Genomic DNA, 144,179 nt, shown 5'->3' on the forward strand with positions numbered 1-144,179 from the left:
GGTTGAGGTGCCCGTGGGCAGAACGAGAAGAGCGGCCCCCATTCACCATGAATGGACCGTCCCTCGCCTGGCACGCGGCTCAAGGCCCAGGAGAGCGCGACGTTACCACATCGATCAGGCCCCGAGGACGGGGAGGGTTGGGGAGGTCAGTCAGGCCGGGGAGGACAGCGATCGGAGGAGCCCGCTTCAGCCTCGCCAGCCCCACCTCCGGAGGAGAGCGGCACACAACCCAAAGACGAGGACCGCCTGACACGCAATGGCACAGAGCCAGCGGGGTAAGGGGGAAGGTTGCCGCAAACCTCCCCCCCCCGTGCCGTCTCTCGAGGGGACAAGAGACCAACGCGAGAGGCGGGCACCACCGTCGGGACACTCGGACGCCCTAGAGCCGGCGCGCGGGCCCAGGCAGTCAGGTCAAAGGGAACAGGGCAGGGCGCTGGATCCCCAGGAACCCAGAACCCTGTCCGCGTGCGGAGGCCCAACTCCTCCAGCGACAATCGCCGAAGGACAACCGTGTCAGTACTAACCTGGAGGCGGAAGATGACGATATGAGGTGATCAAAAACAGCGCGCAGGAAGACGGGGACCGAGCCACTTGAACACGCCTGCCCCCACGACACTCGACACGACCACCTGTCCCCAGCAGGTCCCCAGCGCCAGCAGACAAGGGGCACTCAGGGACATCTGGTTGGCCCCCGTGGCGTAGAGGGCCAGGGAGGCCCTCACCGGCCACGCGCGCCACCCAGGGCCCAGCACGGGGACTTGTGGAGGAGAAAACATCGGGACGGGACCGCCGCGGGCCACGAGCGGCCTCGGGCCGACAGGGGTCGCCCTCGCCGGCCACCCGCGCCACCCAGGGCCACCCAGGGCCCAGTCCCCGGCCCCAGCACGGGGACTTGTGGAGGAGAAAACATCGGGACGGGACCGCCCCGGCCCACGAGCGCCCGCGGGCCGACAGGGGTCGCCCTTGCCGGCCACCCGCGCCACCCAGGGCCCGGTCCGCGCCCCCAGAGTAGGACTCGGAAGAAGCCACGGACGACTGGGTGCCACTCACAGGGCTGTCCCTGCCTCCTGAGCGGGAACCAGGGAAAATGGGTAGGAAAGGCGAGGCTGAGGGAGAGGGACACGCATGCACGGGACGGCGGCCGGTCGCCGGACACCCTCCTCTCCCGTCCGCGTGTGCCGTCTCCTTCCTGTCCCCGCGGGGTGGGTCGGGTCCCCAAAGCGGCCACAGCGTGCTGGTCGACCTGCCCGGGCAGCCTCGCAAGCCGCCTGGCTGGCTGAGCCTGGAAGCGCGGCGACAACGTCGTCCCGCCACACAGCCCTGCAGGCCCAAGCTCTGCCTCCCAGATGTCCCAGCCGGCGTCCCGGCACCAACCAGATGGCCCCGCGAAGGCTGCTTGCTTCCCGTAACTCAGCCTCGCTCGCATCGGGGACTGTCCCCTGCTTTGCCTGCTGCACCGAAGATTCAGAGGACAAGAGACTTGTAGAAAAGCGGCCGCCAGGTGAAGCCCGACCACAACCGGCGCCAGCCACCAGAGGTCTGCTGCAAAACACGGGGCAACCCTCTGGAACCCATCATTTCAGAGTCCAGAAGGTCCCCCAGGGGCATCAAACACAGTCCCCCTACTCCCCACGGGAGCCATCGAAAAATGACGGGTCAGTCTAGGGCCACGCCACCCTGAACGCGCCCAATCTCGTCTGATCTTGGAAGCTAAGCAGGCCCCGGCCTGGCTAGCACTGGGATCAAAGAAAGGATGGGTCGGCCCGACCACCGACATCGTCCACCAAACCCGTCTCTGCACAGACCACAACATAGCCGAGAGACAGACAGGCAGAAACAGAAAGAGAGAAAGGGAGAGAAAGGAAAAGAACAGAAAGAAAAGAGACGGAGAAACAGAGAGAGAAAGTCAGAAAGAAGAAAACAGTAAATAAGAAAAGACAGGAAGAGGGCGCAGGGAAGAAAGAAAAAGAAAGGGAGGAAGGAGATAGGAAACACAGAAAGACAGAAGGAAAGAAGAAATAAGGAAAGAAAAGACAGGCAGAAAGAAAGAGAATGAGAAAAAGGAAGGAAGGATGGAAGCAGAAAGAAAGAAAGAAAGATAGACAGACAGAAGGAGGGAAAGAAAGAAAAGAAAAAGAAAGGAAATTAAGAGAGAAAAAGAAAGAGCACGGAAAGATGGAAAGAGAAAAAGATAGAGAGAAGGAAGGAGAGAGAAAGTATAGAAAGAGACAGAAAGAAAGAAGGAAGGAGAGAGAAAGGAGAGAATGAGAAAGAAAGAAGGTAGGAAAGTAGAAAGGGGGAAGAAAGATGGAAAAAACAGAGATAGAAACACAGGATAACAGGAGAAAGGAAGAGAGGAAAGAAAAATGGAAAGAAATACGGAAGGAAGGAAGGCAGGCAGGCAGGCAGGAAGGAAGACTGAAAGAAGGAAACAAAAAAGAAGTAAAGAAAAGGCAGAAGGAGGAAGAGAAAGAAAGAAAGAAGAGGGGGAGAGATGATAGGATGAGAAAACCTTTCTGTCGTGGAATCATAAAACCCCTTCCTGTCTTAGGATCATGAAACCCAGGGTGGAACTGTGATACACTTCACATTCTCAGAACACGCCGGCTGGTGAAACAAAGAAAGAAGTCAGGGACAAAGAGAACACATTCACGGGGCCTGGCCAGGGGCCAGGGTGGGGCGGCCTGAGGCTGTCGCCAGAGCCATCTCTGTGGCAGGACGTCGCAACACGCCTACCGGATTTTCCCATAACGCTCGCCCGCCGCCAGGTGACCCCCGTCATCCACCGATCCAAGTGTCAGCCTGGAAAGGACGGGCTCCCTCGTGGGGGAGGGAGCGTGGGGGCGGGAGTGGGTACACACTGGGTCGCAGGCCTCCTCCCGGCCCCTCTCGGACCATGTCTCTCAGCCCTCGGGCACACTCCCCATCACTAGTCGACCAGAGAGCCCCCGGGGGGGGGGCGGAGGGGGGCGTCCATGGCAGGGAGAGAGGACAGGGACCCATCGGCCCGTGCTAGATGCCACGGGTGGAGGCAGGACCTGCTGAAGACACACGAACAGTACGGAGAGGTTCAGAGCGGGGCCTAGGCGCAGCCACTCACGATGATCTCACAGTTGGACTATCTGTCACGGTGGACCGGAGCGCATGAAGTGGGCGCTCCCGGAAATGGCGTGTGTGTGTGTGTGTGTGTGTGTGCGCGCGCGCGCGTGCGCGTGTGCGTGTGCCTGTGTGTGGGAGGGGGAGAGAGAGAGAGAGAGAGAGAGAGAGATGGGAGAAGACGGTCGGTACATTCACTCACTCCTGTACCCGGGCCAGTCGTTTCTCCCGAAGGACAGAAATCCATAAAACACCCACGTCTAAAGGGTGTTTACACAGAGCTAACCCTAGGTCGAATCAGTCAGGAGTCGAGTGCAGGGAATCCTATGGTCCCAAACTGGGACTCCAGTCCTGGCCCCATAGCAAAAGGGGGTCATTTCTCAGAAAACGCACGCACACAGAAACGGGTAACGTTTATACAATTTTATACCGTGGTAGTGACTTCCTTCCCCGCGCCCGTGTTCTTAGGATCGGTCTCACTACATAGTACTTTTTTTTTTTTTCTGAGCTTTATTTTATTTTATTGTAATTTCATTAGAGATGGTGGGTTTCATTGTTTTTGTGCACAATAAGAGATGACACTACAAAATGATGATTTTTTTGATTTTCAGACAGCTCATGAAGCACCCCCTTACTGAGCTTGTTCACCTTTGCAATTTGTTTCAAATGCGAAATGACCACAGAATGAATGCTCAACATTGAGTTCTTCGGCAACTTCTCCTGTATTTATAAGAGGATCAGCTTCAATCATTGCTCTCAATTGGTTGTTGTCAACTTCTGATGGTCGGCCACTGCGCTCCTCTTCTTCAGGGTTCTCGTCTCCTTGCAAAACTTCTTAAACCACCACTGCACTGTACATTCCTTAGCAGTTTCTGGGCCAAATGCGTTACTGATGTTGCGAGTTGTCTTCACTGCTTTATGACCCATTGTGAACCTGAATAATAAAATCATTTGAATTTTCTTTTTGTATAACATCATTTCCATTGTCTAAAATAAATATAAAATAAAGAGCAGATACTAAGTCCTTAGCAAAAAAACATAAAGTGAGAAATGTGGATTACAATAATATATAACATAACCATATTTATTTAAGAATTTATTCCAATATCAAACGACAAATGTTAGCAATGCTAAAACCACAATTACTTTTGCACAAAGCTACCACAAATTAAAGTAATAATAAATATCTTTTTTCCTCTTAAAATTGACAAAAACTGAAAATATTGATAATATCTAGTGATGGGGAAGTGGATATTTACATATTGTTGCTTGTAGTATACTTCGAACAAATTATTTGAGAAGTAATTTAGTAGTACTTGCTATAATTCAAAACAAGGACATCATTTGCATCAGCATTTCAACTTCTAGCAATCTAGGTCATGAAAATAAAACCCTAAGTGTGTAAGGGTATATATGTGCAGCTGGATTTTTGTATTATAACCAACATTGAAAAATTGGAAACAATCTAAATATACATAAAGAAATGACTGAATAAACTACAATGCCACCATATAATCGAGTATTATGCAACCAATATAAAAGACAAATCTACATATTGACTTGGTAGTGTAAAAGCCAAATTTTACCTCAGTAACCACATAATGACTCCATTCTCGGAAACATAAAATTGTGTGGTTATTTATACATATAGATTTCTTGCATATACTCAAGAAAATGTCACAAAGGAACTTAACATAGGCCACCTTGGGGAAGATGGAATTTGATGAGTGGGTGATAGAACAAATGTTCACTTAACAACTTTAGATAATTGTTTTAAAGTAGTGGAATTGCAAATTATTTTTCATTTTTGTTGTTTTCTAGCATTTTTCTGAAATAGAGAGCAAATAATGGCTGGATCAGGATCCTGGAGGAGACTGTAGAGGAAGGAACCAAGGGTATAAGCGGAAGGATGCACTTCAAACACAATGAATACTTCACTCCGCAAGTGCGTGACAAGAGGGAAGAATTGGTGGGGATGTAGGTCTGCAGGGGTGCAAGAGGTAGGGTCGGAGAGTTAGAAGTGGAGACATCTTGCCTGATGACCCTGCGTTCTCAGTAAGAATGAGAAGGAAACCTGGGCTTGAGGAGAGTGGTGAAGGTTTGGAGTCGTCAAAGAGGAAAAGAGGAAAAGATGCTGACCAATGACAAGTGAGGAAAAATGCACCCGTGAAGTTTTTCTTATCTAGACCTAGCGGTGGCCCCTCAGTGCAAGACACTAACAGCAAGACAGGCTAACGATGCAGTCTTGGTTTCTTGCCAGAAAGAGGAGAATGGATTCGGTGGACTGCCATCATTGTCTGCCACGTTGTGACTATCTTAGATGTTTTCTGTAACGCAGATCACTTTTCCTACCCCCTCACGCATCCATATTCAATTTGACACTCACCCATCCTCAATTTGAAATTCGTTTTTTAAATGTTATTATTTATTTTTTTAGTTGACAAAATTGCATACATTTATGGTGTACAACATAATGTTTTACAATATGTATATGTTGTGGAATGGCTAAATCAAACTAACATATGCATTACCTCATATACTTTTTTGTGGTGAGAACATGAAAAATCTACTGTCTTAACAACTCAAGTTTTTTTTTTAATGAAGACATCATACACTTATTGGAGCTAAAAATGACCTTTGAAATAAGCATTGTATCTATTAAGCAAAAATTACTCCTATGGAAGGTGATAGCATGATAGGTAACATAAACATATTGCAAATAATTTTATGCGAAATGCATAAAAGAGCATGGGTGAATAATTTGAACTGATGCATTTTTTTAGTACCAGGAGCTTCTCCAAATTCTAAACTTTGCACCATATTCACGATCTTCAAAACACTATCCAAGGATACACCATGCTTTTGGAAGGACTACACTGCCCTCTACAGCTTCAGCATAAGTAATTCCGTTTGTGGGGAAAAACCAGCAGTTGAAACATCAACACGGAAGTGTGTGCGATTAACATGCCTCAGAAATTCACTTTTCCTTCTTGAACTGAATGAAAGTATTAAAATTGTAATAAAATTTAATAAATTATATTTATTTTAATAAATAAAATGAAAATATTAGAATAAAGATCACATTTTAAGCAAAGTGTACTACAGTATGTATAACAGGTAACTATTTATGTAAAAAGATACTAAATATAGAAAAAGATGCATATATGTGCATATCTGTACATTATTTTGAGGAGAATCCTTTAGGAAATGACACAGTTGCCTACAGGGAGGCAAACTGGCATCTTAGGGGTTAAATATGAGATTTATTTTTCACTGTGGATCTTATTGTAAAACTTGAACTTTTTGATCATACATATTCATTAATCTTTCCAGTAAGAAAAGAGTTAATCAGTAAAACCTTACTAATAATTACCTACCAGAGAAGTTTTATGCATCCAAATGTTAAGCATCTCTTTCCAGAAATTACATAACTTCAGATAAGTTACGTAATCTTTGTGCCTGCCGTGACCACTCAATTTAAATTAAAGCATACCTTCCTTAACTCTAGATTACCTTATTAGCTACAGCCCAACATCTTCACAATATAGCCACAAAAAGGGTAGTGTACACTAGCTCACATTTGGATAACAAAACAAATCTTGAATGAGTGCACTCTATTTTATATCCTGTTTTTATCTATTAACTATTTTTTTTAAGTTGAGAGAAACTAATTTTTGTGGTTAAAATATTAATTATGAAATAGTATAAAATGAAAGGTAAATCTATTTCCAATTCAGTCCTTCTCACCAAAGGAAGCTAGGTACATTCTATATATCTTTCCATAAATTATGCCAATAAGTATTTATTGAGTGATGGAATAAGCAATATTTTAATTGAATGTTTATTCTGTGCCAAGCATCTTTCTAGGTGCAGTGGATAAGGAGTAAACAAAATTGTCACTGACCTCATAGAGTTGACACTCTAGTGAGAGGAGGCAGATAATATATACATAAATTAATACATACATACAATGTCTAAAAGTTATAAGTGATATTTAAAAAGGAGAAGGTCAAAGGAACGTAAGTAACAGACAAGGGAGTTGCTGTTTTATGCAGAGAAAGCTTTGAGAGGATGACATTTAACCGGATATTGGATTCAATGGGAAGGAGGACACACGGGTATCGGGGTAAGTGCCTACCAGCCAGAAAGAACAGCCAGCACAAAGGCCTTAAGAGGGAGTGTGTATAGGATTCAAGAAAATGCCAGGCCAGGTGCAGTGGCTCACATCTGTAATCCCAGCACTTTGGAAGGCTGACGTGGGAGGATCACTTTTGCGGCCAGGAGTTTGAGACTAGCCTGGGCACCACAGCGAGACCCCACCTCTATTTTTGAAAATATATATATTTCTTTTTTTTTTTTTTTTTTTTTTTTGAGACAGAGTCTCACTTTGTTGCCCGGGCTAGAGTGAGTGCCGTGGCGTCAGTCTAGCTCACAGCAACCTCAAACTCCTGGGCTTAAGCGATCCTACTGCCTCAGCCTCCCGAGTAGCTGGGACTACAGGCATGCACCACCATGCCCGGCTAATTTTTTGTATATATATATTTTAGTTGTCCATATAATTTCTTTCTATTTTTAGTAGAGACGGGGTCTCACTCTTGCTCAGGCTGGTCTCGAACTCCTGACCTCGAGCGATCCACCCGCCTCGGCCTCCCAGAGTGCTAGGATTACAGGCGTGAGCCACCGCGCCCGGCCGAAAATATATATATTTCTAAAAGAAAATAAAAAAAATTACAGCTGACTACTTTGTTAGAAACCATGCAAGCAAAAATGAGTGGAGTGAAATATCTAAATTATTGAAAAAAAAAAAACCCCACCAACCTAGAGTTATATATCTGGCAAAATTATTCTTCAAGAGAGAGGAGAAATTAAAAGGAAAACAAAACTGCCAAGAGGCCAGTGTGACTGGTGTGTAAGGCCAGAGTACTGATAAGGAACAAGATCACATAAGGCTTGGGAGACAAATGCAAGACTTGTGTTTTATTTTTAGAGAATCAGAGGGTACAGGGGAGGCTTTGAGGGTCTTCAGAGAGGAGCGGTATGACCCAACTTACATTTTTTAAAGGCACCCTCAAATTGCTAGGTTGAGAATAGACTGGCAGTGGAGGTGGGAAAAGGTAGAAACAGAGATGAGTTCAGTGTCAGATGATGGCATTTTGGACCAGGTGGCTAGCATAAGTTGTGACAAATGGTCATATTCAGGAATATTCTCAAGGTAGCCCCATAGAATTTTCAGGTACATCGAATGCAGACTTTGAGAGAAAAGGAGAAGTTGAGCAGCATGACTGGATACCTGGAAGGATGATGGACGCGCCCTCAATTGAGATGCAGAAAACTGCTGAGAAAGCAGTTGGTGAGAAGGAGATTATGAATCAGTGTTGGACATTTTAAGTTTAGAGTATCTATTAGATATCTAAGATGGGAGAAATTACGCCATATGTTTGCTGCTGAGACTGGCTTATTAGAGCAGGAGAAGATGCCGAGGCAGAAGAGAGAGGAGTAAGAAGGGGAAAGGATCTAGTGTACACATGGAGAGATCTTCAGAGGGGAGAACGGTTGTTCATCTAGATACAACCGGGAAGGCAGGTATGTGGGCACAGGCACAGGTAGGTGGACGGATAGGTTGACAGGAGCTAGTGCAGAGTCTCTTCTGCAACCTTCTGTTTTCATAGTGAAATAAAGGAATTCTTGTTTGAAGGAATTAATAAATCCCTTTTTACTCTCTTGCTTAAAACCCTCCCCAGGCTTCCTCTCACCATGAGAATAAGATCCAAATGTTTTATCACAGCCCACAAGTCCCCGCAGGATCTGGCCCCGCCCACCTCTCTCCATTGCCCCAAATGCTCCAGCCACAGGGGCCTTCCTTCTGTGTCTCAGACACATGACAAACTCAGACAACCATGGGTTCACCCTCTGTCTGGTACGCCCTCTCTCTTATCCTCATCACGTAAGTTTTACCTCAAAGTTCACCTCCCCAGGCCTTTCTTGAACTTCCCATCTAGAGTGTCCCCTCCTCCCACCATGAATTATTTTACTCATTTATTCTGTATTGTCTGCTTCGTCCCACAAGAATGTGTTTCCTAAGAAACTAGCACCCCTACTCCTGGCTCCCCCTCCCCCTCTCTTCTCTTTCCTGATTTGGCTTTAGTTTTCTTCTCAGTACTCATCAGAACCATATCTGGCACATAGCAGGAGCTCAGTCACTATTTCTTGATGAACAATTTTGACAACTTAAATGAAAAAATGGATACAGAGCATATAGCAGAGAGCCTGGCATATAGTAAATATTTGATAAATGCTACCTGCAATGGTGATGGCAACAAAGACAGCCATGGCAACAATCAGAAGCACAACTCTGAAAGGCTGATGCCTCCTCTGTCTGTACTCTTGGACCAATTCCCTTTTGTCTCATCAGAGACTTTCATTGATCATGTCCTTCTTCCTCTTGATAGCATCCTTCCCTTCAAGTAAATATTAATATGTGCAATATTAGCCCACCATTAAAAACAAAAACAGTTAAAACATACCTTCCTTAACTCTGAGTCTTATTAGATACAGCCAAGTGTCCTCATAGTTTAGCAATTAAAAAAAATATTCTATACTAGTTCACAACTGGTCAACCAAAACAAATCTTGAATAAGTAGACTCATTTTTATTTAACACTCTTATCTATTGACTAATTTCTTTAAATTGAAAAAAACTACTTAATATTTGCATGGTTACAATATTAATAACTATAAAATAATATTCAATAAAAGATCTATTATCTAATTCAGTGCTCACTCTGCAAAAAACTGACATATCTGTGTATCTTTCCAGAAATTATATACGCATATCCACACATATAAATATCTTTTGAAAATACCAATATGCACACAATTCTACACCTTAGGTTTCCTTTAGTTAATAGGTATCATGACTAGCTTTCAAAAGTACACATAAAGAGCTATATCATTACTTTTACTGGCTACGTAGTGTTCCATTGGGTATGAATGTAATGTCATCCATTTAACTAGTGCCATATTTACTGGCATTTAATGTGTTTCCAGTCATTTTTTCTTGTAAAGAATGCTGGAATTAATAGTCTTGTATACGTGTATGCATATTCATGTATACATTTCATATATACATACTTTTTCAAATATATCCATACATAAATTCTTAAAAGTACAATTGCTGGCATAAAAAGCATATGCGTCTTCAGTTTTTATCAATATTGACAAATTACTTTCTAAATATTATAAATTTTTTAAATCAGTAGATTTTTTGACTCCTCTAAACTATGAACAATTACTAAGTGCTTTGTTTCACATATTGTCGAGGGATAGCGGATAATTATTTATATTCCCTGTATCAAAGCAGAAAAGGACTGAAACCACTTTTAAAGAAAATGTTAGTACCTTCTACGATACATAGAGTTGTCCCCCCTTATCCAGGGTTTCACTTTCCACAGTTTCAGTTACCTGCGGTCATCCATGGTCCAAAAATATTAAATGGAAAATTCCAGAAATAAACAACTCATAAGTCTTATATTGCACACTGTTCTTTGTGTACTGAAATCTCTCACCACCCCACACAGTAGGTGAATCATCCTTTGGTCCAGTGCATCTCTGCTACACATGCTACCAGCCTATTAGGCACTTAGTAACCATCTCCATGATCAGATCAAATCCTCTGTCCTGGTTCCACGGTGTTTGTGTTCAAGTAACTCTTATTTGACTTAATAGACTTAATAGTAGAATGAAGTAAATACTACATAATAGTGGTCCCCAAACTCAAGAATAGTGGTGCTGGCAATTCGATATGCCAACGAGAAACTGTAAAGTGCTTCCTTTAGGCAGAAAAATGAAAGTTCTGAAAAACAGGAATTGATAGTAGGAAAATGTGTGCTCTCTTTGATTCTAACTGATGCTATTCGCTTCTGTGACTATGCTTGCTTTTAGTTGTTTAATAAATATAGTTAATCAGAATGAAAAACAGAGATAAGAACAAAGGTAACTCCATGATAGGCTAGGCTTCCTGGATGTGAGAAGCCTAGTTCTGTTTCTGTATATATGGCTTGCTGGCTTGGTGCTTAGCGTCAGTGGAGCCATGGCAGGCTTCACTAAAGTAAAGGAAAACAAAGCCCCGGGGAGGTAACTGCAAGTTGCTTTCTGATAAAGGGCTGGAGAATCCGGGTGCCCTCCAACCAACTAAGTAGATAAGAAGAGCAAGACATGATCAGTGCATGAACGGCTTGTGCAGGGCGTGTGTTCCCAGTATCGCTTGTAACCAAAAACTAGAAGGTATGCAACAACAGCCCCCGCCCCCCGTCGGAGACCCTCCTCTTCCCCTGGATGATGTTAACTACAACTGGCGCCAGTGCAAAAAGCCCGAAACTTAGAGTCAACAAACCTGAAGCCAACGTGATCAGCCACTTCTAAACAAAAGGAACAAATAAACTGAAGGGGGATGAAGTGTAGACTAGTGTGTCGTGTGCAGACTAGTGTGTCGTGTACAGACTAGTATGTCATGTGCAGACTAACGTGTTGTGTGCAGAATAACGTGTCGTGTGAAAACTAGCATACAGAAAAGTATAAAAGCCTAATCTTTACCCCAGGGCGGGGTCCTAGTTCCTGGAGAGGCCACTGCGTTGGTGCTCTGGAATTTGGACCCTGGCCCGGGGCTAGTTAATAAACTCCTTTGCCTTTTTGCAGCCTCAGTGACTCTGCCTCTGTTCCTGGGGCCAAGGGGAACTGGATCTAACAGTTCTACACTTAATAAGGAAAGAAAAAAATTATATGCTGAGGTTGCTAAGATCTACATTAAGTGAAAGTCTTCCTCAGTAAAACTGTGACAAAGGAAAAAGAAATTCTTGTATAGCATATAGAGGGTTCAGTACTACCTGTGGTTTCCAGCATCCACTAGGGGACTTGGAATGTATCCCCCTCAGATTGGGGAGAGGAAGGGGAAAATACTGTGTTTAAGACAAAGGAAAACCAAGCACTATTTTGGGGAAAGAGATTCTGTATTTAGAATAGCTCAGTGTTGGAGATAAGTTCTGTGTGCCTCTGCATAGGCTCCTTGCTTACCCAGTTTGAACCAGTTAGGTGGTAACGAAGAAAGGATGAGGTCACTCATTGCTCACGCCATAACTTTGAGCACCGATTGTTCTGCAGTGGTGACTGACCTGCACGATCCTCCTAATGATCCTGAAATTCAGGATCTGTGATAGTTGGGCTCACTGAGAATTTCATTTTAACTTCTTATGTAGTTGTAATTCAAGTAATGTTTTTAAAGTTTTAACATGGATGTCCAAGTTTCAAGCTGGTGTACAAATCTTGGCACACAGCCAAACTGCTGTAAGCCTTGAGAAAGATAAGAGAGTTTAACAGGGGTGTGCTTTCTTTTGAAGCTGTACATTTTCTTTGATCTTTCAAGAATAAAGTAATTGTATATGGTAAAAAAAAAAAAAAAAAAAAAAAAGTAGCTTTCTCTTCCAGCTAATGAAAGTATCAACACATTAAATGAACTTTTCCAGTCCTCAGTAGTTCTTTCCCCTAAGTCAGCCTCTTAGAAACTCACAGCCTATGGAAACAAGAGTTAAAGACACAGAAAGAAAAAAAATCTAAACTCAAATAGTTTGTCAGGAGCACAACGAGCTTCTTACCTTTCTAGACCGGCTAGTTAGTTTCAACTTTCGTCGTTTGAGGTTTTTTCTTTCTTTCTTTCTCAAACTCTTAGTGTGGTTTAAAAAAAAAAAATCGTAATTCTCTTTTAGTGGAAAAGTACATGTCCCTGCCTTGTTTCTTCTACAGATTGCAAACTCTTCAAGGGAGGGGGTGGAGGATAGTGTTCAGGGGCTTTTAGCAAATAGCAGTGTCCAGCTATTACCGAGACGGCCGCTCTCTGTCAGGCCACCATCCCGTCCATGCGACCCCCCCTCCCGCTCGCCGCCAGACTCCGTCAGGTGTGCGCCCCCTGCCATCGCGCTCCCCCGCACCGCGCCGCAGGTGGACTCGTCCATGACGTCACGAGACCGCGACCCAATCAGAGGAGGCGTTTTGGAAATTTTCAACTTACAGGCGGGTCTGCCCTTGCGCCCTGAAGCGCCGGCGGCGGAGGGTTTTGGCCACTTTCCTGGGGCCCGGCGTGAGAAAGCTGGCGGAGGAAGGCCCCGTGGCGGTCTGCGTGCGAGTCCGGCCGCTCAGCAGCAGGTAGGTGGCCCAGACCGCGGCGGGGCGCGCACGGCTGCCGGCGGCGCGGGCCCGAGGGGGAGGGGCGAGTGCTCCAGCTTTTCCCAGAGCTGTTTTCCGGGGTTTGCTTGTCTGTGAAGTGACAGGGAAGGATCCCAGATCTGGAAGATAACTTCCAGCTGCGAGATTCACGTAACTTGCTGACATTGAGGACCTTCACCTTCTGTTTTTCTGACATCTGAGCCTCCTTACCCCATTCCACGCCCTAAAGAAGTCTTATGGGAGACTGTGGTCATTTTAAGCTTAAATGGCGACCTCTAAACTCCCTGAGGGCAAGGACTAGTCTGTCGCACTGCATTCAATAGGCACTCAAGACTGCATCCATTCAGTCGTGCTACAAATACTTATCTATCTGCATATATGTATTTTAGTACACCGTTACAGCACTGAACAGACGCTACCACATTGCCCTGTGGATCTTCCATTCTAGTGGAGAGACAGAACATAAAGTTAAAAATATAGAGTGTTAAGTGGTTATATGTAAGTAATAAATGCTATGGAGAAAAACAAGGAAGGGGAATAAATGAAGTCAGTTTGTTTTAGTAGCCTCTGGTCCTCGACCCCAAAGGCTAACGTTTTCTGTGTTTGAGAAATTTTTATTGAACACAGCGTTTAATTACAGAGAATATCAAGATCTGGGATTTCCTGGTTTTAAGGAGCTCCTTATCTAATACATTAGAAGACATCAACATAAAGAAGCCATTACAATAGGTTGTGACAAGTGTTATGATGGGCAGGTGGAGAATGTTTGCTAAAATGATTAGTCCATAAGAGAGATGACAGTTTGGGTGGGGTGGGCTCGTGTCAGGAGAGTCCTGACAGTTTTCACAAGTGAAACAATAGATAAGTTACTTACTGGAAAGGAAGGTCAGAATATTCTAGGCCGAAAGAGGTTAAATCTGTCATTTTGAGAAGACCTTCCAGTAGAGCTTAGGGTTCATGTAGAAATTTAGAGGACAATGAGGTTGGAGAGTGAAATGACATGATCCAGGTCTCATGTGCTATGCTAAGGATTTCATAAGTTTCCAGAAAGTTTTCAAGAGTTTTAAGCAAGAGGGACATAATCAGTTTCATTTTTAATCTATCCTCTCAGCTGCCAGTGTTGGGTGAAAGGGTGAATGAATGGTTTCACAAGAAACTCCCATGACAGGGCAAGAGGCACTGAAACCCCATTTAACAGAGCTGAATCCTCAAAGCTGGATTTTCCATCTTTCTCTTATAAGTGATATATTATTACTATCTTTTAAAATAATCTTCAACAGGGCATGGTGGCCTATGCTCATAATCCTAGCACTTTGGGGACTAAGGTGGGATGATCCCTTGAGGACAGGAGTTCAAGACCAGCCTGGGCAACATATGGATACACCACTGCTCCACCCCCTACAAACAATACAAACATGGTGACACAGGCCTATAATCCTGTCTACTTGGAATGCCGAGCCAGGAGATCACTTGAGACCAGGAGTTTGAGGTTGCAGTGAGCTATGATTGTACCCCTGCACTCTAGTGCCAGCAACAGGGCAAGACGCCATCTCAAAATAAAATAAAATCTTCTTGAGAAGATGAAATCTTAAATTATCCTTTCTATAACATAACTTTTATGACCAATTATGCTAAAATGCAGTATTATTATATTTTTACAGAAGAAGAACTTGGAGAAACTGCCCAAGTTTACTGGAAAACTGACAATAATGCCATTTACCAAGTTGATGGAAGTAATTCCTTCAATTTTGGTAAGATATAAGAGCATCAAAAATTAGCTTGCCATTCTTTTGCTATTAAGAGTACAGAAGGCTTATCACTAATACTAGATTTATTACTAAAGATCAGACTAAGGCTTTTGTAAACTGCTTCATTGAAAATGAAAAATTGTTTAGCCATGATGTATGATACATGAGATAATAAATTGATATTTAAAGCACAGTTATATAATTTGTATGCAGACAAATTCCAGACCCCATGTGCAACCACTGTGGTCTACTGCCTTGTAAAAACACATAGGATCATTAACTTGTAGTATATTTTTTGTCTTTGAGGACCAAAACATTTTACCTCAAGGAGAGGTTTTTTCAAAGGACCAAAAAGTTGAAGAAAATACTGTCTTAAATATTTTATCATCCTAGATTGACAATTTTATTTCTTTGGGTAATTACTAGTTCAGAATGAAAACACATTTGATTTGTTTGGTTTAACTTCAAATGTGTTGTTGTTTTGCATATCATGTCTTTCATAGTAATGAAACTACTAAAAATGTGTGTGAAGAAATAGCAGCACCAATCATCGATTCTGCCATACAAGGCTACAATGGTTTGTATTCGCTCAGTGTTGCAGAAACATTTTAGTCTTGGGTGTCTGTGCAACATGTATTGATAGTTCTATCCACTGCAGATTCATTTTAAATCTTTGTGTGAGTGCATTTTGTTTGTTCAGGGACTATATTTGCCTATGGGCAGACTGCTTCAGGAAAAACGTATACTATTATGGGTTCAGAAGATTACTTAGGACTTATGCCCAGGGCAATTCATGACATTTTCCAAAAAATGAAGAAGGTAAATAACTTAGCTGAATTTCTAGTATATACTGGTAAAAGTAGCAACAATCTTAGTGTTTTTCTTGTGTAATAATAAAAGGAAGTAAATTTACAGTTATCTCTTGATTATCCATGGGGAAAGAAGAGAGGCATAACATAGATTTACTTTTATCCCAACAAACTTACTTTTTAAAGCTTAAAGTTCTTTTATTCTTTCCCTTTAATCCTGCAACAGTAATACTTTCAACAAAAAGTAGTCATTAAGGAACAGGCATATGTACAAGCCGCCATGATAGGTATTCAGAAGGCAATCAAGAACTGTGGGTTGACTGACTGATGAGTAGGAAATAGCCTAGTGGATGGCTTAGGGAAGAATGTTCCAGGAGGAGACCTGTATGTACAAAAGCTTGGAGTTGTGAAGCAGCATGATAAGTATTCTTTGGACTCAAGATTTTCTGGCGGCAGGGGCATTTTAAACCACATTGAGGGATTTAAATGTGACATTATGCTAGGGACAAAGAAAAGCCATATATGTGACATCAGAATTGCGGTTTAGAAAGATGTAGCTGCTGTGCTGATCACATTGGCTGGGCCTCCGGAAAAGGAACAAATTGGATAAAGTGGAGAGCTATTTGAGAGGCAGACTCAACAGGACTTTGTGATTGGAATTTAGGGGCAGGGAAAGGGAGATGTCCAGAATGACATGCAAGTATTGTTTGCCTTCCTGGATAGCAGGTGGCAGTATTCATTGAGTGAAGGGACACTGAATGAAGAGCAATGGAGATACTGAACATTTTATTTGGTACTTCTTCAGTTTGAGATGGCGGGCAGTCGAAATGCAAATACATGAAAATAAGGTAGAAGAGCTAAGATACAGTTAGTCGATTTGGGCATTATCTACTACAGATATAAATCAAAGTCATGGTAATGAAAGAGCTTGTTTGGTGAACATGTTGAGAATGAAAATAACAGAAGGCCAAGGGCAAAATCTCAAGAAATAACTTTTCAGATGAAGGCAAAAAAAGAATCCATAAAGGAACCCAGGTTTAGCTCTAGAATTAAGAATGAAATGAGGTGAATACGGTAACTAAGGAAAGAGAATATTTCAGGCAGCTAGTGGTCAGTGGTGTCATAGTCTGCCAAGAAGTTAAATAAGGTAAAGATAGACAAAAATTCTTTACATTTAGAAACAAGGAGCTCATTTGCAAATGTAATTTGAGTTATGTGGTAGGGGTGAGAGCCAACTTACAGGGTGAGATGGCCCATAGAAATGGGGTCTCAAATATATTCGAAGGAATTGGCCTTAGATAGGAGGAGAAAGACCTCTTGAATTGTAACAAACATAGAGGAAAGGATAGGCCTCCGTGCAGGCAGTATTTCTATAAATGTAAGCGTACACTTTCTTTGTGGAATAAGTTTAAGTTTTCTGCGGATGTGGCAGGTGATGGTAGAGTCACAAGTTTGCAGAGATACTAAGGGTTTGAAATAGTCTAGCCTTTGTAGGTAATGGAAAAGAAAGCTGACAGGGGGAGAGGAGCCCTGCCATGTAGCATTAAGGACCTGATTAACGTTGGCAGCCAGTCTTCTGGCTTTATGGCTCTGGCAGTGCTCAGGAAGCTGATACAGGTTCAGAACACAGTGTATTCACCTGGGTATACATTGTGTGGTATAGGTGTGAGGCACAGAAAATGGGGCAAATAATTTGAGGATATTGACTTCAAATGTCAAACATAATTAAAATAATGATATGGAATCTAAGATGATGAGATGAGAAGCAAGAGGGAGCTGGCCAGAAGAAAGTCGTATAACAAGGGAGTAGGGTCCCTGGTAAGCTAAATAGCTTTAATTGGATTAACCTAATAAATGAGTTGGGAAGGATGGCAACTGAAGTAAGTGCAGAAGGTCTAAGATTTAGGTTTATGAGTTTCAGACAAGGTCCAGGGGTGGTACTGGGAGCAAATGAGGTTGAGCTAAAGGTTATGGGAGTCAAGGACGTTTATATGACTGGGCTTTTGCAGAGTGGGCTGTGGAAAATGCTGTTCATTTCAAGCAGAAGGGAAGCGTGTGGAGAGGCTTGAGAGAGCACGTAGTATGTTCTGGAGACAACAGATAATCTGGAGAGGCAATGTGTTAGGGTAGGCTCTGAACTTGTAGGCATGAGCTCAGCCACCAACTGGCTGTACAACCTTAAACAACTTCTCCAAACTTGTTGGGCACCCAGTTCATATATTAAAAGGATCTAGTAAGAGAACATAAGCCATAGGGTTGTTGAGAGGATCACATAAGATGAGATGATACGTGTACCTAGTAAAGGCGCAAGAGAGCAGTGGAGACTGTGAAACCTGGAAAAACACACATACTTAAGAGTCAGGCAGAGGAACAGAAACCAGCAAAGCAGAGTGAGTAGTAAGGATACCCAACTGGGTAGGATCAGAAGCCGGAAACAGAAGGGTCCCTGAAGGGATGAGGAGCCAGTGGATAAATGATGAGAGAGAACAAAGTAGGAAAAAAACAAAATGGTAGCTAGAGCGAAGTCTTATTTATCTTTTAAAAAAAAACTCAGCCTGAGAGGCTTGAGCATTTGTGAAGCAGAGAGGAGGGAGTCGGTGGAGATGACAGATGGACACATAACTGAATGAGCAAGTCTCAAGAGAGAAAGGAAGCAACGAGGTCAGGGGCACTGGTGGAGGCATTTGCTTTACCAAGGAAACTGGAAGGGAGTTGGCATTGGGAAGTACCCTGTGAAAGATTTATTTGATGAGGGAAGTTCAGATGGGCTACCTGTGATATTACCTGCGATCTGTTCCTTCCCAGTTAGGGCTGGTACCCACAGGGGGTCGCTATGGTGATGGCAGCAGCAGCTGTCCCTCCTGTCTAATGACAGATTGTTTCAATGGTTGTAAGTCAACAACTTCCTTTCAAATAAGTCCCAAAGAAGCTTGTAAGTAACGCTTCAAATAAAAAGTGAAATTTAAACAGTAGTTTGATCATATTATTATACTATGGGGTTAAACACTCATTTGAAAAGTTTGAGTATATTTTCTGATCTTGGGATGTCCTTAGACTAGTAAGATATCAAACTAGGCTCAATAAAAATTCTACCAAGTGAGTGGCTTTCAAAAATAGAAACTAGTTACCTTGTTTGAAACCAGACCTCTGTGACATAATTTTGATTTTTTTTCTTTAGTCTAAAAGAAAATGAAGAGTTACTTGGTGCCTTGGCAAAATTAACAAAATGAAGGACTCAAACTATGCAGGTGGATTTCAAATGCCAACAACTATGACAACAAAAACACATAAGCCTGCTATAACTCTATTAGGAGAAATTGATGAATGTGAGTTCTTTTTCAAGTGAATCTACTTGTAATTATAAAATTATAAAAGCCTCCTTATAAAGAGAAGCTAGTTATAACTTAGTTAATGTGATAAACATGATTTTTAAATAAAGTGTGTGTATTCTGTATGTGATTACAATGGAGATTATTTATGATAAAAATAAGTAATTTTAAGAATAAACATTTATGAAGTTCTTTATTAATTCCAAATCTCTTAAGAATGATGCACTATAGGGGAAACACACAAGAGAAAGGTGTTTTTGTTTCTTTGTTCTAATCAGTATCCAATTAAATTACTAATGATATAACATCTACCTTAAACATTGCTAATCTTGAAAGGATAGCATTTACATAGGAATCTGTTTCAAAATTATGTCTCCAACATTATAATCTACTTTGGGGAGCATTTTAAAATCTCCTTACAGGGACCAAATTTCAAATTCAGAATTTGTCCTTTTTACCCATATTTCATTAAGGATCTTATATTTTATCACTCATTCATACCAGTTATCTTAAGTCACACGATAAATGAAAGACCACATCTCTTAATGTATTTTTGGCATTCATACTCTAAGCATATATTAGCTAATTTGAGCTTATTATTTATTACCTCTGATTGAATTTTTTTTTTTTAAGAGATCTTTGACTTAGGATTTTCAATAAATATGTTTATGGATAAATTTCTTTGTCCCCTAATTACAGCTCTCTGTTCAGAGTCTGACTTTTGCAGTAACACTCTTCACACATTAACTGAAATAGAGTGGAATCCAGCAACAAAGCTGCTAAATCAGGTAATTGAATGATTTGATACAACATAATCTTTATCCTCTTTTTAAAATTCTTTTCTGATTGGATTTTGTTGTTGTAGCACATTACTAGCTCTGACTTAATTTCAGTAACAATTGTGGCACTGAAGAAGACTTCGCTCACTCTTTATATTTATACTTGATACCTATGAGGTATCTAGAGGAAGGCTAAAAATTTCATAAGGCAAGTGTGTACTAATAGGTAAAACTTTGCTTCTAGCTCTTCACTAGCAGACCTTGGTATCTATGATGTCTGTGAAGTTTCTGTTTTGCCTTAGGAAATACCATGAAGATAAAAAGATTGATTTTAAAAGTGTCAAAATTCTCAGGCAAATAGAATGTACAGCTGGATACATTAGGGAGGGGTCATTTTTCCAGATAATACTGATAAAGATATGTAGTCTCATCAAAACTTTAAGAAAGAAGGAATACTGTGGTAAATAATAAAATAAGTTTAGATTCCATGTTTACTGTCTAGATTGTTCATGTTCAAAGACACATAGTTATATAATGTATTTATTAAAGGAAATTTCATTTTTATTTTGGAATGCAAGTGCAGTGCTTCTTATTATCATTAGTTAATGCCCATAAAGTACACAGACAAACTGCTTTTGTGTTCCTGAGACATACTCTAAAGGATTATTGTTTTTTCAAAAATCCCTGGTGTAGGCTTTTTTTTAACTTGTATAACTCTCATCATAGTAGAGAAAGTAGAGATAGGCCTCTTTGAGTATGGTACAACATAGCCTACTCAAACCCATACTATTAGTTTTAAAAATCAATAAATAATATCTGTTTCCCTTCCTGAATTCAGAGCCATCTGAAACATAAAATAGGATTTGGGAAATTAAATTATCAGCTTTATTGCTGAAGAACTTGAGGATTTGTAGCCAAATAAACTTTCCAATGTGCACCCTACCTTCCCAGTTGAACTGTGCCTGTCAGACACAGGCAACATGATTTATTTCTATGATTTGTTTTTTATTCTACTCTTTTCAAAATAATCTATTCTAAATGAGCCACTTTACCAAAATGTAGACCATTAGAAAGTTGTTAAAGAAAAGAATGGCTTAAACCACCAAATGAATCAAAGTTAAATTAATTACTTAATCCAAATTTTGGTTAAGGAAACAAAGCATATATGACATGAATTCCCTCTGATTGGAAAATCTGGTTTTGTTTATTATAGAAAAATGTAGAAAGTGAGTTGAACTCACTTCGTGCTAACTATGATAACCTGGTAATAGACTATGAACAACTAAGAACAGAAAAAGAAGAAATGGAATTGAAATTAAAAGACAAGAATAATTTAGATGAATCTGAGGCTCTGGAAAGCAAAACTAAAAAAGATCAAGAGGTAAGAGAGATAGAAAATATGATACTCTAAAGTATACTTTTGAAAGAAGTCTGATTATCTTTTCTGATAATGTAAACATTTATTAAATTTTATTTTTAAATTCACAGACAACATTATGTTTTAATTGTGTACAGCATGATGTTTTGAGGTATTGTGATACGGCTAATCTAGCTAAATAACAAATCCATTGCCTCACATAGATATCATGTTTGTGGCGATAGCACATAACGTCTACTTTTTACAAGTTTTAAGAATATAATATATTGTCATTAACTATAGTCATCTACTGTACAATAGATCTCTTGAAATTTATTCTTCCTATCTCACTGTATTTATGTATTATCTGACCAAGATTTCCTTCTCCCCCTTCCTCGTAACCACCGTTTACTTTCTCTTACGAGAGATCGACTTTTGCAGGTTCTGCATTTGTGTGACATCATGTAGTGTATTTCTTTCTCTGACTGGTTTGTTTCACCTAACATCATATTCTTCAGGTTTATTCACATTGTTGCAAATGGCAGGATTTCATTCTTTCATATAATTCAATGGTAGTGCATTGTGTCTATATACCAAACTTTCTTTATCCATCCTTCAGTTGATGGACACTTAGGTTGGTTCCATATCTTGCCTATTGTGGATAGTGCTGCAATAAACATGAGACTGCAGAGCTCACTCTGACATACTGATACGATTTCCTTTGTGTGTATACCCAGTACTGGGGTTGCTGGATCATACGGTAATTCTATTTTCAATTTTTCAAGGAACCCTCCTTCTATTATCCCTACAATCCCACCAATATTATAAAAGAGATCTGTTTTCTCCACATACTTGCCAAAATGTTCTCTTTTATCTTTTTGATAATAGCCATTCTAACTAAGTTGAGGTAATACTTCATTGTGGTTTGGATGAGCGATGTTGAGCATTTTTTCATGTACCTGTTGGCCATTTGTATGTCTTCTTTGGAGAAACATCTCTTCACGACTTATACCCATCTGTTAATAGGGTTATTTGGTTTTTTGCTATTGAGTGTTTTGAGTTCCTTGTATATTTTGGATATTAATAGTTGATCAGATGTCTAATGTGCAAACATTTTCTCCCATTCTGTAGATTGTCTCTTCACTCTGTTAATTGTTTTCTTTGCTGTGCAGAAGCTTTTTAGTTCAATGTAATCCCATTTGTCTATTTTTGCTTTTTTTTTTTTGTTTTTTTTTGTTTTTTTTTTTTTTTTTGTTGTTGTTGTTGAGACAGAGTCTCACTTTGTTGCCCAGGCTAGAGTGAGTGCCGTGGCGTCAGCTTAGCTCACAGCAACCTCAGACTCCTCGGCTTAAGCGATCCTACTGCCTCAGCCTCCCAAGTAGCTGGGACTACAGGCATGCGCCACTATGCCCGGCTAATTTTTTTATATAGATTTTTAGTTGTCCATATAATGTCTTTCTATTTTTAGTAGAGATGGGGTCTCGCTCAGGCTGGTCTCGAACTCCTGACCTTGAGCGATCCAACCGCCTCGGCCTCCCAGAGTGCTAGGATTACAGGCGTGAGCCACCACGCCCGGCCTATTTTTGCTTTTGTTACTTGTGATTTTGAGGACTTATCCAAAAAATTCTTGCCAAATATCCTGTCTCGTTAGTGGTCCAGTTAGATTTTTTATTTCTTTGTAATTCGGTCTTGGTAGGTTACAGAAATGTATCCATTTCTTCTAGATTTTCCAATTTGTTGGCATATACTTATTCATAATAGTCTCTCATCATCCTTGGTATTTCTGTGGCTTCAGTTGTAATGTCTCCGTTTTCATCCCTATAGCTAAGCCCTTTGAGAAATGAAGCTGCTTCCAGGTTTAAACCTGGGAGTGCAATTGCCAGATCTCTCACCTGTGTGTTGTTAGGCACTCTCAAAACAACCTCCTAGGTCTGGGGCTCCACAACCTCCTGCCTGAATCCAAAGTCTCCCACAAAGCATTTTGTCTGTAATGGGTGCAGAATTCTCGTGGGGGGATAGAAACAGGTAACCTCCTGTTCCACCATCTTCCTGATATCACTCAGAAGTATTCTCTGAAAGATATTTATTTCTAAGATTGAGATATTCAGTATCTAACCATTTTTCAGATGTACACACAGTTTAGAGAATGTATTTAATTCATTTATGTTGTTTTAAAAATAGTTGAGTCATATTTGTTTCCCTTGTGCTTACACAAGACAAGAAAGAATTAAAAGCATCTATGGGAGCGTTTGGTGTATCTGCCTCTTGGCAGATTTATATTGAGGAAATAGTTTCCTTATAGTTCCTATATTATCAATATTTAATTTATCGAGCATGCCATAAATGTGCCTAGAGCATAGCCATTTCCTGCTGAGACCAATATGAATTTAAATATCTACCTGACTGTTTTATATGTGGATGTTGCATATTAATGGATTCCTTTTCCTTAGAAAGAAAGTATATTCCTAAATAGTTAAAACATTGGAATAACTGGAGAAGCTGATTTTGCATATTTTATTTTTCTTTCTCCATGTAAGAATGTTATTGTGAAAATTAATATACCTAATACTAAATAGTTTTAATGGAACTTTAGAAATAAAGCATATGACTCATTTTCTAAGTATGTAATATTAATATTAAGCTACATGTTAAGAGACCCTAATCCAGAAACTGTCAGACTATAGAATCACAAATTATCCAAAAGATTTAAGGAGCTTCTTAGTGCAATGTGTCCTTAACCTAGAGTCCACAGACACTATGAAATCATTTTATAAAATTTTTAAATACATACTCATTTTTCTAAAACACGAAACCACGCCTGTAATCAGACTTACAAAGTTATCTATGAACCAACCCCCCACGATATATGAGCCAGTGCTTTAATATAGTTAAAATATGAGTGAATTTGCAGCTACTTTTTAGATTTCTGTATATGGCTAGTCCTAAAGGACATTCTCCCTTTTCCCTCAGTATCATTGCTTACTTTCCCACCCTTGTTTTCTTTTTAAGGGAAAAAAGAATTCTGTGCCAAAGCTATTACTTCCATTCTTCCTATAAATTAAAGTTAGTCCTACATTTCACAGGTATGGTATTCAGAGGGGTAAGAGTCTATAAGTTCTCCACAGGGTTACATTTAACTTGTTTTAAAATGTACTTGTTAATAAAGTGAAAAATGTCATGAAAAGAACGTTGGATTTCAATCCATAAAATTGGGTTTTATTGAGGGAGGTGGTCAAGTGTCATGGTTAAGAGCATGGTTTCTAGAGCAAAGCTGCCAGGATTAAAGCCCTAGTTTTGCCACGTTTCCCCTGTCCCCTCCCTCCTTTCCCAACTTGGAGTCCATGGTCTACCATTTTGATTTTTCCTGGCAACAGCCCCAGCTCTTGTCCCTTTTCATCTTCACCTGGCGGAACCTCACTGTGGCTGAAGCTGAATGTCCACTGTCTCCACCTGCAGCAGGGAAGAGTCAGTAGCTGGGACTCTCCCACGGCCAGGCTGCCTGGCTGCACCTTAACCTCAAACGCAACTTGGCACAGCCTGGAAACTTCCCTTCTCCTGGTGTGGACACTGACAGAGCTGGAGGCGGGGGGAGGGGCGGGGAGGGGAGGAAGAAAGGATGCAGAAGTTAGACATTTCTGGCTGGAGCCATAGGGTTGCAGTGGTGCCATTTACTGGAAAGATGGGGAGAAATAGTTTGGAAGAGAAACCAAGGCTTCTGGAGTTGGTTCTGACAGTTTTATCTCTCACATAGACCTTAAGCCAATGTGGATCTTCCCATCTCCACGGCCTCCAGAGTGGCCCAGTGATGGTGTGGAGACATCAGCCAGGACACACTGGTTCACCTCTGTAGAACTTTTCAGTGGACTCGAATTTTACTGTAGGGACCAGGTGCAGTGGCTCATGTCTGTAATCCTAGGACTGTGGGAGGCCAGGAGGGAGGATCACTTGAGCTCAGGAGTTCAAGACCAGCCTGAACAAGAGTAAGATACCATCTCTACTAAAAATAGAAAAATTAGCCAGGCCTGGTGGTGTACACCTGTAGTCCCAGCTACTTGGGAGGCTGAGGCAGGAAGATCATTTGAGCCCAGGAGTTTGAGGTTGCTGTGAGCTAGGCTGACGCCACGGCATTCTAGCCTGGGCGACGGAGTGAGACTGTCTCAAAAAAGAAAACCTCTCACAGTAGGATAAATCCAAATGTCGACAAGCCTTTCCTAATCTGGCTGCTGGCTTCCTCTTCCATCTCATCCCTTTCTCTCCCCACTTCACCCCATCGAATATTCTAGTTCTCCGGTGACACTCAGGTACTGTCCCTCCGATGCCCAGGTACTGTCCCATGCTGCCGGGCCCTTTGCATTTGCTGCGAGCTCGGCCTGGCGTGTTCCTCCCATGGCTGGAGGTTTCTCCAATGGCACCTTCTTAGAGAGCCCCCCGACTGACCAGAGTGATGGGCCCAGTCTCTCCCTACAATATCACCCGTTTGTTAGGTTTTACACAGAGTTTATCACACTTGCAGACTGCCTTGCTGGTTTGTTTACGAGTTCGTTCTTCCCCACTCCATGAGGGCCTTGCTGGCCTTGCCTGCTTTGCATTCCTGGCACCTGGCACGTGCTCAGCACTTGATACACATTTACTAAGTGTTTGAGTACGGGAATGGACGGACGGATGGACGGATGGACGATTCCTTTCTGTAGGGCTGCTGTGAGCATGAGGCGTGATACTGGGTGGCAAATCACTCTGGAAATTGGCCTGTGCTGCACATGGTAGGTGATTTGCCCCAATGCCATACCTTGCACACAGTAGGGGTTCAGTAAGTGCTGATGAATCAACTCGCATCACATGAGGCAGGATGTAGGGTGTGAAGGAAGTGTAGACAAAGTGTTAGGGCTGTGGGGTCTCATAATAGGCAGGAGTGAGGGAGGCTGAGGGCCTCTCCAGTCTCATCCCTCTGGCCTCTGCCTGTCCACGCCAACTGCAGCCCATCTGCCCCCCACACCCTGCTGCTTCCCACCTCCAGGCCTTTGTTCACCAAGTGCCACCCTTCTGGAATACTGTCAGAAGGGCCTCTGCCCACGCAGCCCTCACAACGTAGCTATTACCTGATTTCCCACAGATGCCGACTGAACACCACCTACTCTGCGCCCATCACCGTACCAGCCACTCAGAATCAGAGACAGCCAAGGACAAGGTGGAGGTCCCTGCCCTCGTGGAGCTTACAGTCTAGTGGGACAGAGCAAGCAGTCCAGCAATCAAAACATTAACCTCGGCAGAGCGTGGTGGCTCACACCTGTAATCTTAGCACTCTGGGAGGCCGAGGTGGGAGGATCACTCGAGGTCAGGGGTTCGAGACCAGCCTGAACAAGAGTGAGACCCTGTCTCTACTAAAAATAGAAAGAAATTATCTGGACAGCTAAAAATATATATAGAAGAAAATTAGCCAGGCATGGTGGCACATGCCTGTAGTCCCAGCTACTCGGGAGGCTGAGGCAGGAGGATAGCTTGAGCCCAGGAGTTTGAGGTTGCTGTGAGCTGGGCTGACACCACAGCACTCTAGCCTGGACAACAGAACAAGAGTCTGTCTCAAAAAAAAAAAAAAAAAGGCTAAGATGGTAAACTTTATGTTATGTATATTTTACCACAATGAAAAAAAATGTAAAGGTACAAAAGTAAATCTCACTCCGGGGAGGCTGAAGCAGGAGGATCGCTCAAGCTCAGGAGTTCGAGACCAGCCTGAGCAAGCGTGAGTTAGAAAAAATTAGTTGGATGTGGTGGTGTGTGACTATAGTCCCAGCTAAGGGGTCTACAGAAAGAAAGAATAAAAAAGAAACCTGATATCACATGTCACATATAGAAGGTAACTGTAAAGTAAATAAAATAAAAATGTTAATAAGACCATGTTATCGTTCCATCTATTAATCACTAATTGTCTTTCTTTTTGTTGTGTTGTTTTTTCTGCTAGTTGCCTTTCTGGCTGGCCGGCGGCTGTGGCTGGAGTCCTGATTCCCGCAAGAAGGAGAAATTAACGAGGGAAAAAAAGATGTTTCTTTCTCCTCAGTGTAATCAGAGTTAGAAAGAACCAACTTTCTCATCTTGCAATTCTGTGTTAATGGTCACCCCAGGGTGCCCTGGTGCATGGTGTAGGTCCTTGAACCTCCCAGAATCATGTCATGTGCCACTCGCTTCATGAGTCCTACATTTCAGGAGAAACAACTGGGACATGGATGCAATGAAGGCTTTAAGTCAGAGTTGACATAACACGACTAACAGTTTAGACAAATCATTCAGGCGGCAATGTGGTCAGCAGCGAAGGCGCAGGCCGGAAACCCAGCTGCCCTGAGGAGAGGAGGTCCAGGTGGGACGTGTGGAGGGTGCAGCCTAGGAGGGACTGGAGTGAGGTGGGGGTGGGAAAGCTCAGAGGTGCAATCTGGGCAACGTAGTGACTGGCTGATGTGGGGAAAGGAGCCATCTAGGGGGACTCCGGGATTTGTAAATTTGGGGACAAGGAGGAGAGAGGTGGCAAAGACAGGAGAAGGCAGTTGTGGGGGGTGTGTTGTGTTTCAAGTGTCTGTAGGACCTCAGAGGGAGAGTCATTCATTCATTTATTCATTCATTCATTTCACAAATATTTTCTGAGTCCGGGCAGGTGCTGGGGTGTGCTGGGCGCTGGGCGTAGGATGGTGAGCAACAACAGAGTCCCTGCCCTCCTGGGCTTATAGGATTGTGGGGGGAGGGACACACAGCAATAATCATGATGTATAAATGTGAAATGACAAACTGAAATAACAGAAGCGTATGGGTCTCTGATGGTGTGTAACAGAGAAAGCTGACCTGGCTGGGCACTCCGCAGAGCTGCCTGAGGAATGGTTACCTGGGCACAATGCTAAAAGATGACTAAGCAAAGGAAAAGAGAACTGCAACGTGGGCACAGCACGTGCAAAGATCCTGGGGTGGAGGTGGGGGAGCATGAAACATTTGAGAAACCCATGGGAGGCCAGTGTAGCTGCAGTGCAGAAACTAAGAAAGCGGGTAAGGTGTGAGGCCCAGCGAGTGTTCCCTGAATGTTCGCTCTGAACAGACTGTGTTCTCACAACCTTGCAGGTGTCATCTCGTCATCTGCCCGGCCCCCCTAAGGCCGGTGCTGCTGTTGCATCCCTATTCTCCAGATGAGGAAACGGGACACAAAGGATGAGTCAATTACCCAGAATCCTCTAGCATGGCGGAGCTCAGATTTGAATCCGGGTGGCCTGACTCCAGAGCCCATGCTCCCAGCCACTGAGCCACACTGCGTCACAAGAGGAGGCAGAGGGGTGTGCAGGCCATGCTAAAGCTTGGGGTCTTTTCCTTGGGCAGGTGGGATGGTTTCTAAGCAGGGTGATGATATGATCAGGTATGTGTGTTTAAATGAGGCTGGGGGCAGTGGGGGCCACGAGGATGTGGGAGGGGGAGGGCTGGGAGCAGCTGCAGTGTCCAGGTGGGAGATCTTAGCCCCTGAGGCTGAGCAGGGGCCCTGGCTGGAGAGGAGGAGTGCGGCAGAGGGGGGAACGACAGGACTGGGACACAGGTCAGGTAGGGAGGCGGGCAGAGAGGGGGAGATGGAGGGAGCAGGCCACATTCCCAGGTTCCTGGCTTGCCCGGCTGGGGGTGGGTGGAGCCTGCTCCTGGGACAGGTAAAACCCTGGAGGACAGGTGTGGGGAGGAGCAAGAATCCAGTCTCAGACTGAGGACTGTCCCAGAGCAGACATCATCAGGTCGTCAAGGGGACACTGGGGTTGAGAGTTTTGAGGGGCAGTCATGCCTGCTCACTAGTCACTGATGCGGCGGTGGATGCATGTGTGGACGGCGACATCCAGGGAGGGAGGCCAGGGAGAGGAGGGCTGGCCCCACGGGCTCTGCTCTTACTGGCCATGCAGCAGAGAACAGGCTGCTTGGCCAGAGGTAGGAGGAAGATGAGGCCGTGGCATCGTGCAAGCTGAGAGGAAGGCAGTGTTTCCAAGGCAGGAGCAGCCAGCAGAGGACAGGGTGTCCCCAAGAGGACGATGACTGTGAAGACCCAAAAGTACCCAACAAACATGATGTGGCATCGCAGTGGTCTGTTGGTGCATCGGGGTTGGGGAGTGAACAGGAGCAGCGCGTGGGGACAGTGAGTGTGGAGGACTCTTTCAAGAAGTTCGGCGGGGAGGAGGAGGAGGAGGAGGAGGAAAGCAGGCAGTTGCGGGGATGTGGGGTTGAGGGAGGATTTTTCAGAGAGAGACTTGAACACGATCCCATGGTTAGGGGAAGGGGCCTGTTGGAAGTCAGAACGGATGCCACGGGCACCACGCAGAATCCCAGGACCGAACCTGAGCTGGCCCAGCTGCAGGGGGGCCGGAGGCTGACGGCTCTCCTCCGAGCCTCTCTCCAGGACGCGCCCTGGGCTGAACAGAGCCATGTGGCCCCAATCTGTGCCCTCCCTGCCCCAGCCCTGGAAGGCAGTGGCCTGACTCCTGGCCACAATGTGGTGTGACGCTGAGGCTGTGCCTGCTCCAGAGCTTCCTGGTGGGGTGGCTGAGGCCTTCCATGGGCCTGCGTCACAGCTCAACTGTCCCTCGGCTCCATCCTGCCTCCCCCAGCACAGGTGTCGGTCCTGAGAGCATGCCCAGTGAGCTCCCTGCTTGCTGGTCTCCGTCTCCCGGGCCCTCAACCCCAGACAGCAGTTCAGTGAGCAAGAGAGAGGAGCGGTCAGTGATCGTGGGTATTTCCCGAAAGACGGAGATCAGCTGTGCCCTAGAGAAACGTCTGCTCTGAGCTTCCAGGGAGAGGAGGCCAGGGAGGGTGGGGTGGGGGAGGTCTGATCTGGATGCTGGGACAGGTGTTTCCATTTTCCTGCGAGGTGGAGGCAGGCCCTCTGTTGAGAGGGTGGGAAGGTCGGGAGGGCCAGGGGTTTGAGGAGAATGAAGACCCGAGACAGCCGTTGCAGAAAGTGAGAACAGAAACCCTCGTGCCCTGCTGGCAGGTGTAATTCGTGCCGCTGCAAACAATCTGATGGTTCCTCAACAGGTTAAATCAGAGTTACCTTTCATCCAGCAATTCCACTCCTAGGTATGCACCTGAAGAAACTGAAACATGAGTCATCTGCTGAATATTTGTGTCCCCCCCAATTTATATGTTGAAGCCCTAAGCCCCAATGTGGTGGTATTTGGAGGTGAGGCCTTTGGAAGGTAGTTAGGTTTAGATGAGGCTGTAAAATGAGACTAGTGTCCTTGTAAGGAAAGGAAGAGACCGGAGCGCAAGCTCTGTCTGCCACGTGAGGACACAGCCAGAAGGCGGCCGTCTGCAAACCAGGAAGAGGGTCCTCATCAGAACCCGACCATGCTGGCACCTTGATCTCGAACTTCCAGCCTCCAAACCTGTGAGAAACAAATCTCTGTTGTTTAAGCCACTAGTCTATGGTATTTTGCTATGGCAGGCCGAGCTAAGACAATATGTCCAGGTAAAAACTTGTACACAGATGTTCATAGCAACGTTATTCATAATAGCCAAATAGTGGCAACGACTCAAATGTCCATCATTTGATGAATGGATAAACACAGCGTGGCATATCCATAGGATGGGATGCGATCTGGCGACAAAACGAGTGAGGCAGCAGCACTGGCGGCGCAGTGGGTGAGGCTTGGGAACATTCTGCTGGCCACAGCCTAGCGGGAGAGGCGGACACGGAAGCGCAGTTGCGTCCAGCGAGCTGAGCGTGACGAGGGAGCTGCACACATGGGGGAGCTGAGGCTTCAAGGCAGAGGAGAAATGAGACAGGGGAAAGTGGGAGAGGCGGGGGGACCGTCGACTCAAAGACACTGAGGCAAGAAGCAGCCTGCAGTGTGCTGGGAGTGACAGGCACGGGCACAGCTGGCATGCGGAGATTGGGGACGTGGCCTGGTCAGATGGTTGCTGGGTGGAGGATGGAACGGGGCGAGAAGCCCTTTCAGAGGCTGCTGTGCTCACCCAGATGAGAGAGAACAGGGGAGGGTGGAAGAGGCAGATCTGGAACATGTTTAGAAGGTAGAAGATGGGGACTTGGGGACTGGAGGTGCCATGCTCAGAAGTAGGGAAAAGAGCTGGTTTGGAGTTTCGTTGCAGGCAGGTTGCACTTGGGGTTTCTGGCAGCCATCCACGTGGTGGTGTCCTGCAAGCAGGTGGACCTTGCACATGGGACTCGGGAGAGAGAGGTTTGCATTGGTGATAGAGATTTGGGTGACACATGCAGGCATGGTGGCTGAGTGCCCACAGTGGAAGGCATGAGGGCCCCAGGGAGGGCACAACCTGGGGCCCATCACCATTTACAGGGCGGGCAGAGGAGGGGGAGCTGAGGAAGGGAGGGGTGGAGTGATGGGGAGGACCCGGGTTGCCTGGGGCAAAGGAGCGGTGTGTCTCAGGGAGGACAGCAGGCAGTTCATGTGTCCACCGGACTTAGCAATCAGGCGGGCACCAGGGCCTTTTCAAGAGTGGCTGCAGGGACATACTCCACGCTGCAGGAGGACTTAGGGGCACCTGCTAGGAGGCTGTAGGCTTGGGGACAGGCCCCTGCGCTAGCTTATCAGCTGTGCCACTGTCACTCCTTTTTATGTCCCTTCCCCAACCAGACAGAGCCTCAAAAGGGCTGATACTGTTTCTATATGTCTTTCTGTCTCTGGACAAAGTCCAGTTCCTTCAAAACATCTTGGCAGTGCACCTACAGTGCCTACCACACGCTGTGCTCAGTGTTGAGGACGTCTGCTGTGCCTCAGACTTTGGTGGGGCACACAGTAGGTCCTCAGACTGTGCAAACAAAGCTCTGGGCCAGGCCCTGCCAGCAACCTGCCAGTGACCTCAGGCGAATTCTGACGTCGTCTCTCTAGGAGTTTTCTCATTGGCAATGGGTGATTCCTGAAAGACAGAGATCAGCTTTGATTTCTGGGTGATTTCTGAAGCTCTTCCTTGTGACAAAATGTGACGATTCTAGGACTTCTCAGCCTGCTGCTACATTATTTGCCCATGAGGCCTTGGCAGAGTCATAAGCCTGGGGTGGGGGTGGGGAGCAGACACTTCCCAAGACCTCTCCGCCCAAGGATACTCCAGCTTGTTGTCCCGGTGACCCAAAGCTCTCGGCCACATGCCCCACATGCTCCGTCCCCTGCCAGCTCTCTGGCCTCAGCTGGTGCCCATGCCCACTGGCTTTCTGGGCTCCAGTCATGAGGGTCTTCTCTCAGACCTTGTTCTCCCCACAAGCCTTTCTGCCCCAGAGCCTTCGCACATGCTGTTCCCTCTGACTAGACACCCTTCCCTTAACCCCTGGCCTGGTTGACTCTTCATTCTTTACTGCTTCACTCAAATGTGGCTTCTGCAGAGGCATCTCAGATCCCTGGACAACAGTCACCGCCTTGACACATCTTCAGAGCACCCTGTGCTTCTCCCAGCTCTTGTGCAGTGGTTGAGCAAGTCATCAGTTGCTAAAGGTCTGTCCAGTTCCACCCTTAGACTCGGGTGTGGGGCGTCCCTGCCATGGGTCCCCTGCTTGGCAAGACTCCAGCCCAGACCTTCTCTGTTTGTGGCTCCCCTCACAGGATAAGGAATCTGTGGGGCCCTCTCGAAGGCCAGAGCCTCCCCTTTAGACCACACTCCCAATACGAGGGACTCCAGAATGTCCCTCAAGGGTGGACTGTGTCACCAGTGGGGCAGCCAAGTGGCAGCGGGTTGCAGGAGGTATGGGCAGCTGCACACAGGGACTAGAGTGTCCACACGTGTGCATGGGGACCTCTCCTTGGGCCAAGATGGCTGGGGGTGGGAAGACAAGCGGGCAGGCTGAGGGCCAGGCCAGCTCTTCTCATGCCCACGTTGGGGCAGGGAACTCAGAAGTCACAGAAGTTTTAAATTAGAACCTGGCCTTCCAGGTCACTATCAAAGCATATGTCAGAGTAGGGGAATAGAACATATTTTATTTAACAGTTGTTAGTTTGATTTATAACTTCCAAATGTCCAGACGTACAGTGCGAGGCCTCTGTGTATACTCTTGCCCTGGCCCTGCTGGCACTGGGGTGGGCGTGGGCGTGGGTCAGCCCCACCCATTGGATTATAAGCTCCACCAGGGCAGGCAGTGTGTGCAGTCCCCGGCCCAGGACACACTGTGTGGCACAGAAGAGCAGACAATAAATATTGGCTGTGAGTAACAAGGAGATAGGCCAAGTAAAATGCTTGGTGTGGTACCAATGTCCAATAAATAGTAGCTGTCATTTTTTGAAAAAATGAACAGGAGGGTGGGGCGGGGGGCCGAGATCTGTAAACTGAGGTGGCTCGTGTCTGAGGAGGGAGGGGCTGCAGACCCCAGGGTTCACACTTCCTATCCTGGGGTTGTGTCCTCCTTTGCCCCACCCCGCAGCGCCTCTCAACTCTTCAGGTTAGGTGGGCACCAGACAGGGATACCTGACAGTGAAGGGCCCCCCCCCAGCTGTGCTCTAGTGTGAGAGGAGCCTTTTCTGGGGAGTCAGATCCTCTACTGGGCCCTGAAGAAGTCGCTTTGCCTCTGCAAGCCTCAGTCTCCTCATCTGTAAAATGGGAGGGTGTGTGGAAACGGTGCATGTCAAGTGGCAGGTTCAGAGTGCACATTTAGCCAACATGAAGAACCCTTGCGCAGAGCACCAGCGGGTCAGGGAGGGCAGGAGCATGGAGCCAGAACAGGAAAGCAGGTGAAACTGGGCTGCAGCCAGCCTGCCGGCGGGCCCGCAGCAGCATCATCCCTGAGGCCTGAGGAGGGCAGGTCCGGCTCCCCACGCTGGAGGCCGGGTCAGTCCTGTTTGGGCAGCGAGGCAGTTGTCTTAGCTGCTTCACGATCCGCACAGGGATGGGACACACGGAGTCTTGGTGAAGGGCCTCATTCAGGGGAAGGCCCGAAGAAGCCGGGAAGCCCCCTCACCAAATTTCTCCTCCCAGGATGGTCTCTCCCAGAACACTCAGCCGCACACTGTCGCATGCGCACAGGGGGCGACACTGCCATACAAAGCAGAACCCAATTAACCCCAAACAGGACATGCCTCAGAAAAAAAAAAAAAAAAATCACATTTTGCGAACTGCCCACCAGGGGTCACCATAGCCTCGGAACCGAGAGGTGAGGACGTCACAACCGCCTGCAGACGCGAGGGAGGCGGAGGGTCTCCTGAAGTCCAGCTGGGTGGCCTCCAGCCGCCCCCAGTCGCAGGTCCGCAGTCAGTGCGGCGGGAAGATATCCGAGCACTGCGGCAGGATGCGCTCCACCATCTGGTTCTGGAACACCATGGTCATGGGCATGCTGGTCTCTTCTGTCTCCCGCGGCAGCAGCGTGGGCCCGAACACGATGGCCACGCTCTGCACCGACATGCGTTTCTGCTTGCCGTGCTCCATCACCCTGCGGCCAGGCAGGTGGAATCAGGGCTCAGAGCTAGGGGGAGCCGTGGAGGGGGTCCTGCCAGGACCCGCCACCCCATTCCCACCCACCCGCCCGGCTCACCGGCACAGGTGCTGGAAGAGCAGCCGCAGCGTGTCGCAGTTGGGGGCAGGCAGCGAACCCACCAGGTCACGAATACAGCGGCTGCGCTGGGCCTGGTCGTGCAACTCAAGCAAGGGAAGGATCAGAGGGAGGGAGTCAGACAGGGAGGGAGTCAGACAGGGAGGGAGGAGGAGGAGGAGGGTGGGCTCTGCGAGGGGAGCGGGGTCGGTGGCACAGAGCCTGGCCAAGGCGGTGGCCCCAGGCAGGACAGTTTCTCTCCTGCCCCATCCACCCCACCTCTGGGCAACTCCCGAAAGAAGAGCTTGGGGGCGCCCGTGATAAGGTGCACGTCGTCCCAGCGTCAGCGTAGGTCTCCCAGGTCGAGACGCTCATTTGGGGCGGAGGAAGGAAGGTCAGGGCCCCTTAGCGCCTTCAGGCCCCGGAGGGAGGCATGGGGACCGGCCTCACCGTGGTCCACCTTGTAGCGCAGCTTCTGGATAGTGGCCAGGTTTCCACTGATGCGGTACAGCCTGTCCATGTCCAGCCCTGGGATGGAGGGAGGCGCGGACCCGGGTTGGGAGGGGTGGGGCTGAAGCCCCTGCTGTGATTCCTACTCAAGGCCTTCTGTTCTTTCCCCACTCAACCCTGCGCCCACCCAGGGGTCTCCATCCTGCAGTCCTGGCAGGAGGCCCAGCCCACCCCAACTACCGCGCACCGCGACCCACCGGGGCACGAAGCGCAGCACCCGGCTCCACTGCCCCTGGCACAGCGCGGCCAGCACGCGGCTGAACCTGGTCTAGGGGACAGGCTCGTCAGCGCCGCCCAGCGGCCGTCGCCCGGCCCTGCGCCACCCGTGCGTGCCCTCTGCAAGCCGGTACCTTTGATGTAGCCCTTCTACCGCAGCGGCAGCAGCGTGGGCCGCCCCTGCAGAAACTTGCGCTCTCCAGACCCCTGGGGCCCAGGGTGGGCGCACCTGATGTAGAGGAAAGTAGGACCTTGTGAGTTGTCAGTGGCATCTCGGTTGTTGGCAGGGCAGGCCCCAGCGGGGCATCACCACCCGCTGAGAGAGGTCTCTGGGATGCTCCCCACCCCGTGCCCTGCACACACTGGGACTCAGCCGCGTGTCATCCTTTTCTCCTGCCAGCTTCCCAGGGCTCATTAGACCCGAAGGCCACACTGCCGCTCTCACTTTCCTCCTTTGGGGCGGGGGGGGGGGGGGAAGTCTGCAGACCGCAATCACATAGCTTCAGAGAGGCAGGACCTTGGGCCAGCTGGGGGTCCTTCTGGGGAGGGGCAAGGGACCTGAAATGCCCTCCTAGCAGGCACGGTCCTCAGGCAAAGCGATCTCTCTTCCCTTACCCAGGTTAACTCCCCTCACCTTTACTATGGAACCTCAGCACATTGGCCTCCTTAGCTGCCTGGAGCCGAACAGGTGTTGGAATCAGTCATCCTGTCCTCCCCTACCCACCTCCCAGTGCCTGGCCCCTCTTCCTGTATTTTCCTCAGCTCCTGTAGACGTAACCCAGTAAGTGGCTCCCAGTTCTGAGCTTCTAATTCTGGCTGGGGCCGGAGTACTGCCGACAACTGCACCAACATCACCTCTCTGGCTCTGGGTTCCTACCTCTATTAATACAGCCAAAAGCTGCACCCAGTGTTGGTTCATAGGGAATTACGGGTCAAAACCCCCCAGGTCATTTCCAGGTAAATAGTTGTCAGAGGGGACCTGACCTATCTCTACTTATACAATTGATATTTTGAACCTAAGAAATGGGGGACTCTTGAAATCAATACTTGTAAACTTTTCCTTCTAGTTTCAGTCTGCCATTCCAGCCTGAAGTTGGTTCCCAGAATATTTACTTTTCCTCCTGCCTCCCTCAAAATGGGAAATTCCTCTAGGGTGAGCCCCCACCGCACGTGGAGAGGGTGCCTGCAGGGCCACCCCCGGGCTGGATTCACAGATGACAGAGGCAGTTGCTTTAGCATCCTGCCATCCCAGCCATGCAGGGGACACTGCATTTGCAGGGAGTGGCGCTTGCCCACTGGTGCCATGGAGCTCCCTGTGTCCCACAGTGGGCACAGCTGCCCTGTTTAACAGCTGGCCACCCCTCCCTAGTGGCCCTAGAGACCCCAGGCCCTGCCTACCAGCTCCTGGATGCCCTGGGCAATGGCCTTGTGCCAGGTGTTGATGATGGCCTGAGTCATGCTGGATCAGGTACTCCGAGCCATTGCGACTCTGTAGCTAGAGGGACACAAATCACTGGGTCATCTCTGGTTCCCTGAGTCTGCCCTGGGTGTTGGCACCGAGGGAGGTGGGTACAGAGATGGTGGTGACCTGTCCCCTAGCCCCAGGAACTCAGAGCCTAATGGAACCAAGGGCTTCCCCCACACTTAAAGCAGTGGGTGACAGCTTCTCTGTGTTACAGATGACCAAACCAAGGCTCAGTGAGTTTTAGCAGCTTCCTCATGGGCACATAGCTAGTGGCAGTGGAGCGCAGATCTGCATGGCTCAGCTGTCGGGGAAACTTCCCCTGCCCCAACCCACCTCCACATGAGCCCCCGCAGGACGTGGTGGCCCTCACCCAGAGCACTGGCCTGCAGAAATCTAAGGAAGGGAAGCTTCCTGAGGGACAGCCTCGGCCACTGGAACTGACAGGGAAAGAGATGTGGGGAGAGAGAATTTGAAAGCGGATCCCAGAGGAAGCGAGTGTCCTCCGTGCCCCTCCCATGCGCTCACTGAGGACTTAGAGTGCTGCCCTCTTTTAGCAGCCAGGAGTCCCCACCCTCTCTCACCCCCCAGCCCACTTTACTGAGATGCAGAAATTCGAGAAGCAGAAATTAAACAAAATGCCAGAAGAAAACTGGCTACAACAGGCCTGAAGCTCCAAGCCCTTTCTGAGTGGATGGATCCTCCGTAGCCTCTGGCTCTGAGGACCAAGTTCAGGGTTAATGTCAATGTTGGGCAGTGCAGCCCCCGCCAACCCTGCCCTTTAGGTCCAGTGGGAGAGGCAGCAGAAACTGTCTCAAACAAGGAACAACTTCTAGCATCAGAGAGGACTGTCTTTCGACTGTCCTTTTAAACTCATACATGAATACTATTAATATTTAAACTGCTTTAAAAATGAAGAAAAAAAGAAAAACGCATGTTCCACCCCTCCACCTCCCTTGCAATGACTAGAGACCCTTGAGCAGCGGCCAGCACAGCCCCACTGTGATCTAAGCAGGCAGGGGCCCCGCTGGGGATGACCCCAGAGAGTGGCCTAATGACACTTCTAAAACAACCTCCATTCTCCGTGGCAGCTCTCTCAAAACATAGTCAGCTCGTATCTGAAAGTTTCCTGCAGAAGACAAAGCTGTTCTGCAGATTCGTTCTGGTTAAAAAAACAAAATGTGGCCAAGCTACATAGCTACCCAGCAACGTACTGCAGGACACGTCGATCCTGCCGCACGCACAGGCAGGCTGAGGGTACTAGCGGCTCTCGGGGGACTGATACTAATGTTTTCTGTGGCTTTGGGGTGACTAGGAAGACCTGGTGTGGACATCTCCTGGGCCCCACTAACCCATCTGTCCTTGATGATATAGAATTTGGGGCTGTCTCTTGAGGAACGTCCTGGAGTGGCCTACAGGCCACCTGGAGTGGAGAGAGGGTGGCCGCCAGCTAGCCAGGAGGCAGGGGGTTCCTTGACCTCCACTCAGGACTGTCAGCCTCCCCTTGGTCTGAGCAGCTTCCAACAGCACCATCTGCCTCCTGCTCCTGGCCAGCACAGACAGCTCAGAAAGTCCTGCTCCGACACTTTCGTCAAAAGCCCACAGATGACCTTCATAAGAGAACTGCTGGAAGGCTGTCCCTCGAGGTCAGAGAAGGCACATGGCTAGCAAATGTGATGTCCCTCCTCCACGTGACACTATAGCAGACATTGCTAGTTGATCACAGAACCCTACCCTGCCAAGCCTGGAGAAGGCTCCAGAATTCTCAAGGTAGCTCCAGATCAGAGTAGCTCATGAGACGAAACCAGTTTTCCAACTCTGCTCTGTAGATATCCTGGTTCTAGAACTGAATGAACCTTGGTGAATCATCAGAAAGCTACACACTCAGGCTCCTTGCAGAATGGCTTTTTCTGAGCTGAGGTACAAGGTTATGCTTTTGGCTATCATCACCATATGGTACCCAACAGCCCTGAGACTCCTAACTAAACCTCCGGGGAGCTCTTTTGCAGACACTGGCCTCATGCCTCTAGATCCCATGTTTGTGGAGCTACACACTAGACATTTTTTAAGAGCTAAGGTTTAGGCTGGGTGCAGTGGCTCACGTCTCTAATCCCAGCACTTTGAGAGGCTGAGGCTGGAGGATTGCTTGAGGCCAGGAGTTTGAGACCAGTTGGGACAAAAAAGCAAGACCCTGTCTCTACAAAAAATTTTTAAAAAATTGGCCAAGCATGGTGGTGTGATGGTGGTGTGTGCCTGTAGTCCTAGCTACTCGGGAGCCTGAGGCAGCAGGATTGCTTGGGCCCAGGAGTTTGAGGTTGCTGTGAGCTATGATGATGCCATGGCACTCTAGCCTTGGTGACAGAGTGAGATTCTAACTCCAAAAAATAGAAAAAGAAAAGAAAAAGAAAAATGAGACAGCATGTGAACAGTGAAGGGCGTGCCGTGGGAGGACCCTCGCCTGCTGGGGGAGCCTGGCAGCCCGTCCACCGCCCTGGCTTACCCACTGGGGACCCAGTCCAGTGGGAAGCTGGGCTCTGGCCCAGGGGCAGGATGGGGACCCGGGGAGAAAGAGCAGGTTGCCCAGCCCGTCAGAGTAAGCACCAGGGCCAGGGAGCTTCCTGCCTCAGGTTGGGATGCTGCCACCATTCTAGCGGCCACTATTCTAGGCACACAGGGTCTCATCTCCCAGAGGCCTCTACTTCTCACCACCTTCAGGGCAAGGATGAGTAACTCAGCTCCTGGGGAGGGAACTACAGAATCCATGGCCTTGAGCCCTGAGAATTCCAGCCCCAGCTCTTCCCAGGTGCTCCTCCTTGGGGCTCGCCTACAGTGAGGGTCCCTGGACATCAGGATGACCCTTCTCTCCTTCTAGATTTGCCTTTGGGGACCCAGGAGAGAGAGGCCCCCTTCAGCTCCACCGTGTACTCAGGGGTGCAGAACCTGGAAGGCTGCCTCTGTGGGACAGGGAGGAAGGGTGGGCAGGGTCACAGGGAGCCCTCAGCTCCGAGGGGCCTGCTACCACACTGGCCGTAGGGACAGGATGATGTGGCTGGGTGAAAGGGACCCAACGGTTCCTGGAACTCAGAGATCCTGCTGGCTGGCTTGTCCCTTGCTGCCTGTCCGCCCAGGAGACGGACGGAAGGAGCAGAGCCCCGTCCCTGTGAGCAGGTGTGTCCAGCCCCAGCCTCCCCGCCCTCCAGCCTCGAGCTGTCCACCCTCAAGGACTGCTCCCCTTCCCCGAGTGGCTGAAACTGCTTGTCCTGGGGTGAACCTGCTGTCGTCACCCGCTCCCTGCGAAGGCCCAGCTCCTTGGACACTCACAGACCGCTGTCTCAGATCTGGTCTGTTCTAAGCCAGACAGGGCGGCCGGAGGCGGGGGGGTCCCTGCCCTGGGGGCCTGGGCCTCACCAGGCCAACTGCAGTTGGGGTCTGTGAGTCCTTGAAGAACGTCAGGACACCACCCTTCAGCACCGGCCAGGAGGCCCTCCAGTGCTTCCTCCTAGATGGGGGTGGGGAAGCGGCGGGTGGGCAGGACTTAGATTTGGTCTAGGCTGAGGCCCCTCCTAGCCCCAGGAGCAGGGCACAGAGCTTAGGAACAGGCCTAGGGCACCCGACTGTGAGGGGTGGACTCCCAAATCTAACACCTGGTAGCCAGGTGACCTTGGGCAAGTCACTTTAATCTCTCGGTGCCTCAGGTTCCTCACAGGACCTCTCATGAGGTCACTATGAAGATTAATAAGAGCCTGGCATGTGGGGAGTGAACTTCATCTTTAAGGCCCACCCTGCCCAGGTCTAGGCGCAGGGGGCTCTCCCTGGAGCCGCTTTCCCTTGTCCACCGTCCTGGTGCGATGCGGCACCCCTGCCTTGTCCAGGGTCCTGATCTAAGAGAAAGGGAACGAGCAGGGAGTACAGAGGGTGAGGCATGGGGGGCAGAGGCCAGTCTCCCCCTCAGCTGCAACCCCCCACGGGCTGGGCCTGTGTCTCCACTGAACGCTCGGTACCAGCCCAGCCTCCTGGCTGGAGTGGGTGGCGCCTGCGCCCCGGCAGCAGCGGCAGGAGAGATTCCTTCCCACTTCCCAGCCTCACCCACCTCTGGGGGCTAGTGCTGGGGCCATGGGGGAGACAGATGTGTCCCACCCAGTCTTTGCCTCCAGGATCTCCAGAAACTCCCCGTTTCTTCTGTGGTGGTCCTGCCAGGGCCTTCATGCCACCCCCTTACCTTCTCCTCAGGAGGGCTGGCCTGGGCTGGAGTGTCACTGTCCTGGCTAGATTTGTGCATGCTTCGAGGGGCAGGGACAGGGACCTGGGGAGGAAGACACTGTCATATATAGTCTCCCCGTCTCTCCCCAGCTGGTTACCTGGGGCAGCTCCGACCGGACGGAGGAGTCCTCTGGGCTGTAGAAGTATTGTTTGTTTCCCGTGCTGGTCCTCCAACCTCACCCGCTGTGGGGAGAGGGAGGATCAGGGCTCCCCACCCAGCTCGTGAGAGGAGAGAAAAGGCTCCCTCCAACCGGTGTCCAGGTCAGCAGCAGGAAGCTCGGAGAGGCAGATGCAGGCGACTCCGAGTCTTGGGCTGGCTTAGGGTCTGCGTGGGAGCTGCGGTTCAGAGTGCCAAGGGGAGCTCGTAGTGAGGAGAGTAGAGGGGAGCCACCCGCGGCTGTCTGGGTCCACCTGCGCACTGCCCCTACCGGCTCTGGGGTGAAGTGGTTGGTGTAAAGCTTCTGCTTGTCCTGGCTGATGTGACAAGACCAGCCGGGGGGTGTGGTGAAGGGAGAGGTGGGGCCGGGCTCCCGAGGGAGCCCACGGGGAATAATCTTCCTCTGGGTAACTGGTCAGCAACTCAGGGTAGTCCCTCTCGGGAATGGGGGGCTGCAGGGACCAGCCCCCCCCTTGCCATTGGGTCCCTGGGGCCGGGTGGAGCAGGGGGCGGGGCCAGAGGGATCGCAGATAGCCCCGCCCCTCGCCCTCTGGTCCCTGGGGCGGCCGGGGCCAGTCTCGGGCGCATCCCCTCCCAGGCGTTGTCGCCGGTCAAGGGGCTGCAGAAGACCCTGCGGCTCTCCTCTTCCCAGCATTGGCTCCACTCGGTCTCGAGGCTCTGGTGGCTGCCCACGGAGGTCGGGGAGGTGGCTGGGATAGCGGAGACCTCAGCAGTCTCAAAGGGCGACTCCCAGGTCGTCACGCCCGTGTCCGGGTTGTAGTACTGGGGGCGCCCAGTGCTGCTGCCTGTGTGCGTCTCCCACACCGGGCTGGGGTGGGGGGCCGCGGCAGCGCCAGGCGAAGTGGCCCGAGGCTGCCTCTCTACGTTGGCACACACGGGCTCCGGGGGTTTGTCCACCTAGGGAAGGAGGAAGGAGACGTGACTTTCAGAGGACCACTGGGGTCACATAGTCCTGACTCGGCCACTTGCCACCTAGGTGACCTTCAGAAAGTCACAATGCCTCCCTGCCTCAGTTTCCCCAGGTATAAAATGTCTACTCTGCCCATTCCAGAAATTGTAGTGAAGATAGAATGAGGAAATGTTCTTGAAAGTGCTTTTCAAAGTATTTAGTGCTGCAGATGGATGGGACAATTGCATTAATTATATTTATTACCAATAATAAGATATCGATAACCCAGATCTCACAGCTGTGTACTCACAGAGGCAAGTAAGATGTTGGGCAGGAACAAAGAAGTGGCCTGGGTGCTCCCTGGGCCCAGCTCGCATCGCCTTTTACCGACTGATTCCTTTCTCCCTTCCTCCTTTTCAGAGCTGACTTCTCTGCCCCTCACTTAGACACCAGCCCCCTGCTCGGAAGGCCTTCCACACTCCCTTGATGACAGATCCGGTCCTCCTTCAGCCTGACTGGGCTGGGGCTGCGCCGCCCCTGCCACGACCTCAGTGCCGGGTGTCTCACCTGGCTTCTCGCTCTGCCGCCTGCGAGAGCACGACCAGCTGTAGGTCACCAACTCGCAACCCCTCTCTAGGCTCACACATCCAGCTGCTGCCGGGTGTCCTTTGTAGGCCTGGGAAGATGTCCAAAATCAAACTGTCTCCCTTTCTCGTGTCAGCATCACCTGTTACTCAGGTAGAATCATCTGTGACTCCTGCCTCCTTAACGTCATCTGTCGCTGAGCCCTGGGGATCCCCGCGCCTGAACCTTTCAGACCCTACGGCTTCACAGGTCACACGGGTTAGAACAGGGAAACGCTGCCACAAGGAAGCCAGCACACACGACAGACAGGTACCCCATGGGGCAACTGGTCTGGTCTCTTGACAAGTCAGCGTCAAGGCAAAGGAAAGGGTGGGGGGTGTTCAAAAGCGATTAAAGAGACAGCCAGAAGCAAGGCACGACCTTGGACTGGATCCTGGTGCAAACAAACCAGGAGAGAGAGAGACTGAGGGAGAGAGAGAGATGTGTTAGGACAACGGAGGCAATTTGACTATAGCCCAGGTCTTAGACAACATTCAGGAACGAATGTTAATTTTTTCAGCTATAACAATGGTAGGGTGGTTATGAAAAACAAAACATTACTTTTCAGAAATGCATGCTGAAGTTTTCAGGTGTGAAATAGGATGTCTAGAATTTATGACTCCTCAGTGGAAAATAAATAAATAAAATTAGCCTATCAGTTATTAAATGAAGCTCGAACAGATCGAATTCTCCTAGTAAAAGAGTCAGCTCAGGTTTTAAAATGCAGTGATATGATGTATACAAGAAATACAGTTTAAAAAATGATAATGGTTGAAAATAAAAAGATTTATTTTTAATGTAATATAATGTAAAATAAAGAGTGGCCGTATTAAAAATAGAAGGGTAAAATGTAAGATTAAGCACTAAAACACGATAAAGAGAGATGACATGTAGTGACAGGAATGCACAATTCATAAAGATAGAATACTCAAAATCTGCACGCTCCCAAAAGCAGCATCGTTAAATATGAAAAGCAAAAACTAATAAAAGCACCAGAAGAACTTTATAGGGAAAATTTGAGAGGGAGGTTTAATAAAACTTCATCAGAATTAGCATAAAAGACAAAAACCAAAAAGGATACAAAGGAAGTGAAAGTTTAAATTATACATAATCAATAAACTTAATAAACTTGATTTGATACATGAGGGACCTTTTATCCCTTAAATAGAAAGTGTACATTTTTTCCATATGTCTATGAAAAACTTAGAAAAAAATCATTTACTTGGCCACAAAGAAATTAATAAATTTTAAAAGCATAATATATACAAATCTAGAGAAAACAAATGCTTTTATAGTAAAATATAAAATGACCAAAATTAACTAGAGAACTAGTAGATAATTGAATAGATCTAATTAACACTGAGAAAAAAATCTGCCACTGAAAAAGCCCCGGGTCCAGAGGGTTTCCTGGGAGGGAATCGTAGAAACCTTTATATTTTACCTCTGGCGACACCTTCCTCCTCCAGGAGGCATCCCTAGAACTTCCTCTCCCAGCTAGATCCTGCACCCAGCAGACACGCCACCACGTCATACACAACCACAGCATATCGCATTGTCACGTCGTGTCATGTGCTTCCCATGCCCCAGGGCCTGGCACTGACCACCCGTGCAGGCTGACATTTCAGTACTGATGCCCATCCCCTCCCGCCACTGGACTCGGTCAGCTCTAGGAAGGGCAGAGAAAATAGGTGCAGAGGGAGGCCGACTGCTGGGGCCCAGGCAGGAGGAGAGGAGGTGGGTGGGCTTGTCCAGGGCCCATCTCAGGAGGCCTGGGGCTGCCAGGAACCAGGGGCTCCAGGGAGATCCCCAGAGGACCATGGGGCCACCTCCCAGCCTGCAGGGGACGGAGGAGTAGGTGGGGAGAGCTCCGGGTGGCCAGAGCTATGTGGGGTGGGGGGTGACCCAAGAACCTGCTCTCTCACAAGCCAGGTCACAGTCTGGGCAGCGGGGCTCCCGGGCCCTGGGGCAGCAGGTGAGTCACGGAGAGGGAAAGTCAGGCCAGGTGTGTGGAAAGCAGCCAGCAACCCAGGGCTGCCCTAGCTGGGGGACGGGGAGCTCCCTGGAGTCCCCTCAGCTTGGCTGCAGTGCCCCTGCTGTTACCAACCCCACTTTCCAAAGGCCCTTGGCTGGCCCCGAGAGAGGACAGGTGGATCTGTCCCAAGGCCAGTTGCTGTATCTCAGACACGGCCACCTCGGGCTTCCCTTGGAGTTTGCCCCAGGAAGTGGGAGCGGGTCTGCAATCCAGAGAGGAGGAGTCACCAGGTGAGTTTTTGGACGGGATAGGGAAGGGGCTGGTGGGGAGTCTGGGGGAGGGGGGAGGACAGGAAACCGTGACCGCCTCCTTCCCCAGGTGAGGGGTCCACTCACAGTTCCTGGAGGAGGGAGGACGAGGGCCCTGGGCTCCTTCCTGTGCAGGCCGCCTGCTCAGGTGTGGCGCCTCCTGGGCTGTTTGTGTAAGAAGTGGCAACTGGGCCGTAACTCTTCCTCCCAGTGGCCAGTGTCCGGCAGCAGCAGCGGGCTCCCGGCCGGCTCTCCCGCCTCTGGGGTGGGACGGTGACCACACCCAGAAATAAGGACTGTGGTCTCGGGGGAGGGGCCTCAGAGGCTTTCACCAGGCTTCCCTAGCTCCCTGAGTGGCCACCTTGGAGGAGAGGTGTCCACCCAGCTCACCCCCTCTCCTCCATCTCTCCCTCCTCAGAAGCCTTTGCTTCTGCCCTCTCCTGGGATGTCAGATTCTCCTACTGCACCCTCAGCTGCAGATAGCAAGGTCAGGGTTTGGAATTCATGGCCACAACAGGGCTGGGCACATAGGTGTGTGCATAAAAGTGAGCACTTGTTTGCCTTTGGCTTGTACTGTTCTTGCTGAGGGTAACAGGGTGGCTAACTCTGAAGGCCATCTGGCTGAAATAGGGCCCAGAACTGACCTGGACACAGCCACTTCCTGGCTGTGTGACCTTTGGCCAGTCACTAAACCTCTCTGAACCTGTTTGTACTCAGGGCAAATTGGGGTACCTATGCCTGCCTTCCAAGATGCCAGGAGCTTAACCCTGGGTGCAAGCCTTTGAATGAGAGCCCACGGGACTGTTAGCTCCTTTGGGACTGTGTCTTATGACGCTTTGGGTCCCCAGTGTGCAGCAGGGTGACCAGCACACACCAGGTGCTCAGTATGTGCTATTTGAATGAATGGTGAATGACAAGGCTGTAAAAAGCCGTACATGGCAGAGGCTCCTCTCTTCTGGGGGTGCCCTGGGCCTGCCGAGTAGCCTGCCCCAAGCCCTGAGCTGATGCCCTGCAGACAGGCACCCTTCACTCTCCCAAGTGACCCTGGTCGCCTCCCTCTTCACATCCTTGCCTCTCTGTTCTGGGCCCTCCCTCATCTTTTCTCCCAGGATCCCCTCTCAGCAGCCGCCTCCTCTCCATCCTCAACCTCCCAGTCTCCTGGCTCTTGCCCATCCACTTAAACTTGGGGAAGGCTCCACTCTCGGCCATGTAGCGTCTCTGGCCAGTTGTCTACACGCCGTTCTCATCCTCACCTTCGCGCCTGCCTTCAGCAACTGGAGATGCCAGGACCTGGGGGATCTCCTTCCTCCTTGGTTTGGGCTCCTAGGTGCTGGCCCCTGGGCAGACTTACAGAGCCCTGGTTTATGGTCAAGGGCTGCCTCGCCCCTCCTCAGCACACACTCTCTGTGCACACTGTCCAAGGGCAAGGCCATTCCCCCACCTCCAGGGCACAGCTCAGAGGGGCAGGCACACTCCCACCGTCACCGGGACAGAGAATGTGCCTGGGAGCGCGCCACTGGGAGCCTGCCCAGAAAGGAAGGGGCTCTGGGGGAAGGAGCGCTGGCATCCAGCCACCTACCCCAGAGAAGCTGCCTGCCTGCTGGCAGAGCCACGGGGCACGTGGCCCCACCTGCATCCCGGTCCGCCGGGTGCTGTTCCCCACCCTGGCCACCAGGGGAAGGGCTGTCCCCGAAGAAACGCCAGTGAAGACTGCGCAGACCCGAAGGGAAGCGCACTGAGGGGGACCCCAGGTCGTCTGAGTGGACCGCCCGCTACTGCCCAGCGCTTCCGCGCCCCGCCCCATTTAAGGGTCGCCACAACCCTGATCCTTAGGTACAGTGCTTACACTCGGGGACACTGGGCTGGGGCAGTTAGGTGGCTCATCAGCAGCTGGCAGGGCACCCAGGGGAGTCAAATCCGAGCCTCTGCCCCTCCCTTTGGGCTGAGGAACAAACCGAGACCCCGACAGGAAGTGAGCCCCCCAGAAGTGAACCGCCCGTGGGAAATCACGCCCCTGGCGAAGGGGTCAGACGGTTTCTGCGCATCTTGTTTTCCTCAGGGCGCCCCTCCCTGAAAAGTTGCTAAAGTTCGATATGTCAGGGCCCGCGGAAGGATTCTGAGGATGTAAGAGTGTTTTTAAAACGTGCTCTATTTTCAATTTCCCAAATTAACACAACTGGACTCGGAAGAGAGAACCCTCCCTCCTCACCCTTACCATAACTGGCCTTCTTTCTGAAACAAACTCATGGAGAGGTTTTTGGTTTTGGTTTTTTCAAAAAAAAAAAAAGAAAGAAGGAAGGAAAGAAAGAAAGAAAAGAAAGAAAGAAACTGAAATGTTGGAAACAGCCCAAAAGGGAAATGGATGCCTGCCATTCACATCCATCTCGTCTGAACCCCCAAGCTCCCGGGAGGGAGGCGAGGCTGCTGGAGCCAGTGCAGGGCCGCAAGCCCCACCCCACGTCCAGGTGCGTTGCAGACTACAGATCGGCTGCAGGACAGCGCACACCCGAGGTTTCGTAACCTCCAGGCAGGGCTTGGGCTGCACCCTGCGATTAAGTTTAGTTGCATTTCTGCAGCAAAACATGAATATTCACGCCAAGTGTGATAAAGACTGTCAACATCCTCATATTGGTTCAAATGAAATTTTGTCACCGGGTGAATTACAAAATCCTTTGGGCTTCCAGGGAGCTTTGGCACTTGGGAATTGCAGAGAAGAGATTGTGAGCCTGTACCTCTCTCATTTTGGGTTTGGGGAAAGTGAGTTCGCCCGAAGTCGGTGAACACAGTGGCGGGCGTCTAGCGGGACGCTAAGCCGAGCAGGTCTCCTCGCACCCTGGCTCCATGCAGGCACAGCCACCCGCCCCCCTCTACCCCAGCGCCCAGCTGTGTACCTGCTGCTCCGGGCTCTCCTCCCGCTGCTGGCCTTGCACGTCCAGGATGGCCTCATAGACATTCTCAGAGTCTCTGCGTGCCAGGGGCCGTGGGCACACCCAGGAGCCCACCACGCTGCAGGCCTTGTAGCGGCCCGGGCTCCTGAGGAGGCCAGCAGGAGGCACTCAGTGGTGCTTGCCAGGTCGTCCAGGGTCCGACTGCGCTGGCTGCCTGGGTGCTGAGGGCCGCACGTCTGGGCAGGCCAGGTGCCAAGTTGCTGCGTTTCCTAGGGGAGTCTTCTCTTAATTAATTTGTTGGGGGGGTTCCCTATAGAGCCACTCGAGTCTTGGGGAATTGCCCCAGGCAACTCCCACTCAGGACCCCGGTCACCCAGGGCTGCCAAGGCTGGGAGGTGATTAAGATGCCCCTTCTCTTCAGAGCTGAGGAACTCAGTCTCTCACTTATCTAGGATCCAAAACAACAATTCTTAGTAAAAGAACCAGCTCAGAGAAAGCCAAGACCATCAACCAAAAATCGGAGGTCCGGAGCTCAGGACCACTTACCAGTTCCACAAAAGGAGAAGCCCTGAGCGGAGGGCCCAAAACAGTAATGCCGGTACCTGGCGCCGACTTTGTGTGGCTCCTTTGGTGGTCTTGAGTCTTCTCTGAGCCCCACGTCTGGGTGTCAGTCTTGTCAATGGAAAAAAGCCAAACTCTGTAAAATAATTTTAAAGAGATTTACTCTGAGCCAAATTTGAAGGCCATGAACTGGAACCACTCCCAAGAAGCCTTGAGCAAGTGGACTCGCTGTGGCTGGGTTACAGTTTGGTTTTATACATTTCAGGGAGACAGAGGTTATACGTAAAGTCATAAATCAATACATGGCAGGCATACATTGGTTTGGCCCGGAAAGGTGGGCCATCTCAAAGAGGCGGCTTACAGGTTATAGGTGGGTTTAAAGATTCTTTGTCTTGTAATTGGTTAAAGACATGGAGCTTTGTCTAAAGGCTTGGAATGTTTTAAAATAGTTTCTGTTTATCAGAGAGGAGCCACTGGACATAGATTTGTTGTGTAAATAGAGGACCTGCAGGTTTGTCTTGCATACCCTTAGGCCTGTCAATGGGTTACAAGGGATGTCCCCAAGAAGGGAGTGAGGCATGATGAGGCATGTCTCACCTCCCTCCTCCTGGCAGGCAATTTAGTTTTAGGATATTTCTTTGGCCATGAGGGGGTCCATTCAGTCAGCCGGTGGAGGGTGAGCCTTAAAATTTTATTTTAGTTCACACTTAGAAATATTTACTCTGAGGCTGCTTCACACCCAAGGAGAAATCAAGGAAATTAACTCACACTCAATATAAATTTCCAAATATTAAATCCTGTGTCTTCCCGCCCCACCCCTATTTCTTATTCATTAGCAGAAGAGCTGAATCATGATGATTTACATAACTGATAAAATTTCTATTGCTTTTTTCTCTTCTTGGAAGGAAGGTGTTTTGTGATCCATTATTTGTTTATATCTAAATTCATTTTGATTTGGCTTGGTTTCGGTTTCTCTCCTTTGTTTTCTTTACTTCTGTCTTTCTCCTCTTAATAGTTTATTGTCTAATGCACCGGCTTTTAGGTTTTATCTTTGATCATTTGCGAGGTATGCCAAAAGAAATGACTGACATTTTTCAGGAGATTAATAAGTAAAGAAAGTTGGCATGTAAGAAATAGTAAATCTTGAAATTTGGGCACCATGGCTTATGCCTATAATCCCAGCTATTTGGTAGGTTGAGGTGGGAAGATCCCTTGAGGCCAGGAATTTGAGATCAGCCTAGGCAACACAGTGAGACCCTGTCTCTGAAATAAAATAATAATAGCAAATCTTAAGAAATGAGAAGATAGTAGGCTGGGTGCAGTGGCTCATACCTATAATCTTAGCACTCTGGGAGGCTGAGGCAGGATTGCTTGAGCTCAGGCGCCCCAGATCAACGTGAGCAAGAGTGAGACCCCATCTCTACTAAAAATACAAAAATTAGCCAGGCATCATAGCACGCACCTGTGGTACCAGCTACTAAGGAGACTCAGGCAGGAGGATCGCTTTAGCACAGGGGTTTGAGGTTGCAGTGAGCTACCAAGACATCACTGCACTCTAGCCAGGGGTAACAAAGCGAGACTGTCTCAAAAAAAAAAAAAAAAAAAAAAAAAAAAAAAAAGAGAGAGAGAGAAGATAGTATAAGTACCCGTGAAGTTTGGGTTCTGAGTTCTACGTATTCCTGGCATCCATGTTCCCACCAAATCTGACCAGATGGTATAGTGGTCCCAGCTGGCTCCCTTGGATCACATTGCCAGGCCACTGGGATCACTGAAAACACAGCACAGTTTAACGTAATAAAAATAAACCCTTTGACAGTCTTCTGCATGCTGAATGCTCTATGTTCGTGCCTTTCAGAAGGCATGGCAGCTGCTTGAAACACAGAGATGTGGCAACACCTTCATATTTACTTTAGGATTCAGAGCTCCCCCAGGACTAGCAAGTTGCAGGTCCTATAATCAAATTGTATCTTGTGTAAGGCACAAAAGCACTCAATATTCTTTCCCTTTGTTTCCTTTTCTGTGAAGAGATAGGCATGGCGACCCAGACAAAGGCTTGCCCTGGAGCTGGCACAGGATCCAGATGTGACGTGCGGGTAAGATTTCCAGGACGTTCTTCAGCAGCTGCTGGCTGGGTCGGCTGGCCTGCAGTGGCAGCCCACCATCAGTGAGGCTAAGTTTTCAGGACTTCCCCGGGGCAGTGCAGAGGAAGGGATCCCAAGGAGGGTGAAAGACCAGATCAGCCAATGACTTTCATGGGTAGATAGGACTCAGTACTAATCGAAGTGTTTTGAACCACAGGATATTTGGGAGTGGCTAATTGGTCACAGTAGCCTTAGAAATGAAACAGGTGAGTAGTCTATGCTGGCTCTATTTAACAGCAGTAATTTAGGTCTTGTTCCAGTTATCTATTTTTGTATAACAAATGGCCTCAAAACTTAGTCGATTAAAACAACAATCATTATCTTGAACAGCTCTGTGGATTTTTTTTCTTTTTTGTAAAAGACATATGACATAAAATTGACTACTTTAACCATATTTAAATGTGCAGTTCTGTAGCATTAATGACATTTACAATGTTGTGCAACCATCAGCACAATCCATCTACAGAACTCCTTTCATTTTCCAAGAGTAAAGCTCTGTACCCATTAAACACTAACTTTCCATCCCCGCTCCCCTACCCTCTGGCAACCACCATTCTATTTTCTGTGTCTATGAATTTGCCTATTCTAGGTACCTCATATAAGTGGAATAATATAATATTTGTCTTTTTGTGACTGGCTTATTTCATTTAGCATAATGTCTTCAAGATTCATCTGTGATGTAGCACGTGTCAGAATTTCTTTCCTTTATAAGGCTGAATAATATTCCATTATATGCATATACCACATTTTGCTAAATGAATAAATCCGTGTATCCATCAATGGACATTTGGGTTGTTTCACCATTTGGTTATTGCAGATAATGCTGCTGTGAACACTGCTGTACACATATCTGTTCAAGTCCCTGCTTTCAATTCTTTTCAGTATATACCCAGATGTGGAATTGCTCAATCATATGGGAATTCTATGTTTAATTTTTTGAGGAATCACCATACTGTCTTCCACAGCAGCTGAACCATTTTACATTCCGCCAGCAATGCACCAAGGTTCTAACTTCTCTACATGCTCACCAGCACTTGTTATTTTCTGGGTTTTGCTTGTTAATGGGTGTGAATGTGGGCAGTTCTTGCTCGGGGTCTCTCAGGTAGCTGTAGTCAGATGGTGGCTGGGCTGAGATGGCTGCAGTAGCCGGGGCTGGTGGGCAGTGCTCCCTGAATGCAGCCGCCCCATGTGGCTAGTTCTGGCTTCCTCACAGCACAGTGACCTCAGGGTAGTTGTACTTCTTATATAGCTCCTGCCTTCCCCAAAGGGAGTATTCCAAGACACAGGAAGTGGAAACTGCCAGTGTCTTAAGATCTAGGCCTAGAAAATGGCATGAGGTCACTTTCACTGTATTCTTTAGTTAAGCTCTCAGAAGTCTGCACAGTTTCAAGGCGAGGGGACATGGAGGCTACCTCCCAAGTGGAGGAATGTCGAGGAATGCCAAAGAATTGGTGGCCATCCTCAGTCTGCCCGACGAAATCATCACAGTGGGGAATCGTGGTCTCTCATGAAGCTGAGTCACAGACCTGAGGTATGTTGGTTGCAGAGGATCCCAGATCCTCCTGAAGAAGTTCCCTGTGACGTGGCTTCAAGTGTGTGCTGCAGTTTTCTTCCAGGTCTTCCCTAAAGAGACAGACATTCACTGGAGAAGGGGAGATATTCATCCTTCCAGTGTGCTACTTAATACTGGATTTTGAGTTAGCACATGTACTTGGATACTCAAAATGCCTTTGTTTCTCCTGCTTAAGGTAGGGGCTTTTGGATATTAGAGGACTGCGGGAGCTGTGGCCCAAGTCCTCACAGTGGGCTCAGCAGGTCTGCAGACATGCTAGTGGTTATCCCCCCATTCCTAAATGTGTCACTGGAATAGATGTCCTCAGCAACTGGCTCCTGCCATGTGGGGTGAGGGCTTTTATGGTTGGACAAACCTGGGGGAAACTTCTTCATTAAGTGAGTGAACCCAAAGCCACTCTCCACCCCTGAAGGGACGAGTCACCACCAGTGACTTGGAAAGTGAAGAGGCGCTGATTCTGATCACAGCCCCACTGACAGTCGCCTAAATAGCCTGTGAAGAAGGTAGCTGAGTCTTGGGGAAATCACTGCGGATTTACAATAATCGGGTTGTGGTTCCAACTGCAAGTGCTGTTATGGTAATTGTGGCATCTCTACTGGAGCAACTGGCACAGCTTCTGGCACCTGGCGTGCAGCTATTTGTCCAGAAAATGTTTTTTGTCTGTGACAATTTGCAAGGGGCAGGCACTATCAGCACTTTAGCTCTTTGCATAGCCTTGCAGAGGTTATCCTGATGTCCTAAGGAATGTCACCTGGTTCTTTGCAGAGGTGACATCATGCTTTACAGACTGGGTTACAAAGATAGGAAAGTACTGTAGTTAACAGCTGAATACTCATATCGGATTGTTACAGAACTTTTCAAACAGAACCTGAACCTTCAAAAAACTTTTGTCCCCACACTTGTCTTTTTTGGCCTCTCCACAGCCTCTCACACTCGTGGCCACTCCTGCATCATGAAACGTTCTCTCCCACTGTTCTCAGCACACTTGGCCCTGCTGGTTCACTTCCTGGGATTCCAGGGGTCCGTTGTCATTCTCCTCCACAGATCAGTCTTCAATGTGGCAATTATATGTTGGGGTTCCTCAGTGCTTAGTCCGAAAGCTCCCAATCTTCTCCCCTTGCTAATTTCTTCCAGGTCCATGACACAATGATCTTTGGCATACAAAATTTGCCAATAGTAGACATATTATTTGCACACTTTTTGCACCCAGTTCTGTATTCTCTTCCTGAGTTTGTGGAATCCACCATCTTTGAGGCAGAAATCTCCTCACCTATAGAAACTTAAAACCTTCTTTGTTTTTCCAGCCTTCCCTGCAGGCTAAGTATGGACACATGACCAAGGCACTGCCACATTATTTTTAAGCTTTTTTTTTTTTTTTGAGACGGTCTCACTCTGTTGCCCAGGCTAGAGTGCCGTGGCATCAGCCCAGCTCACAGCAACCTCAAACTCTTGAGCTCAAGCAATCCTTCTGCCTCAGCCTCCTGAGTAACTGGGACTACAGGCATTCACCACCTTGCCTGGCTAATTTTTTTTTTCTATATATTTTTAGTTGTCCAGCTAATTTCTTTCTATTTATTGGTAGAGACAGGGTCTCGCTCTTGCTGAGGCTGGTCTCCAACTCCTGAGCTCAAATGATCCGCCTGCCTCGACCTCCCAGAGTGCTAGGATTACAGGGATGAGCCACCATGCCTGGCCCACTGCCATGTTTTGAACTGGCGCATAGTGACTTACAAATCAGTACGTCACTCTGGAGTCCATCTGGTGAGCAACAATGGTGCTCACCAGATGGGCTGCAAACCCAGACAGCTAGATCACTTAATTGTGGAAGAATCATTTCCTCTTTATTCTGTTTAAGTAACAAGAAAAAATAATCTGATCAAAAATATTATCTTACTTAGAAGTAAGAACTGTGAAGTTCAAGCAGTTCTGGGGGGTATGTTTTGTGGTCATGGGAGGTTGTTCCTGAGATGAGTAAAGACTGAGCCAGAAAAATTCTATGTTTAATACATTTTATTTTGTATTTTTTCAAATTTTAAAATGAGAAAATGTATCTTGTATATAATTTACCTTGATCTATGTTAATAATTCCCTTGTTTTTCCATATAACTTTACCAAGCATGTATGAGCCCTAATAAATGATTTTGTTTTGAAAAACTCAGTTCAAAGCACAAACCCAGCTATGTAGTTAAAGAATGATATTGTCTCTATTATACAAAGATTTTCAGGAAAATAAAAGCTGGACAAGTTCTCTAAGTCATATCAGAATCTTCTTTTTCTAGCTTCTTAAGGTGAAAGCTTAGAAATGTTAGTGTTTTCTTTTCCTTCTTTCCTTTTTTTTTTTTTTTTTTTTGCCAGGATGTTGCTATGTTGCCCAGGCTGGTCTTGAACTCCTGGACTCTAATGATTCTCTGACCCCAGCCTCCCAAATATCTGGGATTACAGGCCTGTGTCTCCCTACCTGGCTACAAATATTACTTTTCTAATATAGTTGTTCAGTGATCTAAATTTCTTTATAAAAATGCTGTAAATTTCTCTCAGCGTATTGCTGAGTTCGTGTGCTAACAGATTTTGATATGTTGTGTTTTCATTTTCATTTACTTAAAATTGTTTTCTAATTTTTTTTTAAAAAACTTTGACTCATGGGTTGTTTAGAAGTAAGCTGTTTAATTTTCAAATAATTGGAGATTCTCCAGATATCTTTCTGTTATTGATTTTTAATTTAAATCTATTATGGTCAGAGGATAAACATACTTTGTATGATTTCAATTCTTATATTTTATGGCCCAGAATATGGTCTATCTTGGTGAATATTTTATGTGCACTTGAAAAAAATGTATTCTACTGTTGTTGATTGGAATGATCTATAAATGTCAATTGGATCCAATTGGTTGATGATATCATTCAGTTTTTCTACATCTTTGCTGATTTTCCATCTACTTGTTCTATCAATTGCTGAAAGAAAAATATTGAAATGTCCAAATATAATTGTGAACTTAATTTTTTTCTTTCAAGTCTATTAGTTTTTTTGTTTTTGTATTTCATGGTGGTTTTCATAGGTGCATATTTTCTTGCTGAATGAACACTTTTATCATTATGTATTGTTCCTTTGTGTCTGTGGTAATTTTCTTAGTTCTGAAGTCTACTTCGTCTGATGTGAATTTAGCCACCCTAGAATCCTTCTGGTGAGTGTTTGATGGGTGTTTCTATGGTATATCTTTCCCATCCTTTACATATATGTCAGTCTTTTTGGGTTTGCATTTGTCTTATGATGGCTGAGATTGAACATCTTTTTGTATATTTAAGGACCATATTTATATCTTTGTGTAAATTGCTAAACTTGTGTCATTTGTCTATAGTTTTTCAGGTTTTTGATCTTTTGTTCCTTCAGTTTTTAAATAGTGTTTTGTATGTGAGGAAGATTAGCCCTTTGGCTGTGATATATACTATAATATAGTATTTTCTCCCCATTTGCCGATTGTACTTTAAATTTAATTCCCACTTGGTCATGGTGTATTATTTTCTTAATGTGGTGTTGAGTTCTGTTTATAAATATTTTATTTTGAAATTTTGCCTCAATTTTAGTATGAGATATTGGTTTGTAGTTTTATTTTTCAATATTATACTTGCGTCTTAAAAGAATCAGGAAAATATCCTTCTTTTGTTCTGGAACAATTTAGAGACTACCTTATCTTTGAAGTTTTGGTAGAATTTCCCTCTGAAACCATCTAGGCCTGGTGCATTTCATTTTATTTAATTTTCAAATTGATTTGCATAGAGGTCTTCAAAATAACCTCTTATGATAGCAGAGCATGTAAACAGGTGGAAAATCATACCGTGCTCATGGATTGGAAGAATCAACATTGTTAAAATGTCTATACTACCCAAAGTGATCTACAGATTCAATGCAATTCCTATTAAATTACCAATATCATTTTTCACAGATATAGAAAAAATAATTTTGCGCTTTGTATGGAACCAGAGAAAACCCCATTTAGCAGAATCAATTTTAGGCAATAAGAATAAAATGGGAGGTATTAATTTACCAGACTTCAAACTATACCACAAGGCTGTGGTTATTAAATCAGCTTGGTATTGGCGCAAGAACAGAGACACAGACTAGTGGAACAGAACTGAGAATCCAGATATAAAACCATCCTCATGTAGCCATCTAATCTTTGACAAAGCTGACAAAAACATACACTTGGGGAAAGATTCCTTATTCAATAAATGGTTCTGGGAAAACTGGATAGCCACATGTAGAAGACTGAAACAGGACCCACACCTTTCACCTCTCACAAAAATCAAATCACGACGGATAACAGACTTAAACCTAAGGTGTGAAACTATTAGAATTCTAGAAGAAAATGTGGAAAAAGCTCTTATAGACATTGGCCTAGGCAAAGAATTTATGATGAAGACCCCAAAGGCAATCACATCAACAACAAAAATAAATAAATGGGACCTGATTAAATTAAAAAGCTTCTGCACAGCCAAAGAAACTGTCACAAGAGCAAACAGACAACCTACTGAATGGGAAAAAATTTTCTCATGCTACACATCCGATAAAGGACTGATAACTAGAATCTATTTAGAACTCAGGAAAATCAGCAAGAAGAAATCAAAAAATGGGCAAAGGACATGAACAGAAACTTTTCAAAAGAAGACAGAAGAATGGCCAACAAACATATGAAAAAATGCTCAAGATCTCTAATCAGGGAAATGCAAATCAAAACCACAATGAAATATCACTTATCTCCAGTGAGAATGGCCTTTATCAAAAAGTCCCAAAACAATAAATGTTGGTGTGGATGTGGAGAGACAGGAACACCCATACACTGCTGGCGGGACTGCAAACTAGTGAAACCCCTGTGGAAAGCAATATGGAGATATCTTAAACAGATACAAGTAGACCTACCATTTGATCCATTAATCCCATTATTGGGTGTCTACCCAAAAGAACAAAAGACATTCTATAAAAAATACATTCTATAAAAAAGACAGCTGCACTCAAATGTTTATAGCAGCACAATTCACAATTGCAAAGATGTGGAAACAACCCAAGTGCCCATCAATCCATGAGTGGATTAATAAAATGTGGTATATGTATACCATGGAGTACTACATAGCTATAAGAAACAATGGTGATCTAGCACCTCTTGTATTTTCCTGGATAGAGCTGGAGCCCATTCTACTAAGTGAAGTATCCCAAGAATGGAAAAATAAGCACCACATCTACTCACCATCAAATTGTTTTCACTGATTGTCCCTAAGACACATTTAGGAATAACATTGATCTGGTGTTGGGCAGATGTGGGGGGTGGGGATGGGTGTATACACACATAATGAGTGTGATGCACACTGTCTAGGGGATGGGCACACTTGAAGCTCTGGCTTGGTGGGGGCAAGGGAGTATACGTAACCTAAAGTTTTGTACCCCATAATATGCTGAGATAAAAAAGAAAAAAGAATGGATGAATGAGTGGAGCACTAGGTTCTGCAGTTGCAGACCTGCCCCTCAACAGACTTACAGTCTGCGGGGAGGACAGACCCGTTTCTAGAAGCTGGTGCAGGAATAAGTGAAGGGAGGGGAGCCAAGAGGGGGACAGTCTCGGTGCAGAGGCGCGGGCCGGCTGGGCCTGGGAGGAAAACCTCCAAGCAGAATTTTGGAAGAGGAATAGATTTGTTTATCAGAAAATCTTTGTAAAAATGACTCTGAATTATCCAGGAAGAGTTATATGTTTTTTTCCTTAACTGTTTAAAAGTCAAGGAAGCACAAGAGTCATTTTAGAAATGTTTTCACACAAAAAAGTTTATAATGAGGGAAAAACAAAGGTTTTGGTGTTAAGTTGGTAAGCTGCCATTTATCTGGAAGTTATTCCTCTGGTCTCCCTGCAGTGTTTGCCATGAGATGTGCTGTGTTTTTAACTTTCACGTACTGATTCCTGGAGAGTACCCTACTACGCAATGAAGGCAACCATCTAAAAATTTGGAGAAAACCAACTTCAGAAACTATTTGTGGAAAATGCATTGCTGGTCAAAGTCAGGCTCTTGTCCCCCCTCCTGCTCCCCCAGTGTGAATCAGCGCTTGTCTGACTGTAGCGCCGCTGGGCAAGGTGGTAGCTCTCTTCTATTCTTCTTGGTCCTGATCTGAGAAACTACCTTTGCAGCTTGCTCGGACACCTGCCATGTTTTGCTTTTTTACAGAGGAAGGAGCACATTCCTCCTGTGGGTGGTTGGCATGGAAGCCTCCAGGGTTAAGTGGCTCCATTGAGCTCCGTGAGCACAGACAGGTGGGAACACGGGCACGAGCGTGGGTTTCCCATGGAAGCCGACGAGTCGGGAGCAGAGGACCGCTCCGCTGGCTGGATCAAGAACTAGAAATCACTTCTTGAGCCTTTGGCTTTTCCTGTACCTTTGGCATAAGAGAAAGCAGTGTTGCTGAAATAGGAGTGGTTCGCTGAAAATTCTTCAGTTGAAAATTCTTCAGCCTTTTCACCCATGAGGTACTTGGAAAATCTTTTTCATTTTTATTTTAAATTTTTATTTCTTTCTTCCAGGTTTTTGGAAAAATCTTTATACTTAAAAAGAAAAACAATCAGGTTGCAGCTAGACCAGAGGGATGCTATAGTCCGGGCTCTTGTCTCCGCCCTTCCCTCCCCGAGCGGGGTCCTGCACAGCGTCCCTTCCCCAGACCTGGCCAGCGCGTGCAAATGGCTCGGCTTTGGGCTGCGTGTCCCTGAGCATGCGTTCCACCTGGTCTCGTTGCCCGTGTTATTGCATTATTTCAGCAAATAGCTAAGGTTTCTTGTCAGGCACCAAGCGGGAGTGTTTAATTTCTGTTTTGCTTCCCAAGCTCCTTAGCCAGAATCGCAGGAGGCATGGGGAGCCAGGTTACCAAAGCCCAGTCAGAAGGCTCAGCCTTGAGCTTGTCTTTTTCCTGGTGATGCAACCCCAGATTCCAGGGCACGGCCAAGAGTGACGGCCATCCAACAGTGGGGTGCGGCTACCTGAGGGGTGTCCATACTGGTCTCAGTTTTGTACTTCTTCATTTGAGGCCCTCTGAGAACAGAGAGAGCATAATTGAAACACAGAGCCTCAAATGAAGAAAGTACATTCAAATAAAAGAAATACAAGTTTCCTTTTTATCTAGAGAAAAAAGCCAGGGATGGAGAATAATGTACATGTAAATATACTTAGTAAATCAGAGTATGCCAATTGAGTAATGAAAAACATGGGTAGCGTTTAACTTTTTCTTGCCATTGGGAAATTATAAAGGACTTGATACCTGAGGATGGTTGGCACCCAGAGCTATAAATTTTAAATAGGAATGAGATGATGTAAATATTTTCCTATAAAAGAGTTTATTGTTTGTTTGTTTTCTTTGTTTTTTGAGACAGAGTCTCACTCTGTTGCCCAGGCTAGAGTGCCGTGGCATCAGCCTAGCTCACAGCAACCTCACGCTCCTGGGCTTAAGCGATCCTACTGCCTCAGCCTCCAGAGTACCTGGGACTACAGGCGTGTGCCACCGCGCCTGGCCCCTTTAAAAGAGTTGGGTGAAAGTATTCAGTTAGCTGAATCTGGTGCTGCAAGGAACTATAGGATGTTTGCTATAAAGAGATGCTGATTTGGAGACCAACATCTCTCTGTTCACAACCAAATCCCCTCGCCTGCCACTGTGCGTGTCTGGGTGGTTTTCAGTGCGTGTGTTAAACGAATGACTGCAGGACAGCATTCGACAGCAGGGAGGTTGGTTTATTTATAATCAGTTCTACCTTATTTGATCCATTGCTCTATACTGTAAGGGTAGGGTGGGTGTGCCTGTTCTCTGGTTCTTTATCTGTCCAAAGCACACTGTGTGGAGGCCACAGGTATTGGCAGAGATAAACAGAGGAGAAAGGAAGTGAGAGAAAATGAAGGAAGGAGAGAGAAAGAGAAGATACAGACAGAATGAGAATGTGTTAGGCCGGGCGCGGTGGCTCACACCTGTAATCCCAGCACTCTGGGAGGCCAAGGCAGGAGGATCGCTCAAGGTCAGGAGTTCGAGACCAGCCTGAGCAAGAGCGAGATCCCATCTCTACTAAAAAATAGAAAGAAAATAGGCAGACAACTAAAAATATATAGAAAAAATTAGCCGAGCATGGTGGTGCATGCCTGTAGTCCCAGCTACTCGGGAGGCTGAGGCAGGAGGATCGCTTGAGCCCAGGAGTTTGAGGTTGCTGTGAGCTAGGCTGACGCCATGGCACTCTAGCCTGGGCAGCAGAGCAAGACTCTGTCTCAAAAACAAATGTGTTATGTTTTTGTGTTAACGACTGTCTGTAAGTGACATTGAGAGGCACAAGTCTTCTGAGTTGCTCACTACAGTGGCCTAATAAAGGTCCTCAATTCCATTTCTGAGTCTATCCTTGTGTCTGATTAACATTACTCTGCACTAAGTGGGCACAGGGTGGGCAGGGTGTGTGCACAGTGTGGGGGGGGCGGGGGGATAGAATTGGTGTCCCAGCTGTTGTGGGGGAGGGTAAGACATCCACTGAGAGAGGAGCTATGTCAATAGACTGGGGTCAGATTGGAGTCTTAAGGGGTCAGTGTGGCTGCAGTCTGAATTTTAGAGTAGCTAAGTACCAACAGTTGAGAGTAAGTCTGGGTTACACTGGGTTGAAGGCTAGATATTTTATTTCTAGAACCTATGAGCTTGAAGTACTCTTTCTATGGTAAGTTGCAAGCAGATCGTGAGTATTGATGGGAATGCCGAACACATTTGGCAATGCTGGCCCCCTGCTGGCCCTGGAAGTAGATGGCTGCTTCTAGTACCTGCCAGAACTGTTCATGAAAAATGTTAAGAAGTTCTTTTTACTGATAAAAATTTATTTGAAAAGTAACTTTTGGGTGCTTTGCTTGGTTGCTTGCTTGCAGGATGAGTTTGACAAGCTGAGGCCTCTCTGCTCCACCAACACAGACATTTGCCTGCTGTGCTTTAGTGTCATGAGCCCCTCATCCTTCCAGAATGTCAGTGAGAAATGGGTGCCAGAGATTCGGTGCCACTGGCCCAAAGCCCCCATCATCCTAGTTGGAACGCAGTTGGATCTCAGGGAAGGTATCAAAGTCCTCATTGAGTTGGACGATTGCAAGAGAAGCCAGTGCCTGAACAGGTGGCTAAGCTGTGCACTGAGGAAATCCAAGCTGCCTCCTACATTGAGTGTTTGGCCTTGACTCAAAAAAGACCTCAAAGACGTCTTTGACGCAGCCATCGTTGCTGGCATTCAATACTCAGACACTCAGCAACAGCCAAAGAAGTCTAAAAGCAGGACTCCAGAGAAAGTGAAAAACCTCTCCAAGTCCTGGTGGAAGAAGTACTGCTGTTTCCTATGATGCTGGCAAGATGCTCAGAAAGACTATATTCCAATGAAACAGTTACGAGAAGCTATATTAGCTGAAATGACTCCTTTTCGTGTGTTGAACCTGTGTAGAGAATGTGTGGGCACTTGGATTATAGGAGGAGCTCTCAATTTATGTATTCATTCTTGCCTTTCATTTTTTTGTTGTTTGTTTGAACTTGGGGATAGAAACTTATGCAAGCTATTTTTGAAGTTAGTTAAAAATGTTTCAAAGCTCTGGAAATTTAGAGCTTGAGACCTCTTGATTAATTGATATGTAATATGAAGAAGACAGCTCAAATCTGGATATGTCAAGAATGAAATTTTGCTACATTATAATGTACAGAAGAACAAAAGGGAGAATTCTCTCTTGATTAAGGGCTACTTAATGCACAGTGTATTATGTACATGGTCAACCATGGTAAGAATAAATCTTAGCTTTGCAACTCCATGCAAACCATACCTTTTGTTTTTAAAGAGAAAAAATCTAAGAAAAAATGAGAGATCTCTGCATACGAACCCTCAGACCAGTCACTTTTGTTATTTACTAACACCCAGTTGCTTGAGACTTAAAAACAACCAACAGAAACATCCCACTGACTATAAGGCAGAAAAGAAAACCTGTTTATGGCATTTTTCACTGTTAGCCCAGTTGCGTCGACACTGTGTGAACATAACCAAAGTGCCATGCAGAGGAAAGGAAGTGCTGGTCAATAGTTCTGATATTTTTCTTTAGGGAGTGATTCATGTTGAGATCAGAATGTAAGATTTGCTTTCAGTACTCTAATGTGTGCACCAACCTGCCTAAATTCCAGGTTTAGTGGGATTCTCTCAGGAACACCTCTCTGAAATGTTTTTTTTTTTTTTTTTTTTTTTGAGGCAGAGTCCCGCTCTGTCACCCTGGCTAGAGTGCCATGGCATCAGCCTAGCTCACACCAACCTCAAACTCCTGGACTCAAGCAATCTTACTGCCTCAGCCTCCCAAGTAGGTGGGACTACAGGCATGCGCCACCCTGCCCGGCTAACTTTTTGTATATATTTTTAGTTGTCTGGCTAATTTCTTTCTATTTTTTAGTAGAGATGGGGTTCTCGCTCCAGCTCAGGCTGGTCTCAAACTCCTGAGCTCAAATGATCTGCCTGCCTCGGCCTCCCAGAGTGCTAGGATTATAGGCGTGAGCCACCGCGCCGGCCCTGAATTGTTTTTAACCTTCCATATGCAAGTTGTCCCATCTGCAGGGAAGAGCACTCTTGCAAGGCTGACAGCAAGTGTTTGTGGGACACAAAACGTATCTTTTTTTCTCTTGACATGTCAGCCAAAATCTACTTCTGTGCATACACACCCATACGCACGCACACACGTGCACACACGTATGTATGTATGTATGTGTGGGTGTACTTGCTGCTGATTCAGGTTTTGAAACAGCTAATGGGAAAAAGCATGGCCCTAAATCAGATGTTAAGGAAGATTCACTGCTTTTTCTCATTGACACGTTTTTGAACAGCAGACATCTTGTTGATTTCCCCCTAGATGTGATTTTAAGTGTATCATTTTTTTTTTTTAAGACAGAGTCTCACTCTGTTGCCCAGGCTAGAGTGAGTGCCATGGCATCAGCCTAGCTCACAGCAACCTCAAACTCCTGGGCTCAAGTGGTCCTCCTGTCTCAGCCTCCTGAGTAGCTGAGACCAGGCATGTGCCACCATGGCTGGCTAATTTTTTATATATATTTGTAGTTGTCCAGATAATTTCTTTCTATTTTTAGTAGAGATGGGGTCTCTCTCTTGCTCAGTGTGGTTTTTTTTTTTTTTTTTTTTTTTTTTGTTGAGACAGAGTCTCACTTTGTTGCCCAGGCTAGAGTGAGTGCCGTGGCGTCAGCTTAGCTCACAGCAACCTCAGACTCCTCGGCTTAAGCGATCCTACTGCCTCAGCCTCCCGAGTAGCTGGGACTACAGGCATGCGCCACTATGCCCGGCTAATTTTTTCTATATAGATTTTTAGTTGTCCATATAATGTCTTTCCATTTTTAGTAGAGGCGGGGTCTCGCTCAGGCTGGTCTCAAACTCCTGACCTTGAGCAATCCACCCGCCTCGGCCTCCCAGAGTGCTAGGATTACAGGCGTGAGCCACCGCGCCCGGCCTTCAGTGTGGTCTTGAACTCCTGACCTCAAGCCTTGGCCTCCCAGAGTGCTAGGATTACAGGGGTGAGCCACCATGCCCAGCTTAAGTATATCTTAATATACACACTTTTGAGACCATTTTATTTTTATTATATTATTTTTTAAGATAGTTAAAAAGTTTATTTTATCCTTTAGAAGGACAGAGAGAATGAGAGAGAGAGAGAGAGAGAGAGAGAGAGAGAAATGGGGGAGAAGAGGGCAGGGAGACGGCATGGCATCCAAAGAAAGAGAAGGAAGATGCCAGCAGTGAGGCCAAGTGGCTCCATGATTTTAAGGGGGACAAAGAGAAAAAAAAAATAGTGATGGCCGTCACTTGGTAACAAAAGAAGCAGCAGGTAGATAACAAAAAACTGCAAGGATGTCAAAGTCCAAGACTCGGTTTCCTGCCTTTCCTTGGAGAAGGAATTGTCGTAGACGATGTGACTCTGTCCTCATGATATGGTTAGACTGTAGCTCATTTTCTCCTGCTGTTTACTCAGTAACTGTAAAAACAGATTCTCAAAAAACAATTTTGAAAGAGAGACATTTACATCTCTTTTCTGCCCATTCAGGTTTCTTCAGAGGTTGTGCAAAACAGAACTCCTGCAGGGTGCCTGTTAGTGAGAAAACGCACAGGATTGATCCTTAACTGTTACCAGGATGTTGTGGGATTAGGTATTTTCCTGTCATTTTTGCAAGGCCACCCATTTCCCACACACTCTGTGATATTCCCAGCGTGTGTTAAAGGATTAGCTGAGCAGAGAGGGCCCTCTGTTTGCCTAAGCACAAAGAATCCTGAAGTGGAGACTGAGGCCCAGACCAGAGTGTGGCCTGCCCAAGGTTAAACTCCAAGTCAGTGTCCACCCCCAAACTAGAACCGAGGGCTCTTGCCCTTCAGTCCAGCACTGCGTTCTCAGCGCTTCTAGTCTGGGGCCCCAAGGTGGGGTGCAGGGCTGATGGGTGGTTGTAGTGGGGTCACAGCTGGACTGAGATCTTTGGGTGAGACTAGGAAGATGAGCAGGAGGCTTACGGAGTGATGTAGGTCACAGGGAGAGGAAGAGTTCTGGCTCCAGAAGCAGCTAGTGCAAGAGAGACTACAGACTGAACAGATGGGATCTACTTTCTGAGCCTCCACCCCCAGCACAGGGCGCCGGCTGCCCCCATGAGAGCCCCTGCATGGCAAAGGCACAGGGGGTGAAAGCCAAAGGAGCTCTGGCCTAGACTTGGGTGGTCCCTGCTCTGTGACTTGGGGCATGTCCTCAATCTGTGCCAAACTGATTCCGTATAGATTACACTGGCTCCATTTCAAAACAAAACAGGAAATAAAATGAACATTTCTTGAAACCTGTTAAAACAGTCAGTTAAATCCACAGATGGGGCCGGGCGCGGTGGCTCATGCCTGTAATCCTAGCACTCTGGGAGGCCGAGGCGGGTGGATCACTCGAGGGCAGGAGTTCAATACCAGCCTGAGCAAGAGCAAGACCTTGTCTCTACTAAAAATAGAAACAAATTAGCTGGACAGCTAAAAATATATATAGAAAAAAATTAGCTAGGCATGGTAGCGCATGCCTGTAGTCCCAGCTACTTGGGAGGCTGAGGCAGAAGGATTGCTTAAGCCCAAGAGTTTGAGGTTTCTGTGAGCTAGGCTGATGCCATGGCACTCTAACCAGGGTGACAGAGCGGGACTCTGTCTCAAAAAAAAAAAAAAAAAAAAAAAATCCAATTTGTGTTCTCCTACAGGAAAAGTGAAAAGATAAGGTTATACTTTAGGAGATGGGCTTCTTTTATTCCTGTTAATAAATAAGGAGTACGTTTCTTTGTTTGGCAAAGGTTAATCCTTAAACCACCAAGATATATAGACTGTTAACTATTGATTTTTCAGCACATCAAAATTGATATTGGTCATAATTTTCTGAAGCATTTAGTTACAACCTGAGGGAGTCAAATTATTTGTGGAAATGCCAAAAATGGACCTAATTAAACACATCTCATCCTGCTGTGCCTGGCTCACCTATTTGTGGAACGCTAGATTTCCCAGTCTGGGCTTTGGCTGCCCGGGGTGCAGGATGGGGAGAGAACATGAGTTATTTCACTGGCAAATAATTTTACACATTATTTTTATATTAAAGCAAATGGCATGGAGTACAATGCAGATTAATTCTCTCTCTCTCCCTTTTTTTTTTTTTTTTTTTTTTAAGACAGAGTCTGGCTCTGTTGTCTGGGCTAGAGTGCCGTGGCATCAGCCTAGCTCACAGCAACCTCAAACTCCTGGGCTTAAGCAATCCTCCTGCCTTATCCTCCCGAGTAGCTGGGACTACAATTATGCACCACCATGCCCGGCTAATTTTTTGTATATACTTTTAGTTCTCCGGCTAATTTCTTTCTATTTTTTAGTAGAGATGGGGTCTCACTCTTGCTGAGGCTGGTCTCAAACTCCTGACCTCGAGTGATCCACCCGCCTCGGCCTCCCAGAGTGCTAGGATTACAGCCGTGTGCCTGGCCCAGATTAATTCTTGAGATAGAACACAAAACTTGCAAGAAGTTTTATGCATGTGACAGTATTTAGGGCTGTACTTGGTCCCCCTGGAGGGGCCTGGAGCACCCTTTGCCTTTAGGCCACTGGTGGCCAGTGGTTAGTGGACACCTGTGTAGCCCAGTTCTGGAAGCTCTATGCAAGCAGCATAATTTAACCAGGCTTGATACAGCTTGGACCATTAGTGTTAAAATTCTCCTGCATTGATATTTAAATGAAACATTTTTTAAAAAATATGTTGCTATATTTTATAGAATAGTAAAGGTATGATTGTATTTGAGATTTTTTTCATTTTTCTTTGTGCAAATAGAGTTTTGGGCTGAAAATTTTTTGTATGTGTTTGAGTTAAATATAAAAAGTTGGTTCGTTTCAAAGCTCAAAAATTGTTCAACTTGCAGCTTGGTATTGAAGATAAGATTTTATAAGAACTTTGCTTTAGAGAATGCCACTCTGGCTAAACTCCTACAGTCTAGGCCAATGTCATAATTTTAAAAATATCATATATTCCAAAACTACCATGTATGTATAAATGGACCTTTCATAACCTTGTTTTCTGCTTGACAGACTTAAGAGAAACTACCCAGGTATTACATGAGCCAAAATGAGAGCAAGGTCTTCTCTCCAGACTGTGTAACCTGGTGCCTTACCAAGTTGTGCTCTTCTGTTTTCCTGTGCAAATGATGTTGAGCAGAATGCTGTACTTGAAAATGCTATAAATGAGATGGTATGAAATAAATTCTGACCTATGGATATACCTGCTTTTCCCTTTTCTACCAGATAATTTTGTTGGGAGTGTTCAGCCACATCTTGAAGCAGCACCAGTTGGGAAGCATCTTGGTGTGCCCTCAGGGGACTTGTGGGAATGCATCTCTAAGCAACTTTTGTTTCTTGAGACAGGGCCTCGCTCTGTTGCCCAGGCTGGAGTGCAGTGGCACGATCAGAGCTCACTGCGGTCTTGAACTCTTGGACTCAAGAGATCCTCCTGCCTCAGGCTCCCAAGTTGCTGGGATTACAGGCATAAGCCACTGCGCCTGGACCCTAACCACTATTAAATGCTTATTCAATGTGGGTTTTTGAGAATTCTAGGATCACTGTCTGATGACAACCATTTTCTGACTCTGCATTCCTAACAGATCATGTGCTGGTGTCCCAATGTGTTGGAAGGAGCACTGTTCTTGGAGCCAGAAGTTCAGGCTCAGAGAAGCATTAGTGTGGAATGAAACAGACTGGCTGGGTGCCGTGGCTCACGCCTGTAATCCTAGCACCTTGGGAAGCCAAGGGGGAAGGATTGCTTGAGGTGAGGAGTTTGAGACTGGCCTGGTCACTATAGCAAGACTTCTGTCTCTACTAAAAATAAGAAAACTTACCTGGGCATGAGATGCACACCTGTAGTCCCAGTTACTCAGGAAGCTGGGGCAGAAGGATAATTTGAGCCCAGGAATTTGAGGCTACAGTGAGCTAAGATCGCACCACTGCACTCTAGTCTGAGAGACAGTAAGACTCTATCTCAAAAAAATTAAAAAATGAAAGAAACTGAGATGACCAGAGATCTGAGCCCAGTTCCCCCTGTGTAAACAGTTCTGCCTTTCTCCCCAGGCCGTGTAAATCCTGAGCGATCAAGGATCTGTAAATCACCATGAATGGGGGTAGGAGTCAAAGGCACCAGGAGCCCCATGTGATTTCTTCAGGTTCCTTGAAGTGAGTCTTATTAGGTGACCAGCATGCAGACTTTGTATCAGGGACTCCAGGGAATAGGGCCCCGGGGAGATGGCCATTCGGAGGGGCTGGAAGACTTCCTGCGCTCACCCTCCAGCCTCAAGACCATCTAGTGAAGGATGGACCCAGCCACTTTGTTCCCTATTACACCAACAGAGGCCAGGCTACAACTTTCATGAGCATCCATTGGACATTCAGCCACAGTGGGTGGAAATACTGTGCAGATAGCAACTAAAACTACTGGACTGCTTAATGCCACACGTGGTGGGAGGCGTGACAGCCTGCTGGCTTCCTGGCCTCCATGGAGCAGCTGCTGTACCCCAGAGGGACTCAGAGGCTTCTCCTCACCCAGCCCCAACCTGCCCGCCATGTCCCAGCCAGGCCTGCCCAGGACACATCAGCAGAGCGCCCAGTCCCTGTGCTCACTGGAGTGTTTACAGGACCCAAAGGAGTGAGGGATTGAGAAGTGTCTGGGAGAAAAGTGTTCTAAAAGGAAAGAAGGTTTGAGGGCCGTGAGGCAGAGGGTGTGTGGTGTGTCCTGGAGGCCAGTCTGGATAGGACAGGGGTACAGGGAGAAGCAGGAGGACGTGGAGAACGTGACAGTGTGGAGGGGATGGTGGCAGTGGCAGGGAGGGCAGGGGAGGCTGGGCTCTGGAGTCAGGAGGTTTGGGCTTGAATCCCAGCTCTGCCACTCACTGGTTGTGATTCCTTGAGCTACTTAACCTCTAACCCCTTTCTGTGTAAGCTTTCCGACCCCTGAAGGGGAAAAGCTTGACACCTGCCCCAGTGGACTGAAGACAGGATCCAATGAGGTTATGAATGGAAAGTGCTAGTATACGGTAAGTGCTCAGTCAATGCTCACTCTGCTTGGTCTTCTTATAGACCTGGTCAAGGACTCCTTTTTTTTGTATTTATTTATTTATTTATTTATTTATTGGTTTTTATTTTGTATTTTTTAGTTGCCCAGCTAATTTCTTTCCTTTTTTTTTTTTTTTTTTTTTTTAGTAGAGATAGGGATCTCACTCTTGCTGAGGCTGGTCTCGAACTCCTGACCTCAAGCGATCCATCCACCTTGGCCTCCCAGAGTGCTAGGATTACAGGCATGAGCCACCATGCCTGGCTCAAGGACTTCTTTTTTTTTTTTTTTTTTGAGACAGAGTCTCACTCTGTTGCCCAGGCTAGAGTGAGTGCCGTGGCGTCAGCCTAGCTCACAGCAACCTCAAACTCCTGAGCTCAAGCGATCCTCCTGTCTCAGCCTCCCGAGTAGTTGGGACTACAGGCATGTGCCACCATGCCCGGCTAATTTTTCTATATATATTTTTAGCTGTCCATATAATTTCTTTCTATTTTTAGTAGAGATGGGGTCTCGCTCTTGCTCAGGCTGGTCTCGAACTCCTGAGCTCAAATGATCCACCCACCTCGGCCTCCCAGAGTGCTAGGATTACAGGCGTGAGCCACCGCGCCCGGCCTCAAGGACTTCTTTAATTTCCTTCACAGCAGGATCCCCAGTGGGTCAGTTCAGGTCCCCGAGAGCATCCCACTGAGGTGACAATTGGCTTCTAATAGTTTCCATCTTCATCTCTATTAAATTTTACGAGGCTTACACTTTTTTATGGGTAATAGCCCATTCATGTCTTCATTTCCACTCATTTTTATAAAATTTGAGCAAAATTATATAGATTACTTGAGTGGTTGCACGGGCTGGCTCTGTGGAGCAGAGCGGCTGCTGCCCGGTGGGACCGTGGGGCAGGCCAGCCTTCTGAACACCCACGAGCTGATCCTGCAGGGGGTGAAGCAGCCAAGTCTGAATTCAGTGTACAAAAAGGGAGTCGGTGGGCAAGGTAGCAGTGCTGGCATTACGTGGAAGTTGAGAATCTCCTAGGTTCCCCAGCCCTCTATATTGGGGTGTCCTTGACGCCTGTCATGCAAGAAGCTCTTGCTGCAGACTAGCACATTTTTACCGTTTTCCAGTTGTTTTTTGACAGCCTGAGTCACCCAACCACAGGTTCCCCTGTTGTCCAGCACAATGTCCAATCCTAACGGTAAAACCAAGTCTCGAAGAGGCGCAGCATGCATATGAAAAAGGCGAGTCGTCAGGAACCTGGTATCTATCTTTAAAAAGAGAACATTCTGGAGCAGAATATCCCATTTCCCTTTGATACTCTCCTCCTGAATGTCCCATGGTACTTCAGACTTAACTTACTGTATTAGTTTCCTGTGGCTGCTGGAACAAATTATACCAATAGCAGCTGAAAACAACACAGATGTATTGCTTTATAGTCTGGAGACGAGAAATCTGACATGGGTCTCACTGCACTAAAATCAAAGTATCAGCAGGGCTGTGTTGCTTTCTGGAATCTCTGCGGGGGGGATTCTGTTTTCTTGCCTTGAATTTGGGCACCAAAAATGCCTGGATTTGCACAAGATGGAAACATTTTCCATATGGCTTTTTTTTTTTTTTTAAACATTTTCTGTCAGTTAGCTAGAGGTGTAATAGCAATTCGGCATACACTGGCTGTTACTATGAAAAGTATTCCCCTAAAGGTGTGTATTCTTAAAGTCCAAACTTAAAGCACAAATAAAACTTAGACATTCTAGTATATCCCTTAGTACACAGACTTTTAGAGAGATCACGTGCATCAATCTCTCTTTGACAGATGTTGCATAATAGTCAGTTTGGGCTTCAAGACAAGCACCAAATTGTTATGTAGCTGGTGGAAAAAAGTCACGTGCTTCAGGAGCAAATAGAAAAACTGACACCTTTCCATGAAAATCAGAAAGGCTGACTGCTATTTGCTCTCCAATTTGTCATAGACTTAGACTATACAGAACCCAGCCGGCCAGTCCAGGGTTCCATTTTGCATCTGCTCACGTGTCTCGAGAGGCTCTCAATAGGAACTTAGAACTCTGTGACGTCTGTGATGTCATCAACCACAGCAATAACAACTGCAATAGTTAGATTGGCTTGACTCATTTATTTATCAAAAGTTATTGGTAAAAAAAAAAAAAAAAGGAAAACAGAACCGCCTCCCCCAAAGTCATCCAGAATCTCCAAACTTCTTCCTCCCGCTCTGATCCTCTTCCCCTGTGTGCTTCCCTCTCTTCCATCCTCTGGGGTTCCCAGTGGTCATTCTGAAATGAAATCTCAGGCCAGAGCACAAAGTTAGGAGGCCCGCACACGGTTACTATTGCACAGTAATGATCTAAACCCAGACACACCCACACACAGTCACTGATAAGTGGATTTTCAATGCACTTAATTTATCTACACAATTTACCTCCTTGAAAAGGAAACCCATGTACACTGTTGGAGGGAATGTAAACTAGTACAGCCACTATGGAAAGCACAACGGAGATTTCTCAAAAAACTAAAAATAGGCCAGACACGGTGGCTCATGCCTGTAGTCCTAGCACTCTAGGAGGCCGAGTTATGTGGATTGTTTGAGCTCAGGAGTTTGAGACCAGCCTGAACAAGAGTGAGACCCCGTCTCTACAAAAAAGAAAAAAAAAAAAAACCAGAAAGAAATTAGCTGGACATCTAAAAATATATAGAAAAAATTAGCTGGGCATGGTGGCACGTGCCTGTAGTCCCAGCTACTCGGGAGGCTGAGGCAGGAGGATTGCTTGAGCCCAGGAGTTTGAGGTTGCTGTGAGCTAGGCTGATGCCATGGCACTCTAGCCTGGGCAACAGAGTGAGACTCTGTATCAACAACAACAACAACAAAAAAATTAAAAATAGAATTATCATTTGATACAGCAATCTCAGTACTGGGTACCTCCCCACAGGAAAAGAAATCAATGTATCATAGGGATGCCTGCTCTCACACGCTTATCACAGCGCTATTCACAACAGCAAGGATATGGAATCAATGTAAGTGTCCATCAATGAATGAATGGATAGAGAAAATGTGGTGTATGTGTACACAACAGAATACTATTCAGTCATAAAAAGAAGGAAATCGTGTCATTTGCAGCAACATGGATGGAACTGGAGGTCATTATCTTAAGTGAAATAAGCCAGGCACAAAAAGACAAATATTATGTGTTCTCACTTATAGGTGGGAGATAAAAATTTTGAATACATGCAGGTAGTGAGTAGAAAAATAGATAACAGACTCCAAGCGTTGGAGGGGGGTGGGGAAGAATGAAGAGCAGTGAGTTAAAGGGTACTAAGGTACAGTAAGATAGAAGGCATAAATTCAGTGTTTGATGGCAGATTAGGATGACTATACTCAACAAAAGTGTACTGTCCTTGGATGACACACACCCCGAATACCGTGACTTGATTATTACATGTTACGTACATGTCACAAAATTTCTTGTGTACCCCATAACTTTGCACGAATAAAAAAATCTACCTTCTTTGTCGCTTTATTTCAGTCTAAGGGGTGGGAATGAGAGCAGGGTCATTATATGAGTAGTTCTTACTTTTGTGACAACCTTGAATAATTTTTATGGTGGGCCCTGTGTGCCCGAGAGCCCACCCGAAGTTAGTCCACTGTGGTGTGGCCACATGGTTACTTGGTCCAGATCTCCGACTCAGCCCCCCTTTCTTTACCCTTGCCCCTTGTCTAAATCGCCTGACTTTCACCCCCAAAACTGATCAGGTCCTGCTGAAAGCCAAGTGTTTCCATTTCAAAGTTGAAGGTGATCAATCATTAATTAGGCTAATAATTATTTAGCTAAAACAATACAAATGTTCCTTATAAAAATGTTGGTAGAGAAAACTAGGGAAAAGAGCGAGTTGATAGGTGGAGAAAATATTTTGGTAAATGTTATACTATCTGAAATTTATGAACCACCTTCACTTATGGGGCATGAAAAATATTTCATCTATTGCCCTAACCTGCCCAAATCTTCTCTCGACCAAGCTGTGATATAAATGAATGAATAAATGCATCATCCCTTCTAACCCCACACGACACACGCTGGGCATGTATAGGATCGGTTGTTGTTATCCTTATATAGTCGAGGGAGAAACAAAGAGACTAATTTGCTAAGGGACTTTGCCTGAGGAAGTGGTAGAACCCTTACTCCTTGAGGATATTTTTTCAGCCTTCATTTCCCCTCTCCCTCTCTGCTCCTGTATGGAGAGGATATAGAAGAGCCCCTTACACCCCCCAGTAGGGAGTTGGTGCTAGTTCAGTTGCCTAGTTCTGAATAACAAGCCACCCCAACGTGTAGCGGCTTCGAGCAGCAGCTATTTATTCCTTCTTGTGATCCTGTGGGGAGACCAGGCTCTGCCAGGCAGTTCTTTTGCCCCATGTGTACGTGTGTGGTTGAGGGATGTGCAGCGGGGAGTCTGACTCTGGTGGGCCCTTTGAAGGCTCCCACCTTTAGGTCTCTCTGTCTGGGGCTCTGTGCCTGTGCACCCTCATCTTCAGTAGTCTAGACTGACTTTCCTTGCAGCGTGGAGATTAGACAGACCTCACCGGGGACTGTGCCAAGAGAGACAGCTCCGGTGTGCGAGGGCTTCCCAAGCCTCTGTTTGCATCCCACTTGGTAACGTCCGTGGGGCAAAGTAAGCCCAGAGACAATGTTTGTGGGTGGGGGAAGGCGTTGCACAGGTCCGTGAGCACGGGGAGGTGGTTTGCTTGGGGCCTGCCGACTAGATTAATGTGAGACCGGGAGGCGGGGGCTGCTACAGTCCATTGCTCATGTCTATTTTGGGTAAAGAGAGGTGGAGCCTATACACTATTGTGTAGGTGGAAAACACAACAGGTTTAGCAGCCAGGGACTCTGGTGGTAAAATGTACAGTAGTGGCAGTAACCTATACTATTTTTGCCAGTGTCTGACTATGCACAGGGTGAGACAAGACGTTGCCTAGAGTCTCCACTGGGTCTTGCTGCGCTGGGGAGAGAGGGTGCTTCCACTGAGGGAAACGGTGCCTTGCTCGTGCACAGAGGCAGCTGGCTGAGCTAGAGGCTGGATGTCCCTTTGATGGCAGACTTACGTTGTTTCCACCTGCTCCCTTTTCTAACAAAATTAACAGAATTCAGGTTGCATTTGGACAATTGGAACAATATAGAGCACAGGGTACAGGAAGCCATTTTTAAAACCTTGCGTTAAAATTATTACGATTATCAGCGTGGCCCTCAGTAGCGGTGTTCCACATAGAACTGAAACTACTCTGAGGCATTTCCCAAAGCAGTAGAATGGGTTCCCAGAATGTGATTTCATTCCCCACTCTGTCCCTCTCCCTCCCCAAAGGCATTTTCGTGGGCAGTTGTGCCCCAGGATGCCATAAGACACTCTCTGATTTTGACTTTCATTGTTCTTCTGACATGCACTGTCTGTCCATACTTTTGGGACATTTCCTTTTCTCTTGCATACAATTTGTGTTTTCCCCACATCTGGGATTTCAACAAGAGTGGTTGCTCTAGGGCAGCATGTGTTGGCAATGCCACCAGGAGGGGCTGCATGGCGCAGAGCCGAGAGGAACGCCCGGTATCACCAGGGTCCCAGAACCGTGAATCCTCACCCTGCCTTTGCCAGGACCCGCTGTGTACATTTAGAGGATGAGTTTAATTTCTCTGGCTTTGAATTTTTTCAACCTCACCAGGAGCTGAAACCAAGAAATCTCTACTCTATAATTTTAAGATAATCAAAATTCTGTTCACTGTTGGTTGACCTTTACAGACTTAGGATATTTTATTTTAGCCAAAATCAATACGAGGTTAAGAAATTCATAGTTCCCTCCAAACTCCAAGTAGAGAAAGTTATGTCTTGAGACCGTGGGGCTGGGCGTGAGTCTGGAGGCCTGACCTGGGCGACCTGGCCGTGTCCTCCTGGCCAGCGGCCCGTCAGCCGCGTCCGCGCAGAGACGAGGAAAGAAGAGGCAGCTCTGGTGCCTGAGCGTGGCGGCCAAGTCCATCGTAAATAAAGCGTTTCCAGGAGGATAGAAAATCTCTCACTTTCTGACACACGGGCCGTTCAGTGAGTGAAATCCTTGCTAATCAAAACCCCGTTAATGTGAAAAAGAAATTAAAAAAAGAAAGGAGAGAAGAGAAACCAAGATGATTCAAATAGTACAAAATAGAGAAAATAATGAAGCTGATTAAAGTGAGTTTGTGCCACGAGAGTTTGTTGGTTTTTATCTGTATCAAGAAGAGATTTTATTATGCCCCTGTGTGTGCATGCCAGTGTCATGGTCACTGCACGGAATTCTTGCCTCCCAAGGACTTACCCCGCTGCTCCTGGAAAGTCACCTAGAGACAAGAATGTGCTTCTCCTTGCAGCAGGGACTCTGCTGACACTTCCCAGTTTAATCAGTTTCTCTGCTGGAGACAGAGTTATCTCTTACTGACTCAGTAACAATTAACTTTTTAACATAAGCATAGCCTTCAACCACAAATATGCCACAGTTTCAACACGTGATGTGTCAGCCCTTGAGTACTTGTTAACTAGGGACTTTTATCTTGCCAGGCCTCCAAGAGCTTAACAATTCAGTGCATAACAAATATCAGAAAATTTATTACTGTGCATTTGGCTTTTGTGGTTGGCGAATAAAGAATGGGTCATGGGAATGGCACGTCTCAGAGTAAGTTACATCTGGAAACCGCCATTAACAACCATTTATTTTAATGCTTTCTAATCATAAAATTAATGTATTCTCATTACAAGAATATTGGAAAAACTGGAAAACTAGAGAGGAGAAAAACAGTCACAGTTCCCTTATCCAATAGCAGAGACTATTATATTTCAGTATTTTCACCCCAGCATTTGCATTTGTGCAATTATACCTCCTCCTCACTGTCCCCCCCCCCCCCCCCCCCCGGCCTACTTATTGTTAAGCATTGTTACTTATTCTATGTGTGTTACCCAGATAAAGCTGGGTCACTCTGTCCTGTTCTTTGTGGCTTTGATAAAACCAACTCAAAACTCCTCTTCCTACATCCTATGGGAAGTTCAGGGACCTCCTCAGGATTTCTGGCTTGGACTTCTCACTTCTACTGAAATGTCAGTTTCAACTTTTTGTCTTGTGAATGTTTTTTAATCTGTCACACTACTTTGATCCAAGTGAGAGACTAAACGCCTCTCCGCAGTTCTCTTTGGGTGTGAACATCTGTCTCCTCCTTCCTCTGTAGAGCAGGAACAGTGTGGTTTTGGGAATTGACTCCAGATCCAGCCTAAGCCAGTCAGATAATTCCATTCCTCTGCTTGGAATTATTTTAGGAACCCAGGTTTAAGCCAATCAGTGTGTGGCATTTCACTGGTGACAGTTCTTAGTTCAGGGACAAGTACATACACTAAATGATTCCAATCAAAATGAAGAAGGGAGTTTCATTTCACAGTTAGATAAGAGACTTTCTCTCCCACTTGTTGTGACTACTGTCTCAGCTGGCAGCTCCCTGCATCTGTAAGAATAAAGCTCTCCAAAGGAGAGGACAGAGTGTGAAAATCGCAAAGCCCAAACTTCTGCATCTCCACTTCCGTGAGCCAACAAAATCCTTGTCGTTTAAGCCCTATTGAGACAAACTTTCTGTTACTTGCTGCCAAAAGCATATTAACTCTTAGGTCATCTTTCCTTTCCTGTCCCCACCCCCAGCAATATTCACACAAGTTAGCTAGGTACTAGAAATTTTCTCGAGCTGGGGGTTTATATCTCAGCAACATGAAGCACAAAATCTGACATTGAATATTGGATGTAACACTGTTCTGTAGTCATTTCTGTCCACATTTTTGGTTATTTCCTAAGATGGAAGTCAGTTGATGATTTTAAGCGATGTTTGCTTCAAAGCGCCCGCTGACGACAGTGTGGAGAGGAGATGCCAGGGGTGTTGCGGGGCGCGATCCGGACATGGAGAAGCTGCATATGGAGAAGCCCTGTCGGGCAACAGTCCTGGAGACGAGACGCAGAGGGAGCAGTGAGCCTGTAGGCGTGTGTGGCTCAGAGTCCCCAGGGTCCACAAGCTCTGAGTGGCTGTGTCTGTCCACAGGGAAAGGAGCTGGGGGAGATGGTTTGATTTCATGTTGCGGCCTTACTATACTCCAGATACCACAGGAAGCTTGGGGACACAATATTGCAGGTTTATGGTCGCCCCTGCTCTGGAGAGGTTCATGTCTGAGGTGAGCGGCAGACACCCAGCAGAGCAAGGGTGGAGCTGAGCCGTCAGGTGTGTGATCTGGGGCCGCCCAGGCCCCGGTCAGTCACAACCAGGGGTCGGCAGCCGCCCGGTGTGTTAAAACCCCTTTGGCCCTGGTGTCACGTGGGTTTTTCTGAGTCCTGTTCGCTCTGCTTAAGATCCACATTTATCCTGGTTTAAAATCATTCCTAGATGAGTCAGAGCCACCCCCGACACCCCAGCCCTGCTTGTCTGCAGTAGGTCCGGGTAGACATCTGCTGTGTTGTCACTTTCCTGCTTAAAGCCCTTTGGTGACGCCCTTCGTCTCTGAGGTAAAGTCCTACCCAGCCAGGTGCAAGGCCATGGTGACCTCTCCTCCTCCTCTTCCCCCTTCCCGTTCTTCACCTCAATGCCCACTGTGGATGCTCACGTCCCACCGGGTCCCCCTGAGCCCCCACTGTCTTGACCTCAGATGAGCCGGACCCACTGCAGAGGTCAGTTTTCCCGGTCTTGGGTGGAGGGAGGGAGGAGGGAGGGAGGCACCGAGCCAGGAGCTGGATGCCGGGCTGCCGTCTCGTCTTTGTCTTCCTCCGCCTGTCCCGGTGAGCCAGGAGCCTTCCCCGCAGACACCTGGGGTCTGCCACAGATTTCCCTAGGACTCTGAACTTCCATGCTTTAGGTTCTCTACTTGTCACATGAGAAGACGCCCCTTTGAGTCTCTCTCACTCGCCGCTTCCCTTTCCTTTTTTTTTTCTTTTTTTTTTTTTTTGAGACGGAGTCTCGCTCTGTTGCCCGGGCTAGAGTGCCATGGCATCAGCCTCGCTCACAGCAACCTCAAACTCCTGGGCTCAAGTGATCCTCCTGCCTCAGCCTCCAGAGTAGCTGGGACTACAGGCATGCACCACCATGCCTGGCTAGTTTTTTCTATATATTTTTAGTTGTTCAGCTAATTTCTTTCTATTTTTGGTAGAAATGGGGTCTCGCTCATGATCAGACTGGTCTTGAACTCCTGAGCTCAAACAACCCACCCGCCTAGGCCTCCCAAGTGCTAGGATTACAGGCGTGAGCCACCGCGCCCGGCCTTTCCCTTTCCTTTCAGCGTCATTTCATTGTCTATAACTAAACCAGCGAGAGCTCTGGGCCCGGCACTGTAATTCTGAATCTCACTGTTAATACACATAGGTTGTGTCTGCCAATGGGACAAAGCGATCTTAAATCCCAATTAAACCTGAGATTTTGCTTTCAAGCCAGTTTTAGAGAAGGCGTTTATGCACGGATGTCTGTGTGTGCTGGGTACTGTGCGGGCGGAGAAGGCACAGAAGTGGCTGTGAAGTGGTGTTCACCCTCCAGGCATTCACAGGCTTTCTGGGGAGAGAGACAGTAGCTAACGGATTTAACGATGGCAATCCGACGATGATCAATGACTATCAATGATGAGCAAATGACTTAATGATGACAATCCACGTGATAAACGCCATAGCAATGTATAACAACATGCCCGGCCAGCAAAGAGGAGGGAGGGACATGGGATGGGACTGCACAGATGAAGCAATGTTTGCACCCGGCCTTAGAGGATGAGGGATTTCAGCAGGGCAAGAAGGCGGAGAAGGACTTCCAAGAAGAAGAAACAGCATCCCTTCATTCACTGCACAAATATCTACGGTAAAAAGGGAGCAAAACCAGATGGGAACTTGGTTCTATATAGCGTAGGGGTTTGCAGTGTTGTGGAGCCTGAATAACAGCAAGAAAACTTGGCAGGTGTGTGATTTTGAAAAAACTCCTTATTATGGAAAATTTCAAACATATACAAAATAGGGAGAAAATAAGGCCCCGTGATACACTTGGATCATGATTCTTGTGGCTCCTGTGCACTCGCCAGCTACAGCCAGCCTCAGCTGTTTATTTTGAAGCAAATCTCTGGCATTGTAATTTCACCCTTAATATTTCACTAACAGGATGGTTCACGTTGTGGAAATGTAAGTTAGTACAGTGGGCCCAGGAGACAGGATGGGTCGGGTCAGAGAGGATGAAGAAAAGTACAACAAAGACTGCAACCTGCTCCCCAATATCCACGCCACAAGTCCTGCATCACTCAGGTGGCAATATACCCAGCCTGCCTCCCAGCTAGTTGTAGACATGTGACTAAGTTCTGGCCAACACCGCATAAGTGAAAGTTGTTGAGAAGGACTTCTAGGAAGCCTTCTTCACAGGGGAACAGCAATTTAGAGAAGACTCCCATAGGAGTCTCCCTCTTATATTTCATTTTTGCAAAGGTGGGTTTGATGGCAGGAGCCCCAGCAGCCACCTTGGACCTTGCAGTAATGATGAAGATGGAAGTTAAGTGCTGAGTATGATGGGAAAGAAAGTACCTGATGACTTCACGAAACCACTGTACCAGCTTTGGGCTCCCTTGTCCAGAATTTTGCATGGCAGAATATATCACTGTGTGTTAAAGTCACTATTACTTTCGGCTTTCTATTATACACAGCTAACCTAACAAAAGGTAACGTGAGCCTTTTCTAGACAAGGATGTCTCCTGAATTGGACAGTTTCTAAGAAGTGGACAGAAGACTCCCAGTTTCTAGCCAACTGACAAGTAGGAAATGAAATAGTCAGTTAATAACTCTGCTTGTCTCAGTTATTCATAACTGGACTAGAATCGGGTATCACCATTTAACTGGTGGCAGTTCCCATGCTGGTGGCAGCTGAGCTGGAATCCTATCCTAGAAGAGTTCAAGTTTTTTTTTTTTTTCTTTTTTCTCTCCAGCTCCTTCTACTCACCAAATTTCACATTGTCATTTACTAATTTATTGAAAGGAAACCAGGGGCTGCCTCACTAGAAGCTAAGAAAACATGGTGTGATTGTGCCCACGGATTCTGGAGTGGTTTGCTGATCGGTAGACAAGGTAAGTCTGAGCCAGATGCGGTTCCTCAAATCACAAAGTTACCGGCTGACCTGTGAGAGCTCCCGGCCCCAGCTGTACGCGCCAGCTGGAGGAAGAGTCAGCTTGATTTGTGCCAAGGTTTCTCTCACGTAGCTGGCGAGGCAGTGCCAGGGCTCAGCCGGACTGCAGAGAGAGCTGCAAGCGGGGTTCAGGTCTCGCCAAAGTGCTCTCTTTCCACTTAGAGCTCCCCAGATGGCTGGTTCTGTTTTAACTGCAGCCTTCGGTGGTGGGTAATTCTATGCGTCAATGTGGTTGGGCCACCGTACCCAGATATTCGGTCAAACACCCACCTACATGTTGCTTGTGAGGGTATCTATGAGATGATATTAATATTTAAATCAGTAGACTGTGAGAAAAGCAGACACCCTCCTAGTGTGTGTGGGCCTCATCCAATCAGTTGAAGGTCTTAGGAGCAAAGACTGAGGTCCTCCAAAGAAGCAGGAATTCTGCCTCTAGAATGCCTTTGGGCGTAAGACTGCAATGTCGACTGCTGGTGGAATCTCTAGCCTGCCCCTGCCCTGCAGATCCAAACTGACCAGCCCCACAAGCACGGGAGCCAATTTCTTAAAATAAGGCTCTGTGTATTCATGTATACCCTGTTGGTTTCATGTCTCTGGAAAACTCTAATACACCTCTGCATAAGAAAGGAAAGTAAAATAATATTTTATTGATCCCTATGGGCTTTATTAGGAACAGCCATGAAAGGGCAAGGCGGCTGTCAGTGACCACAGCCACCACACCACCTCTGCATACAGAAGCTCCTAATAAATGCTTAATAGTGCATAACTGTGGGAGAACAGAGCTGTTCCATGACCCTGGGCGAGTCACTTGGTTATTTAAACCTCAGTTTTCTCATCTATAAAATGGAGATAGTGTTATCTGTTTCACAAAGAAATATATTATTCTTGTGGAAATTGAAAGAGATAATATACATATTTTATATTTTTTGATATGGTCCTTGGCACATAGAAAGGCTTACTAGCGATAACAAAATACTATAGACTGGGTGGCTTATAAACAACACACATTTATCGCTCACAGCACTGGAGGCTGGGAAGTCCAAGATCAAGGCACTGGCACATTCAGTGTCTGTTCAGGCCCAGTTTCTTGGTTCATAGATGGCATTTCTTGCTGTGAGCTCACATGCTGGAAGGAGTGAGTGAGTTCTCCAGGGCCTCTTCTAAGGGCACTAATCCCACTCATAAGGGCCCTACCCTCTTGACCTAATCCCCTCTCAAAGGCTCCACCTCCTAATACCACCACTTGGAGGGTGAGGATTCGACATACGACTTTTGGAGGAACGTACGCATTCAGACCACAGTCCCTGGTCTTCTCCTCATCTGCCTATGCGGAAAGAATGGCTTCATCCTTTTTTCTTCTTTCCTCCCAGCCCCGGGCAGTTGTGCTCCATGGAGTCAGGGCACGCCAGGAGGAGGATGGCACTGCAGAGTCCTTACTTGCTTCGGTTTACTCTGCTGGGCTGTCCCCTGTCTCAGTGCCTGCTTAAAACAAAAAGAGCAGCTGGGCTCTCTGAGCTGCAAATGGAAAGTGAACTGAACCACTTCTTGTCTTTCCTGCTTTTTCCCCCCTGTTTTGTTAAAAGACTTTTGTCCCCAAACCTCCCCCCTCTCTCTAGACCCTCTGTAAATCACAGCCAGGGGCACCTCTAACTTCTGAGCCTCAGAAAAGTGTGTTGAAGATGAATGGAGAAGCTGCTGTCAGCTCCATGGGTGAAAGATGGTAACTTACAACTCTGCTTCCTGTCACACTAGACAGGAAAGTCACTGACCTGAGTCAGCAGCAGAACCCCAGCTGTCACCCTTGTCCTTCCTGGGCAGGCCTTTACCCACGCCGCTGGGTGGGTAGCTGCAAGGGGCCCAGGTCAGGCTGGGTGAGGTCTGAGGGTCCTTGGGGATTCCAGGTGAGAGAGGAGGTTTACGGCAGGTGTGTGCGGTCACACGCGGCTGGCCCAGGCGGGGCCCGAAACATGGCAGGAGGTGGAGGGACCTCCTCTCCAGGGCAGTGGAGCCTGGGAGCTGGTGGACACCTCAGGGCCCCGACAGAAGAGGCTGAGGTGGCCCCACTGGTAGCTGTGGGAGTGTTTTCCCATAATCAGCTTTCAGGGGACGCTGAGTCACAGACTGATTCTTCAGCAGGCCTTTCCCAGCAGGCTTCTGGGCCTTCCTTTCTCCGCATATCCAGAACGGTCCTGCTGAGGACAGACAGGAGGGATGGGCGCAAGGCTCGGCCTTAGTGGCAGAGGGCACACTGGGCCCTGCCCCGGAGAGGGTCAGGCGCCCTCTGACACGGTGCCGGGCAGGGCAGGATTCAGTGCATCGTTCAGTGTTCTTGGAGAAGACAATGGGAGAACGTAACAAGTGCTGGCGCGGATGTGGAGAAACCACATTAGCATACACTCAGACATGGACCCACAATTAATAACAAAGACATTCTTATCACTGGGGATAGACGCTCCCTCCCAGGAACCAGGGACAAAGACCACACAAAATTTTTATTATACATCCTGTGATTTTCTTCTTAGCCAGTTCATATGTTTATGTTAATATTGACTGATTTTCAAATATGGAAATATCCCTGCATTCCTAGAATAAAGCCCACTTGGTCACTGTGTATACACGTTTTTTTAAATATATTGCTGAATTCTATTTGCTAATATTTTGTTCAGGATGTTTGCTTCTATATTGATGAATGATATTGGTATGTAGTTTCCTTTTTTTTTGTACTGTCTTTGTCTTTTGAAACCAGGATAATATTAGCTTCATAAAATGAATTAGAAAGTGATCTCTCCTCTTCTATTTTCTGGAACGCACTGTGGAGAATTGGTGTTAATTTTCTATAAACGTTTAGTAGAATCTCCAGTGAAATAATCTGTGCTGAGATACTTTTTGGTTTGGGAGGTTTTGAACTATAAATTCAATTTCCTTAATAGTGACAGGGTCATTCAAAGTATATATTTTATATTGGATGAGTTGTGGTAGTTTGTATCTTTTGAGGAATTGGTCCATTTCTTCAAGTTGTCAAATTTATGTGTGTAGAGTTGTTCATAGTATTCCCCTATCTTGTTGGTATCTTTGAGGTCTATAGTGATATACCTTGTTTTATTCCTGATATTGGTAATTTGCATACTCTCTCTTTTTTCCTTGTTGGTCTTGCTAGAGGTTTGCCAATTTTATTGATCTTTTCAAATAACCAGCTCTCTGTTCCATTTATTTTCCCTATTACTATTCTGTTTTTAGTTTCACTAATTTCCGTTATTATTTCTATTATTTTCCTTCTTGTGCTGGCTTTGGGTTTATTTTGCTACTCTCTTTCTAGGTTTTTAAGGTGGGAACTTAGATTACTGATTTGAGACTTTCCTGTTTTTCTAATGTGCACATTTAGTGCTGTGAATTTGCCCTCTCAGCACTACTGTAGCTGTGCCCCACAGATTTGGGTGTATTTTATTGTTCACTCAGTTCAATGCACTTTTAAAAAAATTTCTTGAGACTTCCTCTTTGAACTGCGGATTATTTAGGAGTGTGTTGTTTAGTTTCCAAGTGCTTGGAGATTTCCTTGTTATCTTTCCATTATTGATTGCTAGTTTGATTTCATTGTGATAAGAAAACATGCTCTGTGTTATTTTAAGTTGGCTGAGGCTGTTTTATGGCCCAGGATATAGTCCATATTGGTGTATGTTCCACGGGTGCTTGGGGAGGATGTGCATTCTGATGCTGCCGGAGAGTCGAGGTTCTCCAGAAGAACAGAACAAATAATATATAGATATGAAAGGAAATTTCTAGTGGAAATTGGCTCACATGATTACCAAGGCGAAGTCCCGCCACAGGCCATTTGCAAGCTGGCAGATGAAGGGAGCTGGTGGAGTGGCTCCCAGAGAAGCTGGTAGCCTGGCTCAGTCCAAGTCCCAAAGCCCCAGAACCAGGGAAGCTGCCAGTCCCCAGTCTGAGGCTGAGGCTGAAGGCAGGAGAGCCCCCGGGAGACCACGGGGAGGCTGTGGCGCGAGTGTCAAAGTCCAGAAGCCAAGGAACCTGCAGTCTGATGTCCAAAGGCAGGAGGAGAAAAAGCATCTGGCTCTGGAAGAGAGAGCGAGAGGAGGCCAGAGGAAGCTGAATATCTATCTCCCTTCTTCTCCTGCTTTGTCCCAGCCCCCACCGGTGGGATGGTGCCACCCACACCGAGGGCAGGCCTCCTCCCTCAGTCCACTGACTCACATGCCAGTCTCCCCCGGAAACACCTTCACAGACACACCGAGCAACAACGCTTCCCCAACCATCTGGGCATCCCTGAGTCTAGTCACGTTGACATCTATCGTTAGCCATCACAAGTGGAGTGTTCTATAAATGTCAGTTAGATCCTGTTGAATTCTCCTAGAGCCTTGCTAATTTTATGTCAAATTGTTCTGTCAATTGTTGAGAGAGAGAGATGTTGAAGTCTTCAACTGTAATTGTGTATTTGTCTATTTCTCTTCTCAGTTCTGTTAGTTTTTGCTTCCTGTATTTTGCAGCTCCGTTGTTTGGTGCGTTTACATATAGGTTGCTATGTCTTCTTGGCGGACTTACCTTTTTAACATTATATAATTTCCCCTTCTGTCTCTGGTAATCATCTTTGCTCTGTAGTCTATTTTGTCTGATATTAATATAGCCAGCCCTGATTTCCTTTGGTCAATGTTTATATGATATGTTTTCATTCCTTTACTTTCAATCTGCCTATATCACTACATTAGAAGGGCATGTCTTGTAGGAAACCTATATTTGGGTCATGTTTTCTACTCCAACTTGTCGATGTCTGTCTTTTAATTAGTGTAACTTTAGGTCATCTGTGTTTAAAGTAATTATTGATATGTTAGGGCTTAAGTCTGTCATTTTATTTTTTGTCTTCTATTTGTTCTCTCTGCTTCTCTTTTCTCTGTTTTTTCTCTCCTGCCTTCTTGTAGGTTACTGGAACATTTTTTAGAAGTTCATTGTGAAGTATCTATAGTGTTTTTGAGTGTATTTCTTTGTCTAGCTCTTAATGGTTTCTCTAGGTATTACATTTACATATATATGACTTATCATAGTCTGTTGGCGTCATCATTTTGCCAGCTTGAGTGAAGCATAAATACCTTACCTCCCTTTACATCCCTTCCCCGGCCCTTTGTCATATAATTGTCTTAAATATTTCTATACATACATTGAGAGTCGCATCAAACAGTGCTATAATTTTTGTTTCAACTGTCAAACATTATTCAGAAAACTCAAGAGGGGAGGAAAATCTACATTTTTGCTTATTGTGTTCTTTCATCCTTCCTGATGTTCCAAAAATTCTTCTTTTATTGTTTTCTTTATATTTAGAGAACAACCTTTGGCCATTCTTATAGGGTAGGTCTGCTGGTGAGAAATTCTCTTAGTTTTCCTTCATCTGATAGTGTCTTGATTTTTTTCTTTAATCTTGATAGGTGTTTTTGTTTGTTTGGTTAGGAATTTTTTTTTTTTTTTTTTGCTGGGTATTCTTTATTCTGATTTTCTTTCAGCATTTGAAAAATATTGTGCCACTTCTTTTTGACCTCCTTGGTTCCTAATTAGAAATTTGTTGTCATTTGTTTTATGTATAATCTTTAGTTTTCAGAAATTTAATTACAGTGTGTCTTGGTGTAGATGTTAGAACCGGTTTCCCTCAGCCCCAGGAACAGATAGGCAGAGTCACCAAGGCTGCCACAGACAAAGGAGTTTATTCTCTAGCTCGAGCTAGGGTCCAAGGCACAGAGTGCCAACGCAGTGGCCTCTCCATGAGCCAGGACCCGCCCTAGGGTGGGAACTAAGCTTTTATACTCATCAGTGGGTTACATGTACTGGGCACACCATCCCCCCACCCCCCTTTTAGTTCATTTGCTCCTTCAAAAGTGGCTGATAGTGTTGGCTCCTGATTGGCTGGTTTCCAAGCCGGAGATTTGGCTCCTGATTGGCCGGTTTCCAAACCAGGGGTTTGGCTCCTGAATGGCCGGTTTCCAAGCTGGGGGTTTGGCTCCTGATTGGCCGGTTTCCAAGCTGGGGGCTTGGCTCCTGATTGGCCGATTTCTAAGCCGGGGGCTTTCAGTTGTTACCAGCAGCATTCCGGGGAGGGGGAGGGCCTGCGTCAGGGAAACCGAAACTTAGGCCTATCCTATGAGGTCCAGTCTGTCATGGAGTCACTCCTGTTTTCCTTCCTGCTCTACATTCCCCCCCCCTTTTTTTTTCCTACGAGCACTCTTGCTCGGACATGGGGCCTCGTGTTTCCCCTTTTTGTAAGCAGGAATCACGGCTCAGCCTCTGGTACTGTTGTCGCAGTACCATCAATTGTACAGTATTGACTCGTTCTTTTACAAAGGGAACTAATCTATTTAAAATACACGGTCCGAAAGTGAGGATGAGCAAAAGCACAATTAGGGGTCCTAATAAAGTTGAAAGCAAAGTAGTCAGCCAAGGGGAGCTATTGAAGCGTGACTCAAACCACCCTTCTCTTTGTTCACGCTCTCGCCTCCATTTAGCCAGTCCTTCTCTGACTTTAGCCATGGATTCTCTTACTACCCCGGTATGGTCAGCGTAGAAGCAGCACTCTTCCCCTAGGGCCGCACACAGCCCTCCCTGTTGGAGGAGTAGTAGATCTAGTCCCCTCCGGTTCTGCAGCACTACCTCAGATAGTGAGGTCAGTGACTTTTCTAAATGGGAGATGGATTCTTCAATCCTGGATATGTCTTTATCTACGGCGGCCCTCAGGCTATTGAACCCCCTGTGCTGCACCGCTAAGGATGAGATACCTGTCCCTGTTCCTATTGCGCCCAGACCGAAAAGGGTGGCCAAGGTTATTGCTGTAAAGGGCTCTCTTTTTGTAGTTAACCTGGCACCTCCTGTGCCTTTTTCCCATGCATCATATATTATATTTTCTTGGTGGTAGATAACCTTAGGGAACACTAGTACCATGATGCAGATTTCCTCTAACTCATTAAAGACAGAAGGCTAAGGCATGGGGTCAAGCCTGTTTTAGAACAAACCCACCATCCATTGAGTGCCGGAATCACCCATTTTGTTGCTCCATTCTGGTTTATAGATGGGTGGACTTTAACACAAAATTGTGCATGGCTAGGGGGCACCTTCCCTACACAGATTCCATTTCCAGTGACTGCCTGAAGTGTTAGCCCGGGGCCCTTGCGGTCCCACGTGCAGGACCTGGGGGCCTCCTCTCCCGTGCGGTTGAAGGGGGCATCTATTCCTACTGCTTCATAGAAAGGGGGTCTGATGTCATAGCATAACTAACAGGCTTTTGTAGCATTGGGATCGGAGCGATTTAATGCCTCATATGGTGCTGTCAGCATTTTCCATAAGGGATCTCCTGACTTCTTTGTCCTGGGGGTTATTTGCTTTCTATCTCTGCCATTGGGGTCTTTAAGAGTGAGGGTAGGGCGACAGTCGGGCGTGGGCTATTTTGTTTTTCCCCCAGCACCCCCAAAATGTCAGAACCGGTTCCCCCCAGCACTGGATTGGGCCCTACAGAGCCTGAGATGGGAGAAGCCCTCAGTTTGAATTGTACTACAGTGCCCCGCCGCCCCCCAGCGGCGGTCATAGAGAGTTACTCCCCAGTATAGTCCCGAGACCCACCGTCTGTCCTTTTTTTCCTTCATCTGTGAACCTTACACCAGGTTACAGTCAGAGGTATACCTGGTTCGTGAGCATGGCCGGACATAAGACATCTCAATGAAAAGAGGTCGGACCTGTCACTTCCACTCTCCGTCATTGGTGGTCACACACCTCCAGGCTGCACAGTAGAGAGACTCGATCCCCCCACACGCGCGTCTCATTTCCCCTGTTCTAAATCCTGGACATGCATAAAACCCATTCCTATTTAACTCTATCTGGGCCTGGCGTTGGGTATATTGATATTCATAGCTCAATCCCTGCCACTTAGGGTCGTACTGCAGATTGTCCTTGCCTGGCAATTGTTCTAAGTTGAAGTACAGGTCAGGCCACCAAGTGTTTAGTGGGGCCGTTCTTGAAGTCCTACTATAAACTTCATGGGTTTCTAAGTTAGTGATTTCCCAGGTGAGGTTATAGGGCATGTGGGGATTTGGGTCAGTCATTGTTTTTCCCATAAGGGTTATGAATATAGCAGTCACCACAAGCATTTTTATTCTGTATACCTTTATTCTGGGTCCTGCGGCGGTCTGGTTGTTACGCGAGTCAGTCTGGTCTTTAGTGGATTCTCAGGATCCGCTGAGGCCCTCCACTGAACTTGCTGCTGCTCCCGCTCGTCCTCGTTGGCAGGTCTTACGTGGGAGTGATGTACCCAAGTCGCCACTCCGTCAACCTTTAGGGCAGTGGGAGTAACAAGAATAGTCTGAAAAGGTCCCTTCCACCTGGGCTCCAGGGTCTTGCTATTATGCCGTTTCACCCATACCCAATCTCCCGGCTGGTAGGGGTGCCCGTTAACCTTTTTTTCTTCCGGTCGGGTGACTTGATAAATGGCTCGAAGGGCAGGCCAGATCTGGCTCTGAACCTGTTGCAGGGCCTGCACAGCCTGTAGTACTTCTATAGGGTGTTCAGGCAGGGTCTCAGGTTTCATTTTTGGAATTACCGGTGGAGGAGCACCGTATACTATCTCAAAGGGGGTTAGGCCTAAATGGTAGGGGGTGTTCCAGGCTCGGAACAGGGCAAAGGGAAGGAGCGTCACCCAGTCCCCGCCAGTCTCCAGAACCAATTTAGTCAAAGTCTCCTTTAGAGTTCTGTTCATTCTCTCTACCTGCCCTGAGCTCTGGGGATTATATGCACAATGTAGTTTCCAATCTGCCCCCAGAGCCCGGGCGAGTCCCTGACTAACTTGACTTGTGAAGGCTGGGCCGTTGTCAGACCCTATGCTCTCCGGCAGCCCATATCTGGGAACTATTTCTTCCAGCATTTTCTTGGCTACTATTAAAGCAGTTTCTCTTTTAGTAGGAAAAGCCTCTACCCACCCTGAGAAGGTGTCTACCATAACCAGCAAGTACTTGTACCCATATTTCCCTGGCCTTACCTCCGTGAAATCTATTTCCCAAAACAATCCTGGCCGCCTCCCCCGTTCCCTGGTACCTGCATGGGTCCCTCTGATCTTTCCCGACTGCATGACCTGGCAGACACGACAGTCCTTGACAATGCTTTCTGCTGTCTTTCCTTGTGATTTGAACCTGAGTTGTGCAGTGTCCAGCAGCTGCAACATCTTTTTCTTGCCTAGATGCGTTGTCTGGTGCAAGTGTCTCAGCAGATGGTTCCCCAAGGCTTCAGGAACTACTAGGCGATGCTCTCTGTCTTGGAACCAACCATCCTTACCCTGCGTTGCCTGCAGTTTTTCTCTGGCCCAGTCCATGTCCATACTGGAATAGTCCAGTTGAGGGGGTATCTCTCCCATCCCTGGGGGGTGGCAGGCTCAAGTGTAGGACACCTGTTGGCGTAGGTCCTTCTGCAGCCCTCTTGGCCTCGGTGTCCACAGCCCGGTTGCCCCTGGCCTCAAGGGAGTCCCCATTCTGGTGTCCCAAGGTATGGACTACAGCCACTGCCTTGGGTAACAGGATGGCTTCTAGTAGTTGGAGTATCTCTGGCTTGTGCTTAATCTCTTGCCTTCTGCTGTAAGGAAGCCCTTTCTCTATAGAGGGCTCCGTGTATGTGCACTGTCCTGTAGGCATAGCGGCTGTCAGTATACACCGTCAGCCTCTTCCCCTGGACCCGGCGAAGGGCTTCTGTCAATGCGACCAGTTCAGCCTTCTGGGCCGAGGTCCCCTGTGGAAGGCGCTGGCCCAGATAAGCCTGCCTTGCTCATCTACTATAGCCGCCCCTGCATACCTGTGTCCGTCCCGGATGAAGCTGCTCCCATCCGTGAACCAGGTCAGGTCACTGTTCACGAGGGGGCGGTCTTGCAGGTCATTCCGGGCCATCTGGGTCTCAGCCAAGATCTCAAGGCAGCTATGTTCAGGCGTTGCCGGCACTGGATCCAAGTCGTCGTGAAGGGCCTCATTGAACAAGGTGAGTGAGTTCTTAAACCCTTGAGGCAGCCTTGTCCATGTCAGCTGCCCCTGGATTTCCCTCTCTTTATCTTGCCATTCAAAGGCAAATATTTCCTGGCTGTGCGGGGCTACTGCTAAACTGAAGAAAGCATCCTTTAAATCCAAAACGGTATACCAGGTTTGTGTCGGGGGAAGGGAGCTTAGCAGGGTATAAGGGTTGGGAACCGTAGGGTGGATGTCTAGGACCCGCGCATTGACCTCCCTGAGGTCCTGCACAGGCCGATAATCTTTCCCACCCGGTTTCCTCACTGGCAACAAAGGAGTGTTCCAAGCTGACTGGCACTTTCGGAGGATTCCGGCATCTAGAAGCCTTTGAATGTGGGGCGTTAAGCCCATTTTGGCCTCTTGGGCCATGGGATACTGCCTGACCCGGGCTGGTTCGGCTCCTGGTTTCAGTTCAATATAGAGAGGCGGCCGATGCTTTGCCCATCCTGCTCCCCCTGTCTCAGCCCAGGCTTCAGGAAACTTGTGAAGCCAGTAGCCCATTTTCCCTTCCTGATTGATCTTCATGGGCTGATACAGTCAGTACTCGTCTGCCTGAGCCAGGGTCAGGACTTGAGTAACCCGGGGGCTACTGATAAGGTTGCCTTTGTCATCAGTTATTATTATTCCTTCTTCTTCAAAGTAGATATGGGCCTTTAATTTTGTGAGTATGTCTCTTCCTAATAATGGAGTGGGGCATTCTGGAATGACCATGAAAGCATGACTCACTTGCCCTGAGCTTAAGTCTAACTTTCGTTGCGTGGTCCATTGGTAGGGCTTAGTTCCAGTCACCCCCTGCACCCAGCTAGTCTTATTGGATAGTTTTCCAGTAGTTTTGGTAATCACCAAATATTCTGCCCCCATGTCCACCAGGAAGCTAACTGGGTTCCCCTCCACTTGCAAAGTTACCCTGGGCTCGGGGAGGGGCACCGAACCCCGTTTCCCCTATTTGTCTTTATCCTGCCCCAGCACCATAACCTTTCCAGAGGGTCCAACCCCATGTCCCCCTTTCTTTTGGGGGCAGTTCCTAGCCCAATGTCCATGCTCCTTGCAGTGGGCGCACTGATCCTTGCCTAGCCTCTCCCTCCGAGGTCGTTCTCGGCCGTTTGCTCCTAACTGACCCCCTCCCGTGGCTGCAAGTAGGATCTTGGCCATCTCCTTATTTGCCTTACGTGCCTCGCCCGCCTGGAACTTCCTATCTTCCTGTCTCATTCTCTCTAACTTCTCTTCCAGCGTTTCCCTATTGTTGTAGACTTTTTCTGCCACTTCCAGCAGGTCCCTCAGAGTTTTCTCACTTAACTTCTCTATTTTCTGCACCTTACGCCTAATGTCTGGGGCTGCCTGGTTAACAAAAAGCCATCATTACTGCCGCCTTGCTCTCTTCTGCCGTAGGATCTATGGGAGTGTACTGTCTGAAAGCCTCCATAATCCTCTCTAGATAAGCCGCTGGACTTTGCTCGGGCCCCTGCCGAACATCCCCTACCTTAGCCAAATTGGTCGGCTTCCGTGCTGCCGCCCGGAGACCGGCCATTAGAGTCTGGCGGTAGACCCGGAGACGCTCCCTACCTTCAGCCTCATTGTAATCCCATGGCGGCCGTTCAAGGGGAAAAAGGTCTGGTCGATGACTCGAGGGTTGATGGTGGGTCTGCCATCCTCTCCAGGGACTAACTTTCGTGCCTCTCCCTGGATTCGCTCCCTCTCCTCTGTGGTAAAAAGAACCTTAAGCAACTGTTGGCAGTCATCCCGTGGGCTGATGAGTGAAAAGGACCGAATCTAAAAGGTTAATTAGATCTCTTGGATTTTCAGAAAAATTCGCATTTTGAGATTTCCAATTATAAAGATCACTGGTGGAGAAGGGCCAGTACTGATATGCCTGCTCCCCATCCACTCCCGGGGGTCCCACGGCCCTCAAGGGAAGCGCCCTCACGGGTTCCAGATCTGGACTTTGTCCAATCCATTGTCTAGTGCCGTAAGCCGGCCTCCCTGTCCGAGGTCCCGTCCTCCCCTGGGCCGCAGGAGCCGCCGGAGCCGCCTGGGCCGCTTGTGCCACTCTAGGATTATAAGGTGGGGGTGTATGCCACTCTAGGTCTATTAAAGCTGGATACAGATTAGAGTCTGACAACACAGGTGATCCCGTGGGCTGTGGGTCCTGCACCCCACTTTTCTTTACCTCTTTGGTAACTAGGGCTTGTGTCTTCTTCCTCGATGCTGGCAGGAGGGTCTTTAGCCAAGGTGGTGGATCCTGGACCAAGTCCTGCCAGACTATAATATAGGGGGCTTGGTCCGGATGGCCATGATGACCAAAGACTACTCCTTTTATCTTTTCAATAAGCTCAGCATCAAATGCCCCTTCCCGTGGCCATCCCACCCCAAAGGTCGGCCACTCTGCCTTGCAAAGGGTGATGAATTTCTTTTTCTTTACTTTTAGGGAAAGGCAGTGTGCCCTTTCCCTAACATCCTTAAAATGGTCCACAAAAATGGACAGGGGAGTCGATGGTGTCTGTCCCATATCCGCGCAGCACTCCTACAAGGAAACAGACACCGTTAGTTGGTCTGATTTGGTGCCACCAGCTGATCTGGCGTCACCGGCGAGTTCCTGCTGCCCGCTCTTGCTGCCCACTGGTTTTTCTGGTTCCTTGCACAAAATGAGCAGCAGGTCTTGGCCTTGGTCAGACCCTGTTTCAGTCTTATTTATTTCCACAGTGAGGCCTCAGAGGACGCCCCGTCCTCCTGAGTCATGTGAAGAGAAAAAGGGTTATTAATCAAAAGAGGGCAATAAAGACGTTCAAAAGACACCGAACGACATAAAGCCACTAGAAAGGGGAGCAGTTCACAGCCACACAAGGAGTCCCACCAAGAGCCAGTAGAGAAGTGTGAAGGCAGCCTTTTTTAGAGGTTCCCAAGATTGAGGGATCACAACGTACAAGCCAGTACCAAGCAGTAGCGCCAACAGGGAAGGAAGCCCCCAAAGGACAACCTGTAACCAGGAGATTGTAAATCCAGAGATTGAGAGGGCCATAGAAAAAGGGGAAGCTGTTGGGCTGTTCCACTCAGCAGCACCTCGACTCAGCAGACTCACCCACAAATCTCATTCACCATTAGTTGCACTTACAGACACTCCACACAGTAAACATTAATTCCAATCACACACCTGACCTAAGAGTCCGGACTCGTTTCTTGGTCTTTCTCCAAAAAAAAAAAAAAAAAAAATTGGCCAATATCACTCGAAAGAAATCCACAAAGGCACAAACAGACAATACTAGACCAGTCCTGTGTTAACCATCTAAAACTCAGACAAATAGAACCAGAATTTCCACTGAGTGGCCCCGGACTTACCCTTCTCAGGTGCCTCCTACTCTTTGGAAAAAAACAGAGAATCAAAGGAACAACAGAAATCAACAGAAATTTTAGCCAGCTACTCCACTTGGACTTCCACTTCAAACCGATCCACTTGGTTTCCCTTTCCCAAATAGAATTTCCACTGAGTGGCCCCGGACTTACCCCTCTTGGGTGCCTCCCACTCTTCAGAAACCAAAAGAGAAATAGCAACTGACCAGGGGCGAGGGACGTCTCCCTTCACTCCCAACCGGCGACCCACCAGCACGTCCACCTAGGCCTTCTGCCGGTCACATCCCAGGGCCCAGTTACCTTCACTGTACGGATTCTCAGAACTCCAACTCCTCCTCGGGTCCAGATTCTGTTCTGGGGGTTTTAGGATCCCGGAGGAGCCCCTAAATGTTAGAACTGGTTTCTCTCAGCCCCAGGAACAGATAGGCAGAGTCACCAAGGCTGCGACAGGCAAAGGAGTTTATTGTCTAGCTCGAGCTAGGGTCCCAGTCCCACAGCGCCAACGCAGTGGCCTCTCCAAGAACCAGGACCCCGCCCTAGGGTGGGAACTAAGCTCTTATACTCATCAGTAGGTTACATGTACCGGGCACACCATCCCCCCCGCCTTAGTTCATTTGTTCTTTCAAAAGTGGCTGATAGTGTTGGCTCCTGATTGGCCAGTTTCCAAGCCGTGGGACTTTCAGTTGTTACCAGCGGCATTCCTTAGAGGGGGAGGGCCCACATCCGGGAAACCGAAACTTAAGCCTATCCTAGGAGGTCCAGTCTGTCATGGAGTTACTCCTGTTTTCCTTCCTGCTCTGCACCAATAGCTGTGATATATTTAAATTCATAACTTATTTAATTATCATGACATCTGAAATAAATACACTTGTTATTTACACTTACAAACGAGAAATCTGAAGTTAAAGAGAGACAGTATCTTGCCCAAAGTTACACAGCCAAAAATTGACGTGTGCTTCAGATTCTATTTATCTGATTCTATAACCCTGGTGCTAAATGTTGCATGATACAGCCAACAATCAAATATAGATGAAGTCATCTGCTTCATAGCAAGAGAGGAGTTAAATGAGACAATCAGTTGAGAGGGCAGGTATATGCTAAAATGTGTAGTTTAAGGTTCGGTAAGTGTACACTAAAGTAGTATAATGTATATGGTATACACCTAGTAAACATGTACTGAGGTATCATGTGTTTTTTTCTTTATTATATTATGGTAAAAAAACACATAACATAAAATTTACCATCTTAACCATTTTTAACTGTCCAGTTAAATATTAAGTATATTCATATTGTGAAACCCCCAGAATATTTTCACATTGTAAATCTAAAATTCTACACTCATTATGTGGACAATTTCCCTTTTTCCACTCCCTGTAGAGCTGCTAGTCACCACATTCTACCAATAATGTGTTTTAAGACATTGTGATTTTGGGATTTAAGAGCCACGTAATGATCAATAGGGTGGGAACAATCTCTTCTTGGATACGGAAACCAGCTCTTTGATCACGTGTTCTCCAGTTTCATTAAAAGCTGTTGCATATGAAAAAATACTAGCATATATTTGGGGTAAGAAAATATGATATAAAGATGGACAATACAACCTTTTGAAAGATGAGTATTCTCTTGGCTAGAATTGTAATTATTGACTTGCCAGAATTATGTTTGGATAGGAGGACAGTATGTTTTTGACAGATTGCTGGCAGCCTGATGACAGGTCATTTCACTTAATGGTTAACTGTGTCGATTTTAGAGTTAGTGAGACCTGAGTTCTAATCCAATTTATACCATATTAAAACTACTCATCTTCAAGCAAGTTACTTTACCTCTCTGAGACTCAGTGTCCTTGTTTCTAAAATGGCATCAGTAGCAGTACCTATCTCATAGAGGTGTGAAGATAATCCACACAATTACTCTCAACCAAGTGTCCGTTCATTGCTTTCAGGAGCTGGTTAGCTAGAGATCCTAGCTGTCAGGGGCAGGAGTGAAGGAAGGCCTAGAGACAAGGCACAGAGAAGAAAACAAAGTAAGGAAGAAAAATATCAGGTACTCTGAAAGTTGTAACTCACCTTACACTTGCTTACATTAAGATCTTTTCTCCTAAAATGCTCACATAAATAATGTCATTGTGCGAACTGGGAATACCTTTGTCTCCCTATCAAATTCTTCCAAGGAATATCTACCTCCCCTCTATGCAAGCCTATCTTGTAGGAGTGGATGCTGAAATAGAGTAGTGTAAGGTAAAAAGAACAATACAAATCACTGTAATTTTAAGATTCACCGTCCCTCATTGCAGACAAGGCTGTCCAGGATAATTAAGAAATACCTAGTCACAAAGTTTCCAGCGTTTCCTGTTTTTGTATTAAAATATAAATTTTAATTTTCTATTAAAATACTATATGATGTTATTTTCTAATTCTCTAACCAAAAGATCAAAATGGTTTTTCTTCAAAGGCTTTATTGCAAATTTAAGTCAAAATACTGACTACATTTTTCAAAAAACGGAATATCAATCTTGCTTCTAAATATGGTCATTACTTAACCGTGGAATAAGAAGGCAGGGAAGATGCATATCTATTCTAAAGGACGAATTTTAAATACATTCCATAAACTTTAAAAGTAAAATCAGACATATAAAGTACTATATCCAATATACATGCAATTATGTAATTATGTAAAATATGCCATACATTATATAATATGCATGTAAATTACGTTTATGTGAAAAACAGGCTATTTGATTATAGGACATGTAATTGTGTGGTGTTATAATTATATGAACGTGCCTAAATAAATAAATGTATCGCTTCTCTGGCCTAAGGATTAGTGAATTGATGAGCAATGCGTATGTGCCGGTTTCCCTTGCTGTCTGCAGCCGCAGCGCTCCCGGGCGGCCCTGGGGAGCGGCGGGGCCGAGGCGCACGGCAGGGGGAGGCGGCGGCGAGGACCAAGGCGCACGGCAGGGGGAGGCGGCGGCGAGGACCGAGGCGCACGGCAGGGGGAGGCGGCGGCGAGGACCAAGGCGCACGGCAGGGGGAGGCGGCGGCGGGGACCGAGGCGCACGGCAGGGGGAGGCGGCGGCGAGGACCGAGGCGCACGGCAGGGGGAGGCGGCGGCGAGGACCCAGGCGCACGGCAGGGGGAGGCGGCGGCGAGGACCCAGGCGCACGGCAGGGGGAGGCGGCGGCGGGGACCGAGGCGCACGGCAGGGGGAGGCGGCGGCGAGGACCCAGGCGCACGGCAGGGGGAGGCGGCGGCGAGGACCCAGGCGCACGGCAGGGGGAGGCGGCGGCGAGGACCGAGGCGCACGGCAGGGGGAGGCGGCGGCGAGGACCCAGGCGCACGGCAGGGGGAGGCGGCGGCGAGGACCCAGGCGCACGGCAGGGGGAGGCGGCGGCGAGGACCGAGGCGCACGGCAGGGGAGGCGCAGACGGGAAGGGCGCTCAGGGCGCAGATGGCGGGAAGCTCTGGCGGCCTGCGGGGCTGGGAGGAGCGGAAGGCGGGGGAGGAGCCAGGGGCCAAGATGCCGGCCACCCACGCGCTGGACCCGACACAGGGCGCCGAGGTCAGCGACGACGGGCGCCCGCCCGCCTGCCGAGGGCCTCCCTCCAGCACGAGGCCGGCGGGCAGGCCCGGCTCCCCCCACGGCCGCTGCAGCGCCTTCCCCACCCGGGGCTGCCGGCTCCTTCCCGCCAGGATTCAGGTATCCCTCCCGCTCCCAGTGGTCGCCAGAGGCCGGCTGGTCCCCGGATCCCTCTGGCCTGATGGCGCCTTCACGTGAGGTGGGCACGGTGGAGAGGAGCGAGCTTACCTCGGCGTTGTCGGAGGGCGCAGATCCCGCAGGCGAAAGAGAACGTTGTTCCCGCGTCATCCTTGAACACCGGGCTCGGTCCTGCAGAGCCCAGGGGAAGGGTGGTCCAGATCTGGGCTCCAGTTCTCTCTGCGAGGCCGGAGGGCTGCCCAGGAGTTTGCAGGGTCTGGGAGAAAGGAGCAGTGTGGAGAGGGTTTGGGGTGGGGCAGCTCAGCGGCCCCTTCCTCTCCTGCCTGGGTTCACGGGGCCGCAGGACAGGTTGAGAATGGCCTTAGCTGGCTGTCCGCCTCCGTGCAAAACTCACCTGGAAGAGAGAAAACCCAGTGGTGGGTGGGCTGGGGTAACTTGGGGAAGCTGGAGCCGTCAGGGCATGCTAGCACGCTGGGACCAGGACACCGGCCTCCTTCTCTTGCGCTGTCTTGGCTCCTTCCCGTTGTGGTCTCCTCCTTTTCTGTTCCTCAGTAGCCCTGAGGATGCTGCTGCACGGAACACGTACTGGTGTAGTCTTCAGGGATTTGCTTCTGGAATTTCCTACTTCAACATAGGTATATATGTATTTTTACATAGTTAACCTTTGATATATTAAACAAAATCTAATAATTCATGTATTTTATTTTCATTATGGTTCTCTCATTCCATAACTATTAATATTTCTTTGGTTCCTCTTATGTGCTAGGAAATATTTTATTTCCTGAATATACAATGATGAACAAAATAGACATGCCCATATCCATCTGAAAATTACCACCCCTTCGTGGGCTTACTAGACAATGGATAAGCAAAGCTATAAATTGATATGTTAGTAAATATGTTCTCATATCCCATCCAGCATTGCTTCAGAGCATAGATTTTCTGATATTAATGCAAAAATGTTATTTTTCAAACTGAAAATTAGATAATTAATTGATTCCGCACTCTCACTCCTTGTCAGAAATAGCCAAGCACAAATAATAGTCCTCTGTCCTACAAACACTGAGTTGACACCCAGATGAAAGCTATCATGGGATGAGTTTGAACGCTGTCCTGCAGGCTGTTGGCTGTGCTATTAGTTCACTAGATAGATGCTGTTTTAATTACAGCCAGTGCTCCTAAACTCAGAGAACCAGAGGCAAAAGTTGCACACTATTTCCACCTAATAAAACTAAAATATTTGCTTCCTTTCCGTGTGACTTTGTCCTCTGCATTTTATAAGCCTTACTATCCAAAGAAGAAAAGTTTCTATTATGTGAGTTTGCATTAAACTGAAATTTGCGTTGCCTTCCAGCCATTTGGGATTTCTTATGTGACAGACTGACAATCCAAAATAGACGAATCCCTAGCCTGATATAGCTATTCTGAGCTGGGCTCATAAAGTACACTATGGCTATTGGAACTGAGACTTTATATTTTTTATGCTTTAATATGTGCCAAATTATTATATACTTGTTAACTGTATTCCAACTCCACCGAGTAAAAGTCCAGGAAATGTTTATATTTTAAATATAAATAGAGAGATCTATTACCAATTACTCAATTTAGTAGAAAGAAAAGTATATTATACTCAAAGTCTGGAATGACTGAATGAAACTCTAACGGTGGGGGAGTAAGAGGATGTCTTCAGAGTCTTAGTTAGGAATATTTTAAGAATCACAGAAAGCTTCACATTCTGCAAATTGAGAGAGAATAACTTTCTAATTGGTATGTGTGAGTGTATGTGTGTGTGTGTTGTGTGTTATAGCATATAGAATGAAAATTCTGGGATCAAAATTACTGAGACCATAGAGAGTGTACCGGGTCGTGGCAACATCCTTGGATTCTGGGGTCGGGAATTATGGATAAATCAAATATAATTCCCCAAGCTGAATGAGATGAGCTTCAAGAATTTATTAAATGTATATTTAAGTAATATCAGTACATGTTTTCCAAACTGGCTTTCATTTCTCAATATTTCCTCACAGACTGCTCAACTCGATAACAAAGCTTATGGACCCCTGACTTCTTAGGAAGTATTTTACTGATGATACCAATGGATGCAGTTGCAGCCTCTATCGCACCTTCTGAGTATTTGTGCCAATCTGTGATTTACTAAACTTTAAATTGCTGTGGTATGTCTAGGTTTTTGCTTTTTATTTTATATATGTATATTTATGTATATTTATGTATGTGTTTAGTGTCTATCTTGCCTAATTTTATTTAAAGTATTTTATCCTACATATGTATAAAACTATTCCTTGTTCTGTGAATATGTTATTTTTCTGCTTTTATTACTTTATTTTTTGTGTCAGGTTTCAAAATACTAATTCATCACCCTGATATGCACACGTGTGTGCACTCGTACACACATACATAGGAATAGCAAACACAGGTGTCTTTGAGTAAGGGCCCCTTAAAATACATTCATTCAAAATTTAGCAAAAGAGCGTCTACTTTGATAAGCACAGGTGCGCGTGTTTGATTCTCACCCAGAATGACTACTCTATCTCCTTTCCCCATAGTAAACTTTTCCTGAATATTTTGCATTGATTAGTCTGTATTCTGAGAAAAATCCATAATTATTTTTAATTTCCTTTTGTTAAGGTATTTCATTGCAGTGTTACCTGCACTGAAGTATAATTTGTCATTTTTGTTTCATAACAAGTTCCCCTTGCAATAATAAAACTAGGTTCATTTTCAATAATTTCATCAGCATTGTTATCTTTGCCACAGGATATCACACTCGCACTATTCCTTACAAAATTTCTTATAGCAGAGAGTGAACTTATCAATGTTTTAAAAGTATTTTTTTCTCATATCCTTTTTGGATACTCATTGAAGGAGTCATGGGAAAACCTTGGTTTATTTAGTTTGTGGGTATTCCTTTACACATAAGTCTTTTTTTTTTTTTTTTTTTTTTTGACAGAGTCTCATTCTGTTGCCCGGACTAGAGTGCCGTGGCGTCAGCCTAGCTCACAGCAACCTCAAACTCCTGGGCTCAAGCGATCCTCCTGCCTCAGCTTCCTGAGTAGCTGGGACTACAGGCATGCACCACAATGTCCGGCTAATTTTTTCTATATATTTTTAGTTGTCCAGCTAATTTCCTTCTATTTCTAGTAGAAACAGGGGTCTCGCTCTTGCTCAGGTTGGTCTCGAACTCCTGACCTCAAATGATCCACCCGCCTCGGCCTCCCAGAGTGCTAGGATTACAGGCTTTAGCCACCGCACCCGGCCTACACATAAGTCTTATCAAGGCTGTACCGCTCACTGTTCTTTGAGACACTTGCTGTTAAACTAAGTATCTACTAAAATCACATTTAATTGTAAGAGGTTGTCAGAAATGACAATATACTTTTATGTAGGTATATTTTTAAGTTTGTTTTGTCATTTAGGTCATGAATACTATTTTGCAGTTCTAATATCATTTTGCAAAAACATGCATCTTTTTTAGTCTATTTTTCTTAGCAGTATGTTTAATCCCTTTTTATTTTAAATAAAAAAATGAAAAACTAAGTAGCATTTCTGAAGGATTATGATGGGAACCCTAGCGTTAGGTACTCTGAAGTGGATAAGAGAAAGTCATGGATCCGTATCTATCAAATGATGCTAAAACACTTACATACTTGGGATTAAACATGATATTTAGGTTAAATAACATTCCTAACAATTCCTACGCTAAGAAGTGACTGATATTAAGACACACACCTGTGATTATTTCCAGAAGTTTATAAGTTTATTTTTAACAAATAGACTACTCAGAAGAACTTTGGGAGGCTTAGCTTCCACATAGAGTCCATTATTTTCTAGAATAGGTGCCAAGATCTTTGAAATGCTGTTCAAGGCCCCTTCATCATTCATTCCCATTTACCTTTCTATCCAGTCACCCTCTGCTTTTGCCCGGTTGATCCACAACTAAAGCGAACTACTTAAAGTTCCCACGTTTCTGTTTCTCACAGTCATTACCTTGGTTTATGGTTCATTCTCTCTCCCCTCTCTCTTGCTCTTGCTCTCTTTCTCTCACACGCGCTTTTACTCTTGCTCTCATACATATGCTGTGTTTTTTAGTTTTTCTTCATTTATAAGTCCTAATTCACTAATCACTTTATTTTATTTACAGTATTTTCAGATTTATTATAAAAATGCACACACAACACAGATTGTCATGTCATTCGTGGCTCTGCTTGCATTCAGCACTTGCTCTTGAGCAGCTTTCTTTGCCGTTACCGTCTCCCCAAGTTCCTTACGTCATTTCGTGCAGTCCTGCTTTGCCCTGCCAGGCACCGCTTCTGCTATTTTCTCCCCATCTTTCAGGTGTATTTCCTGGGTATATTTTCAAAGCTTGTCCCAAAAGCTCTGTTCCCTGTTGTCCATGGGGTGAGATCTGTGTGTGGACCTTCACGTCGTTCTGAAGGTATTACATTGTCTGTGTGAGCTGCCGCTCCATGTTCTTTTTCAAATTTATCAAATGCCTTTTTATTTATATCATCTCTTTGAGGAGGGTCAAGTTTTTGGAGACTCTTTGCTTTGCCAGTAACATCTCTGGTGCTTCTTTTGACTCCAGAAGAAGAATGTGTGCTCATGTAATTAGCAATAAATCCCATCTTAAATTTATTCCAGCAGGGAAAAGATTCACAGCTTTAATTAGTAATTGCAGATCACCTTCTGACCAATTTTAACTGCCATTTCCACCGTTGCCAGTTGATTTTTAGCTTCCTCTTTCTCTTTTCTAATTGGCTCGTTTATTTCTTCGGTCTGTTTTTCCAGAGCAGCGTTTCCGACTTCTTTTGCAGATGCTGTGTTTCCCTCAAGCACTGCAAACTCGGGAGTTCAAGTCGATCACAAAGTTTTCCACTTCTTCCATCATTTTAACCACTCGGCCTCGTTGTCAGAAAGGTGATTCCAGCTCTTGCCTGAGTTTCGGAGTTTTTGCCTTTCCTTTTTGATGGCATTTTTGTGGATATCTTTTGCCTTCTTTGCCAATACTGCTTTCTGTCTAACTTCCTCTTCTTCTCTCTCCTTAGCTAACCAAGCAGGTTCTGATTCAGCTTGTCTGTGTTTTTCTTTAGCTTCTTGCTCCTTCCATTTGGCTTCTGCTTTTGCTTTCTTTGCTGCTTCTTTCTTGGCTTTTTCTTCTTCCTTCATTTTTTTATCCTTGGATCACATCTATATGCATTGTAAACCCATGTTCTTATTCTGTTCATTTCTTCTTTTATTCCCTGTTCCCTTGTTGCTCTGTTCTATTTTTCAAGCCATCTCCTCTCATCACGATATTCTTTTTCTTTTTCTTTTCCTTCTTCATCTAAATAAGAAAATTCTCTCCAAGAATAAAAAAAAAAAAAGATATGTTTGAGACAGAGTCTTGCCAAGGCTACAGTCATGTGTTGTCATCCTAGCTCACAACAATCTCAAACTCCTGGCTGGGCGCAAGCGATCCTCCTGCCTCAGCCTCCCAAGTAGCTGCGACTACAGGCATGTGCCACTATGTCCAGCTAATTTTTTCTATTTTTAGTAGAGGCAAAGTCTTGCTTTTGCTCAGGGTGGTCTTGAACTCCTGAGCTCAAGCGATCCTCCCACCTCGGCCTCCCAGACTGCTGGGATTAGAGGTGTGAGCCATCATGCCCGGCCCACTATTTTACTTTTTGTTTCTATGAATTTGACTCCTCTATATACCTTATATAATATAGGTTATTTTTTAAAAATTCAAAAGTAAGCATGCAAACAGACTCTACACCCTGTTCTCTTCCCTACCAGACATCATTCATTGATTCATTCATTCAGGACACAATGTGTTCCTGAATGTGTTTAGGTCTGGGAGACACGGTGTGAACATGTTAGTTGTGTGAACATTTCTGCATTTTTCTAACCCAACAAACTATTTCATAATTTCTTGCTTTTTAGATCATGCTCCTTGGCTCGGAAGGATCCCTCCTTCCCCCTTTACCCATCTGTCTGAAGAACATATACCCAATCTTTATAATTAGCTCACATGTAATCTTCTTTCAAAATCTGTCCAGACTCTATAATCCACAGTTTTATTTTTCTTTAGCTATGCTCTACCCCAATTACTAAATGTAATTGTTCATATCCAACTTACTTGAGAACAAGAAATATATCTGATCCATTTCCGCATTACCAGTTCCTGGCACAATATAGACAGATGTATGTTTGGTAAATGTTTGCTGGCTACCTGGGTGTCTGACCAGTAGGCACTGTGATTTTTTTCTTCTGCTTCCATCATTCCATAAACCCTTACATCATTCAGAAACACAAACAGATTTCCTCACATGCTGGCCAAGCTAGATCCAGATTGATTCATTCACTCTGGAACTGGTGAAGGTTGCGTGGATGACGGGTACCAGGTGCTCCTTGTCCTTCTTGTCCCTCTGGCTCCAAACGGAGCCCAGGCATTCACAGCTCAGGGTCCACAGTCACCCACAGTCCCAGGCAGGTGACAGTGGTCTGAGCTGGAGTTTAAAAAATCTTTAGAATTGAATCCAAGCTTGTGGGTGTCCCTGGGTTTTATTCTCTGTTCACTGAGGGTGCCAAACGCATAAAGGCCCAGACAATGGTGGGGAAGAGAGAGGGGTACTTTCACCCAGGCCTTTCTCACGAACTCCAAGCACCAGAAGGTGCCTCAGACCTGCTCATCCCTGAGGCTGCATCTTCTGCCCATTCTGATTGGCCCTCTCTTCCTTCTCCGCATTCAGGACTGTGGCCCCAATCATACTTTGCCATCCAGGATTTACCATCTCTGGTTCCAATCAGCATGTACACAAACTGATGCAAGTCAGATGACCCTAGGTCATATGCACCCAAAATAATTCTAAAATATTCAGTGCATATCTGATGTTCTTGTTTGAATTTAGGGAAATTGTTAATTATAGCATTTAATTAAACTAATATCTTAGGTTTAAATTCTAAAGTTGCTTACATACTTGACTATGGGAGAGGTAGATCTTTAGATGTGACTGGCATTTTGGGGATTTAGGACAGTCATTTGGAAAATGGAGAGGTCAGGACAAAGAGGATAGGAAGGAGGAGTCAATTGTGGGTCAGAAGAAGACAGATCAGAATCCCGAGAGGGAGATGGGAGAGCTGGATACAAGGAGGTGACTGGGAGAGAAAAGAAGGGAGAGGATTTACTAAAAAAATGAGTCCAGTTTTTTTGCTTATGAATTTTTATCACCTTTGGCCACTGAATAATTTAGTGAAGCAATTATTATTATTATTTTTTAAAATTTTGTTTCAGAATATTATGGAGGTACAAATGTTTTGGTTACATAAAAATTGCTTTTGCACAGTTTGAGTCAAAGTTATAAGTGTGCCCATCCCCCCTACGGTGTGCATTGTACCCCTTAGGTGTGAATTTATCCACCCCCTCCCTTCTGCTCGATTTCTGCTGAATGTTATTTCCATATGTGCACATAAGTGTTGATCAGTTGGCTCCAATTTAATGGTTAGTGCATGTGGTGTTTGTTTTCCCATTCTTGTGATACTAGTGAAGCAATTTTTAATTGAGAATGTTATGTGGAGTTTTCTGCCTCCCAATTTTATTTTTTAAAAGTGCCTCCCAAGTGAACAATGTTGTTCTAGTCAATATTCATCAAATTAAAGGTCCACATAATCCTTGGCAAGGTTATGCTATTTAGAGAGATAGGCACAAGAATTTCAGTAAAAGTGTGCATAAATACAAGGAGTGTTTACTAAAAGGGAAGCAGATAAAAGGAAACAGGGAATACCTGGCTTCCAGGGGGACAGATTAGAAAATTGACTGAGGTCCCTCTGTGACAGGTTGTGCAGGTGGAGTCTGAGGGAGGGATCCAGGAGCCCAGGAGTGGAGGGATCTGCAGGGTGGGGGAGGGGCTGTGGTTCAGCCTCCTCCTCTCCCTGCCCCCCCCCAGCCCCAAGCAGCAGCCCTTTGTGACAGGGAGGCCAGAGCTCTGTGATGCAGGGCTGGGCCCTGGTCAATAGGCCCACAGGAGACTCCCAGCCTCAGGGCAAGAGTGTGATTCAGAAGATGGAGCATCAGCCCCAGCTCCGCTGCCTGGGTGGCAGATCTCATGCTGGGCTTCCCCTGTGGGCTGGGGCTCTTCCTCCTGTGACTCCCCTGCCTGGGAGTGACCGATCCTCATCAGCCCAAGGGCAGAAAGGAAGCATCAGTAAGGTAAGGACCCTTGGCCCAGACCCAACAGAGAATGACTCTCTCTTTCCTTTTTATTATTATTGCTACTTTTCCAAACTGACTAGAGACCTCTGAGATGGGAAATGCCCTCATCCTCCCAGGCCCAGGTGGGGCGGGGAGGTGACAGTGGTGTGGGATCTCTATCCCAAGCTCTCAGACCACACGTGCAGGTGTGCAGGTGGCATCAGGACAAATCAAACGCCAGGACTCAGGACCAGGACGAGGCCATGACAGAGCTGAGGTCCTTGTGGGAGAAAGGCCCTGGGCCCCGGGGCCTCAGTCATCAGTCCCCTTCCCGTGGCCTCAGTCATCAGTCCCCTTCCCGTGGCTGGGGCCTCAGCCCGGCCTTTCCTCTGTGTCAGGTGACCTGAGGGCTGTGCTGAGCCCCCCAGAGCCTCCCATCCGAGGCTGCAGTGGCCTCTGGCCTCCTGGGGAAGCAGGTCCCCGCCTGACAGCTCAGCCCATAGGCCCGAGTCAGTCAGTTTCTCCAGCAGAGGAATGGGGACGATGACGCCCGTGGTGGATCTCACATAGAAAATCCCTCCGTGCATGTTTCAAAGAAGGATAACAGAAAATAATTTAATCCACTTTAAAAATGAGTACAGGGAAGGAAAAGCAGACAGAGCCCCATCAGGTGGATGCAGAAGGTCACGTCCTCCGCAGACACTGAATGTCTGCAGCTCCTCTCGGGGGAGGCAGGGGAGGAGTGGTCCAGCCCCTCCATGTTTCTTGTGTCTCAGCGTCCAGTGGCGATGACGGGGCTGCCCAGGAGCGGGAAGCAGAGCTGTGGTCTGAGAGGTAAGGCCGTGGCCCGGAGCCCCAGGGGGACTTAGCCTCGCTGTTCCTGAGGGACGAGTCTCCCAGGAGGTCAGCTGCAGAGGCCTGGGGGGGCTCCTGGGGAGGAAATCAGACCCGGATTCTTCTCAGATCCTGTGCCGGGCATGACGCCAGGTGGGCGGGGCATGGCTGCGGCCCACAGTGGGAAGGCGGGGGTGACCCATGACCACCTGCGTGTGCAGGTGGGGCCTCCAGGTGGACAGCGGAGGACAGGTGGACCTGCCTGAGGCTGGTCCCTCTAGGAGGTGACGCCTGTCTCCTCTCCCACAAGGGCGGGTGAGGCCCCTGGGGATGGATGTGGAGCAGAGTACATGATGAAGCGCTGCCTACTGCGCTTCTTTCTGTCACTGCCAGGTCTTGTGGCCTGGACACTGACGCTTGGGCTGCAGGGTCTAACCCCGCACGTCTGGCCTAGGGGGACACTCAGCCTCCTGCAGGATACCCAGGTCCCTCCCTTCCCCTCAACCAGGCTCCTGATTTCCGGCTTGCAGAGATGGCCCGAAGGAACTGGAGGGGTCTATGGACCTGACTTCACTTCTACAGAGGTGAGGGACTGTCCCCTTGTCCCCCTGTCCCCCTCCAGACCAGGGCCTGGGTTGGGACCCCGGGCCTGGGGCTGACCTGGGAGGGGGAGATCATGGAGGGGAAAAGGGATGTGACTGGAGCCCTGGGGCCTGGGAGGGGCAGAGCCCTGTGAAGTCAGCAGGGGACAGTGGAGGGGCCGGGGCAGTGCACCCTGCCTGCACCCCTGCCCCACCCACCCCTGCTGCAGCTTGTGCCTCCTGTCCCCTGCAGCCTCCTGGGGATGCTCCCTGACAAGGGGACTTTCATCGGCTCTCATGTCCAGGCTCCCCCAGGGAGGGGTGCAAGCAGCACCTGCCTGAGCCCAGGGCTGCGTGGGGAGCGTGTGGAAGATGCTTCCCCCCCCCCCCCCCCACCGCATCCCCATGGGCTTCCCCGGCTCCCCTGGCCGAGCACCTTCCTCCTCTGGGCTCCACCCTGTCAGCAGAACCTCACAGACACCAGTGTGACTTGAAGACAGTCCCCTGGGCACTGTGCGGTGCAGCTCACCTCCAGGTTCCTCAGGTTTGTGGCCTCCCTTCTCAACCCTCTCAGGCCTTGAACGCATCATTTTGTTCCTCTCCAGGTGGTGGGCGGCGCCCAAGGCCCTGTTATTCCCCACCTCACACCACAGCCAGTCCCAGCGAGAGCCTCTTCTCCACCATCCCCCAGAGGCTTCATTCTGGGGAGACCCCACGCACAGACAGATAAAGGGTGGTGACCCCACTTTCACCAGCCCCGATGTCCGGAAGCTCCTGGAGACGCTCCTGACCGAGGGAGCAGAACTGAAGCTATGAAGGAGGAAGGAAAGGAGGGGTCGTTTCTGCAGCACATGAGCCCAGACCGCCCCCCCCCGGGGTTCTCTGGGGAATATGTTCAAGTCAGCGGGCTGGGAGCCGGACACCGCGACCCGACACCCCTTCTGGAACGTGAGAGACAAACCGGAGCAGCTGCCCAGTCCTCAGCAGCTCCCCCATCCCCATCGCTCCGTTTCATCCAGTGAAGTCCCTGAGGCTTCTCCACTGCAGACCTGGGCTGAAGCACCTTCGAGGTCTCCCCAGGCCCAGCCCTGACCCCAGCACATGGCCCAGCCCCAGCCTTTGACTCAAACCTCCTCCCAGCCCCAGCAGGGTGGATTCCCAGGGAGGGGTCAGAGTCTGGCTGAAGACAAGCGGGGGGCCTCCGTGTCCTCCCAGCCGCCTGGGTGTGCAGGTGAAAACAGCAAAGACATAACCACAGGTGGGCCCAGGAGCTCAGAGCCCACGGTTGTGCCCAGACTGGGGCCCCCTCACATCCCTCTGGACGTCATGTCCCGCAGGTGATGGGGGCAGAGAGAAAACCAGTCAGGGTGAGGACTGACTTGTCTGGTGTCACCTTCTCTCCTGGACCTCCCCGAGGACGTTCTCCCAGGAAACTGTCAACCTCACCTATAGATGCGTCCCCAAACTCACTGATGGCCCAGGAGGGAAAAGCAGAGTGTGGAAGGGGCCAGGCTGAGCCTTGAGATCTACGGGCTCCAGGGACTGGAGGTTTGAGCCTGGCCTGTGGGACACCCGGAACCTTCCAGTGTGAGTTTCAAGCATCTGCTGGGTGCACGGATCAAGGAAGAACAGCTCCTGGAAGGTGTTCACTTGGCATTTCTGACCCCTCCAAGATGGTAGATTTGTGGGTTTTGTGCGGGCGTCAGACTTGGGCACAGCAGGGCTGGCAGGAAGCCAAGACCCACGCACAGGCACAGGGACCATGCCCACAGCAATGATGCTCTGTCCAAATGAGGTTTAAGGGTCTCTTTGACATTCTGCTTCTCTGGGCCCCTCGGTAAGCAGTTTCCTCATTTATAGCCCTGGGGCCTGATCCGCTCACTGTCTGTCTCCTCCTCATCCTCTGGAACCTACAGGGAGGTATTTCTGATCCTGTGCTTGGATCTTCTGGGCTCGTCTCCAGATCTTGCCTTAGGTCCCTGCTGGGTCCTTGTTTCCTTTCACCCTCATGGAGCCCTTCCCAGAGATTCTTTCCCACACAAAACCCACAAATCTACCATCCTGGAGGGGTCGGAAATGCCACGTGAACACCTCCCAGGAGCTTTTCTTCCTCGATCCGTGCACTCAGCAGATGCTTGAAACACACTGGAAGGTTCCAGGTGAGGCACAGGTGGGGCTCAAACCTCCAGTCCCTGGAGCCCATAGATCTGAAGACTCAGCGCCGGCCCCTTCCACACTCTGCTTTTCCCTCCTGGGCCTTTAGTGAGTTTGGGGATGACTCTATAGGTGAGGTTGACAATTTCCTGGGAGAACATCCTTGGAGAGGTCCAGGAGAGAAGGTGACAACAGAGAAGTCAGTCCTCATCTTGACTGGTTTTCTCTCTGCCCCCTCACCTGTGGGAGATGACATCCAGAGAGGGCCCCAGTCTGGGGACAACTGTGGGCACTGAGAGGCCCCTCACACTGGACAGGAGGGCAGGTGACTTTCTCAGATCCTCACATGCAGCCTCAGGAACAGAACCTGGCAGAGTAGGACTGTCTTGGGGACCAGGAGAGGCAGTGCAGTGCCAAGTCCAAGTTCAGCAATGGCCAGGAATGTGCTAGGGGAGGAGAAAGAGACTGTGGTCTCAGGAGACCCCTATGGTAGCCCAGCAGTGCTGAAGCTCAGCGGAGGGTCCCTATCTTGAAGGCCGGCGGAGACCATGGAGGCTGAGGAGGAGAAGCCCCTGTTTGGGAAATCACCTTGGGAGCAAGTATGATCACAAGCTACCAAGCCGTCAATGTGAATCTGAGCTCAGCCTCTCTGGGGACCAGTCAGAGCTCCCCACTCTCTAGAATTTCTCCCAGCCAGGATCCGGCAGAGCTATGCCTGAAAGCAAAGGTTGTGAGTAAGTTTGAGTTCAAAATGGAGGTAGAGTCAGAGAACCGGCTTCAAGGTCCTGCCACTGGTGTCCTCCTCCAAGACTGTGCCGCTGGCCTGCACTTTCCAGGCCGTCACACCGACATGCTCCCCGCACAGACATGTTGCCTTCTCAGGCCCTCTGTCCTATTCCGTGAGTGCATCCAGTAGGGAAATGTCATCTTCCCAGGGGCTACGTGACCCCGCATGGAAGGGAGGGAGCAGCCAGGGGCAGAGGGAACAGTCAGGGGCAGCAGGAACTCAGCAGCCCAAAATCCAAGGTGCCCTGGAAGAGTCAGAGCGAGAAGTTTGGCCCTACTGAGAAGACAGAGCGCTGGGGGAGGCCCAAACTAGCAGAGCAGGAACAAAGGTCTGCAGGACCAAGGACCTCCCAAGACAGTACGATGAGCCACGCTGCCCGGGTCAGGGAATACTATCATTTTCTGGCAAAAACTTCCAGAAGAAAGCCGCTTCAGTGAAGGGAACACTTTCTGCAGCGCCTGCAGCCCAATAAAAAAGGCAAAAGGCAGGAAGATCCCTGCAGAAGGGCAAGCCTGGGTCGGCCCCAGCCCAGAGCCCAGGGCCAGCCCCAAGAAGAGTGTCTGTGCACAGCAGGGGGCTCAAGTCCAGGCACGTGTTACATTGGACTTGATCCTAGTGGAGAAATCAGGGTCTGGCAAGGCCTTAGTCCCCTGGAGTTCAGTTGTCACAAGGAGCAACTCCAGGCCCAGTGTATGGGTGTTCCTGCTACCCCGGGGATCCCTGCCACCCAGAGCAAAAGGTGGTGATGCAAGATGTGACCTGCAGTCCCTACACCACCACCATGGGCCACAGCCGTCCTAGGAAGAACAGGCAGGTCCAAAGCAGGGACAGCAGTTGGGGCTCCCCACTCAGGGAGCCTGTTTCCCCAGCCAGGTCCTGCCAGCATGAACAAAGGTGGCAAGAGCCTCGGGCCACCTTCACTATCACGTAACACGGTTGTCTGGTCAACCAGACCATGCTGCTTGTGCCTTTCCTGGTGGGATGTTTTCTCCAAGGGAAGGGACGTTGTGTTCATTCAGAGAAAAGCTGTTTTGTCTCATGGTATCGAGTCCCCTATATGCTCATGGCTTCCTCCTACCAAGACATGTATTGCTTCCTAATATTCCTAATAAATGTGGTTTTTCTCATTAGTGCTGGTGGCTTTTGTCTATGGGGTGCGGGGGTACAGGTAAGGGGCCAGTGTTGCTCTCCCTGAGTGTGGCTCCTAGAAGGGACAGGCATGGAGGAGCCTGACAGGGGCTTGCAGACCCACCCTCACCCCAGGGTCCCTCCCTGCACCTTGTTTTCATGACCCGGTCATTACAGAGAGTCTTCGGGACTGTCAGACCCGATGGAGACCCCACCCTGGGGTCCGGCTCCCCTCTCTTTCCCGGGCTTTCCCTCTGCCGTGAATTTGTGCAGTGTAGGGGGTGGGTTTACAGAGGCTTCTTAGGGCAGAAATTGCCCTGGGGCTCCAGGAATGTGGGAGCCAAACAGCCTCACAGGCTCAAGTGGGCCCGGAAGTTCTGGGGGTGGGGCGCTGGCCCTCGGTTCAGAGACAGGAGAGATCTGCCCCCCGGGATCACGTGGTGGGGAAGAGACGACCCTGCCCACTGAAGGCTGGGACAGAGCCGGGCCCTGCTGACCCCTCTGGGCTCAGCCTCCCTCCCCTATCCATGCCCACCTGCCTTCCCCTCTGCCGTGACCTCGTGCACAGGACCCTGGTATAAACACTCACATGGGATTGTCTCCTGGAGTTGCCACAGTTAATGCACAAGATCCACTAGAAGCAGAAATGTGACACTGATAGTGTAGACAGAGTCTTACTTGAAGCACAGCCTACTGAAAAGAAGGCAAAACCTCACATGTCTGTGCAGCTGTCGCTGATAAGAACGAACGTCCTCCAGAGTCAAGGCACTGAGAGCGGGAGCTGCTCTTCCAGGGTTATATTCCGCCTCTTGGCCCCGAGAGAGCTCAATGTGAAAAATGTGAAAAATCGTGGATTTTTAAATAATTTGTGTTTTTGTTTTGTTTTGGTTTACCGCACAAAATAATAGTCACGTGTGACATAAACTAGCGCTGGAAACTCTATCATGACAATCTGAAACTAAAGTCTGGTCACTGCCCCCACCGAGGGAGGAAGGCACAGGAATAGTGTAAGTTCTGATACGACACACAGGAGGACTCTCCCTCTCCATTTCTTGTTTCCAAAAGCAGCAAGAAGGCCAGTCTGTGGCTTCCTTCCTGTAATGTCACAGGGTCCTCAGCGGCCGGCAATGCCCAGGGAGGAGGCCGCAGGTGCACACAGTCTGATAAAGACTCCCTGAAGGCCTCAGTGTGGCAAATCCTCTGCATCCTTCCCCATCAAGACTTTCATCAAATCAATTAAAAAATTTTCATTTGATTCTAAAAAGCCTTTGAAGTCTATAAATATTAGTTTCAAAATTCTAGTTGGTAAAATGCAAGTACATCAAGTTTCCAAGGTGCAGGGACGTCCCAGGGAAATGTGAGGGCAGGAGCGCCCCTAAAGCACGTTCCCGCACCGCTGCCCCGTCCTTGGGACGGGACTGAGTTTCTAACCACTTAGAGGGGAAGTGACATTCACAAGTGCCCCATCGCTCTGCTCCTGCCGTCTCTGGCAGCTCCTGTCGACGGAGGAACTTAGTGATCCTGGAAGGAAATGACACGAAGCCCCGGGCAGAACAAGGCACAGATGTGCCTTGTTTTCAGTATCGCACATTTCCCACACGGGGGACCTGAGGGGCATGGCTGCTGCCCACGGAGCCCAATCACGTTTTTAGCCACGGTCTTTCCCTCCTTCTCAGGAAGCACCGTCACTGGCCCTCACAGTCAGCTGGAGCGACCATCCCCAGAGCCCTCACCTTTGTCAGCTCAGGAATTCCCCACCCCAAGCATAGCTGTCCCTTCCAGAATGAGGAGGGGTCTGCAGATGGCAGAGCTGGGGCACAAACCCAGCCGGGCTCCAGCACCCAGGACCAAGGTGATGTGGCAGACCCCGACCATCTGCCCCATGTCCTCCCTGAGAGCCCAGGACTTGATGTAGACACCGTGCGAGTCCTGGCCGGTGGGAGGAGGTAGGCAGGGTGGGTGGCACAGACCCACAGAGTGGCCCACCGTGCACTGACCGTGACCACCCAGCCCAGGACCACCCATGGGTCCCAGCTGTGCAGGGCTCCTTAGCCTCTTCTGAGCCATAGGGCGGCCTCCAGGAGGACGAGTGCAGCCCCCAGCCTGGGCCCCTCCTGCAGGCACGACAGTCCAGTGGCCGGGCCCTGACACTCTTAAATGATCAGCGGAAGAAAGTGGGGCATAAAATTAGCGGGTTAGGGATGGGAGGTGTGGGCTTCCCATTCTGTGTCGTCCAGCAATAACCAGCTCTGGCAGCCCTGATGCCCTCGTTGGAGTCCATCCTCTCTACTAAGAAGGAAATAATATTTTAAGGTTTGCTAAAGGTGCTAAAAAGTATGCAGGGTACTCATTTTCAATTTCTCTAAACAGAGGTGCTCCTAGAATGTCAGGAAGGTTATCAGATGGGAAAAGACAGGAGAAAAGGAGTGCGGAGTACTGTATTCAGCTGCGTGCATTTTAAAATGTCATCAAAATGTGTGACTAACTTACACCCCCTGCCTTTGGGGCCGTGTCTGCTAACAGCGTCCACAGGCAGAGCAAGGATGGCTCTTTCCTGATGCTTTTTCAGTGACCAGATGCACTTCAAGGATACAAAGAGTGAGCTTCCTCCAAGGGTCAAGAAAACTGCTGGGGGAAGACCTGTGATGTGGTTCTGACCTCATCACTTCTCTCATGCACAGTGCTCTTGACCTTAAGGAAGTTCATTACCTCCTCTGGGCCTGTACTTGGCAGAAGGCACAAGGTAATCATTAAGGTTCTCCCACCGCTAATATTCTCTGATTCTGCTAGTACGGATGGACAGAAAGACTGTCTCTTTGTCCCGAGTTACCACATCTTCCACCATCACTACTCCTGCCTGCTAGCCCTGAACACCACAGCAAAACAGAGCTTACCGTTTACCTCCAAAGGCCCCCCTGCCTCTGGCATTTTTCCATCTGGTTAGTCATCTCAAGCCTGAGGAATGGTTCTGTCTTGGCATCATCAGGGGGGTAGAATGGAGCAACTGGGTTCAGTATCATAGAGAATGACCAAGGACACTGATTCTCAGCTCTCTGTTCACCCTCCAGGACCACAGGGTTTCTTTAACAACGTGGGAGATTCCTTCTCCTTTGGGATTTGTCTTCTTTTTTTTAAATTCCAAACTGGAAATCTCTTCACTACTTAAAAATTCCACAATACATGTAATATATCATGTTATGAAAGTCCAAACACTACAGAACATCATCATCACCCTTCTACACCATCCCCACAATAATACCACAATTTAAAAATAATTATTGTTAATTGTTTGGTGTTCAGCTTTCCAGACATGTGAACACAAACACACACACTCATACATTCAGAAGCCATACGGTTTTGTAATTTACTTTTTTCTTGTCCACATTACATAGTATAACTCTTACATGTCAGCCAACAAGTATGACTTATCCTTTTCAAAGTTTGCACAATATTCCATTCTATGTATAAATTATAATATATTTAACCAAATCCCTATGGATATAATTTATTTCCTATTTTTACAACTTCTAATAATACTGAGATTAATATTTATATATCTTTCCATACATCTGAAATTAATCCCACTGGCTAAATTCATGGAAGTAATTTGTGTGCGTGTGTGTATATGTAGGTATGTGCATGTGCACTAAAGGAATTACAGATGCAAAGTTAAAATTTAGTAAGTATTCTGCCTTTCTGTTTGCTAAAAAATGTGCATCATTTTACATCCTGATTGGCAGTGTATGAGAATGACTGCTATTTCATATCTTTGAATTCACTGGGTGTTATAAATATATCTTTGTATCTTTGAAAATGAGATAAAATATTGAATTATCTTTTCATTTTAATTTCTTTATTTATGGTTGACTAGGTTTTTACATACAGTCGTGTGTCACTTACTGATGGGGATACATTCTGAAAAATGTTTTGTTAGGTGACTGTTATTTGTATTTCTTTTTTTTAATGTTTGTACAATATTTTCAAAAATGTATTATGCTGAGAAAAGAAAATCTCAATAAGTTCTTCCCAAGTAGAAAGGGAATGGGCCATATCATCTGAACTCAATGTCATAAAACTAAAAATTAAATACAAAACATTAAACAAATGATTAAAATTGTCCTGGCAGTTAAACACCATATATCTGGAATACTACTGCACCACAGAAAAGGATGAATTAAGGCCTTCTGCGAGAATTTGGATGAAACTCAAGACCATGATCCTAAGTGAAATATCTAAAGAATGGAAAAACAAACACCACATGTACTCACTGTTTTTTTTTTTGTTGAGACAGAGTCTCACTTTGTTGCCCAGGCTAGAGTGAGTGCCGTGGCGTCAGCTTAGCTCACAGCAACCTCAGACTCCTCGGCTTAAGCGATCCTACTGCCTCAGCCTCCCGAGTAGCTGGGACTACAGGCATGCGCCACTATGCCCGGCTAATTTTTTCTATATAGATTTTTAGTTGTCCATATAATGTCTTTCCATTTTTAGTAGAGACGGGGTCTCGCTCAGGCTGGTCTCGAACTCCTGACCTTGAGCAATCCACCCGCCTCGGCCTCCCAGAGTGCTAGGATTACAGGCGTGAGCCACCGCGCCCGGCCTGTACTCACTGTTAAACTGGAACTAACTGATGAGCATATATGTGCACAGAGGGAAGTTAAACTCAGTGCTAATTGTATTTCTTCTTTGCAAATTGCCAGTTTGTATTTTTCTGTCTCTTTGGTGGTAGTTTGTCTTTTATTAATGATTGGTAGAAACACTTCATGTTTTAAAATGGTAAAATTGTTTGGCATATATGTTGCAAACATATTTCCCAATTTCCCGTTCATCTTTGACTTTGTTTGGAATGTTTACTGCCCAAATTAAGTTTTACATTTTTATGAACTTTATTTTCTTTGTTTTATCTCATGCTTAGAAAAAATAACCTTTCCATCTTAATGCATATGTCTGATGTTTTTCTTGTACTATTACATTTCTTAAGTCAAATATTTAATTTATCGAGAGCTTATATTTGTATATGTTCTAACTTTCCCCAGCTGATAATAATTGTCCCAACACAATAAAATGTAATCTTGATTACATATATAGTGTATTGATATTGTATATAATAGCATAACATAAGCTCAGTGAAAGAAAAGAATATCTGAACTGAGACAAGAGCTGCCACCCAAGAAGAAAGTTTCCAGTTCAAGTGTCGCCAAGATAATTACCTGCTAAAACGTAGGAAAAAACACTCAATAAATAACCAAATCTAGACTCTTCAGAGCTTAACATTCATAATGCCCAGGATACAATCCAAAATTACCCAGCAGATGAAGAACCAAAATAATGCAACACATTCTCTAGAAAAAGAAAATCTATCGAGCCCAACTCTGAAATGAACTTGATGCTGAAACTGATAGACAAACATTTAAAATGGCCATTATAACTATTCTAAATTCAGTAAAAAAGGAAATAAGGCAACATGTTTTCAATGAATGAAAATCTCAGCAGAGAAATAGACACAATAAAATGGAAATTCTAAAAATGAAAAATATAATATGCAAAATAAAAAATTCACTGCGTGTATTTGGCAGGCAAATGGATACCCCAGAGTAAAGTAAACTTGAAGGTCAAGAAAAATGATCTAATGTGAAAAACAGAGAGAAATAAACTCAGAAACTGTTAGATGATATTTTAAAAGCTCAGTATATGGGGAACTGGAATGCCAGAAGAGGAGAGAGAAAAATGGGACAGAAAAAATATTTGAAGAAATAATGACCAATTTTTTTTCAAATTTTGTAAAAGATATTTGCAGTATGAAAAGCTAAACAAACACCAAACACAATAAACACGAAGAAGTCCACACCAAGTCATATTACTGAAATCCAAAGATAAAAAGAAAATATTGAAAGCAGTGAGAAACACAGACAAATCACCTGCCAGGGAGCAATTATCTGCCTAACAGCTCGCTGACTTCTCTGGAGAAATTATGGGACCTAGAGGAGAGGGCCAGAACATATTTTGTATGGTTAAAAAAAACCCTGCCAAACAGAATTCTACTTCCAGTGGAAACATCCTTCAAGATTGGAGACATAATAGAAGCATTTCCAGATAAAGGAAAACTAACAGAATTTGTCATATGTCGCTAGCAAGGATGCATTGCCAAAGTTCTTGTCACTAGCAAATATTCTTATGTCACTACAAGAAATTCTGAAGGAATTCTTCATCTGAATAATCCCAGATGGAAACTTTGATCCCCTTACAGTTCTACGAAGAAGACAAAAAACCTGGTAAAAATGTGCAAAAGATTTTAAAAGACACTTTACAAAAGAAGATGTAGAAATTGCAAGTACATGAAAGATGCTCAAGCTCACTAGTCATCAGAGAGATGCAAATTAAAGCCATAGGCCGGCTGACACTGAGTTTCTCAGAGATCACCAGTGCACTTGTTTCCGTATCAAAGCGAGCGGCCTCTGGACCTTCCCAGGGAATGAATCGAGCAGTGGTTCCTCCGATCCCATGTAAGGTTTCTACTCCCCCGAGCCCCTGACCTCTTCCTCAATATCCTTTGAAGTCAATGCTGGCATCGCCAACATCACCTTGCCCGAGCTTCAAGGAGACATGTCAGCAGTTTATGAGGACCAGCTCCAGAAGGCCTTGCCAGGATGTTAAATCCTGAGTCCTGAAAAAGTGCTCCCATGTCAGTTAACTCTGCGCATCTACCCATCCTTACATTCTACCCCACTCCCCTGGTCCTCAGCATCTGCTCCCACGTTTGCTCCTCCATGAGCTAGAGGGACTTCTAGTTCCTGCAAGAATGTGTTAGCCAATGAATTAGTTCCCCGCTGTTGCTGTAACAAATGACAGTGACAAGCCTGATGGCTTAAAACAACACAAATTTATTCTTTCATGGCTTGGCAGGGGTGCAAAAGTCTGCAATGAGTCCTATGGAGCTAATTTCAAAGTGTCAGCAGGGGTGGTTCTCTCTGGAAGCTCCAAAGGAGAATGCATTCCTTGTCTCCTCCAGCTTCTAGTAGCTGTTGGCATTCTGTGGCTGTGGCTACCACACTCCAATCTCCACTTCCATCATCACATCGCCTTCTCTTCTGTTGTCCAATATCCCTTGGCTGCTCTCTTATAAGGACAGTTATGACTATATGTAGGCCCTCCCAGCTGATCCAGGATAATATTCCCAGCTTAACATCTTGTTAGAATCAGTTTCCCTCGGCCCCAGGAACAGAGAGGCAGAGTCACCAAGGCTGCAAAAGGCAAAGGAGTTTATTGGCTAGCTCGAGCTAGGGTCCAAGTCCCAGAGCACCAACACAGTGGCCTCTCCACGAACCAGGACCCCGCCCTGCGGTAAGAGTCAAGCTTTTATACTTTTCAGTAGGTTACATACGCTGGGCACATCATCCCCCCATCCCTTAGTTCATTTGTTCCTTCAAGAGTTGGCTGATCGTGTTGGTTCCTGATTGGTCGGTTCCAAGTCTTGGGACCTTTTAGTTGTTATCAGCGTCATTTCGGAGAGGGGGAGGACCCGCGTAGGGGAAACCGAAACTTAGGCCTATTCCAGGAGGTTCAGCCTGTCATGGAGTCACTCCTGCTCTCCTTCCTGTTTTACAATCTCTAACTTTAAAGTCCCCTTGACCATAGAAAGTGGATTTCAGGAGTTAGACTGGATATCCTTGGGGGCCATTACTCCACCTCCCACTGCCAGGTAGAGGAATTCTTTGCAGTGAGTAAATTATTTCCTCTTGACTGATAGATGGATTTCCTCTCTCAGACGATGCTGAGGCCTGTTCTCAATTATTTTGGAGGTTCTGAGGGATGTGGAAGATGTTCTCGAGAAGGACAAGAATCACCTTGTTAGACTTCTGCTTTATATGAGATGTTCTTGTGGCCTTTGGGCAAAAGGAGATTTCTCTCCTCTAGCAAGGGGCAGGGATGCTTCTCTCCTGGCAAGTGGAGTCAGGGGAGTCTGGGGATTCAAAGTTCTCACGCTCATCCACTCAGACATCCCCATGCCAGGACTCAGGGTCTCACTCCTTTCCTACCAGGACTCAGAGTTTAACAGAGGAGAGCTGCCCAAAGTACATGCCCAGCCCTCATGGTAGTTTCTCCACCCTTACAATTAAGCCCGAGGCCTAATTTTTAACACTGTGCATCTACAGCTACAGAAGGTTAATATCTCATTAAATGTCACCATGGGAGATTTCCAGATTTCACAATACACCCTAAGCTGCTGGCTCTTGGATAACATGGAGCTATTATCCTTTCTTCCAGGCTTTCAAGGAACTTGACAAAAGCCATCCCTATTCTTAAAACTCCACAATACTTACAATTACTATAGTTCTAGAGCTACCACATAACCCAGTGTTTCGCTTTCCACCTTTACCTCATCCCAATCTATCCCAAGCAAGTCTGGGCAATGATGATACCATCACGTGCTAGGGGTTATCACCAACCCCACTTACCCCAAGAGGATGAGTGGTCCAGTCCCAGTATTTTTTCTGGAGGATATACTTCCCAGAGCCACCCCCAGAATCAACTGTCTTAGCTGGGTTCCCATGAAAGCAGAGTCTAAGACAAGAAGTGAGTGTGGTTTCACTGGGAAATCTCATGGAACAACAGTGAGGTTATTTACTTGGGAGGTGATCCCAGGGAGCAGGACTGATTTAAGAAGAGAGTGAGACAGAGAAGGAAGAATTGTCCCCTACTGAGGGGTGCATTACCAAAGTCCCTGCTGTGGACAGCAGAGACTTGACTGTGCAGGAGCATACAGAATGCCCCAGAATTGTGTGGAGATGAGGTAGGGGCTCTACCCCCCGTCTCCATTCCCCATTGTCAAGCTGCCCTCTGCACTTCTGAGCCCCACACGTGCTCAGACAGAGGGAGCTACCCCAGCGTTAACGCCATCAGGGATCCCAGGGAAGGGGCTACACTGTCAGCTTGCAGTGAGCAGAAGCCTGCAGGGAACTCACTGTCCACCCAGCCATGGCTGAAATCCAAAGACAGGCTAAGCAGATGTGAGTCAGAACGTCTGACATGTCTGCTACAATTTACTTCCTAGAATTGTTGTGAGGAACTATAGGGCCTTCAGGCTTGTAAAGTTCTCAGTGCATCACCATGTACATACCACACACTCATACATGTTAGCAATTCATATGTAGATGAACTGTTGCACCTCTGCTAGCAGCTTAAAGAATCTTACTTCATTTAATGTTCACAGCAATGCTCTGTGGTGGAGGATATCCTCATTTCTTAGATGAGGAAACTGAGGCCCAAAAGTGTTCAGCAGCTTTACAAAGTCAAACCACTAATGACCAGAAGAGCAGGTCTGGTCTGTCTGTGATGATTTTCCTACTGCACTGACTTCCCTGGTGGGAGGAGAGTACTCTGCCTTGGGGGAGGGGGCGACCCCCCCTGCCTTGGGGGAGGAGGTGACCCCCCCCGCCTTGGGGGAGCGGGTGACCCCCCACCCACCTTGGGGTATCGGGCGACCTCCCCTGCCTTGGGGGAGGGGGCGACCCCCCCTGCCTTGGTGGAGCAATTATTAGTGGGAATAGGAGTTGGAGGAACACAGCCCTCAACCTTCCCACACCCTCTGCTCATTAATCTGTGACCTCCACCAGGGCTCTCACTTTCTAAGGGCCTGACTTAGGAAATCATGTTGGCAGGCAGCTTCCCAGGAGTCCTTCCAGCGTGACATAGTTCTTCTACCACGACTTCCAGAATCATTACAGGATCCCGAAGACACAGTCCCAATGGCCCCACTAACAAGCCCCCAGAGAGAAAGCACCCCATTCTTGAGGGCTCATCAGCATGCTGGCTTTGAAGAAGCCTTCTCCCTCTCTTCTGGGGCCTCGTCCGCATCCCAGGTCCAAGGCAAGTTCAGAAATTGGCTTGTCTCTGCTCAAGACCCCTGGATTGACATCTGGGAAAGAAAATTGCTGCTTTAGGAAACCCACATCTCATCCCCACCTGCATCTCTCCCCTCCCTGGGACTTTGAGGATAAGTGCAAGTCCTGGAGACCTCAGTCACCCACCAGGAAGTGGAGCTGCCTCACCTGCCCTGACCAGCTGCCCAGAAAGCCGGCACCAGAGGTGAAGCCTTCTGTGAGGTCTAAATACCAGAAAACCTGAGACGTGGCCGCCATCTGCGTGAAGGGCTTGAGAGGCTTCACTTTCCGTGTCTCTCTCCCCACACTACTCCGCTCTCCTGGGAGGGCTGATTTCTGAGCCCCCAGAGGATAACACTGCAGAAAGAATAGCCCCATGACAGAGAGGGTATCAGCTTGTTCCCCTCTCATTTCTAACATACAGCTACCTGCTTGCTTTCTGGGCGGGGAACTGGGTCCGCACAGGGCCTCACCTTCTTTCCTGAAGAAACCCCTCTGGCTTCCATGCCCCTTCCAGGGTGAGTATTCCCGGGAGTCCTTCCTCTGCTCTCACAGAGAAGGGGCTTCTGTTCCCAACGGCTTAATGAGCCTGACGTTATACACAGCGCCTCGGATGCCCCTGAAAGGGAAAAACCATTTAGGGGAAGAGCTGGGACTATAATCAAGAGGATCTGGTTCCTTTTGTGGTCCCCACTGCCCATGTCCCCCTCTCGGGCGAAGCCTGCTCTCTGTCACCGAGTGTGAGGGGACTTGCGGAGTCCAGCTCACTGCTCACACCCGCTGCATCAGGCAGCCTAGGACCTTCTCTCCAGCAAAGCCCTTGCTGAGCATTTTCATCGCTGGGAACCTGAGGGGATGGGTTGGAGTTCCAGCACAGGGAGCTGTCACAGCTCAGCAAGGACAGCCTGGAGAGCAGTGATGCAGGAGGGCCTCATGGCGACCCTGCCAGCCACTCTGGATGGGATGTCTCAGGTGACCTGAGGTCATCCCAGAATCCCAGATTTTAAGTGAGCTGCACCTCGAGCCTTCTGAGGGTTGGCAGCAGCTGTTTCGTGACTCTTCTGTGCTAGGCCGTAATGTGCTTGTCTGTAAGCGTCTTGTTATTTAGGGAGATTTAAGTGAAAAACATGTCAGCATATGGATTGTTCCATGACCCTACTTGTCTCGAAGCACAAAGGGGTTCCTGCCACAACCCTGCACTGAACCCCACAGCTCCTCTAACTCACACCAATCCATGAAATCTAGGTCAGATCCCAGTGTGCCTATAAAGTCTTCCGTGACAACTTTAGCTCATACTGATGCTCCCTTTCTCTGAAATCACATAAATATTAGAACCATCCATTTATTTATTTAAGAAATACCAGGTAACTAAGATGTGTGTAGTATTACGATGAGCATTGCTATCGAAAAAATGAATCAAACATATACTCTGTCCTCAAGTCCCTTATAAAGAAGTAGGAGAGACAAGCTCTATAGAGAAATGACTGAGCTAGAAGGTAAACAGTCGTAAGTTCTAAAAAATCGTTTGTAGTGGTAGACAGGAGAGAGAGTGTGAGAGAAAGAGAGAGATGGGAAATTTTCAAGGAAGAATAAATTCAGCAACTAACATTTGAATCAAGTCTTGAAATACTCGGTCATGTGGAGTTGGAGGAAAGCATTGCAGGAAGCAAACACAGCATAAGCAAAGGGGTGGAAAATCCTAGAGTAACAGTCTGATGCTTGAGTTAAAATGTGGGGAAATGGGCGTAGTGAACCGGTTTTAATATAACATATGTAAAGAGCTGTTATCCAACCATTGACTTGTTGATCTGCAAATCATTTATTAGTTACCAAGGTTATCAATGATAATCAGGCCTGAGGATGATTTCTGCCCTACCCCAAATCAAGTAAACTTGGAAACTTAAGGACATCTTAGAGACCTCCGCATCCCTGCAGTATCCCCTCTGCCTCATCTGGGAGGTTGGTCATTGAAACAGCCTCACATTGGAGATGTCCTCTTGCTGTAATAGAGGGCCCAGTGAGATGCATGTTGTCCGCTTGAAACTGTGGGTCGGTCTGTGGTCACTGCCTTGACTGCAAGCCTAGGTGGAGGGGTAGGGGTCTTTGTGGAAGGGGCTACACAACCTGGAAGGGCCCTTTCACATCCGGTAAAGAGAAGAACAGGGAAGAGGGGAGCAAGAAGCCATTATCACACTCCCAAGGTTGCAAATCTGTCAGAGGTTCTCTGTCCTGGCTGGACATTAGAACCACCTGGGAGGGTTGAAGGAGGTACCCATGCCCAGGTGTCACCAATTAAATCAGAATTCTTGGTGAAAGACCTGAGAATCGGTATTTTCTTAAAGCCTCCCAGGTGATTGCAATGACCAAGGGAGCTGAGCATCTGGTCTAACAGCGGGTCAGAAATTGTGGCTGGAAATACTGACCACCAAATCTCTGCAAGATACCTTAAATTTCTGTAACTTTTATGGGTGGTCTTTCAAACTGTCTCTTCTCCCTTCAGGATTACCGGTAAAAGGAAAATGAAAAAGGGCTACGTCTTAATTTGGGGGAGTGGCGAGAAAGAGCTGGTGGTTGGAAGTAGCTGTTCAGTGAAATTCTGAGGCAGCAGTGATCAGGCGGGTTCTTTAAAGAGCCCTGGTGCCTGAGTGTCACCTTCAGAGATTCTGACTTAGTTGGCTCGGGGGTGAAGTCCAAGCATTGTGGTTGTCTAAAGGTCCCACATAATTCTAATGCGCAGCCGATGCTGAGACTCACTGCACTGTCCTCGATTCTCGGCTGTGTGAGTGCATTTGCCTTGGCTTCTCTATAGTCGGAGCGGACAGTGCAGTCTTCTTGCTCTTGCAGTCTCACCTAAACCCTGCACAGTCCGCTGCTGGGGGGCTTCTCATTCAGTACTGCCTCCTCTGCTTCTCGGATCCAAACTGAGACCAGACAAGATTATGCCACCAGTGTGTGCACTCAATTCCCATTTTTACCAACAAGGGATTTAAAAAACTTTTTTGGTGACCATATCCCCAGACAGTCATATCAGTTCTACTGCTACAGCACCTCTGATTTCTGGGATCTCCTTAACCACTCCTGTCCCTGAATTTCACAGCCCCCTCTCAGGTGATCATCACCCTTCCCCTTCTGTTAGAGTTAACAGACTCCAAATGCTTCCCATCCCGATTCCCAGCAATTCTGTGCAAGGAAATGACAATGCTCTTAGTGAATCTCCAGACATGCTTATTCCATGGGCAATAGAGACATTGGTATTTTGTGATCCAGAGCTTGACATAAAATCTGAAAGGTTTAATTCAGTCTGGGTTTCCAAGTATACGCCTTCTTCCTTTGAGGACGGATCCTTAGGGCCATTGGTCCATCTACCACGCCTGAGTCAAGGACAAGCAGAAATCCAGTCAGCGACTGTGCAATGCGGAGTCCCAACTCCACCTGTCAGCAGCCAACCCACAGGCTGTGCTTGCAAGTTTGACCTTAGAGAGGAGTAGCAGACAACATACATGAAATAAATAATTTTAAATTAAACAAAGTCCAGCATAAGGGCTTAAGTAACAATAACACTAGTGATTTACTGAATGAGGGGGTTTACATGTATACTTCAGAGTAGGGTCCCTCACCTTGGAGAAATGTACTCAGCTGGTCTGACACCCACAATCATGGGTATTTTCTCTCTGATTCTTGCCATATCTTCACTTGATTTGCACTTATTTCTAGAACCCTTTAAACCCGGGTTATGTTTTAAATGCTTTCCAGTTTCTCTGGATTTCTATTTTGAAATTTGCTTATTAGCTTCGGCTCATCCCTCAGAAAACAATGAGGAAATTCCACCTAAATCTTACTATATTCAAAGAGGAAGCCTTCTTTTATCATTTTTTAAACAAATTTTATTGTGTGTATTTCAGGTAAACAACATGATGTTACGAGATGCACACATACAGTAAAATGGTTGCTATGGTGAAACAAATCAACACACCCATCATCTCACACAGTTACCCCGTGGCAAGAGCAGCTGTAATCTATTCATTTAGCAAAACCCTAAATACACATTATTAACTCTGGTCCTCATGTTGTACATTACATCTTTTACCTTAATTCATTTTCCCAAGTATTGTGACCCACTCAGCTAGCAGAGGATGGGAAGGTCAAGGTCGTGGTGGCACTGGGCATCTCAGCTAAGAGCAGGGCTAAGGCACTGAGTTGGTGGAGGTCAGTGCATGAAGGATGGCCAGGGTCCTGGGAAAATATTCACCTAGACACTGGGAACTCACCATGGGGCTTTGAACATAAATGGTTGAAAATGTTTATGTTGAGTAAGTGAATGAGTGGACTGATAGCTCCCCTGCTGGGACATTTCCTTACAGGAACTCATGGAGCCAGAACCCGGGACCCACGGAACCGCTGTTGCTGAGTTCGCTCTACTGGGCCTAGTGGAAACAGAAGAGATGCAGTCTGTGGTCTTTATGCTCTTCCTCTTTGCCTACCGGGTCACAGTCGGGGGCAACCTCAGCATCCTGGCGGCCATCCTGGTGGAGCCCGAACTCCACTCCCCCGTGTACTTCTTCCTGGGGAACCTATCAATCCTGGATGTTGGATGTATCACTGTCACTGTTCCTGCAATGTTGAGTCATCTCTTGTCCCACAAGCGTACAATTCCCACAGAGCCTGCCTTACACAACTATTCTTCTTCCACCTTCTGGCTGCGATGGACTGCTTCCTGTTGACCGCCATGGCCTATGACCGGTTCCTGGCCATCTGCCGGCCCCTCACCTATAGCACCCGCATGAGCCAGACGTCTAGAGGATGTTGGTGGCTGCGTCCTGGACTTGTGCCTTCACCAGTGCATTGACCCACACTGTTGCCTTAACTACTCTCAACTTCTGTGGCCCTAAAGAGGTCAGTCACTTCTATTGTGACCTCCCACAGCTCTTCCAGCTCTCCTGCTCCAGCACCCAACTCAGTGAGCTGCTGCTCTTTGCTCTGGGTCTTTTGATAGCAGGTGCACCTGTGGTTCTCATCATCACCTCCTACATCCACCTGGCAGCTGCGGTTCTACAAATCCACTCAGCGGAGGGCAGAAAGGCGGCCTTCTCCACGTGTGGCTCCCACCTCACTGTGGTGGTCCTCTTCTATGGGACAGGGGTCTTCAACTACATGTGTCTGGGTTCTGAGGAAGCTTCGGACAAGGATAAAGGGGTTGGCGTTTTCAACAGTTATCAACCCCGTGCTGAACCCACTTATCTACAGCCTCAGAAACACTGATGTGCAGGGTGCTCTGTGGCGGATACTTGTGGGGAGGCAGTCACTGACCCGAGAGGTGAAAAGGTCCCTCCTTTCCTGCCTCTTCTGGACTGAGGGAAATTTCCCAAGAAGGCAGCAACCAGTAAAAATTAGTCAATAACCATTTTTTCTTATCTCCTGATGCCTGAAGATCAGTGTTCTGTATTTGTCATATACAAATGCAGGAGACCCTGCATAATTCATTCCTTTATTCACTCAACAAATATTTATTGAATTGCTTCATGATCCAGGCTTTTAGAGCATTAATGAATGAAACAGAGAAAAATCTCTGCATTCATGCATCTCACATGCTATAAAAGTAGACAAAAAAAGCGTCACATGTAGTGTGTCACACGGTGATCTGTGCTATGGAGAAAAACAAAGAGGGTGGATATGAAGTTGGGCACTGCCAAGCAAGCCTCCAGGGCAAGTGGCTGCCTTGTTTTCAGTTGTGCCCATTTTCTGGGCAGAGTTGAAACCTTGCAGCCCTGTATGCCTGGGAAGCAACGTTTCCTGGGGAAGGGCCATTGGGTTAGTCACAGCTGAAGTAACTAAGAATGTCACTGCAAAGTTTCCTTCTGGTGGGGATGTGAGATTTCCTCCAGATCAGAGTATGGAAAGTTTTTTAAAACCGTGAGCCCAATGCCAACAAACATTATTTCATTCAGCTGTTTGCCTTTCACCTTCAAGAAAATCAGTTTCTTCTCTCCACTACCACATGGATCCCACTGGATATTTAGTGGACAGATGCATCTAGAGAGGAGAAAAGCCCATTAAATGAAACTGCATTAATGCACACATGATGTATCCTAAAGTCAAGAAAGGGATGTTCCTGCCATGTCTTTTTCTCTTATTTAATGTCACCTTCTTCACACACATGGCAAAGCCTTTGAAAGAGTAAGCATTTATACTCCATTTAGGTCCTTAGAATTTTCACTGTAGAGTACCCAACACAGCCTTTTCCTCCTAAGTCTTTCTTTTCTTTCCCAAAGCTCCTTGCTTGCAAAATACATATCTATAAATGTAGTTCGTGGAAGAAAATCTGTCTTTCTTTTTTTTCTCTCTTTCTCTCCCTCTCTCCCTTTCTCTCTCTTGCATGGACTGAGCTGATTATTTAAATTAAGGAACACAAAGGTGTCGTATGCATACATTAAAACTTGTCTTTAAAGATGTGTTGTGATCTCTACTTGAATTACTATTCTCTTCCACTTCCCAAATGTGTTTCCCAAGTACACACCACACCCTTTTTCCCTTTGGAGATGCCACTTTCTGACTCTGTGTTATTAGTACATCAGGGCAGCTCCGAACCAAAGTATTTCCTCCCCCTGGTGTTCATCCAGCCCTCAGCCCGTTCATTTCTGATTCTGTCCAGCCTCCCTGGGAAGGCTGCTCACCCTGTCCTGGCAATTCTACTGTGCCTCTGCTGTATCGTTCCTAACACTGTCCCCATGGCTGCACCTGGAGCTTGGCTTCTCTGTCATTTCCTCTTGGGGTCAAGGGACTGGAAAGACGAGCTGAGATGAGGAAGTGAAGCTATGAGTGGGAGGCAGGACAGGACTGGAGTGGAGCAAGGAGGATGAAATGTGAGGACACAGGGACAGGATGGTTGGCAAAAGGGGTAGGAAGGAAGGGTGGAAGTGAGGGAAAGGGCACGATAGAAAATGAGAGATGGGAAAGAATGGGAGAGGTAGGGGCATCCAACAAGATGCTTCAGGAATGTCAATGAGATGAAGAAATTGACACACAATACATGAAGAATGAGAAGGGGTGGGGGGATGAGAATAAAATTCATACTGTGGAATCACCTCCCATCAGTGTGTGGCCATACAATAACCAGCTTCTGTACCTGTGATGTTATCGCTTGGCCTCACGCTTCCTACCAGGAAAAAAAAATTGAACTTAGGTTTTCCTGAAGGTGTAATGATATAAAGTAGCCTGGGTACTCCTGCTTCCTCTGGCTAGGAGATGATTATAGAAGGACAGAAGTAGGACTGACAGATGAGAGAGAGGGAGGAAGATGTGCCATCAAAGTCCTCAGCCTCCCTGCCTTTGGGGCCATGCCTGCCAATTTTGCGTAGAGAACAGAGATGAAATATGATACTCATGGGTCTCCAGACGCTTCAGGATTAAAGAGAATGTGTTTCCCTCAAAGGAAAAATTCTTGTGAACAAAAATCAGGAATATGGGTTATAATTGCAGCATCTCCACTCATCACCACTCTGTGATCTTAGAAATTTCCTTACCAGGCTTGGTAAATTTCCAAGCCTATGGTTGGGCTTGGGTCCACCTGTACCATAAGGGACTGGGACAAGATTGTCTCTCCACAGTTGATCACATCTAATGATCAGTCATAATAGCGTGAATGAACTTTTCCCCAGGTCTGAACACATCAGAAAACACTGAGACCTTTTGAGACCACTACGACTCCCCCCTCCCCGTCTACCCCATGGGCACTTAGCACGGCCGCCACTAACCTTATTTATGAACCCCAAAGGTCCCCAGGCCTTGGCATCGCTTCCTCCTGAGCATTCATCCCTTTCCTGTGTTCTGCCTGTTCCGCAGACCCAAGGGGTTTCCTTAACAAGTGGGGAAGTTGCATTTCCTTGGGGAGTTTTCTCTTTGTGCTCCCAAATGTAAATATGTTTACTTTAAGATTATTCAGAAATGCTACATCTGACAGTGGAAACATTCAGAAAATATTATTTTGTCAAGTATAAACTAAAAATCCAAGTGTTCCTTCACCGCACCAAAAATCCCATTATTCAGAGTTCACACCTCTTAAGAATTTTGTGTTTATTCCTCCAGAGATTTTATGCATATGTGATGTGCTCATTTCACATCAGCAGAACTATACTGTTCTGTGATCGGCTTTTTATCCTACACTTATGCAATGCAGTATCTTACACTGCAAAGACTAAATTCCTGCTTTATCTGTTTTAATGGTAGTACAGTATAACATTAAACATATAAACCATAATTTATTTAATTAAATCTCTATTGATATAATCAGGTTGTTTCCAATTGTTTTGCAGTAACAAATAATGTTGTGATGAATGTCCTTACAGAGCTGTTGTTCCAGATTTATGCAATTATTTTCTAGGATTAATACCTATGAACGTTATCAGATTTAAAAAGTACAAATATTAAATTTGAGACATACATGCACACACATACACATCGCTCTTAATTTCCTAAACTTTTGCACTAATTTATAGTTCACTAAATAATAATATCTATTTACTTACATCCATGCCATTAAGGGGGGTTATTAATAAATATCTTTAATTTTTACAATCTGAAGATTAGGAAATTGTAGTATCTGTATTGAAATTTTTCCAGCTTTACTGAGGTATAATTGACAAAAATTGTATTTATTCATGGTGTTTTGATAAATGTATATATCATGAAACAATTAGCACAATCAAGCTAATTAACATATCTATCATCTCACATAGTTATCATTTCTTTTTTGTGGTGAGAATATTTAAGATCCACTCTCTTAGCAGTTTTCAAGTACATAGTACATTGATATTAACTGTAGTCACCATGCTGTACAACAGAACTCCAGAACTTATCCCACTTGTCTAATGGAAACACTGTGCTCTTTGACCAGCATCCAAGATACTATTCTGATCTTTGTTCCTCTATAGGTAAAGTGGGGTCCCCCTCTTCTGGCTTCTTCCAAGATTTTCTCTTTGTCTTTCATTTTCTGAAGTTTAAATATAATATTTCTACCTGTAGATTAGTTGGTATCATCCTGTTTGGTGTTCTCTGAGTTTCCTGGATCTGTGGTTATCTGTTATTAATTTTGGAAAATTCTTAGTCATTATTACTTCAAATATTTCTTCTGTCCCTTTTTCTCTTCTCTCCTTCTGATATTACCATTATGTATACGCTATACCTTTTGTAATTGTCCTACAATTTTTGAATATTCTCTTCCACTTTTTCATGCCTTTTTTTTTTTTTTGAGACAGAGTCTCACTTTGTTGCCCGGGCTAGAGTGAGTGCCGTGGCGTCAGCCTAGCTCACAGCAACCTCAAACTCCTGGGCTCAAGCGATCCTCCTGTCTCAGCCTCCCGAGTAGCTGGGACTAAAGGCACGTGCCACCATGCCCGGCTAATTTCTTCTATATATATTTTAGTTGTCCATATAATTTCTTTCTATTTTTAGTAGAGACGGGGTCTCGCTTTTGCTCAGGCTGGTCTCGAACTCCTGACCTTGAGCGATCCACCTGCCTCGGCCTCCCAGAGTGCTAGGATTACAGGCGTGAGCCACCGCGCCCGGCCTTCATGCCTTTTTTAAATTTGCTTTTCAGTTTGGGAAGTTTCTATTTACATATCGTCAAGCTGACAGAGTTTTTTTCCTCATTCTTGTCCAGTCCACTGATGAGCCGATCGTCTTAGTCCATCTGGGCTGCTACAGCAGAACACCACACACTGGGTGGCTTATGAACAAGAGAAGTTTATTTCTCACAATTCCGGGAACTGGCGAGTCTAAGATCAAAGTGCTGGTAGATCTGGCGTCTGACGAGAGCCCACTTCCTGCTTCCTAGATGGCTGTCTTCTCGCTGCATCCTCATACGTTACAAGGAGTTCTCTGGGGCCGCTCTCATAAAGGCACTAATCCTATCCAGAGGGCTCCGTCCTCATGACCTAATCATCCCCCAAAGGCTCCACCTCCAAATACCGTGACACTGGAGCTTGGGTTTCAACATCGGAACTGGGGGGAGGGGAGACAAACATTAGTCTATATACCCATCAAAGCTGTTCTTCATTCTGTTATGGTGTTTTTGATTTCTAGCATTTCCTTTGGTTCTTAAAGTTTACATCTTTCTGCTTACGTGTCCACTTTTCCATTGTAGCCCTTAGCATAATAATCATGGTTATCTTAAATTCCCAGTCTTAATTCCAAATCTCTCTTACGTCTGAGTCTAGTTCTGGTGCTTGCTCTATCTCTTCGGACTGTGTGTTTTGCCTGTTGGTATGCCTTGTATTAATAATTTTTTGTTGAATGCTGGACATGATGTTTTGGGTAAAAGGAATTGCAGTAAGTAGGCCTCTGGTGTGAAATTTTGTGTTTATCTGCCCAGGGGTTAGACTGTGTTTACTGTTTGCTGTAGCTGTGGGTATCAGACACTAAGATTTCCCCTGCTGTCCTAGATTTTGACCCGTGCTGTCTTTGGGTTTCCCTAGCCATTGCTCCTTTAACAGGCTCTGAGCCCTGCCGTTCTTTCCATCGTAACCGCATTGTTATACAGGAGTCCCACTGACGTGGTGGTAAGATGTGGGGGCAGGGAAAGCATTCTATAATGCTGTGACTAGACCCCAGTCTCACTCAGGACTCACGGCGAGTCTGTGTCCCTGGGCCGTGACCTTCACAGTGCTACCCTGCTCCCTCCCCGCTGCTTAGGTGGGACAGGAAGGCTAGAGTCCCTATTTCCTTTCCCATATTGAAGGCTAGAGGGGGCTGGATACCTTTCTTTCCCCACACTGTCAGTTAGGCTCTGGGAAATCCCACACTTGGTTAGGCTCTGATAAAACAGTTTCCCTTGAGGGCAAGACTTTGTTAAAGAAATATACTCTGGGTGTATTTCAATATGGTCAAGTTTCCCCTCCCCTTGCCGGAAGCATAAAGGGATTTTTTTCCCAATCTTCACATGGAGAATCCGATGGGCTTCCTGGAGGTAAAACTCAGGAAAGTGTGGGAGTCCTATTAACACTGTCCTTCCAACCCAGACGTTTTAACTCTCAAGCTAGGACACTTCTGTTCTCCAGCAATTAGTCGATTGCAGTCTAAGCGCTCCTACCTTCGCTGTCTGCAGCAGTGGCTTCTGCTCCAGGTAAGCTGGGATTTTGTGTATCCACCTCTCTCCAATTTCCAAGGAACAGCTTGCCCCGTGACCTCAGTTATCTGAGGAATCTAACAAGAGTTGTTGCTTTTCAGTTTTCTCAGTTGTTTTCTTGTAGTGAGGATGGGAGTGATGACTTCCAAGTTCTTTGCATGCTGGAGTATAAAACAGAAGTCCACATTTTATTATTTGATAATTGTTTGTGATGACTACTTATGGTCTGTCTGACTTCTATTACACCCTTTCTAACAGCTGGCAATTTCTGTCTGGCATCCAGTTGGTTCCAGGGAGTGTGGTTCCAGCCGTGGCTCCTGAGTGGCAGGATCAGAGCATCTACTGCCCTGGCCACTGGGAGGGGTTTAGGTAGGCATGTGACCTATATTAGTTTAATAAGATTCTTTATACTCCCATTTCTCAATTCTCCCAAGGAGACATAGCTAGCAACACTAGCAACATTCTAGGTGCACAGGTCAGAGTTGCCTATCACATGGAATGGATGGCATTAGGTTAAATCCCTCAAGGAATGCTGGTTGGAAAGGACCACTCTAGACTCTTGCTCCTGTTAGGTAGAGATGAGGGTGTGCAGCTGACACAGACCCATGAGGATAGAGTAGAAACCACAACAGTGGGAAATGGTGTTTCAGCGACTTTCCCTCCTTGGGGGCATGTGCGGAGGAATGGAGAACCTGTCCACGCGTTCCTTCCCCCATTAACATAGTAAAACTCACACCTCCTTAGCGCCATGACAGTTCCGGAGCCAGCCATACAAGGACAGAAAATGGGAGGATACATGATTCTGGGAATCTCCACCCATTTCCCTGAAAAGACATGAATATTACACCCCCAGCTTAACATATTATTAGGGATTAGCATAAAGGACAGAGCCTAGCCCTGGGATAGTGCTGTTCCTTATGGGAGCAATCCGCTTTCTGCTGACCTTGAGAGTGTACTATACTTTCTATACTCTGTCTTCCCCTCATGTGGGGAAATCGTGAAGTAAATCTGGATCCAACTCAAGAATTAAAGAGTAAAAACTTATTGGTGCCTTAAAGGAACAATATTCCAAACTAATGTTTCTGGAGGAGATAAAAATAAACAAGATGATATTTTCCTCCTCAAGAAAAGTTTACAGTCTACATAGGTTGTATGTGAAGGGCATGGGATTTGGTCAGACATGTGGGCAGGATGACTTAATATTGGAAACATGGAGAAAAGAGATCAAACGTTCAGCTGAAGATCTGAGAGTCTGTTAAGCAGTAGTTGATGTCACTATGGAGTTAGATGAGTCTCCAAAAGAAACAATGAATAAAAAGAAGAGAAGATGGGAGAGAAAAACAGTAGATCCCATATATTTAAGGGTTTGGAAAGAGTTAAAACATATCAAAAGAGATGCTGAAAATCTAGTTTGTGCTCCTTGTGATTTATAGTCTTCTAATGGCAATGTAGATACCTGTTACCTCCTGGCCTCTGGGCTCCCTCTGAGTTTGGTCACTGGAGCATTTCTCATTATCCAGGTGCTCTTGTACTACACATTCTTTGCATTGCAGTGTTGTCTTCAAAGACTTCACGATACTATCCTTTCCTCATCCACATGTAATAAAATTAGTGTATGATTCTGGCATCTCTATTAATTTGTAAGATCCTTGGGAGCAGAGACAACGTCTTTTCATTGAATAAATAGATGAATAAACTTATTTTCAAATATGATATTCCCACAAGGCTTACCAAAGTGTGCAGCACACACATTATGAAATTTAACTATCTGCTAAATGACTAAATTGTAGGTGTTTGGGGGTGGTGCTGGGGTTCGGGAGGATGAGCACCTCTGAATTACAGATTGTTCCTTTCTTAGGCATAAGTGTCCAGGGCTAGCTGTCAATTAGTTTCAGTTATCAACCAGAATTTCCCAGTGAAATTGGGAAATTACTGCAGATTACTGTGGATTTGGTAAAACCAGGTATAGATATATCTGATTCCCAGAGTCAAAAGTGATGGGTAAGGAAGATCATTACACAAAATAGTTTACCAATAATTCTGGATTCTCTCCCCTTTCCTGCTGAAGAATCCATGAGAGAAGTAAATCAGTCATCAACCCTGGAATTCATGCTCCTGGGAGTTAATGGTCAACAGGAACAAGATTTCTCCTCCTCCTTCCTCCTTCCTCTTCCTGTTCCTCTTCCTCTTCTTCTTCTTCATTTGTTTACCCCATCACACTGATTGGAAACATGCTCATCATGTTGGCCATTCACTCTGACATTCACCTTCACAACTCAATGTATTTTTTTCCTTGCCAACCTCTCTTTGGTTGACATCTTCTCCTCATCTGTAAGCATCCCTAAGATGATAGCCAGCCATCTCTTGAGCAGCAAAATCATCTCCTTTGGAGGATGCCTAACATCGATGTATTTCATGCTTGCCATGGCTAACACAGACAGCCGTACCTTGGCTGTGATAGCATACGATTGAGCTGTGGCCATCAGCCGCACACTTCACTACACAACAATTCTGAGTCTGAAATCTTGTGTCTTGCTACTTGTTGGGTCTTGGATGGTTGGAAACGCCAATTCCCTCCCCCACACTCTGCTCACAGCTAGTCTGTCCTTCTGTAGCAACCACGAAGTGGCCAACTTCTACTGTGACATTGCCTCTTTGCTCAAGTGTCCTGTTCTGACATCCACTTTAATGTGAAGATGATGTGCCTGGGGGTTGGCGTTTTCTCTGTGCCACTGTTGTGCATTGCTATCTCTTATATTTGGTTTTTTTCCCACAGTCTTACGGGTTCCATCCACCAAGGGTGTGCTCAAAGCCCTCTCCACTTGTGGCTCTCACCTCACAGTTGTTTCTCTGTATTATGGGACAGTCATGGGCGTGTATTTATGTCCTCTGACTAGGCACAGTCTAAAGGATGCAGTGATAACTGTGACGTACATGGCAGTGACCCCAAAGTTAAATCGTTTCATCTATAGTCTGAGAAATCGGGACACGAAGGCTGCCCAGCGGAAACTCTTCGGCAAGAGGATCTCCTCACGCCGTGTGAGCGCACGTGGAGACTGCGACACGCACTTGAAAGCCCGCCCTCAACGTAATTCCCTCCAGGAAGCTACCTCTGACTGTCCAGCCAGAAAATTCTTCTCAGAAATCTTGGAACAAATTGATGAGATATATCATTGAGATTATCGTTTTTAACACATTTTTGCTCCTTTTGGCAGAGTGGCAGCGTAAGAATATTGGGCACGTGTGCCAGCTCTTCTACTAACAGAATAAAGTTGGGAAAGTCTGAAGCTCATGTACATGTTAGAATAACAACACCTGCCCTGTCTCTATCCGTGGGTTTGAGGATCACAATAGCTCATGATTTAAATGCTATAAATCACTATACAAAGGTCAATTTTTATTGGACTATTGTGTTTAAGCACCTCTACTTTGTGTCAAATTATGAAGGCAAAAGCTGTCTTAATACACCACACTGTGTATCTCACAGTCTTGATCATACAAGATGCATACAATAATTATTGGTGGAAGTGGAATAAATGTATGAAAATATTCATATCTGAAATGGAATCTGTTAGTAATTAGACATAAACAGACTGGACATTATTTTCCCATACAGGTCAGTTAGAATCCATTCTGTAAACAGAAATCACCCAGTATTTTTAAACAAAAAGATTTAAAACAGAGAATTAGACACTTAGTTGTATTCTGAAAGAGACTAAAGGTGAAAAACGTTCTACTGTAACTCAAAAGTTATTAACTGTAGAAATATGTTACTTCTAGTAGGACTAGGGGTAGAAAAAGGGAAGAGTGGTGTTATCAGAACCTAGGAGTTCAGAGGAGGGATGACCACATACCTGATCCTCAAATCTCTGAGGGGAGCTGCTACACAGCTGCCATTTGGTCATTATTTACTGAGGCGACCCAAACTTTTATTTTTGAGGGGTCTGAAACCTGCCATAGTACTACTTTTTTTATTTTTGTTACTGCAAGTTTTATAAATCTCTGCTATTGGACATGGAAATATTAAGAAGCACCCCAGACATGGTGTGATCCTTGCCCCTCATTGTGTAGCAGCAACACAATGTCCTGGGTAATTGGGATCAGTCACTCAAACCAGTGGAGAAATATCTTTTATTTCTCCTGAATAGAATAGAGAAATGCCACAATTTGGCTGATCTTAGCAGCATAATTTTAAGTTTAAAAAATGTATATCCAAAGATTATTACTGACAAATTCTTATAAGGTTATAAATAACTAACACGATTTTTTAAAAAACCACTTTCTAGGATAGATACCATAAAAGTGCATTAAAAACAAAAGCGAGGGGAAGACGAACACAGGTTCAAGATAAGAGGATTCATGAGAGTAGACACAAGGGAATGAAAGTGGGGCTACAATTAGTTGATATAGGCTATTACTAAATTCTAATTTTCAGGTCGGATGGTGGATCAATGAGTGTTTACAATGTATCCTTATGAATAGATCAACAGATTGATGATAGATAGACAGACACAGGAAATAAATAAAAGCTCTACACGAAACAATGATAAGAATTAGTCTTGAGCCAAGGATTAAATATCTAGAAAATGGTAAGGGAAGAGTGTGGAGTAATGAGACCAAGAGTTTAATTAGGCATTTCATAGAGCAATCTGGAGAAGAGAAAGTGACAATAAAGAAAATATAGATGCAAAGGTGATGTGGAAATAGAAACAATATAATATAGGAATATACAGGAATAGCAACTGTCTGCTCGTGTCTACCTTGGTGCTGCCCCGCTCATGTCTGTGGGCAGCAGTGTTCACTGGCCCACGGTGGCTTAAGCACTGCCCAACCCAAGATCATCAGTGGCACCAGGGACCAGCACATGGCGGCCCAATCTTTCACACCACCCAAGTCCCCCACCAGTGGTGGGGGCACACGGCACCTGCCCGTGGGACATGCAAGAGCACCCAGCCCCTCTGCTCCCTCCCTGGCCTGGCAGGGGCACTGGGGAGGCAGCAGCAATGGTTGATCTGACCCCTAATAGACACAGTGCTCTGGGGCTGTGATCTCAAAATGCTACCAGCCATGCCACCCAGGGTTCCTGCTAGTAGGGCCCTGCCAAGACTTCTCACCAAAGCTACACCACGGCACAGTCTCCAGTCCACTCTCTGTCAGTCCGGCAGCCTGCTACAGTGGAGGGTGCCTTACACAGCTCAGACTGCAAAGTGCACAGGAGAAGGGTTAAGCCGAGGGTCATCTCCTCTGTCCCTTCTCCACACGCAGACACCTTCCCTATGTGCCCCTGATCCCACAGAGTGGGTTGCATCTCTTCCCTCCCCTTCACTTTGGGAGCCTCCTGTCACCTTTATATTGATTCCCAGTGTTCTCATTAGATCACCAATCTGCAAGTGAATATCCACTGAGCACTTTCGATCTTCTCCATGAAAGCAGCGTGTGCAGTCTGCTTCTGGCCCTCCACCTGGGCCCCTCCTCCCAGGAAACACACTTTCTGATTTTAGTATTAATATTTAAAAATGTTTAAATGTCTCTTTGTTGTGAGTCTTTTTCTATAACTTAAGCTTAGGCCAGTCATCCTCACACATCCCCAACTCTCTCAGGGAGGCTAGGATTGGCATCCAGCCTCCTGCATCTAGAAGAGCAAAGAAAGGAAGAACTCCTGTCTGTTCTGCCATTATTGAAAATTTAAGTATACTTAGAATTTATCATGCTGCTCAAAAATGATTCTCTTTAATAACTAGGCTAGCTCTAGTCTAAACCAATAAGAAATCACATCACGAAAGTTCTAAATATACCCATTTTGGGCTAACCTAGAGTTCTACTGGGTCTTTGCTAGACTTAATTGCTGAAAATACAATATTCTCTAAGGCATTTTACAACCCAGGGAAACTACCAATATCTGAAGATGGGAAAAAGAGAAAAATATAAACATTTCCTTCAGCTTCTAAGTAATTTCACTAAACATTTGTTCAATGATAACTCCACATTAAACTCTGTGGTAGGCTGTAGAGAAATAGAACTGAAAGACATCTTTTGTCCCAGACCAATTTACAATGCAGTGGGGAAGACAGACGGCTGGACCAAAAATTCAAAAGGATGGGTAAGCACTGAGATAGAGGGGCAGGTAAGAAGAACATAAGTTCTGGGGGAATGAAACATGAACTGCGCCTTCAAGGAGAAGGGGACAGTCACAAGGGGAGAAGGACTATTTCCTGTCAAATCAGTAGCTTTCCAAAGGTTAGGGAAGGGAGAAGACCAGCCAGTGGGACACCAGAAAGGCGTCCTGATGTGGAGGAAGAGTGAAACCCAAACCGGGAGCTGCACCTGTACCGCAGGACAAGGGAGGGCTGAGTGGGGACAAACTTACCTGCCTTGACGAGGCATTGGGGCATCGGTCCATTTTCCTGGAAGTGTGACATCGTAAGCAAAAAGGTGACAAGATCATATGTAGATTTTACAATCATTCCTGTGAGTAAGTGAGAAGGAAAAATCAAATGGTGTCAGAGCACAGGCAAGGAGACACACTGTGAAAGGAATCTTTTGAGCAAAGGGCTAAAACCAATTTTGTAATATTTTAATTATGCCCAATGTTGTTTAAACAGATCTTTTTAAAATTAAGAAATGTATAAAAACATTTTTACTGATCTCTCATTCTTGATTCTGAAACTTCTACATGTCGTATGTCTGCAACAAATCATCAGCCCCATGAATGAGAAATATATTCCAATCAAATAAGCCAAAGAAACAAGATAAATACTAGATAAAGTCACCTGCAGGATATTCTAATGTTTCTTGTCATCCTGAAGCTTCCAGTTTCTAGGACAATGATTCACGTTTCCTTTATTCTGACACTCAAAATTATGTCTCCTCTCTTGGACATAAGAATATCTAGAGTTACATTTAGGTGACCGTAATGTGTGGCGAAGAGTGGACCCTGCTGGCATGATCACAATGACCCTGTTTGCATCCAATACAGTGCTCCACTATTGACCTGTAAATAAATATATCTGCTTTCTAGACAAATTCCAGGAGGCCACAGAAACTGGCTTCTTAGCCATGTGGAATAATCCACAGGTGAATTTCTTTCAGGATAGACCAAAACTGATGTAGACAATAATCCTTACATATTGTGATACTTCAAGCCAGACCAAAAAGAAAATCTGGGACGCAAGGCTTCATCGGAAGAGAAATGTGGGCTGATGCCACGCTGACAGTTGGTGGACCTGCTCTACATCTTCTGGGGAGACTGGAGCCCAGTGTGGGCCATGGTCAACTCCAGTTGAAGTCAAGACCTCCTCGGCGTGCATGTGCTTGGTACAGCTATGCCATGGTGATGAGTACCCTAAAAACGACAGGGGAAAAAAAGGTAATGCATGAAGTGTGCATGCCCAGGAGTCACCGCTCTAGAACCACGCAGGCTGGGTTCAAAGCCTGGCTGGGCCACTCCCATCTGTGTGACCTCAGGAATGCTCTAGGGCTTAACTATCGTTTTACCCAATTTGTGAAAAGAAGTGAGCAGAACCTGCCTGCCAGGAAGGGATGTCATAGGGTGCAGCATCCAACCTGGTCTGGGCCCCGCGTTCCCTTCTCAGAAACCCTCGCAGCTGGGCTGGCGATCCCTGTGGCAGCGCAGAGGCAGTGGAGAGGTCCCTGGAGGAGGCTGGCAGGATCGGGGTTGTCCCCAGGCTCGGCCTCCAGCAGGCTCTGCCACCGCCTGTGACAGGGGGAGAGAGCGGCCACACAGCCACAGACAGCCCACACTGGGCCCTGGCCCGGGCACCCTGGAGCCTGCAGAGCCGGCGCCCAGGTGGGAAGGGATCTGGCCCATGGAGCCCCACAGTTCCCAGCAGTCGCACACAGTGGCCCATCTCCTGCCAAACACCTGCTGCCAGGAGCAGGAATTGCCCTTTGTCCTTTGGCCCTTTTGCCTTTTCTCTGCGCCCTCGGCTGGGCCCCCAAGCTCGCTCCCCCCCTCCCCCGCGTCCGCCCTGGCGTGCCCTTTCTCTGTCACCAGTTCCATTGGGACGTCACAGGCGCCCCACTAACCAGTGCATGCTAGGTCTCCAGGTGAGCTGGATGCTCGGAGAGGTCTCTCCAACTCTTCTGCTCTCCAGAGCCACATTGTGCACAATTCGCCCGAAATGGGCAACTGGCTTAGCAAGCTGAATCTCCCCATCCTCCGCCGGCCCCCGCCGGGCCGGCATCCCCCCTTCCCTGTCGCCCGCGACATTACTGCGCCAGCCCGCACCCACCCCGAGGCTCCTGCGCCCGCCTCCCGGCCTGTCCGCAGGCCGTCCGCCCCCAGTGTGGGTCGCCGGCCTCTGTCTGGGGGCTTCGTCATAGCCCCTAGGAGGAATGCTCCTCTCCCGAGGGCACGCTACCCCCTGGGGATCCTCCCCAGCACACCTTGGCGGGAGGCCCGAAAGAAGCCTGTGCTGTCTCCTGCCACCTCCATGATGGCCAGATGCTCCGGAGCCATCAGGATCCCTCCTCTCCAGCGACACAAGGTGACCTTCCTGCCTTCACCACTGGGGCCGGAGGTCAGGGCTACAAGGCCTCTAACCTCCAGCCACCTCCCCATGTCTTGCCAGGAGCAGAAGCAGGAGAGGGCCCAGGCGACAGCAGAGGAGGAGGAGGAGCAGGAGGAAGAGCCCGAGGAAGAGCAGGAGCCAGAGCAGGAGCCGGCGCGGGCGGAGGCGGCGGATCTCGTGGAGACCCAGGGGCTGGACAGGAAGACGCGCCCTCCTGGCGGTGGCGAACCACCAGCACCACCAGGGCCCCGCTCGGCAGGCTCGCTCCAGGCGCCCGTGTCTGGGTCACAGGCCGAAAAGAGTGGGAGCTCTTCGGCCACCAGGAAAAGGCCCCTCAAGAGAACAATGCCCATGCCACGGCTGCTGCCACTGCCACCACCCGTGCTGCTGCCACTGTCATGGGACAGAGGCGAGCTGCCCCCACCTGCGAAGCTGCCTGCCATCGCGGCGGAGGAAGACCGAGGCACCTTGGGGGAGAGCATCGGGGATCAAAGAAACACCAAGGTCGTGCGGGACAAAGCAGAGGCCCTGGAGGATAAGACACAGGCCCTGGGAAGCTGCGGGGCCACCCAGCCTGCCCCTGCTCTCCCCCCTGCTGCTCAGATGGCCCCCTCCCAGCCCCCGGCCCCTCCTTACCCTGACCCCGTTCCTCCCACCCCTGACTTGGCTGCTGCACCTGTGGTCCTTCCTGTCCCTCCACCTTCCTCCGCAACCCTCACAGCCCCTAGCTGCCCTCCGCCTGTTCCTGCTGCCCTTCCTCCTCCCCGTAGGGCCAGCGCTGCTGCGGGGACCCCGCCTGAGGGGAAGGGAAGCCCTGCCCTCTCGGGCCTCCCCGCAGCGCCTCTCGCCTCTCACCTGCCCGCACCTCCTGGCCCCCTACCCTTCTCCTTGATGCTGCCCCACTGCAGAACCGAGTCCCCCACACCCATGATTGTGGACTCCCCTCCTCCCCCTTCTGTCCAGAACTCTCCTCTTCCTTTCCTCCTCTCCCTTCCTTCCCCCTCCTCCAACCTTCCTCCCCACCTGCCCTCCTTGATGCTGCCCCACTGCAGAACCCAGTCCCCCACACCCATGATTGCAGATTCCCCTCGTCCCCCTCCCCTGCCCAACCCTCCCCCTCCTCCCCTCCCCAACCCTCCTCCTCTGCCCAAACCTCCCCTGCCCAACCCTCCCCCTCCTCCCCTGCCCAACCCTCCCCCTCCTCCCCTGCCCAACCCTCCTCCTCCTCCCCTCCCCCTCCTCCCCTCCCCAACCCTCCCCCTCCTCCCCTGCCCAACCCTCCTCCTCCTCCCCTCCCCAACCCTCCTCCTTCTTCCCTCCCTAACCCTCCCCCTCCTGTCCCCTCCCCTCCTCCTTCCTTCACTTTCCGTCCTCCCATTTTCATCTCCTCTCCTCCTTCCTTCTCTATCCCTCCTCCTTTTTCCATCCCTTCCCCTCCTCCTCCTTCCTTCACTTTTCCTCCTCCCATTTACATCCACTCCCCTCCTTCTCCTTCCTTCCACGCCCCTTCTTCCCTTTCCTTACCTTCCGCTCCTCCCATTTCCCTCCCCATCTCTTCTCTTTCATCCCCTACCCACTCTACTCTTTCCTTCCGCACTGGTCCTCTAGTCCCTTCCCCCAGGAACCCTGCTTTGCTCACGGGCACAGTCATCTCTTCCCCAGCAGCCAAGTCAACCGTCCAAGGCAGCCCATCTGCCCGTGTGACCCAGCGACCTCATGTAGACGCTGAGGTCACCCATATGGATACAACTCCCCCTTCTGCAGCTCATGTTTTCACCTCTCCCCCAACCCCTAATGTGGTCTATCCCCACATCCCTGCAAAGATCAGAGTCCCCATCAAGCCCCCTCCACCCACGGTCCGCGGCCCCACCCGCCAGCCCACATTCGGGAGCCCTGCTGGGCAGCAGGCGAGAGCCCCTGTTCCCAGGGCCCCTGTTGTCACGAGCCTCCCCACCACGGCGCCTCCAGTCGCCCCCACTGCAGCGGGCAGGGCCTCTGCTGTACCATCGTCCACGCCGGCCTTTGACCCCGATGCCATGGACACCACCCCTCCTCCCTAGGCTGTCATCTTCCGGCCTCGGTCTCCTCCTGCCTCCTGGAAGAATTCCACCACTTTCCGGAGGGGGCATGCTGGGAGCAGAGCACCGAGTGGCAGCAGTGTGGCAGCGCAGGTCACCAGTGGCATGGGCAGGCCTGGACGGCCCTTCACGGGACGCAAACCATGGCCAGGAGCCGCCCCTACACGCATGTCTTGGCTCCCTCGTGGACGGTAACTGTACTGCTGCCCAGGGGACATGAAGGAGTTCAAGGGGAAGCCGCAGGCCCGGCCTGGCCCGGCCTCCAGCCCAGCCGCCCCGGCAGCCCGCTGCCTTCCCCCTCTGACCCAGCCCTGGCGAGTGGCGCGCTGTGAACCGTCTGGCCAAGAGACGCCGCTCCTGGAACTTTATCCTGCTAAAATAAAAGCCCCAGTGTACCTGAAAACACATGTGCTATTGTTGTTTGTAGCGGTAAAAAAGTAGATATAAAGCGAATGCCCCCAGCAGGAAAATGACTAAATAAATAATAGTACCCTTTCATAGTGAATGTTACACAGTTACTAACATTTCATAATGACTGTTATAAAAGAGAACTATGCCTGGTAACTCAAAAGAATTTATACAAGGTATTGCTGAGTCAAAATCAAGATGCAGAAAGCTCATATATACACACCCATTTTTGGAAACAGTGCCAAATTTGGATAGATAAGTATATATGTGAACGTAAGTCTACAGGTCTACATAGGCCTGGATTACAATGGACCCAACAAAGAACGGGCAGTGTTTGCTTAGAAACCTGGTGACTTGGTGGGAGGGAATTCAGTGATGCAGGGACAAGGAGAAAGAAGGGAAAGAAAACCAATCAAAAGAAATGCTTGTAGGTGACAGCAGAAAAATGGCAGCATAGGAAGTCCTGGCCTCTCCCTCGCGCAGGCACTCAGACTCAGCAATGACACACACAGCAGTCCCCTTGGGAGAAGTCTGGAACCAGTGTAGGCTCCTACACACAGGCAAGCATGAAACCAGCCGTACTGAAGCCCACAGGAAAGGCCGAGAAGCCCTCTAGGCACAATCCCTCCCCTCCGCATGTGCCCCATGATCGGCAGGAAACCCCCAGCTCCCAGCTCCTCCCTGGGAAGGGAAGGCAAGGACTGAACCGCACGTCCAAGGTTCCGATTTTTCTGAGCGCTGCCCAGGCGACTGGTTTATGTCCTGCCTGGATCTGAGCACTGACAGGAGAGGACCCCAGTTTGGGAGCCACTGAAAGCAAAGATGGCAGTTTGGACCAGCACACAAGGACTCCCTACAGCCCTGTCCCTGGCTCAGCGCAGAGTGAGTGGGTGAAGAACCCTAAATCCGAGCTTGTTCCTGGGGTGGGAAAGAGATGGACCGTGTGTCCAACACTCCACCTTTCCCACAGGCTGCATGAGGGTCTGGCCTCTGCCATGCCTGTCTTCAAGCACAGATGGGAGCCACCATACTACAGACACCTAGGAGCCCTGGGAGCACAGACAGCAGTTTGGACTGATGAGAAATGGCTTGCCGTGGACCTTCCCCTCAGCTCAGCGAGAAAGCAAGTGCTCCAGCTTCTCCACGGGCTGCCCCAGGGACTCGCTTCGGTCTTGCCTGTCTCAGAACCCTGGTGGGACCTGGCA

The 144,179-nt window shown here is 47.2% G+C and overlaps 1 long non-coding RNA gene and 4 pseudogenes across 1 annotated transcript; 3 read left to right on the forward strand and 2 right to left on the reverse strand.

Moving 5' to 3' along the window:
* Window positions 1-19,064: 19,064 nt before the first annotated feature.
* Window positions 19,065-21,317, forward strand: LOC138382491 (uncharacterized). Its single transcript, XR_011233456.1, has 3 exons — window positions 19,065-19,193; window positions 19,896-19,984; window positions 21,189-21,317. It is a non-coding gene; the product is annotated as an uncharacterized lncRNA (long non-coding RNA).
* Window positions 21,318-34,423: 13,106 nt separating this feature from the next.
* Window positions 34,424-92,181, reverse strand: LOC138382878 (rho GTPase-activating protein 27-like; annotated as a pseudogene).
* Window positions 92,182-101,461: 9,280 nt separating this feature from the next.
* LOC138382879 (dnaJ homolog subfamily C member 2 pseudogene) lies at window positions 101,462-102,194 on the reverse strand (annotated as a pseudogene).
* Window positions 102,195-124,809: 22,615 nt separating this feature from the next.
* LOC138382492 (olfactory receptor 3A2-like) lies at window positions 124,810-126,378 on the forward strand (annotated as a pseudogene).
* Window positions 126,379-133,218: 6,840 nt separating this feature from the next.
* On the forward strand, window positions 133,219-135,294 carry LOC138382926 (olfactory receptor 1A1-like; annotated as a pseudogene).
* Window positions 135,295-144,179: the final 8,885 nt, after the last annotated feature.

This window comes from Eulemur rufifrons, chromosome 4 (genome assembly GCF_041146395.1).
Source record: "Eulemur rufifrons isolate Redbay chromosome 4, OSU_ERuf_1, whole genome shotgun sequence".
Classification (NCBI taxonomy): Eukaryota; Metazoa; Chordata; class Mammalia; order Primates; family Lemuridae; genus Eulemur; species Eulemur rufifrons.